General features: G+C 40.5%; 1 protein-coding gene across 1 annotated transcript; it reads right to left on the reverse strand.

The window, feature by feature from the left end:
• Window positions 1–7829: 7829 nt before the first annotated feature.
• On the reverse strand, window positions 7830–80518 carry HTR1E (5-hydroxytryptamine receptor 1E). The gene is made up of 2 exons (XM_067702636.1): window positions 80108–80518; window positions 7830–12300 (listed from the first exon to the last, which is right to left on the reverse strand). The coding sequence occupies exon 2, from the start codon at window positions 12112–12114 to the stop codon at window positions 11017–11019; it is 1098 nt and encodes a 365-aa protein (XP_067558737.1). The 5' UTR covers window positions 12115–12300; window positions 80108–80518; the 3' UTR covers window positions 7830–11016.
• Between the last annotated feature and the right edge of the window lie 63661 nt (window positions 80519–144179).

A 144179-nucleotide genomic window follows, 5' to 3' on the forward strand; every position in this document is an offset into this window, starting at 1 on the left:
CAAAGATGCTTTGCAAACTGCAGGTCTGGTCATGTTCTCCTTTGGTTAAAATCCTCAGGCATTTTTCTGCTGCTGGCAGGATGAGATCCAGTGTGCTCAGAGAGGGATTTGAGGCCCTTCATGGACCTGGCTGCCCGGCCAGCCTCTTCTCCTGTCACTCTCCTTCCTAACCCACACTCTGGCCACCACACACCACATCTCATTCCCCAAACACCATCTGCATCTCTGCATCTCCGCATCTCCATGCTTTTGTTCATGCTGCGTCTCTGAATAAATTGTCAGCCTAGTGAGCTCATATCATGTTCTGGTTCAAATCTGGAGGGAAGGCTCCCCTCCCCTATCTCCCACAGAACTGTTTATTTCTTTTCTCTGCTCACATACCACACTGTACATGTATCTATTATGCAACGCATCACACTCTGTTGTAATCACTTATTTGTTTACTTCACTTCCTCTTCCAATATATCATATTTTCCTTAATGGCTGGACTGTGCCTTGTTCACAACACAATGTGATGCAAAGCTTGACACAGAGATGTTAATAAAAGTTAGTTGATTGAATAAACTTAATCTTCAAATTATTATTATTATTTTTTGCGGTACGCGGGCCTCTCACTGTTGTGGCCTCTCCCGTTGCGGAGCACAGGCTCCGGACGTGCAGGCTCAGCGGCCATGGCTCACGGGCCCCGCCGCTCCGCGGCATGTGGGATCCTCCCGGACCGGGGCACGATACCGCGTCTCTTGCATCGGCAGGCAGACCCTCAACCACTGCGCCACCAGGGAAGCCCAAATTATTTTTTTTTAGTAGACTAAATCCCTACCCACCCTTGCTGGACTTTAGTAATTTCTCCTGGTTATTTTCATTAAGAAAGGGCTCATCTCACTGGAAATATGCCCATTTGCTGGAGTATATTCTGACTTTCAACATTTTTTAAGTTGAAAGAGGTGATTCTATTCCTCTAGGATGGTTGTGACTGTTAAGCCTGGCTGAGTACATAGTGGTTGTTAATATCATAACTCTGCTCCCCAAAGCCCTCAAAACACTTGGAGAAGATACAAGTGGAATCAGTGAAGCCTGGTGCACAAACCCTTTAAAGATGCCTGTTAGTACTTGTCATGGACTGAATATTGCATCTCCCCAAAATTCATATATCAAAACCCTTTCCCGCACAATGCAGTGGTATTGGGAGGTGGGGCTTTTGGGAGGTAATTTGGATTAGATGAAAATCGGAGGGTGGATGGATCACACACGAATGGGATTAGCGCCATTATGAGAGTCATGAGAGAGCTTGCTTCCTGTCTCTCTCTCTGCTCTCTGCCATATGAAGATTCAAGGAAAAGTCTGCAGTCTGTAACTCAGAAGAGGGCTATCACCAGAACTGACCATGCTGGGAGTCAGCTGATCCCAGACTTCCATCCTCCAGAACTGTAAATTTCTGTGGTTTATAAGTCAACCATTTCTGTTGTTTCTACGGCATTTCTGTTGTAGCAGCCCCGATGAACTAAGACATTACCTTGATCACTCTGCCCACTGGCCCTCCCACCCTGCCCTTCCTTACTACGGTCCATTCCCAAGACTAAGACTTAAGGAAATCAACATCACTTGCTCCTTGGGCAAAGAGTAGGTCACTTTATCCTAGGAACCAAACAAAAGACAAGTAGCAACAACAATTGAAAAAAGCCTATAATGGATAGAATTGAAATCCATGGAGTAAAAACTAATTTAGTTTCATGAGGGTAACTGAAGGGTATCAGGGAGTCATGGAAACAGTGTACGTTTTCACCCTAGAAAGGTCACTGGAAAGAAAAGACTTGAACCTGGTCCAACGGCACTTACTGTCCAAATGGAGCCAGCGTGGCTGTTCCAAAAGCTCCCGGCTCAGAGGCCTTGGAGCTCTGTGTGTCAGGGCTCCTGTGGTTGGAAGAGAGAACAGTGCAGGTTATGGCAGGTGGTGGTGATTGTGATGGTAACTGCTGTTAAAAGAGAGACAGGAGTCTCTGGAACATTCTTACAGCTAAACCTCAAGGATCTGGAGCATAGTTTGGGGACCGGAAGGCTGTCAGGAATTGTAAGAGGCAGCTCTTGATGACAGGTGACACTGTTAGTTCCTTGGGAGCAGGAATTAACTGAGCTTCATTCTACCCCTTTGCCATGGATGTGAAGTGGCTACTCTTTTTGTTTCAACTCCCCTTTGCTTATCTTTCTACTCCTACTTCCCTTGACAGCGGAATGTCTCTTCATATATTTTTCGTTCAAATTTTTGAGAGGTAAGAATGTCATCGTTGCAACTTATCACTTTCTGTCTGGGGGGAGCTTTTGTACCAGGCTACCCCATAGCACACAGCCAGCCTGTAGACACAGTTGTTCTTGGGGCTGGTGCCTGCTGCCCTGACCAATCAGCTGATGGATGATAGGGGAGAGGGTGTCACATGGTACCACGTGGTGGATTGTGGTTCAAGAACCACCTAGACATGCTTTACTCTGTTGTGCCTGTGTCCCTAACCCATTTAGAAGGAGTTTGTGGGCAAGTCAGGTGTTCTAAGGCAAGATGTCTTGGCTATAGACATATTTTGGAAACTCTGATCATGATTTCTCCTAGGTATTACCAGTAAGGCTGAGATCCCCATAGGCTCCTGTTCCAGTTTGTACTGTATCCAGCAATCATACATGAAATGACATGTGCATACATGGTACACCTGATGTTGCATTTCTAATTGGAATCATTCAATCAAGGACACTTGCCTGTATCAAACGTACCTTTGCTTTCCTTACTGTGCTTGAGGACATTGTTTTTGTTTCTACGGGTATGTGTGTGTGTGTGTGTGTGTGTGTGTGAGATTAGGAAGGGAAGTCAGGCCTTAGTTCTTCATTAGTGAGAAACTGATAAGAAGTATTCAGGTAAAGTTGTCAGGTAAGAAGACGCATGCTGCCTCAAAAGTTTTATAGTCTATGTCAACACCATTTACCTTATGGATGTTCTTTTTTAAAATAAATTTATTTATTTTATTTTTTGGCTGCATTGGGTCTTTGTTGCTGTGCGCGGGCTTTCTCTAGGTGCGTTGAGCAGGGGTTACTCTCCGTTGCAGTGTGTGGGCTTCTCACTGCAGTGGCTTCTCTTGCTGTGGAGCACAGGCTCTAGGTGCACAGGCTTCAGTAGTTGTGGCATGCAGGCTCAGTAGTTGTGGCTTGTGGGCTCTAGAGTGCAGGCTAGTAGTTGTGGCACACGGGCTTAGTTGCTCTGTGGCATGTGGGATCTTCCTGGACCAGGGCTTGAACCCGTGTCCCCTGCATTGGCAGGTGGATTCTTAACCACTGCACCACCAGGGAAGTCCCTGGATGTTCTTCTTGTTCTCTATAAAACACCTCTTTTCCCCCCACCTGCAAAGTACAGCTAGAAAGGATGGCTGATGGTTCAGCTTGCAGCCTTAGCTTTTTTATATCACTGCTTCATGCCTCTGAATGTGTAGTTTATCAGCATCCTTTTTTTAACTGACCTGCATAAACACTTTTGTTATACTGCCCGACTTGTTCTCCTTTGTTATCCAAATTCCAACTCAGGCTTGATTGCTTAACTGAGTAATTGATTTATTCATTTGACAATTTCTTATTGAGTGCTTAACCATGAACCAGAAACACTTGGGGTCACTGGTCTGTTTATTATTAGACTGCTTACAAGTCTAAATTTTCCTCAGAGAACTGTTTCCATCGCCATTCCTTTGGATGTCTTCATAAATTGGCATTTCCTAAATCATCCCTTGACATATGACTATTTGATACCACATGAACTGGAAAAACATGTCCATATGACCTTGTTTCTTGTATCTATGTTGTTCATACATTTTCTTTGAAGAACCATTCATTCTTTTCCATTCTTCAGAGCTTCTGGTATCACCTTCACTTTCCCTAAGAATCAGATGAGCAAAATGCTCTCCTCTGCCTCATTTTTCCCTCATCCTCTTAGCAAAGGCAATGTTTATAAATCCCTCTAAAATTATATTTTATCCAAACAGAAAATAAATATAATCAGCTTTCTGCAAATCTGCCTTGAAGACCAGGGTCTCGTAGTCTTACACCTAGATTTTCTGTCCTCTTTTCCCTTTTATTTTCCCCTTACAGAGATCCTAGTGCTTAGGTAGATGCCAAACTCATGCCAGATTCTCACTTGGTGTTTGTGGACCCAAAACCATCACCAATATTATCTTCTGACCTCTACTCTTTCCATTGCTGTATTCTTGCTTTCTTCATATCATTGCTGTTATACCTTTTTCTTTTTCAATGAAAAGTTTCCATAATCTACCCACACTCATGGCAGATGGTCAGTCAGTATTCTTTGAGTACCTAAGACTTTGCTGATATTATTTTCCAGCTCCTCTTGTTGCTGTTTCTTTTGTATCATCACTGTCCTGATGCCTTCTTTTCTTTGTAAATATTTGACAATTCCACTTCTGCATAGAGAAGGACCCTCCTTACCCAGGACATACTTCTGCTTCTGAATTTCTTAAAGTCTGTAATCAATGTGTTCATTTCCATTAAATTCAGCGGACATATAAATTATATAAATTGAATGCTACTACGTACCACCCTATGTGCTGGGTGCTGGGAGCTTCCAGGGAGCCAACAGATTACTTTCCTGAAGCAATTCTCCCCTCAGAGTGATTCCCTTCTATTATGAAGGGAATAATTTCAACCCTTTTTTATGGCAAGGCTGAAGCCTGCTGTGAATTCCCCAGGGTTTATGGGGTGAAAGGAGGATAATTTAAGGATCCTGGATGATTTAAGGGTCCCAGGAACATCCAGTGTCTTCCTTTCTACCATTTGAAATAGCTCTTCTTCCTACTGACAGGTATCTAAGATTGTCTTTTAATTCTAAGCCTGAGGTGACTTAGGTGAGACTTCAGTTTTCAAAAACATTTTCAGCAGGTAAGGATATGAGTTAGTCCTTTGAAGCATCAATATCTCCTCTTTGATGATAGACATTTAATTGGGTCCCTTTTCTTAACGACCTCTGCCAGTGTCACAGGAAACTCTCTAACCAATGTGGTGTCTGTATGTGTTGGCCTGACCCTCATTTTGATATTGGCAGATTCAAATTAGTCTCGAGCCTTTGAAACCCTCCATGGTTTACAATAAAAGTTCATAGGCAGCACTTTCACCATGCGTAGTCTTTAAGTTCTCAAATATCCCCCAGCCAACACCGGAATTAACATTAGACCCCTGAGTATCCCCACGCTGATGCTGATACACCTGGGGTTTTCAGCAGGTGGTGATAATGGTGCTAATGGTATTCTGGGTGGGGCAATTCTTTATTGAGTGGGACTGGCTGATATTTTTTAAAAATATTTATTTATTTATTTGGCTGCGCCGGGTCTTAGTTGCAGCACACAGGATCTTTAGTTGTAGCATGCGGGATCTAGTTCCCTGACCAGGGATCGGACCGAGGCCCGCTGCACTGAGGGCGTGGATAACCGCTGGACCACCAGGCCAGTCCTGGCTTTTTTTTTAATTGCAGGATTTAGCCTCCTTGTCTCCTACTACAAAATGCCACTGGTGTTCTCTACTGAAATAACTAAATGTGCTCACAGACATTCCCAAATACCTCTTAGAACCACTGTGTGATGCTCAGACATGTTCCCATCTCATTAATCACTTTTCCTTATTTCCTGCTGATTATAGTTGATCATTTTAGGCACAGTGCCTTTTCACATGTTGCTCTTGGTGGCCCTTGTAAACTGAAAAAGGTTTCATCCCATTCTCATATACAATGGTTGTCACTGTCTCATCACTTTTAATTTAAAAATTACCTTTACTTGTATTTCTGTTGTAGTCATAGACTCCTTTTTGCTGTTTTTTTCTAATGTTCTCACTGTTTTTGTAAATACTGTACATAATGAAGTTATGTGTAGAAGGCCTTAAAAATTAAGCAAACACAGCAAATAAGCAAACCAACGTGATGGTCGAAACTAAAATGACTTGTGCAGGAAACCAGCAGAGTTAGTTGCTGGATGTTGCTCTGCAGCTGACCTTGTACACAATTATCAGTTTGCAAACTGAAGTTCATAAGTGTGGAAGGCCTATACAGTTATTCAAAGCAGATAGTAGTAGCAATGCTACTAGGGGTACTTACTGACACCAGTTACAACCAAAGCTTCTACCAGGTCTCCAAGGGAGTGACATGTCCAAGAATTCTTTTACCAAGTACACAAAACAGGAAGTCCTAATTTATTAGTTAATGGAGGTGATTGAAATGTCACCCCTGGGTTTTACTTTTAATCTGCTAATATTTACCCTAGAAACACTGACCATATCAGAAGGTACTGTTACTTCACTCAAGCTTTAATTTAAAGGGGCAATAGTGGTCAATAGGAGCTAGCCCTATCAGTTAGATGAGTAAACCAAACAACAGAATTTTTTTCAACAGGTTTGATTTATACTAGGAAGCATATACAGATTCTTTGCTAAGGGCAGCGGTGGGTAGGTATGAGAAAATATATTAGGATTTATCTAGTAAATTAGAAATGAGATTTATCTAGTAAATTAGGAATGAAATTTATCTAGTTAGTGAAAGTGAGTAAGTGAAAATTAGTTATGCTTCTGCTTCTTTGTTTTTTATTTCTTTAGACTCTTAAAAATTTTTAACTCTTGGGCTTCCCTGGTGGCGCAGTGGTTGAGAGTCCGCCTGCCGATGCAGGGGACACGGGTTCGTGCCCCAGTCCGGGAAGATCCCACATGCCGTGGAGTGGCTGGGCCCGTGAGCCATGGCCGCTGAGCCTGTGCATCCGGAGCCTGTGCTTCGCAACGGGAGAGGCCACAACAGTGAGAGGCCCGCGTACCACAAACAAAAATAAAAATAAAAAAAAAATAAAAATTTTAAACTCTTATAATTGCCAAGAATTTTCAATGATGACATATGGGGGGGTGATAAGAAAGCAAGCGAGTTGCCCATATAGTTTTTAGATATTATAGATATTACAGTCATGATAAATACTAGATTTTCAGCATAGGCACGATCTCAGTTAAATCACCTGTAATTTAAATCTCAACATCCTGGTACATAGATCACCATTAGCTGGACAGCTGTCTGACTTGCCTTGTAATATTTGAGCTGCTACAGAAACCAGTATCCCCTTGTGGAAAAGACTGCTCATTAGCCCCTTGTATCCATCCTCTCCTGCTTCCTTTTATTATAAAGTTCTCACTTTAAGCAAGGCACGTGGTTGCCCAACTAGAGATTCACCCCCTTATTCTCTTTTACAGCTTGGTGTGGCCATGTGACCAAGTTATTGTCAATGGGCTATAAGGAGAGGTAAATGTGTACAATTTCCACATGACTTCCTTAAAAGGAAGTTGTTTGCTCTCCATTTCTCTCTCCTCTGTTCTATGGACTGGAACGTGGATGTGATTGTGAGTCAGCTTTGGCCATGCAGACGAGGACAAGCCTTGAGGGGACGGCAGAGCCACAAAATGGAAGGACCTGAGTCCCTGGAGGACATCGTGGAGCAGAGTCTCCTGTTCACTCTGGGCTGCCCTCCTACCTCTTGACTGTCATGTGAGAGGAAAGAAACTATCTTGTTTGAACTACTATACTCGGGAGTCTCTACTTTGAGAGCAGCTTAGCTTGAATCCTAACCAGTAAAGGACATTCATGTATTCAGTGGAGAGAGAAATCCATTTTCTTTCCATGTGGAAGCATTCCTAGCAGTTTTTGAACAAAGATGGGAATGTTAGGGTAAGTTTTAAAGAAAAAGGAAGTGTGTTATTACATCATAGGATTTTAAAAGTTTGGTTTTCTCACTGAGAGAACATTGCACATTTACATTTCTTTTCTGGGAACATTTATTGAGTGCCTACTGTGTGTAAAACACTGTAGGAGGCCCTGGGGATACAGAGATGAAACAGACACAGTTCCTGCCCTCAAGGAGCTCACAATCTACTATAGCAGACAGAAGAAATATACAAACAAATGCACTACAAGATAGGATGCATATAACAATAGAGATCCCAGTGAGCTTCTTCGGGAGCATAGAGCTGGGAGAGGACTTTCACATGACAGAGAAGGAAGGAGGACCTTAGGAAGGCTTCGCAGAAGAGACTGCATTTGCACTCCATGGTGAAGGACTGGGAGAAGAAAGATGGGAAGCCAGGGGGTCAGGTTTCTGAAGCAGTGGGGACAAATGTTAGGGGAGCTCAGAAAACACAGGAAATCTCCAGACTTTTCTAGAATATGAGGTGGGTGAGAAGAAGTGCTGAGACTTAATTCTGGAAATGTGGTTTGAGGCCACATAGTGAAGAAGCCTTGAACGTTATATTTAGGAATTTTAATTTATTTTGTACTGGTGGGAAAATACTAAGGGATTTTGAGCACTGAAGTTAGAAATCGACAGGACATTCTAGGAGACTGAATCTCAGGCTTTAGCGTGCACCAGAATCTCCTAGAGGGCTTGTTAAGATAGAGATGGATGCCCCCCCACCTTAGAATTTCTGACGTAGTGGTTCTTCAGTGGGGCCCTAGACTTTGCATTTCTAACAAGTTCCCAGGTGATACTGACGCTGCTGGTCTGGAGATGTTGCTTTGAGAACCACTGTTCTAGGAAAATGTATCTGGCAGGTGTGCAGGGGCAGAGTGGCAGGTGTGCAGGGGCACAGTTGCAGGTGAGGGGTCCAGAGGTAGGTGGATCATATAAGAAGATTGGTCCAGGGGAGAGAACGAAGTTATTGGAGAAGAGGGGTGAATATACAAACATTGCTACAGAGGTAAATGGATAAGACTTTTATACTATCTGGATGTGAGAGACAAGCTACAAAGAGAGAGAATCTCATTGACCTAATGTGAATGATAAAAAGCATGGTAATCCTGTTATCTGAGATTGAGAAGGTGGAAAAGGAGAAGGTATGAGTGTGGGAAATGATCATGAGTTCAGTTTAGAAAGGCTGTGTTTGAGGCACCAATAGAGTGTTAGTAGGGAGATGTTCACCAGACATAATTCATGGGTCTAGGGTTTGAGAAAGAGAGAGATCAGAATTAAAGACACACATTTTAGAGCCTCGGGCATGGAACTATTTGTGGAAATGATGGAGGTTGGGGTGGAGTATGAATATACGGGAGGTGAGAGCTGAGGATAAACCCCTAGGATGAAGAAAAGGAGGCAAAGAATGAGAAGGTAGCTGGAGAACCAGGTTAGTAAAGGGATCCTGGAAGGCATGGGCTTAAACAAGAAAGGGATGTTTAGCTGTTTTAACTGATGAGAGTGGGAAGTAGATAAGGACAGAGGAAAGGACACTGGATTTGCCCATTGGCAAGTCGCCGATACCCTTTGGGAGATCAGTTTTGGGGGAACTGGGTGGGGGGCATACCCAGATGGCAAAGGAGAGAAAAGTTAGTGGAAGGGGAGAAGTGGAGGTAGAACGAGCAGGTTGATGACTGGGGAGACTCAGATGGGAGAGTGTGGAGAGAGATGGAGCAGGGGCCGGAAGGGGAAGTAGGGCCGGAGGACATTGGTTCTAATGTCTAAGAGACTTGAGCAAACTGATGGGTGAGATTAAAGAAAAGTGGGGAGAGGAAGGGATGGTGGGAGGGAGGGAGAGAGAGAGAGAGAGGAAAGTAGCAAGATTACAGAAAATTTGAGAGGGGATAGAACTAAGGGGTAAAACATGGAGGTGGAAGTGGGCAGGGGGCAAAGCAATGTCTTCTTGACAAACAAACGAGATGTGATCTGGGGGGAGTGAAGAGGTGGGAGAGGCTGTGGATGGGAGGTGAGGAGCAGAGGTCTAGAAAAGTCACTTACTGAGAAGTGTTCAAGAACTTCCACCCTTTCAGTCCCTTCTGTCATCACTCTTGACTTAGTGATGAGCTCCACCATATGACTAGAGCCATCAGTCCAAGTTGGCCAGGCACTGTGTGGCCTTGGGTCCCGCCTGCAGCCTCCTGGCCCCAGTCTGCAGTCCAGTATGGAAGCTATAGGGATTCCAGGAGACACAGTTTCATACTCATTTGCTAGTGGGTGGCCTTTGCTGTAAACACAGATTTTCAATTTTTAATTTTTTTTCCAAGTGCACAGCTGGTAACTTAATGAGCAACAGTCTCCAACAAAGTTCTTCAGGTAATGGATTCTCTCATTTGGTCCCTGCACCCCTTAATGGGTTCAGCAGCTTAATACTGCTTTAAAAGTTCTCCACATTTGACTTGTACTCACACCTTAATCCTGCTAGAATGGGAGAGTGTACTCGAGGCTTAGCTGGGACACTTCTTAGAACTGGAGGAGGCCCAACATGTCTGTCAGGTTAAATAGGAACAAAATGACCAATTTCCATGATTGTTTTATAATACTATTTGCTTATGTTTCACATTCATAGTCAAAGACCTAGGAAAGTGCCAGTATATTCATTCCAAGTTCTGTTTAGAGAATGAGGATGTGTATTTAATCATGAACTAAGAAGACATGCCAGCTGTACTATTTGTGTTGGAAAGGAGTGGGCCATGTAATCATAATACGTGGCTTTAGATCAGGTCTGCAAGCAGTAGATGACAGCGCACCACTTTTTTTTCTTTTAATGCTTTATGTGGTCACGCAGTTTCCACTGGAATTGGTAAGCATTTGGATCCATATGCTCAGAACTAACGCCACACACCAGGGCAAGTTATCAGATATTTGATTTATAAGTAATAAGAAATTCTCCAAATGAAGATTTATTTTGGTATTCTTTAATTGCAGGGTTAACTGAAGTGGCTAAAAAAGTGAAAAGTATTTACTATTTTACCTTACTATTACTGCTGTGAAATTTCTGTTTTTGTATGATAGTGTTTATTTGCAATTAGGTACCACAAGTAAGACCAGAGGTAGAAAACAGCACACCCAATAACAAGCCTCAAACAAAACAGAAAACAAACAAACAAAAACCAAGACCACACATACTTACAAACCTCCTGAACCAACTATGTTCAAGAATTAATAAGTTGCACCCCTTACCCCTGTGCACTCACGAGGCTGGTAAAAGTCATGCCTTCCAGCTTTTTACCATCTAAGTATGTTCTCGGCACCGAATAAGCTTTTTAAAAGCCAGCTTAAAGTCTTCATTAAAACTTGTGTAGAGCAGAGGGTTGATCAGAGAATTAACATAACCAAGCCATGTCAAAAAATCGGCCACTTCAGAGGACACGGTGTAGATGCTCAGACCCACAATCAGCTCTTTGATGAAGAATGGCAGCCAGGACATGATGAATGCACCCAAAATCAGTCCGAGGATGCGTGCTGCCTTGCGCTCCCTGGTACTGGAGATGTGCTGGCGTTCTCCTGGGTTATCTAGGTCATGGGCAAAGGGAGGGATCCTGATGGAGGTGTGGATCTTTTCAAACTCTGTGGGAGGGTCTGAGGTGGAGAAGTCAGACACACAGAAACTCTGTGTCAGTTTACAACTGGCGAACGAATTTTGGCTATCTGTGCTTCTGTTGCTTAAGTGCCGGCTTGATCCTCTTTTCTGGTAAAGGCTCTTGGCTGCATGGTAAATCCGGTAATAGAGAATCAGTATCAAAGTCAAGGGGATGTAAAATGCCCCCAGTGTGGAGTAAATGGTGTAGATGATGTGGTCGTGCTGGATGGTGCACTGACCAGGGGGCAGGCTGAGTTGGCGGTGGCTCCTCCAGAACAGAGGGGGCATGGAGATGAAGACAGAGATGGTCCAGACCGTGAGGATCATCAGCCCGGCCCTCTTGGCGGTCCTCTTCCTGGCGTACTCAATAGCGTTGGTGATGGCCCAGTACCTGTCCAGGGCAATCACACAGAGATGAAGGATGGAGCAGGTGCAGCAGGTCATGTCCACACTCAGCCACACCTCGCAGATGAAGTACCCCAGCTTCCAGCTGTCCGTGACGATGTACGTGATGCTCAAGGGCATGACGAGCACGGCCACCAGGAGGTCCGTCACAGCCAGAGAACAGATCAGGTAGTTGGCAGGCTGGTGGAGCTTCTTGGTGGTGCAGATGGCCGTGATCACGGCCGAGTTTAGCAGCATGGTCAGGGCGGTGATGATCACCAGAGTCATGGAAATGAGCATCTTCTCAGTGATGGTCTTGGGTCTCACAGCCACACTGGCTTCTGGGGTACAGTTAGTGATGTTCATTTTCCCCTGTTCTAATCTACACTGTGGAGAAGCTGATGGTTATTTTCCTGCAGTTGGAAACTATGTAGACTTGAAAATCTCTCATTTGTAAGGAGGCGGTAATTTTTTCTTCAGCTGCAGTCTCTTGGGTTCCATTTCGTGTGGGTAAAGGGAAGCACCACAGCATTTCTTCTGAATGGAGGGTTCCTGGAAAATAGTATGCTACTGGTTAATGAATGAAAAAGCCATATTCTTCATGGACATACATACACTAGCAAATGTAAAATAGATAGCTAGTGGGAAGCAGCCATATAGCACAGGGAGATCAGCTCGGTGCTTTGTGACCACCTAGAGGGGTGGGATAGGGAGGGTGGGAGGGAGACGCAAGAAGGAGGAGATATGGGGATATATGTATATGTATAGCTGTTTCACTTTGTTATAAAACAGAAACTAACACACCATTGTAAAGCAATTATACTCCAATAAAGATATATTTTTTAAAAAGCCATATTCTTTTACGTGGAAGACAAAATGACAGTATTTTGGTATTCATAAAATCTTTACATATTTTTGATATAATTTTTTTCTTATTTGAATGTAATCTTCATCTTTTTTAAAAATTGAAGTATAGTTGGTATACAATATTATATAATATAGAGGTATACAATATAGTGATTCACAATTTTTTTTTTTTTTTTTTGTCAGTGTGGCATGTGGGATCATTTTTCCCTGACCAGGGATTGAACCCGTGCCCGTTGTAGTGGAAGCGTGGAGTCTTAACCACTGGACCTCCAGGGAAGTCCTGTGAGTCACAATTTTTAAAGGTTATACTCTATTTATTGTTATTATAAAGTATTGGCTATAGTCCCTGTGCTGTACAATATATCTTTGTAGCTTATTTTTAATTTTTTTTAATTTTTATTTTTTTGTGGTACGCGGGCCTCTCACTGTTGTGGCCTCTCCCGCTGCGGAGCAACAGGCTCCGGACGCGCAGGCCCAGCGGTCATGGCTCACGGGCCCAGCTGCTCCGCGGCATGTGGGATCCTCCCGGACCGGGGCACAAATCCATGTCCCCTGCATTGGCAGGCGGACTCTCAACCACTGTGCCACCAGGGAAGCCCTGTAGCTTATTTTATACATAATAGATTCTATACATAATACAATCTATTATGTATACTTCTTAATCCTCTACCCCTATACAGCCCCTCCTCCCTTCCCTCTCCCCACTGGTAACCACTAGTTCCTTCTCTATATCTGTGAGTCTGTTTCTTTTTTGTTATATTCACTAATAAACTTCATCTTTACATTATTATTCAAATGCTACATTTTTAAAAAATTCCCAAACTCTTTATGAGGAAGACATTATCAAATTTTAATTCTATCTTGCCACCCAAATTACTGTCTCATTTAAATTTATAAGGCTTTTTACACTTGGAAACATATATTCACATAATATCATGCTTTAAAAATTCTGGGACCATTACATTAAAGGAAAAATTATATTGTTTATAATAAGAAGCCTTCAAACCAGATTTTAAAGTTTCACAGCAAATATTTAACTTCAGAGATATTTTAGTGTCACAATGGGATGGTGCAATTTCGTCTAATTATTTCTGACATTTTACGTATCCCACTGTGCCTTTCTCTGGAGAAAAGAGAGAAAAAAGGATATAACGTCACCTTGATGTTTATGGCAAATTGTTCTCAGAGTAATACAGTAAATTGACTATGAAACAGAATGATCACCAAGCTCAAAGATCTCTATATTTTTTAAAATGTGTTTAGTTTTGGTTAACATTTGTGTTTATCCATCTATCTATCTATCATCTTTCTAACTACCTATCTGTCTTGTCACCTGTCTACTGGAACACTGTCATTAAGCTGGGCAGTCAATGAGATAGTGACATTTACTGAATGCATAGCTGTAAGGAATTTTTAAAAAGTAAAGTCAAATATAAATGTATATTCATGAGAATAAGTCAAAATCTGCATAGGAATATTCATGGCTAATGACTATTGGTTAGAACACAGATCAAATCCTCTGATTTGACTCTATGACATTAGGTCCAGGAAAACTTCAAAGAAATACTGGTGTTTCAGCAGTTTTAAGAAGGGACATAGATTGTTGTGGATTAGGCCCAACAGACATAATGACTTCAGCGGAGGATGAGGGCAAGAGCAGCTGAGACATGTGTGAAATGGGAGTGAAGGTGGGTAGAGGTCTTTGGATGAAGTGGAAACAGGAAGGCAGTGGGCAGGAATCAAAATCTCCAGCCTGGGTGAGATTTAGCTCTAAATTTAATTTCTCCTGTTTATAGGGCAAAAACCAAGAAGAGGGTAAATGAGGATCATTTATCTTTTAGACACAGAAAATGAAAGAAAATAATGATGATTTCCCTAAAGATCAGAAGTGAGGGAATTATTTTTAAGATAGTCTGTATCTTTCTTCTGCCTCTCTGTTTCTATGATGTTTTACAGTGTTTCTGTGGGTGTACCTACTTTTCTTCCTCCTTTTTTTGGCTGCATGGCACTGCATGTGGGATCTTAGTTTCCCCAACCAGGGATCGAATCCATGCCCCCTGCAGTGGGAGCACGGAGTCTTAACCACTGGACGGCCAGGGAAGTCCCTGGATGTACTTCAGAGTCCACTTTTGAATGTCTTGTGTTTCTCTAGTTCTTTCAGGGGACTTGTGCCATCAACAATTCCTTCTTTCTTATAAATGGAATATTTTTTTCTCCGCTGGTACCTTTCCCTCCTTTTATAATCAGTTTAAATGTGCATGTATATTTGAGACCATGTTATAAAACTGAAAGAATATGGGCTCTGGAATCAGAGACATGGGTTCAGATCCCAGCTAAGCCATCTACTAGCTGCTTGGGGCAACTTCTCTACATTTTTCCCGGTGTCTTATGTCTTTATCTCTCCATTTTGACCCCTTTCTGTTTAATAAAATGAAATAAAGTTGTTTTTTTCTCCAAATATTAATCCTTAGCTATGTGTTTCTTGGGTTCTTGAGGTTTGTGGGATAGAGTAGTTCTCAGTAAAAAGTCTTTTCCACTCCGATTGTAAGATTAAGAGCATGCAGTAGCATGAATAAGGGACAGAAAAGTTTAGAAATTTCAATTTGATTATAGAGGCAATTAGGAAATGCATTAATTTTGAAAGTGTGCAGTAAAAAAAAAAATCAGAATCATTTCAGCTTCATAGAGCTTTTAAAAGCTGCTCTATTTAGCTGAGCTCCCATAACTCCTACTTGTAATTTCTCTGGTGACACTATTTTGCTCCTTATTTTGTAACTATTTATTTTTCATTCCCCTCAGCAGACTATACATTTCTGGAGGGTAGGATGTATGCCTGATTCATCTTTTTAGCCTTAAATTAAATTTAATTTCTAGTTAAATTAGTAAGAACATTACGGTTTAAGGGGACTGCATTGTCAGCTCTTTAATGTGACTTCCTGGTTTATTTGTGCCTGAGCCTTTCAGAGTAGAAGTTTTCTATCCTTGTATTGTCAGCCACCCTAAACTCCTGCACACATCCAACTTGCCATCTTTCATCTGTTTTCATTTAACAATATATCTTGAAGTTTGTTCCATAGCAACACATGTAACACATTCTTTCAGATGGCTGGGTAAGATCCCCTGGGGGGTGATGATAAATTGAACAAGTGTGGAGAACTGGGCTTTGGAGCTCTTCACTGTTTAAAAAAATCAGGTAGGTAAGGAGGAACCTGCAGATCAGAGGACAAGAAAAGCTCCTGAGGTGGAGGAGAATGAGGAGAGAGAATTCCATGCCACGACCATGTGAAGGAAGTATATTAAGTAAGAGAGCGTGATCCACTGTGTAAACACTGCTGACAGACTGTGGATGGGCTGGGCAATCCGGGTGACATCCATGACCTTGACAAGAGTCATCTGGTGCTGTGGTGGAGTTTACTGAAAAGGGGAGCAGAAAAATAAGGTGGTGGATGTGGAGGGAAATGTGGCGTCAGGGTTGTTTTCTTTTTAAGATGAGAGGTTGTCTTTTTAAACCAGGCTGTTCATAGTTTTCTTTACTGCTACATTCAATATCCTTTGTATTGGGATGGGGAGCATTTGTGGAGTGAGTGAAATGTAAAAGAGGAAGCAGGAAAGCTGTAAGGAGGAGGCTCGAGTCAGTCAGTGGGGCCTCGGGACACCAGGTAAGTAGAATTCCCTGAGCAATTTAAGGGATCATGTTGGGGGCGGTGAAGGGGCCAGAGATACAGCCATATTCAGGAAATGACCCAACCTCAATTGTCTTGGCTTCCTTTTATAAGAAAATAATACAGTTGATAATCACTACCAACTCCTTAGGAGGTAGTATGATTTCTAATTAGAACAGAGCTTGTTACATAGCACCTGAAAATCTCTTAAGCATCTTTAGCTTCTCACGTAGTGCTGGGGGAGGGACTCTAATAACACTTCAGTCAAAACACATTCTGCAGAACCAAGGCAAATACTGATAGCAACACACCAAATTTCATTAGTCCCCTGGAATGGAAAATTAACTGCAGTAATTGTAGCTAAAACCAGACATATCCTATCAGGAGTTGATGCAGGAACATCTTGGGGGGTTTATAACTTTCAGTTTCTGCTCTAATTATGACATGGAAAATACCGGTGCAGTCCAAAGCCATGTTTAAATAGTTTTTCATTAGAATTATGAATAGGAGAGAATCACTCTAAACCAAACAGCTCAGTGTATGCTGCTTCCATTTACCGAGATGCTTCAGAGCCTCTGATTTATACTATCCCAGTGATGGTCAGAGCACCAGTCACCAGAGTTATGAGCACACTCAACTCCTTTCTAATTTTACCTTCTTATCTAGTCTCCTATTGGTTTTAGATAACTTGCTATAAATACTCTTTCATCTCTTCTTTGATTGTTTTCATTTTGCCCTAATTTCTTCAAATCATGAAAAAAACCCTCAGTATGTGCCAATTTCTTTTTGTTATTTCAGGAGTGACAACTTGCCTTCATATTACTAATTTTGTCTCCCTAACTGTTTGTTAAATCCACCTCCTCAGCCTTCATAAAGACTTTTCTTTGACTGTCCAGGGGAAAGGAAGGGTGGATAGTAGTACGTTTGACCTTTTAGTGGGCGCAAAGGAAGAGGGAGAGGAGATTCCAGAGTGTGGTGTCCTTTATTCTCTTTTTCTTATTTATTTATTTTAATTATGACTGGGACATGACGTGGTTATTATGAGGTTACTATACTCATAACAGGAAAACATTATCATTGTAAAAATTCAAGTGAAACAAAGTACGTAGTTTCAGGAGATGTTTGTATATTCTGGACACAATTCTTTTGTCAGAACAATGTTTTGTGAAAATTTTCTTCTGCTCTGTGGTTTGCCTTTGTATTTTTCTACGTAGCCTTTTGATAAAGCAGAAAACTTTAATTTTGATGAAGTCTGTGGTCCATGTTTTCTTTACGATTAGAGCTTCCTGTGTCCAAAGAAGGTTTTTCTAACCTCAGAGTCACAAAGATCTTTTTTTTGTATTTTCTTTAGAAGCTTAATAGTTTTAGGTTTTATGTTCATCTTGGGAGAGGTCATCCAGAGGACATGACTGCCCGTGAGCTGGACCAGAGCAATGGGAGGCTCCTCACTCCATCCCCCATCCTTGGAATGCATGTTCTGCTCACAGTTCCCACAGTGGGAGCTGTTTTCAAGGATGCAGCCTTGAGAGATTAAGGTGTTATTGAGACCATCTGGACGGTATACATGACTGCATCCAGTTAAGGCCTCCATATAAACTTTAAAGATTCTGGTAGACAGGTGTGGAGATCTATTCATCTTGTGAACACTTGAGACCAGCCTCATATGTAAGTTCCCTTGCTTAGTAAACCTCCCGCCTACCCATCTGGAGTGGTCTGCCTCTATCTTTGGCCTCTCTTTGCCCTCTGTGTATGGGGGCCAATTTCAGATTTCACTCCGGAAGTTCCTGAATTTGCAAACCAACAATTGGTAAGCCAGTCAGGAGACTGGAGAAGTGGGTTTTGGGAAAGCAGCATCTGTGGGGGAAATCCCGAATTGGCCATTGACTCTGCGTGGGGAAGGGTGACCTGTGTGTTAGATGCTTGTGGTCCTCCACATGAATCCGGGGACACCCTGGAACCCTGGCTGGCTTAGTGAGCTTGTTTGAGGAACTCTGCATGGTGCACTGCAGCAAAGAAGGGAAATGAAGGGCTGACAGTGGGCTAGTCTCTACTGTGGGCAGTTCACTGGCCACTATGCCCAGCTAGAGATGGAAGCTCAAGTAGAAGTTGGAAGAAGAGCTGAGGTTGGAGAAGGGTGTGCAGTGTCCACTAGTCTGCTAGCTTCCGGGCTGGCAGACAAAGTGGGAGAGCAGAGTAAGAAGTTAGAGACTTTAGTGTGCTGGTTTGCAAAGCTAGGAGGGCACAAGCTGTTTAGGATTAAGGTCTAAGTGTGGGACAAAGCCTGACTGGGATGCTAAGAGGTGGAATCCCTGGGAAAGGAATTTGAATGAAGAAGAGGATGTTATGGTGATTGACATTGAAATGGATGAAATGCCCCTGCTGTCTGATCCCACCGATGGTTACAGAGGGCAAACCGTTATAGTCAGGAAGTTCCCTTCGATGTTGCAGATTGGGCGTTCTCCCCACATCAACAGAATGGGCCCATTACATTGATGATATAATGTTAACACATGAGGACTTGGCTTTGCTGCAGGACACTCTGCAGGCTTTGCTGGAACCTCTGTGGAGGTGATGGACAATGAACCCACAGAAAATTCAAGACCCAGGCCCTGCCATCAAGTTTTTGGGAGCCATTTGTTTAGGTAAGATGTATATTGTCCCAGAAGCTTTGACTGATAATGTACAAACCTATCCAACCCCTAAGAACATGAAAGGAATTCAAGTTTTTATAGGGATTTGGAGGTTTTGGAGGTTTTTACTCCCCACCTGGCACAGTGCCGCCATCCCTACACTGCCTGGTAAAGAAAGGGCGTGTATGGGACATGGATCAGAGCAGCAAGCCCCCTTTGAGAAGGCAAAAATACTAGCGAAGCTGATTAAAGCTCTGGGCATCTCTCAAGCAGGGCTACCACTGGTGTTAGATGTGCCTGTAACCCTTGGGCACTGTGGCAAAGACAACAGAATACCCCTAAGATATTTGTCCCAGCTCTAAAAGGGGGCAGAAACCCGATATAACCCCATAGAGCAAGAGCTCCTAGCAATATACACATTCCTCCAGGTAGAACCTCTCAGTGTATACGGTAAGAACTTCCCTTCCTATCAAGGGGTAGGTTAGGATGTTGCTTTCCTTCTCCCACAATCCCTTGTGCCCTTATTTTCCAACCCCAGACCAGCAGGATGGCTCCTGCAAAGAAGGGTGCCGAGAAGAAGGGTCGGTCCACCATCAACAAGGTGGTGACCAGAGAATACACTATTAACATTCACAAGGCATCCGTGGAGTCGGTTTCAAGAAGTGTGCCCCTTGGGCATTCAGAGAAATCCTGAAATTTGCCATGAAGGAGATGGGGACTCCAGATATACGCATGGACAGGAGCTATGCAACACACTATTTCTTTTTTTTTTATAAATTTATTTTATTTATTTATTTTTGGCTGCATTGGGTCTTTGTTGTTGCACACGCGCTTTCTCTAGTTGCAGTGAGCGGGGGCAACTCTTCATTGCGTTGCGCGGGCTTCTCATGGCGGTGGCTTCTCGTTGTGGAGCACAGGCTCTAGGCGCACAGGCTTCAGTAGTTGTGGCTCGCGGGCTCTAGAGTGCCGGCTTAGTAGTTGTGGCGCACGGACTTAGTTGCTCCACAGCATGTGGGGTCTTCCCGGACCAGGGCTCGAACCCGTGTCCCCTGCATTGGCAGGCGGATTCTTAACCACTGCACCATCAGGGAAGCCCCACAACACACTATTTCTTGCTTCTCAACCTAAAGTAGGTTGAGCAAAACCCCCCCAAAATATGTACCTGCAAACCTCCCTCTTATAAACATGACCTTGGAGGCGGTTGGAGCGGAGCCAAGTGGTCTGAGACAGCAATACTTTGCAAGGTGGAAGCTCAGTAGGAAACCTTAGCTCTGCAGGCAGCTTAAATGATCATTTCCTTGAGTCTGGTACAAAGGCACACTGCACTGCAGAAGACTTAAGAGAAAAATGTGTGCACAGCACAGGAAGGAGCCCAGATCTTCTCTGATTAATTGAGTACTTCAGTTGTGTCATTAAGCTGGATCAAAAAAAAGTCATTTCACTTAAAAAAATTTGCTAATACAACTTCAAGCACCAGCTAGCTTAAATGACAGGCACTTCATAAAGTTCATTTTTATTATTCTCAGCTGAAAAGTAAATAACACTTCTATGGGTGCCCTTCATATTAAAAGGCTTTATTTGCCTGCAGTAGAGACTGTTTATTGACTAAAACCTTATCTATACTTCACAAGACAGATTGTATTTCCCCATCACCTTTCAAAGAGATGTATTCAGTCCATACAGGAGAAAGAAAAGCAGTCTGATAAAAGAGACGCTAACTGAAAGAGCTCCCAATGACAATGACTGCAAAAGCTGGGACAATATGAGCAGTGAAACAAATAACATAGTATTGGATTATAACCCAGAAAATAAAATAAATATCCATGAGTTCATACTGACATAAATAAATAATATAAATAAGCATCAGCAAAAATAAATACTGTATAATATCGCTTATATGTGGAATCTAGAAAAATGATACAGATGAACTTATTTGCAAAGCAGAAATAGAGACACAGACATAGAGAACAAACTTATGGATACCAAGGGAGTAAGGGGGTGGGTGGGATGAATTGGGAGATTGGAATTGACATATATACACTACTATGTATAAAATAGATAACTAATGAGAACCCCCTGCATAGCACAGGGAACTCTACTCAGTGCTCTGTGGTGACCTAATTGGGAAGGAAATCCAAAAAAGAGGGGGTATATGTATATGTATAGTTGATTCATTTTGCTGTACAGCAGAAACTAACATAACATTGTAAGGCAATAATACTCCAATAAAAATTAAGTAAAAAATATATAAGCATCAGCTGCACTTTTATAAAGGTAATTTCCCCAAAACAAAAGGCTACTGTCCTCTCAGGACTGAGTCATAAGTGTATACACATATAAATTGTTGAATAAATAAGTGCTGAAAACACAAATCTTCCTTAAAGAAGAATTCCAAAAAATGTAAGTACATATTCCCCCCTCCAGGAATTGGAGCTTAATTCCCCACACTTGAGGGTAGGCTAGACTTAGTGACTCACCATTGTAAAAAGTAGAGTAGAGAAAGGAAAAAATAGTACCTTTGTAGAGGAGAATCCTGGCAAGCACTACCTTAGCCAAGTGATAAAGGTTTACATCCCCAGTGATGTCATGTGGATATGATATACTCTGATATGATGTAATGAGAAGGGCACTTCTCCATGGTATTCTTTCCAAAAACCCATAGCCCCAGTTTAAACATGAGAAAAGCACCAGACAAACCAAGATCAGGAGTCATTCTGCAGGATACCTGGCCAGCACTCCTCAAGACCATCAAGGTCACGAAAGAGAAGCAAAGAGTGAGAAATTGTCACGGGCCAGAGGAGATGGGAAATGCGACAACTAAATACAATGTATGTCCTGGATTGAAACAGAAAGAGGGCATTGCTGGAAAAACTGGTCAGATCCAGATAAAGTCTGGAGTTTGGCAACAGAGATAAGACTGGGAACGACAACAAAGCCTCATCTCATGTACCAGTTGTATCACTGGCTGCATGGACTGCTGTGTTGGATTTTCTAAGGTTGCATCTGAACTCAGCATGACAGTGCTGTGAATGGCAAGTGTTATTTGCTATGGGTGTGGGCAGGGGCTGGAGAGCATGCACCCTATATATTTGCCTTTTCTTGGTCCTATATTTGTTTGTTTACTTTGCATTTGACTGTCTTGCCTCAAAAAGTAAATGTGTTTTGATTTTCCCATAGTTATATTATCTGACTCCCAAACTCACAATATTTACTTTGTCAATTTTTGCCTCATTTCCTTTTTCCTTCATCACTATTATGCTTATTAAGGGGGCCAAGGGAACTTTGTATGTTTCTTTTTACTCCTGATGAATCCTCTGAGTTGCTAAGCTATTAAGAGCCACAGTCCCTTCTAGAGTACAGTTAATTAGATTTCACTATTTTCCAGCAAAGTGTTGAAATTGTTTATAGGGATTAGTAGCACTGATCAGAACTTAAAAGGGCACTGATATCTCTGCAAATATTATAGGATTATATATTTTGCTTTTTAAACTGTTACAGGTGAGGTACTTCAGATATAATAGGAAAAGGAAATAGTTTCACCTCATATAAACCCCAGCTCATGGGTCCTGGCTGCTGGAGTGCTGGACTGAGGATTCAGAGGTGGTAACCAGACTAAGCAAGAGTGTTATGACTGATTAGTGATCAATCACTAGTAACTAGTCTGGATTGGTATCTGAAAAGCTAAGATATTTTTATTTCCCTAGATTAAAAAAAAAGTCAGTGTCCTTCCAAATGGCAGCAAATGTCTTGAGGACCATCATTTTGATTCAATCTAATTTCAGTCGAGTTCTACCTAGAGAAAAATAAATTCTTCTAATCACCATGTTCATGAATTCCAGCTTTTATGAGAAAAGTGATAGAATTGTGACCCTCCATGCTACTTTTTTATTGTTTATAAGAAATACAGCAAGGTAGTAATATAACTTTTTCCCCTTCTACAACTGCACAGATAGTAAATAACAGCCTTCTAGATGTTGGAAATAATAAACATTACCAGAATTTGTTCTGCAACATGTGAAGGATGCCACCACGAATTTTTTTTTTTTTTTTTGCGGTACGCGGGCCTCTCACTGTTGTGGCCTCTCCCGTTGCGGAGCACAGGCTCCGGACGCGCAGGCTCAGTGGCCATGGCTCACGGGCCCAGCCGCTCCGCGGCATGTGGGATCTTCCCAGACTGGGGCACGAACCCGTGTCCCCTGCATCGGCAGGCGGACTCTCTACCACTGCGCCACCAGGGAAGCCCAATAGGCCTCCTCTTAATTCTATATTGAAACAAAGCTGTCGTGGTTCTGGGCTTATGCCTGTTGTGCTATTTTAAAATATTTCAGAACATTTACGTAAAAATCCAAGATTGTGGAAAGAATTTGGACAGATGTCGACAGCGTGTTTTAGTGTTAATCCAAATCTGGATTGAGCCCCTTTGCTTCAAATACCTGCTAGTTCTCTTTCTAAGACAAAGTATGGTCACTGAATGGCCAGGGCCGTTTCTTGTTCTTAGTATTTTCTTATAGTCCTCACTAAACTTGTCCTAATTTATTAATTCAACGTGTATTTACTGAGCACCTGCTCTATGTCAGTTACCCTTCCACTTGTTGGGGATATGGTGTAAATAAAAAAGATAAAAAACTTTGCCTTCCACAAATTTATATCCTATTCCTAGCCTAATTTATTTAAAATAAAATGTTAATTATGGCTCCTTTAGAAACAGACTTAAAAGTGCATTTAATATAATTCCTAGGACAATAAAAATTATGGAGAATGTTTTAACTATATACACACATACATACATACCTCTTTATTCTTCATATGCAAACACTCCTTAAAACTTGAGAGTGGTTATTAAGTTATTAATGTATTTGATCAGATTAACCTAACAGCATTATTTGCATATTTACTATATTATCTCTTATTAGGACAAAAGTAAGTAGTTGTCTTCAGAAAAGATAATACCACCAATGTGTTTGACTTGATACTTTTAAGTAAGAGCTTTACATTTTCCTCATCATCTTTCAGTCACTAAAAATTCCTGATCCCAGAACTTGAGATATGTATATACATATTGAAAACATATCTTTAAAGTTTGACCAGAAGAACCTAGCAATCATGAAATGTATGTTCCTAATACAGCAGCTCCTAAATCAACACTTTGTAGAAATTACTTATGTCTTAGGAAAGTATTTTCTTTCTGGGCTTTGCTAAATTCAGTTGAAACAACGGAGTTACATTTTAAGTTAGATCTAAAAAATGGTTCTTTGTTACAAACTGTAAATGACTCAAGTTCAGGAAAGATGAAAGGGAAGGATATTCTTACTAATAGTTTAAGATAAACCCTGCTTATTTATAGAAGCCAAAACATGAATTTGCATCATTTCTTTTACATGTTAAAGATGTTTCTGAATTTGCAATGCATTCTGCCATCCTTAACTAAGCTTTTTTACATGTCCCCTACCCTGTCTCTCTCTCTCTCTCTCTCTCTCTCTCTCTCTCTCTCTCTCTGTTTTCTCTAATCAGATAACGTGGACTTCACAGGGGAAGTTTTAGGGTGTGAAAATTGCATGGTAAATAGAATATAATTAAGCTATGTGGCCTGATAATCAGTAATATGCTATATTCCATATAGATTTGACTGGCTTTCATTCAAACTACCTAGTTTCATTCTTTTATTTTTAGAACTTTCATATTTTATAATCTTTGTTCCATTTATTTTCCCAAGAGAGAACACTCAGTATCTTTTAAATTCTGCACAGATTCCAGACTGGTTTTTAGAACCTTAAAAACCCTTTGTTGGGAAGAAGAACAGGTAATTACACTGAAGACACAAATTCGATTCACCAGTCTGATGGGATGTAGCGTACACTGTGGGGCTCATCCCAGACCCCTCTCCAGGGCTGACCCACCCCTGGGTCCTCCATCCATCAGTCCTTCTTTCTTCACTTCCTTGCAGGTGAATCTCCTCAGAGGACTCCCCAGCCAAACTTCTGTACACAATTCTCCATCTCAGTCTGTTCTGAGGAGACCGAATCTAAGACAGAAGGGGAGCGGTCTAGGACAGTGTCTCCATTCTTTCTTTATTCCTCAAAGACCAGTAAAGGTGTAAAATTTTCTAAAGCACATTTAGAAGGTAGGTGTTTTCTAGAGAGAACTGAGGTAGGGAGCAGGTTATTTGGACACTTGGGTAACTGAGGTAGAAGTACAGAGGAGGTAGATACTTATGGGAAAAAAGTGGTCTGTAATTAAGAAGAATGAAAAGAGATAGGGCTTTTAATGCCTAAAGACAAGCCTCCTGGATGTGTCAGTTGCCTCTGATACAGAGCTGGAGGACACTGTAATTCGAGGCCAAGTTTGGGGCCTGGTTCTCATTCCTGAGGGAGTGATGGATATTGCTAGAGGGACATGTAGAGGGGCTCAGGGTGCAGAGGCATCCCTCAAGGGAGGAAGGAAAGCTTCATTTTCTATGAAAAACAAATGAAGTGTTTGAGATATAGTGTATGTGTCTGACCAGTATTGCTGGAGACACTGGGGTAAAAGAATGAAGGCATCAGCTCTAGACTGTTAGGTTCAAATCCTGGCCCTATTGCTTACTAGGTTGTCCTTGGTTAAGTTATTTGACTTCTCTGAGACCAGCAAATTGGACTTAATATCAAAGGACAGTTGTGAGAATTAAATAGTGTATGTAACACACATAATACACTGTGTAGTAGGTATTAAATATGAAGGTAATTACTTATTTACCTATGTAAATAGTACCAGTTTGTAGGGAATACTTTAGCCTCAGCAGGGGCTGAATAGCTCTCTCCTCTGTTCTAGGACATTGAAGAAGATATAAAGGATAGTAAGGAGAGTTTCTTCAATGGAGCTGAATTATGAAGTATGGACCTACTCTAGGGCATAAATTATCCTGTCATTTCTCATAGCTTTGTGGAGTCATTACTCAGGCATGTAAATATTTACCTATGAAATGGTAAACATAATTTATGCAATTCAGGGAAATGCCAAGGTTCATGGGAGGCTAGAACTGTTAGACTCTCAGAAACTCACTGAGGATTTTAATGTTGTCCACTGGTTTCTTTATCTGAATTTTAATTTAGAGTATTTAGCATTCTCTCTATTAGTTTAAAAGCCTTTCAGAGCCCTCCTACACTGTTGGTAGGAATGTAAATTGTGCAGCCATTATGGAAAACAGGATGGAGGTTCCTTGAGAAACTAAAAATAGAGTTACCATATGATCCAGCAATCCCTCTTCTGGGCATATTTCTGGAAAAGATGAAAACTCTAATTTGAAAAGACATGTGCACCCCAGTGTTTATAGCAGCACTATATACAATAGCCAAGACATGGAAGCAACCTAAATACCTGCTGACAGATGAATGGATAAAGAATATGTGGTATACACAGACAGACACACACACACACACACACACACACACACACACACACTCTCTCTCTCTCTCTTTCTCTCTCTCTCTCTCAATGGAATATTACTCAGCCATAAAAAGAATGAAATAATGACATTTGAAGCAACATGGATGGACCCAGAGATTATCATACTAAGTGAAGTATGATATGAGACAGAGAAAGACAAATATCATTTTATATCATTTATATGTGGAATCTAAAAAAGTGATACAGAGCTTCCCTGGTGGCGCAGTGGTTGAGAGTCCGCCTGCCGATGCAGGGGACACGGGTTCGTGCACTGGTCCGGGAAGATCCCACATGCCGCGGAGCAGCTAGGCCCATGAGCCATGGCCACTGAGCCTGCGCGTCCGGAGCCTGTGCTCCGCAACGGGAGAGGCCACAGCAGTGAGAGGTCCACATACCACACACACAAAAAAACCAAAAACATAAAAAAGTGATACAAATGAACTTATTTACAAAACAGAAATAGACTCACAGACATAGAGAATAAACTTACGGCTACCAAAGGGGAAAGCAGGGGGAGAGATAAATTAGGAGTTTGGGATTAACAAATACACACTACTATATATGAAATAGATAAACATCAGGGATCTACTGTATAGCACAGGGAAGTATATTAAATATCTTGTAATAACCTATAATGGAAAAGAATCTAAAAAAGAATATATATATGTATATATAACTGAACCACTCTGCTATACACCTGATACTAACACATTGTAAATCAACTATACTTCAATTAAAAAAAAAAGCTCTTTCAAACTAAAGCTACCAATAAGTAGCAAAACTGATGGTTCCTATTAGGTATGGTACTTAGAGTTAATGTTTGAAGTACAGAATTTTAAAGCTAGGCGTGACATCAGAGCCTCTGCTGCCTTCCATATTTTTTTAAATTTAACCCTTTTATTTTTTTTAATATCTTTATTGGAGTATAATTTTATGGAAATAAAAGAGAAGCTGGAGGGGTAGAGGGACTTGCAGAGTCCTACAGCTTGTTATTGAAAAGACAGATCATAACCAGTGCCTCCAGACCCAAAGTCCAGAACATTTTCCACTGCAGCACACAACCTATACAATCAGTTCCTGAAAAGACAGACATGATGAGCTAGTGGTGGCACTCAGGTCATCTGGACACACGGCCTCTCCGTTGATCAGTAAATTAACCACATACACCTACCCACGCTCCCAGACACAATTTATACTCGTAATGACTCAGAAGAGAAATATGAATCGAATGTGAATGAGTATAACTTGGAGGTGGAATCAAAGCAAATGATCTCAAGTTACATAAACACTTTGCTTTTGACAGTAATAAAGTACTGCCAAGATTATGGAACTAGGAGAGTGATTCTGCCTGACGGAAAAAGGATTGGATTTACTGTCAGAAAGTTAATGATGATGAAATACGTTATTTGTTTACACTCAGAAAGTTGTCACCGTGAAGTGTGAAGACTAAAAACTAACATTAAGAAAATGGGAAGGATTCTAAAATATACACTTTCGCCCAAAATGTGTACCAATGCTGTTGTGGAACCAAGTATCTCCATTTCTTAATGAGTCCCTCCCATGCACTCATTCAGGCAGCATCTGTGTTGGGTGGTGTCTGCCCTGTCAGGTCCTTCTCCACCCTTGAACCTATTCGGGCTTTAGAAACTGAATTCTTCAGACAGGATGAGCCAGCTCCCCTATCCTCAGCTTTTGTGTGGATTTGGTCAGTGAGAGGTCGGAGGATGGGGAGAGAGTGAGGTTGGTGCATGTATGATCCTGGCTTCTTCCTTGTTGGGCTGCAGTATGGCAGTTTCTACACCCCTCTTCCTAAGGTCAAAGTTCCTGCCAGGCATCCTGGTCCCCTAGCCTTGACTCTCAAAGGCTAGCTTCTGAGAAAATTCCCTCCTCGCCCCTTTGGGTTTAGGAATGAGTGGTAATAGTTTTTCACTGCTGTCAATCCTAGGCTCCCCCATCACCCCTGTGGCTTCCTTTAATCCTGTCTACTCTTTTGTAAATATTCCCTTCATTAAAATCTCTTCAAATATCCTTTTAGTTTGTGCCTTACGTTTCCTGCTGGAACTTTCACTGATATAGGCATGCACCTAATTTATACATGCACTGCAGTGTATCGTCATTAAATATCTTAAAGGCTCCAGTGGCTTCTATGCACGTGCTGAGTTTCCCAACTACACCGTAACAAATGTGAATACATATGCAACCACTTTGCCGTGTCCAGGAGGTAGTTTTCTTATATCTGTTCATGTCAAAACTCTTTAAATACATCTTATTTTATTCCTTCTTGTCCTTTCCCCTGTCATGGTAATTTTTCTGACCACCTACAATTATTATTCATTCTCCAGCAATAGTTTTAACTTTCTTGAGTCATGACTCATTTGCGAACCTGATGAAAACATAAGTTTTCTCCCAAGAATAGTACATAAAACATATGCATAACAAATTCGCGTATAATTTATTTTACTCAACTGGAAATTGATTTTGACCAGAATAATTTATTCTTGGACAAAATCATGTAAAATCTAATAGTGCCCTTCTGGAAAAATTGAAATAAATCTAATTTGTGCAAAACAAAACAAAAACAAAAACCACCCCTCCTAAAAAGTAAACATTAACTCTGTCCAAATTAAGACTTCTGATATTAAACTTGAAAAAGAGGTTGACATAGCAATGTGAAAGTTATCTTGGGCACTAAATTGATTTTGATATTTTTATTTTGATGGCAGCTGGTGCTAAAATCTGTGACTCAATGGTGGGTTGTTGTCAAAGAACATCAAAATTTTCCAAGATTCTTTTGGGTTGAATTTATATACTGTTATTTCCTTTGTCCCCAAATCAATGAGTTTAACCTTGGCCAAGCTGGTATTATTGAGTTTCTCTATGCCAGAAAAGAAAGGATTATGAATTCACATTGAAGTTTTAAAGTTGTCTAAACAGAAGGAATCTGCAAAAGAAGCCTCTTTCCAGCAACAGAATGTAATAAGCAGTGCTTTCCATGAAAAATATTAAAAATTTGATTTTCCTTTGCCAACTTTCAATCCACAGAGGAATGAGTGAAAGTGAAGGAGACTCTCACGGTGAGTGAGTGTGTGTGATACTGAATAAGGAAAAGTTGATATATTTTCTCTTTTAAACAATCATTATGTTGATGAATGGCCTGTGGGGTAGAAAAGAAGGAATCACTTTTCCTTGAGTGTGTTTCAAGTATTCTAATAATTTCAGGGTTTGGTCAAGGGTGTCCCTAGAGTAAAAATTCTACCAGTATCTCTTTTCTCTTAACTTAAAGATTTTATTATTTGTAAGCAGAGTGAAGAGGAGGTCCATGTATCAGGTGGCCTGGTGGAGTGAGGAAGGTACACATGTAGGATAGCCCAGAGTGGGGTATCAGAGCATAAGCAGGGTGACAAGGGCATCCACATGGGGGCCAGTGGCCTGGCATGGAAGTGTCAGAACAAAGTGGTTGAAGAGGGTATACATATGGAGTGGGGTTTCAGTGACTGAACATGGTGCGGAGGACATCCATGTGTGGTCATATAAAGCCTTGGTGGATTAAGGAGGACATCTATGCAGGGGAGAAGTAGTAGTTTCAAAGATGGGAAACTGGTTACATATAGGGGAAGTGTTTAAATAAGTAGCTATAATAAGGTTAATGGAAGCCAGATTTCTCACTGTCGGAAAAAGGAATTGCAAATACGGAAAAGGAGAAAGCTTGAATTAGCTTTTAAATTAAAAGATTTAAGTGTGAACTCATGGTTTTCAGTATATACAGACAGACATGTTAATAGCTGTAGATGTAAATGTGTGTGAATTTATACGCATTGCATATACATGTATTCCCAAGATTACTAATCTCTGTCCACTGAGTGGCCCTGGGAGCAGTTACACTCTGAAAGCAATAAACACTCCTAGGATTCAGACTTTGGTTTCTAAGTACCATTCTTAAGGGAACCAGGCATCTTTGTATTGGGTTGGGTCTCCGTAAGATCGCATGGAAAAACCGGAATGAACTTTTTGGCCAACCCAATAGAAATGGATGATTACAGGTCTGGAACAAGGAAGGTACAAATGAGCTTGGAACATACGACAAAGCAAGGAAATACTCAAAGAATAATGAGGACATGTTAAAGGACAGAGAAGCCACTTTGAAGGGGCTCCCACTGGCCAAATCTGTGTCAATTTGAGCTTCAAAATAAATTATGATAGTAATAGATTATAGCCTATAGAATAAAATGAATGGTGAGTCCACACTGATAAGAAATAAATGAATGAATAAATTAAAAGTTTGAAAGTACATCCTTATAAAGTATTATTAATTACATGGGGGATAGATTAACTTCAGAGTTGAGAAGACTGGCAGAAATCATCCTAATCAAGTGACCAAAGTGAACATAACCAATAATAGAACAAATTGCAATCATGTACCATTTAATAGGACTACAGTATAGCTTCTGTGTTATTTTTACTAAGATGTATAACCTGGATCTAGTCATAGGAAATACCAGACAAACCCAAATTGATGGATATTCTACTGGCCTGTGATTTTCTCCAGTGTAAAAGTCATGAAAGTTAAGACAGACAGTGTTCCAGATTGAATGAAATTAAAGAGACATTGATTCTGAACAGGATCCTTTTGCTATGAAAAAGCATGACTGGAGTGAGAAATAGATGGCATTAGTGTTTCAATATTAATTTTCTGATTTTGATGGTTGTAATGTGGTTATGTAGAGAACGTCTTCTTTTTGGTAGGAAATACACACAGAAGTATTCAGGGGTAATGGAGCATTAGCTCCATTCAAATAGTTTAAGAAAAAGCTCTTTGTACTGTACCCACAACTTTTCTGTAAGTGTGATTGTTTCAAAATACAAAATATGAAGGATTTTATGCAGGAGGCATTTGAATGGAAGCATGAAGAATGAGAGGATCTGGCTGAGCAAAGATGAAGGTCATTCTAGGCTGAGGATACACGTGGGCTGGGTGGGCTATAACTGAATCTCCCACTTAGCCCCCTCCCCCAATTGCCACTGCCTTGGTTCATATTTATCATTTCTGACCCAGACGATTGCAACAGCCTCCTAACAGGTCTTCCTGCCTCCAGACAAGGAGCACATAGATCTCATACTTATAAAAGCTGTATATGTTTATCACGGACATTTGTGATGAGACAGCAAGTTGAAAATGAGAAGTAAAAATTATCCATCATCGCACAACCCTAGTAGTAGCTGGCACATTTTCTACCGCACTCCCCTACTCCCCCTATACACTCACAGAGATATCCAGGATAATTTTCTCTGTGTGTGTACTTTGCTTAATAATTGCATTACAATTATCTTGTCTGGCTATGAAATAATCTTTGAAAACATGATTTTTAAAATTACAGATATGTCATTATAGTTAGAAATTTAGACCTTTCACCCTATAATCAATAGGGCTGCAGTGACATGGTTTTTGTGTCTTTAATTATTTTCTTAAGATAACTCCTCAAAGTGTAATTGAATCAAATGCTAAATATTTTGGGACTTTTAAACAAATTGGTAAACTGTACTACAGAAATAATATATCAATGTACACAGCTACCGGCCATAATGGGAAAGATACCAGAGACTTCCTTGTAAAAGTGAGTCATTTCACTGAGTTTAGGTTATGTTTTGTTTTTTTTTTAAAGAATGCCCAAAGCATATCTTCAAATATCCTGCTTGCTCTTTAAACCCTGCATAGCTAAGAATATGAAGGGTGCTTTCTTAATTTCTCTTTCTGATTGTTCATTATTAGTATACAGAAATGCAACAGATTTTCATATATTTATTTCATACATTTATTTTGTACCCTGAAACTTTTCTGTGTTCATTTATTATTTCTAACAGGTTTTTTTTTTTGGTGGAGTATATATTTATAATATTTTTTTTGGTGGAGTCTATATATAAAGTCATCCCATCTGCAAATAGTGACAGTTTACTTCTTCCTTTCCAATTTGAATTCCTTTCATTTCTTTTTTGTGTTGTCCTTTTCTGGTTTTGGTATCAGGGTAATGTTAGTATTGTAAAATGAGTTAGAAATCATTCTCATCTCTTTAATTTTTTTTTTTTTTTCTTTTTTGTGGTACGCGGGCCTCTCACTGTTGTGGCCTCTCCCATTGCGGAGCACAGGCTCTGGACGCGCAGGCTCAGCGGCCATGGCTCACGGGCCCAGCCACTCTACGGCATGTGGGATCTTCCCAGACAGGGGCACGAACCCGTGTCCCCTGCATCGGCAGGCGGACTCTCAAACACTGCGCCACCAGGGAAGCCCATCTCTTTAATTTTTTTGAAGAGTTTGAGAAGGATCAGTATTAAGTTTTCTTTGAATGTTTGGTAAAATTCACCTGTGAAGCCATCTGTTCAGGACCTTTACTTTTTGAGAGATTTTTATTACTGTTTCAAACCTCTTTACTAGTGATTGGTCTATTCAGATTTTCTATTTCTTCATGATTCAGTCTTGGAAAGTTGTATGATTGATCTGAATAATTAATCCATTTCTTCAAGACTGTCCAAATTGTTGCTGTATAGCTATTCAAAGTATTCTCTTACTAATAATCCTTTGTATTTATGTGGTAGCTGTTGTAATTTCTCCTCTTTCATTTTTGATTTTATTTATCTGAGCCTTCACTCTTTTTTTTCCTTAGTGAGTATAGCTAAAATTTGTCAATTTTGTTTATTATTTCAAAGAAGCAGCTCCTAGTTTCATTGATCTTTTCTATTGTCTTTTTAGTTTGTATTTCATTTATTTCTGCTCTAATCCATATTATTTCCTCCTTCTACCACTTTGATCTTTGTTTAGTCTTTGTTTCCTACTTACTTTAGGTGTAAGTTTAGATTGTTTTTGAATTTTTTCTTGAAGTAGGCCTGTATTGCTGTAAAGTTTCCACTTAGTATTATTTTTGCTATATCCCATAGATTTTGGTATGTTGTATTTTTATTTTCATTTGTCTTCAAGTATTTAAAAATTTCTCTTTTGATTTCTTCATTGGCCCAATAGTTCTTTGATAGCACGTTGTTTAGCCTCCACATATTTGTGATTTTCCCAGCTTGCTTCTTATAGTCGATTTCTAGCTTTCTATTTTTGTGGTTGGAAAAGATGCTTGTTATTTTAATCTTTTAAAATTTATTGAGACTTGTTTTGTTTCCCATCATACGGTCTAACTCTGAGAATGTTCCATGAGCACTTGTATTCTGCTGCTTTTGAATGGAATGGTCTGTATATATCTGTTAAGTCTATCTGTTCTAATGTTTCATTTAAGGCCAATGTTTCCTTCTTGGCTTCTGTCTGGATGATCTATCCATTGATGTAAGTGCAGTGTAAAATTTCCCTGCTATTGTTGTGTTGCTGTCAATTTCTCGCTTTAGGTGTGTTAGTAATTGTTTTATATATTTTGGTGCTCCTAAGTTAGGTGCATATATATTAATAAATTTGTTTCTTGATGGATTGTCCCCTTTATTATTATATACTGATAATTTTGATCTGTTACTTTTTTAGCTTGAAGTCTGTTTTGTCTGATATCAGTATGGCTACACCCACTTTCTTTTAGCTGTCATTTGCTTGGAGTATCATGTCCCAACCGTTCACTTTGAGCCTATGTTTGCTTTAGAGCTGAGATGAGTGTCCTGGAGGCAGCATATAGTTGGGTCTTGTTTTTTATTCCAGCCATCCACTCTGTGTCTTTTGATCAGTGAATTCAATCCATTTATATTTAGGGGGTGAATATTGATAAATGAGGACTTAGTACTGCCATTTTATATTTTGTTTTCTGGCTGCTCTATGTCTTCATTATTTCTTTTTCTTTGTGTTTCTGTCTTCTATTTTAGTTTGATGGTTTTCTATGATGCTTTTGTCAGTTTCATCTTTTTTATATTTTGTGTCTCTGCTCTAGATTTTTGTTTTGTGGTTACCATAAGGTTTGTATATATGCCTCATAGATAAAATGTCAGTTTTCTGCTGATAGCGTCTTATCTTCATTTGCCTATATAAGTTCCATTCTTTTCCTCTTCCTTTTTTATGTTTTTATTGCCACAAATTATCCCTTTTTATTTGTGGGTTCATTTCAAATTGAAGTACCTATAGTTATTTTCAATGATTTTCCCCCCTTTAACCTTTATACTATAATTGTGTTTAACAACCTATTCGGATATAGAGTTGCAATTTTCTGATTGTCTATTTATCACCTTACTCAAAGTTTTATTTACTTTTGCCTTGTGTTTCAGGCAGAAGAGTTCCTTTCAACATCTCTTGTAAGGTAAGTCTAGTGGTGATGAACTCCCTCAGATTTTGTTTGTCTGGAAAGTCTTTATTTCTCCTTCATATTTGAATGGTAACTTTGCTGGGTAGAGTGTTCTTGGCAGACAGTTTTTATCTTTCAATATTTTGAGTACACCATTCCACTGTATCCTGGCCTGTGAGTTTCTGCTGAGAAATATACCGATAGCCTAATGGAAGTTCCTTTGTAGGTTACGGTCTTTTTATCCCCTGGCTGCCTTTAAAATTCTTTTCTTTAATCATTGATTTTTTGATAGTTTTAATATAATGTGTCTTGGAGAAGGTCTTTGTTTGCATTGAGATAATTAAGTGTTCTATTAGCCTTGTGGACTTGTATATCCAGTTCCTCCCCCAGGTTTGGGAAGTTCTCAGCTGTTATTTCTTTTAATAAGCTCTCTGCTCCCTCCTTCTGGGATATGCTTATCTTTTTTTAAATTAATTAATTAATTTTAATTTTTGGCTGCGTTGGGTCTTCATTGCTGCACACAGGCTTTCTCTAGCTGCAGCGAGTTGGGGGCCACTCTTCGCTGTGGTGTGCGGGCTTCACATTGCGGTGGCTTCTCTTGTCACACAGCACGGGCTCCAGGCACACTGGCTTTAGTAGTTGTGGCACAGCTGTGGCGCATGGACTTAGTTGCTCCATGGCATGTGGGATCTTCCCGGACCAGGGCTCAAACCGGTGTCCCCTGCACTGGCAGGTGGATTCTTAACCACTGCACCACCAGGGAAGCCCCTGGGATACGCTTATCTTTATGTTGCCTTTTCTAATGGAGTCAGGTAGTTCTCATAGAGTTTCTTCATTAAAAAAACTTAGTTCTCTCTCCTCTTCTACCTGAATCATTTCTAGATTTCTATCTTTGAGTTCACTAGTCTCTCTTCCATATCGTCTGCTCTATTTCCAATGATTTCTAATGCATTCTTCATCTCATTTATTGAGTTCTTAAGCTGCAGAATTTCTGTCTTGTTCTATTTTAGAGTTTCAGTCTCTTTGGTAAAATATTATTTGTGTTTGTTAATGTTATTCCTGAGCCCACTGATCTGCCTCTCTGAGTTTTCTTGTAACTTGTTAAGTTTCTTCACGACAGCTGTTTTGAATTCTCTATCAGATCACAGTCTTTCATGACTTTAAGTTTGGTTTCTGGAGAATTGTCATTTTCTTCTTGTGGTTCTGTGTGACCAAGGTTTTTCATGGTGCTTGATGAGTTATTCCTTTGCCAGTGCATGTGAAGTAGCAAACACCTGTCTTTAAGTTAAGCGTTTTTTGCAAACTTGATTCTATCAAGTCAACAGGTTGGTAATTAGAGGCCTTTCTTTTGTCTTTCAGTAGGTGGCGCTATAGCACAAGTTTTTGGTTTCTCTTAGCTGCGCTTCCTCAGGCTGTATTTGAGAATTGGCACTTCCCATCCTCTACTACCTCTGCCAGAGGTGTTGCGGTGTCCTTGTCATCATTGCTTGTGCTTCTGGGGCCGCTGGAGCCTTGTTGCTTCCAGTGTCCCTGCTGTTGCTGGTGTTGTCATCGGGGGCATGGGGATGGTCGACGCCTCTGCCATGTCTGGGGCTGCCTGAGTCGTGGGCACCACCGCTGTGGTGAGGGGAGGCGGGTGAGCCAGGACTTCAGGTGCCTCTGCCACATCTGGGATTGTCAAGTTTGTGAGTGCCACCTCCACTGCACCTGGTTCCCTGTGGCTGCAGGTGCTACTGTGTTGGGCGGCCAGAGTCGTGTGTGTCACCTCTGCTGCTGTTCCTGCATTCTCTGGGGCTGCGGCTGGGATGGTGGGCACCACCTCCATTGTTCCCCCGGTTCTGTCTCCTCTGTGTGTTCCAATCCACTCACCTTTAGATCTACAGCCGTGTGGATCTCTCTGGCGTCCTGGTGTCTTGGGCAGAGGAGCCTTTGTTGAGTTATGGATGTTTTATTTTAATTGTAGATTGAAAGGGAGAGAGGCAACGGGAGCATCTCATGAAGACATGATGCTGATGTCACTACAGGAATAAGTTTCTTTACAGACATTTAAGAAAGGAATCCTCTAGCAATGCCTTGCACCTGCAAATCTCACTAGGCACACCTAAGACGATAGTTCCCAGTCCAGCTGAGCCTGCTACATTTTCTCTGCAAACCAATTTATGCTCTTATACCTCCTATCCTGGCTCCCCAGTCACACATGCACAGAGGAATCATTTTGTTCTCCAAAGCGCAGCTGCTCATACTGTGATCTGTGGTTCAGCAGCACTCCATAAAGAATTTTTAATCCATTTCACTCACAGAATTAAAACAGCATTATGAATAATGCTTCAACCATTACTTGTGCTACTTTAATAAGATGGTAGGGCTTCCCTGGTGGTGCAGTAGTTGAGAGTCCGCCTGCCGATGCAGGGGACGCGGGTTCGTGCCCCAGTCCGGGAAGATCCCATGTGCCGCGGAGCGGCTGGGCCCGTGAGCCATGGCCGCTGAGCCTGCGTGTCTGGAGAGGCCACAGCAGTGAGAGGCCCACGTACCGCAAAAAAAAAAAAAAAAAAAAGAAGATGGTAATTGAAACATGAGATTATTCAAGTAGTGTAAAATTTTACAGTTAATAAAAGTTCCTCTAACTACAGTAGGTAAATTTTTTTTAATTATTGCAAAATAAAAAAATTATAATGCTATGTTAAAAATCATAATGATGGCGTCGAACAAAAAAATTTCCTATACTTAGTTGACATTATCGCTCTGCTTTGTAGATTATCTGCTTTGAGGATTCCATGAAGTAAAATTTAAAAACATTTAAAAATGGTTTCGGTTTCTGTTCCTGTCCGACACAATGATTAGCTTCTTTATCACCCGGTCAACATACGCTCACGTAATCCAGACTCACTTTGGTGCCACTGTAGGCAAAATGCAATTAGGAAGGAAAATTTACTGCTGAACTCGTCAGACAACAAGGTCCCCGAACATGTATAAATGACTTTTGATTATCCACGACTTTGCATTCTCTCATCAGCAGAGACAACTGGAAGCTGAGTGAAAACAATTTTATTTGCAAAATCAGGGTAACCTCTCATAGATAGCCATGATACCTTCCTTTCTGAGTTTAGAGAGTTCCTATGTGGTTTTGATAATCTGTAAAGATTCTGAAGAGGATTAAGCCTACAGGAGAAAAAGGGTGAAATAATCAGTTTAAGAATAAGTATTTATGTGTGCTGTTATTATCATCGTGTGTGTGCGTGTGTGCGTGCGCGTATTCCGATTAGACTTTACTAACAAAAGTAGGCAGCAGCCCAGATGTGACCCATGGCTTGTAATTTGCTAACTGCTAACCTTAAAGGTACTCAGAGATGACCTGGCTGCCTGAGGGGACTATGGCCCGGTCTGCTCCTCTGTGAGATGGAACCTGTCCCAGGGGCTGGTGCTGTGCTTAGAGCTGTGCACGTGGGTGGCACAGGGCACTGTGTTGGAGAGTTTCTAACCAAGTGGTGGGTGCAGAGCCCACAAGGTGAGGGCTGTGCTGGCGTAGGCTGAGCTTTCCTAATAAGAAGCACCAGATGCTTTATTCCAGATCAGGCTCAACTCTCCTAATCCCCCCTGCCCCCCACACACACATGGTTTCTGGGCCCTGGGTGGGCATTGTCCTTGCTGGGCCCCTAGGAGCCCTGTGCTAGAAATGGCCCAGTTGTATGTCTTCCAGGAGTCGTCTTGCACCTGCATCTCCAGGTTCTCTTGGGTGAGGAAGTTTTCCATCTTCTCCTGCAGCTGTAGCACTTCCAGCTCCTAGAGTCATGTCCAGGCCTGCGCCTCTCCAGCCTGGGGGGCCCTGTCCTCGGCCTGCTGCTACCCCTGCTCCAGGTTCTTGGCCTACTCCCAGGCCATCAGCTCCCGGCACTCACTGATGGCCTTCAGCACCTTGCACCCTGCCAGGACCCAGCCCAGGCTTGGTCCGCCTTCTTCTGCACTTTGGGCACTAATTTCAGCCTGAGGACCCACACAGTCTGGCAGTACTGAGGGTAATGCTGGGTCCACATGGAGAACTCCACAGGCTCCACTGTGGATGGGTCCCCATGCACCTGACCTTGGACTTGGCCTGCGGGGCGTGTGGCGGGTCTTGTGGCCGCTCACCGGAAGCAGCAGTGGGGCGCGCTCCCAGGTCCTATGTTATCATCAGTTTTACGTCAAGCCTCAAATTAGGTATTATTGTTGCCATTTTATAGATGAGAAAACCAAGGACCTTGACCCAGGGAGCCCTGCAAAGAATCCAGGTTCTGCCTTACAACCGGGGCTCAGTGATCTTTTGCAAGTAGAATATCAATACATGGAAGCAATTGTCACTTTAGAATTTGAAAGAACTTTATCAGATTAGTTATTCTGTTTTTTCCCCTGTAGCTGTATTGAAGGCTGCTGTGCGCCGGGCATGGTGCTAGGAATACAATAGCATTAAGACAGTTTCTGCCCTTAAGAAGCTTAACCTTTAGGTTAAGAAGTTGCAGTTGGGAGTGACAAAAAACCCAACTCAGTGTGACCTGAGGACAAATAGGGAATGTATTAACTCACCTGTCATTAAACAGTCCAGGCACAAGACTGGTTTCAGATTGACCTAGGGCTTCAAGTGATGTTCTCTGTCTTCCCATTTCTTAGTCCCACTTTATTTTTGGTTCATTCTTAAGCCTCCTGTTTTGCGATGACTTCTGGTATGAGTCTGTATTCAGGCTCCCCAGTCTAAGTTTCACTGTGTCCTATTAGCTCCCTTTGGGCACACGCCCATCCCTGAACCAAGCACTGGGGCTTGGAGCATGATTGGCGCTAAAATGGCTTTGCTCTAAATCCCGTGTGGGATCTCTGCGTTGGGCGGAGTCAATGCCCTCAGCAACACTGAGCTTATTGTAAGAGAAGGGGCAGTCTCCCAGAGAGAAATCTATCTACCAGGAGAAAGATCTATAAAAGCTGGGGGGTGGGGGAAAAGTCTACAACAGAGGTGAAAGCATTAAGAGACTAGACAGACTCTACAAAGCACAGGATCCTGCAGAGACACATAAGAGGAATACCTGATTCAGTACTGGCCAGGTCAGGGAAGTAGACCTGGGGAAATAGTGCTTAAGCTGAAACCTGAAAGACAAGTAGGGGTAACAACCTATCCTGGGCTAGAGAGGTAGGCAGAGGCCAGATCAGACAGGTCCTGGAGTTCACGTGATGGAATTTAAACTTTATCATGAGGGCAATTGGAATAGATGATTGCCTATTTTATCAGTAGGGCACTTGGAATGCAGATCACCTTCTGCATCATAAGCATTTGTTTTGGAATCTTCCCTACTTTTTCTTCATATTTTTATCTTAACTCTTCTCTGTTCCTATTTGCTATCTTAACGCCAGCTGGCACTCTGTTTCCTACATATCACTTTTTCCTTGCCACACACATCTACTTGGATTCAGGAGGTCATTCTAGCATGAACTCCGGTAAATCGACCCAGGGGAATTTCTAGATTCCTAAACTGAATAATGGTCTTAACAAAACATTACTGTCTATGGAGGAATTTAATATTTGCCAGAAGTGTCATTTAAATTTAAAGGTGATTTATTCATGAAAGAAGTTGGGACCACTTAGTAGCCATCGAGAAAAACAAAATATTAGATCCTTACCTCACACCAAATAAATACTAAATGGATTAATCACTTACATACAAAAATCATAATACCAGATGAAAACTAGGGAGTTTCTTTTAAAAACAATCTTGTATTAATAGTGACTTATAAATATGAAACAAAACCTAAGATTGATTAATTCACTAATTTATTAAAATGAGACAATTCTGTAAGGCAAAAATTATCCTTAACAAAGTCAAAAGAGAAATGCCATACTACAAAAAATATATGCTATTCAGATTATGTATTTCATTAGTATTAAAAGAGTTCCCCAAAGTCAATCAGAAAAAAGAGAACCACCCCAAAAGGAAAATCTTACAGAGAATATAAACAGAGTTCACAGAAAGGAATGCTAATGTTTTTTGAACTGTGAAAAAAAAAAAAAGTCTTATAATTGGAAGGAAGGCAAATGAAACTACCATGAGATTCTATTTTTTACTTATCTGATTATCAAAAATCATCAATTTTGGGCTTCCCTGGTGGCGCAGTGGTTGAGAGTCCGCCTGCCAATGCAGGGGACGCGGGTTCATGCCCCGGTCCGGGAGGATCCCACATGCCGCGGAGCGGCTGGGCCCGTGAGCCATGGCCACTGAGCCTGCGTGTCCGGAGCCTGTGCTCCGCAACGGGAGAGGCCACAACGGTGAGAGGCCCACGTACCGCAAAAAAAAATAAATAAATAAATAAATAAAAATCATCAATTTTGATAACGCACTGTGCCTGTGACAGTGGGGGAAATAGGCACTCCTATACACTGCTGTTGAGAATTTCAGGATGTTCCAGAGAAGAATCTGGCAATAGCTATCAAAATTACCAACTCATGTACACTTTTGACCAGCAAATCCACTTATAGGGAAGTTGTTTCTACAAGGATATGTATTGAATCATTGTAACAGCAGAAGTTTGCAGAAACAAACAAAAAATCCAACCGTCCTAAATATCCTTTATTACCACACTAATTAAATAAATTATGGCACATGTATACCTGAAATATGATGCAGCCATTACAAATAATAATGCAGCATGAAATAATCTCCAAAATATAGGAGAAAGAAGTAGGGTGTAGAATAGTGCATACAGTATGATACCACACGTGTAAACTTTATGCTAGGACATGCATTTGGTAGCTCTGGTAGAATACACAAGAAATTGATTTTGTTGACTGCCTCTAGGGAGAGAAACTGGTGGCTGAAAGAGGTGGGAGGGACAGTTGCTCCGTGCATATGTTACCCATCCTAAAAATCTCTCTCCTTCCCCAAGTACAACTGCCCTGTGATGCTCTGAAGGTCAGCTGACCCCTCTTACTTTTTTCGTCTTCTCCTGAAATGAAACTATCTCTCCTGAATGCTCACATCTTCCAAAGACTATGTGCCCTGTTATCTAATGAGATCTTTATATAAGACCCTTTGTAAAGTATAAAACACTTAATACGGGTAAGGAATAACTATTATCAATACTAGTCTAATATCTTGAATTGTATTAATTTGACAAGCAAAGCAAAGAAAAGTTGGAGTAGAAAAATAAATTTCCCTGATCTTAAGTAGATTTAAGCGTTCCTCTCTTCTGTGTATTTAGCCTTTCCTTGTCAGAGAAAGAACCACAACTTCCCGAGGTTTAATCGGTGCTTAGCTCACTGTGGGTGTTTAACACCCACATGTTAAATAATAATAACAGCTATTTATGGATCATTGCCCTACCTGATAATCCTTTCCCTCCATTGAGTCACACCTTCTAGCAAGCCATTTTTAAAATGTATTCCTAACTAAATTAAGGTGCAATAACTCACAGTGAGAACTGTTATTTATATAAAAAAGAGAACTGGCACAGAACCAATGATTTAAACTGCAACTTCCCAATTCTTTCTTGGTGGCATTAATAATGGTGGCCTTTGGAAATGTCTTTTCTTTTATCAAATACCATATTATAATTGTGGTAGGCTGGCTCAAGGGTAATCTTCTCAGTTGCTGTTTTTTTTTTCCTCCCCTTTGCTTTTGTATTTTGTGATATGCCATGGGGGAAGGGCATCAAAGGGAATAATAATCTAATTTTAACCTTTAATTGTTCTTGCTGTTTAACTATGTCTCTGGTTTCACAGCCTTCCTGCTCATTAAGCTATATCCCTCCTCTGCTATGGCCCATGAGTCCATGGGGGCTGAGATAAATGATCTCTGAAGGTCAGACACTACTGTTCCTTTAGAAAAGATGTATATTTTATGTGTCTTGTATTGTTTTTGTTTGTGAAGAATTGTCTGTTTAATAAACTTGAATAAAATATTAACCCTTTAAAAGGATAAAAATTCTCTAGGTCCTTTAAGAATATGTCCATGGAGCTGAGTTTCTGAAACTCTGGCTTAATAAAAATGCATAGTCGTATCTCTAAGGCATCACAAAACTGGTTATTCTTACCTGGCATGCCTTTTCTCTGCCTGGCAAACTCCTACTCAACCTTCAAAACTCAGCCCAAATGTCATCTCCTTTCTGAATCTTTCCCCAGCAAAGATGGGCAGCCCCCTCTCTGCTCCTAGGCCACCTTTCAACCCTGCAGCTCTTCTCTTGAGCTCTGTACTTATCTGCTTTTGTGCCTGTACCTCCCATCAGACTGTGGACTCCTTGTCAGCAAGAGTGTTTCCTATTCATCTTGGAGTCCCCAGTGACTGGAGCATGGGAAGTGCTCAACAAATGTCTCTTGAAGGAAGGAATGAATAAATTATTGGAAGTAATAAGTCCTGGGTTCTAGTCTCAGGTCTGCTGCCAATAATGTGCGGTCCCGAGCAGCTTGATTAACTTTTCCAGACTTTGATTTTCTCAAGTACAAAATGAAGGGATATTTTAGAAGCTCTCTTAGGCCTATTTGATGATTTTGTTTTCTTAATTATTATTAAGACTATTAACTCCTTTGGGCAGGGATTCTATCTTCTGTGTCACCGTACATAGCACACTGTTTCATAAATATTTGTTAAATTGCTCGGAAAAACATGAATCGAAAAAGTAACTTATGATTAAATTGTTGGGCAAATGACTGGTGTCACCTCAAGCCAAGGGGCTGGTCCTTTTGCATGGTTAGCTTTGAAAGAGCATTCGTTACATAGAATTTTTTGTTCATATTTTTATGCATCTTCAAATGTGAAGAGCACCTAAGACGCAGTGGCAGCAGCCAGGCCTCAAAGAGACAACAGTTAATGAAAATAAATGATAATCACTATCATGAATGGATGTCATTTATTGAGCACTTATTTTGTGCCAGGTAAATTATATACATTAATTTTAATTTTCAACACAACTTTTCAAAACCTTAGAAAACGATCAAACAAAACCTTAGAAAAGTTATGTAACTTGCTGTTCCAATTATCTATTGCTATGTAACAAAACCTCCCAAACAGAATGGTATATAACAACAACTGTTTTATCACGCTCCTGGATTCTGTGGGTCAGGAATTCAGACACAGCATGGTGGGTGTACTTTGTCTCTGCTCCTATTTGTAATCATTCCTTGAATTATTTACTTATACCTAGCCTGGTGTGTGTGTGTGTGTGTATGTACACACGCTAGGAACCCCTAGATGGACTGACCTGGCTGTTGGCATTTCCTGGGAAGGTGAGCCTGGGATGAAGCCTGATGCCTTCTAAGCCAGTGGTCCTCAACTCTGGCTGCATGTACCTTAGAACCATCTGGGAAACTTGTACAAAATGCTAATGACTATAACCCCTCCTAGAACTCCTAAGTCAGAATCTATGGCGGTAGGGCCAGACACTGATATTAAAAAAAAAAATTCCCAGATGAATAAAATATGCAGTCAAGTTTGAGAGCTACTGCACTAAGGAATTCAAATGCTTTCAGTTGCGTATCATTGAGACTCCCTGGAGTGGCACTCATAGAAGAAGGAGGAGTGGGATAGACTCCATGCCAGGAATGAGAGCCTCGTTATCAGGGAACTTTACGTAGAAGGTGAGGAGACTCAGAAATGCCTAGCATCAGAGGTCAGCCAGCTCTGGTCCCACGTTGGGCCAGAGCAGCAGTGAGCATGTCCCAGGATTGAAGGAGGAGCATCTCGGACAGCTCCCCTGACAGGGGTAGGAAGCCCAGGATGCTGAGTCCCTCAAGGCAAGGTTGGTCTGGAGGGCTTCATATGGGGCACGGAGGGGGCCAGTGATGGGGAACTTGACTTACAGACGCAATGGAAATGAGGCAGAAGGTGATATTAATTGAGCAGATTTGGCTCTGAAGCAACAGCTGGGGCAACACAGTCCAGGGGTGGATGGAACACAGTAAATCTGGAGGATATGTTTCTAACGATGTTCCTTTTCATTTCTTTTAATGGTACTATATTGTTTCCTTTGTTAATTTTAAATGATCAGTTATAATTTTAAGAGAAAGTCGTCATTCTTATAAATGAAAGAATTCTTCCTAATCGCAGAGCATTAAAAAATATAAGGATACCAAAATTAATAAATATTTGGTATTTGTAAAGGTTTCTTTTGCTGAAGTTTTCATTTAGTTCTTCAGTACTGTGAATCACTATTTTAAGAGAATTTAAGACACTTTGAAGCCTTTTGTTCCAACTGTAATTTATCATTGTTGTAAAGAGAAGTCGAAGTAATACAGTGTGATCCCACCATGTCCTCATTTACCTTAGTCAAATCTGACTACCCATGCTTGAAAAAAAAATACAAAGGCAGAGGAAGGAAGAAACAGTTTAAATACTGCAAACGAGTCTGCTCTACCACTAAATTAGTGTATCACATTTTCTTGTGTCTCTCACATTGAGAGCATCTTGCTATGCTGATTGTGATCTTTGTGTTTATTGCTTAGACCACATATTTATACATATTTATTACTGAATACAGTTATAACATAAAACTGCAAATATTTATGTACATTGTACTTTAGGGGCAACGTGCAGGAAGTTTGCGAATAATTGTAAATATACTTGATTTTTGTCTTGCGGGCTAATAATACAACCACCCCAAACCACATGATACGATTCCAATGCATATTATTTTATTCCTACAGCTGAGCTTTCTTTATAATCACATGATTTAGTTTTCAGAACTGGAGGACTGGTTATTGTCAGGAAGCCTTCCTTTGCATGCATTGCCCCAGGTAAGGTGCCTTTCTTCTGTACTCCATAGCACCCAGTGCAACTCCTCTTCTAGAGTTTTCTAGAATTATGTCCTGACTTGTACAGCAATTTTCACTTGTCTATTTGTCCTACCCCTAAGACTGTGAAGGCCTTGGAAAGAGAGTTTGTTCATTGTATTTCCAAAGCCAGACCTAGTGTTTGGTGTATACTAGGTACTTGGCAAGTATTTACAGGACAAATGATGATATTAATCTCTCTATATCTATGTCTGACCAGTTTCACAGCTGCTTAAAATTATGTACGTTTAATCCCTGCCATTTCAGACCCAAGTAACTTCAGGCAAATGTTTTTTGATTTTTTTTTTCTTTAACCTGCTCCAGGGTTGAAAACCACACACCACATTTTATAAACTGTTCCAATTGTTCATCACCAAGAAATTCTCCTTCATGTGCAAACAAAATCTTACCTGCTTTGTGTTCACATCTTCTTTGCCCACTCTGTGAACTAGTAAAAGGTACATGAAAACATGCTCTCAGGAAGGCAGTTCTTACTTTGAAGATTAGCGTTGGGAATTAAAGGTGAAACAGAAGCACAAGGCATGGATTGTCGATTTATTGTTTCCGTGTGACTGACGTCAGCCTCAGTAGTCTTTGGTGCTGATAGTACCCTTCCCCATGGATGTATTCATGTTCATGCATCTGTTTCCCTGCACACTTTTCAGTGTTTGCAGATGCTCAGAGTCTGGGGCTGAGACATGTTCCCTTCGGGAAGGAGTTAATAAACCTACCGAAGGCTGCGGTAGACCAGGGACATTTTGACACCTTCCATGGATGGGGCCACACATACCATTTCAGATTTAATTTGTCTCCACTCTTAATTCCAGGCACTCACATCACATTTTTAACTATTTAGCAGGTGCATGTCAACCTGTGACTTTGCTATGACAGTCAAGGTACAGAAGTAGCCACGTGTTAAGGGAATCTGGAGTAATTAAAGGGCTCAGATTTAAAAGGGCTTATTCAGATGAGCTCTGCAAAGAACTTGAATTTAGACTAGGTCTTTTTTTGGCAGCACTGCACGGCATGTGGGATCTTAGTTCCCCGACCAGGGATCGAACCCACACCCCCTGCACTGGAAGCGCAGAGTCTTAACCACTGGACTGCCAGGGTCGTCCCTAGGTTAAAAAATGTGGAATATGCCCTCATCTTCACTTGCCACCCATTTCTGATATCAGGATACATGCAACGATGGCTATCTCTGTATGTGCCCATGTCCACTTGCATGTGCACACGTGGACATTACAAAGCCTACAGGCAAAATGAAGGTGACAGTCACTGCTCAGTGGAATGACCTCATCCCTCCTCTCCTTCTCAGTGCCCTGCTCCTGGCTCTTCTCCCAGAGTCAGACCTTCCTAACAGCCATGGAGACACCTCTGGCCAACAACACCGCTCTGACACGCTTGGCAAAAGAAGGGCATGGAAGTGAATCATTAAATTCGCTGATAAGGAGGAGAAAATTAATTAGAATAACCAGATGCTCAGGAAAAGAGTAATAAAATTTGATCCCAAGCTTGGACAAATTAAAGTCATATAATTGATCTTCATCACACCTTAGTCTCATTTAAGTGGGATGTGAAAGAGTGGGAAAGAGTTAAAGTCGGGTAGAATAATAAACCGAGTCAGAAAAAGCATTCTCTTTTATTTCACATGTGATCTCGCATTGAAATGTTTAGCATTATAATTAGGTCTGACTTTTTTAATTGTAAAGGCATGAAGAGAGGATTTGAAAACATGAAAAAAAAAACCCATTCGACTTCCATAGCAACAAGAGATTTTCTGAATCAAGTGAACAGCAGGAATATTAAAAAAAGAAAACCTGACTCCCCAAATACTGGAAGCTGATTTGAAACCAAACTATGAAAGAATATAGTGGTATTTGGAAATATGGCCAGGCTCTCTTGATAGTTCCTCGCTTTGTTTTTATCACTGGCACAGTATTATTCTCTACTTATAATTAGATAAACATACAGTGTATGTATAAAGCAATTCAGAACCTGTATTCTGACTCACCAGTGTGGGGAAAAGAAGTGTTTTTTAGTATGGTTTTTCCGTGACTGAAGTGGTGGAAATAAAATCAACAGCTGCAGTGGCAGATATCTGAAGGCATAGAGTGTTAGCATTAGGTATTAGGAGAGGGGACTGAGGCCATTATGACCATCAGAGTGTCTGAGATTAGAAGTTCCAGGAAATTGTAGGGCTGGGAGAGAAGCAGAAAGGAAACGGAGGCTTGAAGATTAAGTGACTGGTCCCGCATCACCCGGAGAGGTGTTAAAGCCCATTAGAATCCTGTTCCTCTGACATCCTTTCATTAACCTCCACTTTCCGGGTGGGGTCGTCCCTGTTCCACTGCTCTTGTCACCTGCAGCTCCGCTGGAATAATGGGAACCCCAAATATAAACTTTACAAACTTGCCGGCCGAATCTTATCCTGATTTATCTGGACAACTTCTGCAGTGTGCCACTTAAGTTTGCTTTTTAGACAGTCTGCCTTTCTGTTACCGAGTCTTTTTTTTTTTTTTTTTTTTTTTTTCGGTACGCGGGCCTCTCACTGTTGTGGCCTCTCCCGTTGCGGAGCACAGGCTCCGGACGCGCAGGCTCAGCGGCCATGGCTCACGGGCCCAGCCGCTCCGCGGCATGTGGGATCTTCCCGGACCGGGGCACGAACCCGCGTCCCCTGCATCGGCAGGCGGACTCTCAACCACTGCGCCACCAGGGAAGCCCTGTTACCGAGTCTTAAACTTGTACTGCTCGCCACCCACCAGGCCAATAATCGAAAGATGAGCTTCTGGGGCAAGGAATAACGACTTTATTTGAAAAGCTGGCAAACCGAGAAGATGGTGGGATCGTGCCCCCAAAGAACCATCTTGCCTGAGTTAGAATTGAAGCTCCTTTCATACTAGAAGGGGAGGCAGTAAAGTCAAACACTCTGGTTCCCATCAGCCTCCAGAGGGAGTGTGTTGATTTCTTCCTCTTTGCAATCATTCACAGGTGGGCCTGGTCAGGATGTTTCCTGTGAGCTAAACAAAGGTATTCTAGCTTAACGCTCATTACCTGGGAAGCAGGGTTCCCAGAGATGGGCCATTACATATAATTTAAACTTATAGACGACATCCCTTTAGTGATTAACTTGTAATAGAATACAAGAAGTTCTTCCCTATTACATTTTAACTTATTTGTAATTTGGGTAGAATTGATTGGCTTTCTTACTAGTACCCAAGAATGTAGTGATACTGGGGAAGAAGGTCACTGCTGTCAAAGCTGGACACTCAGAGCTGTCTGGCCTCCAACAGCTTTATCTCCCCGCTTGGCTGAGATGGGACTGGAAAGCCAGGGCTCCCATTGCTGACCTTGCCTCCAGCTTCTGATTCTCTTTCCAATCATTGCATAAAAGAGGGTTAAGAGAGGTTCAACATCTGTCAGGAAGTTATATAAAACTTGCCCCTTCTTCCTCACACATGCCCTTGTTTCTAATCTTTTCACCACTGGACTGTCTACCCACCTGCCTCAGCTGAAGCTCTGTCATCCTGCCTGGGATGGTTAATTTTACGTGTCATCTTGGCCAGGCTGTGCTACCCTGATATTTCGTCAAATGCTAGTTTAAATGTTTCTGTGAAGGCATTTCTTTTTGTATTTAAAAAATTTATTTTATATTCATACACTGGCATACTATATAGCAATGAGAATAAACAAAGCACAACTGCACACAACGTGGGTGAGTCTCTAAAGGTTCTGGCCACCAATTCCTCTGTGTGTGTGTGTGTGTGTGTGTGTGTGTGTGTGTGTTGGGGGCGATTCCCCATACCAAGGAGAAATTCTCCAACACTAAAATTTTTTAAAAATAAATTTATTTATTTAATTTGGCTGTGTTGGGTCTTTGCTGCTGCATGCAGGCTTTCTCTAGTTGTGGCGAGTGGGGGCTACTTTTCGTTGCGCTGTGTGGGCTTCTCATTGTGGTGGCTTCTGTTGTTGCAGAGCATGGGCTCTAGGCGTGTGGGCTTCAGTATTTGTGGCACACAGGCTCAGTATTTGTGGCACGCAGGCTCAGTAGTTGTGGCGCACGGGCTTACTTGCTCCGCGGCATGTGGGATCTTCCCGGACCAGGGCTCGAACCCGTATCCCCTGCACTGGCAGGCGGATTCTTAACCACTGCACCACCAGGGAAGTCCCAACACTACAATTTAACTCAATTCTGACCTATCTTTGCTAAGATAGCATCAGATCCCACAGGTTAAGGGGTCACTGCTACAAGACTGCCCTCCCAACTTCAGATGCCAGTCCCAAGTCCAGATTGTCACCTGTGCTTCTGACTTACCTGCTATAGATTGGAAGTTGCAATGAACCCCTCTCTGGGTTTAATTAATTTGCTAAAGTGGCTCACAGAACTCAGAGAGACATTTTACTTACAAGATCACTGGTTTATTATAAAAGGCTACAACTCAGGAATAACCAGAAGGAAGAGATACGTACACAGGGCAAAGTATGGGGAAACGTGCAGAGTTTCCCTGCCTGTGAAGGCATTTTTTAAGATGAGACTAACATTTAAATCAGTAGACTTTGAGTGAAGCAGATCACCCTTCCTAATGAGGGTGGGCCTCATCCAATCAGTGGAAGGCTTTAAACGAAAAAATACTGATGCCTTCCAAGAAAGAGGAAATTCTGCCAGCAGACTGACCTTGAGCTCAAGCTGAAACATGAACTCTTCCCTGGGTCTCGAGCCTGTTGGCCTGCTCTGTAGATTTTGGACTTGCCAGCCCCTACAATTCTGTGACCCAATTCCTTAAGATCAGTCTCTCTCTGTTGGTAGGATATGGAGTGATGCTTCCGGAGCCAGTGGAACTGCTGCACAGGACAAGACAGAGAATAACAGAAAGGACCAATCTCTAATTCAAAATGTGCCCACAGTACAGAGTGGTACCTGAAAAATCATAGTGACAATTTTGGAAGCAGCTTGGTTCTGTAGAGCAGCTCACATTAACCCCTCCCAATAGTTAGGGCCTGTCTGTCCTGTGCTGCTATTCTTTTATCACATCTAAGCTCCAAAAGATGGATACAAGCTTAAATTCATACTACTTAAAAAAAAAAAAAACACTACTAGTGAAAATCAATTACTTCACTTTGTTTCCTTCATGTTGTGCTATATCAAACATCTATTCTTCTTCTAGAATAATTCATTTCTTTACTACTTCAGGCAAGGTGACAGAGAGACTTTAAGCCCAATTCTGGATTCTTTTGAATAGTACCACTGCTTCACTACAAAGCTGCGATGGGAGTCACAATCTGATATGGGACCATCTCTCTCTACATATGAGGGTGGCTGTGGTTATTCTTTTGTGCTCTCCCCTGATGGAAAAAAAACATTCACTTTTTACATTTTTACAGAATAAACAGATATAATGTGTGTTTAAAAAAATACGTGTATAGAGCGAGCGAGCCAGAGAGATACGCACATTCTGTTTGTTCTGCTTCTCTGGAGAACCCTGAGTAACACACTGCCTCATAGTGTTTGGGAGCCAGGCCAACATCAGGTTGGTAGACACTTCTGTATCACAAATCTGTGACTGCTGGGATCCTTCGTGGGGCAAATTTTCTCTGAATCTCTTGAAACAAGTGTCTCTAAAAAAGAAGAGAGGGGTATTTTGGAAGCAGATACAGAACGTGGGAAAGCTGCTACTTTCCCTTGCAGCTCCTGCCCCTCGGGAGTTGTGCAGCTGAGAACACAGGGTAAATGGGCACCTGTCTCATTCATTCCAGTATTTATTCAAATATTCACTGACCGTCTACTCTATGCCCAGTTCTCTTCCAGATTCTCATTGGAGAATCAAAGTTGAACAAGATTGATGAGACTTCCACCATCACAAAACCGGCATTCTTGTCGGGAGAGAGGCCAATAAACATCGATACAATTTAATTTTGGATTGTGGCAAGTGTTTTGAGGGAGATGAGGGAAGCAGGGACAGAGTGAAGGAAGAGAGGGTCCTTTAGATAGAATGATCAAGGAAGGTGATTTCGAGGAGCTGCCATTTAAACATAGGCTTGTCAATGACAAGTGCCTCTACTGATCAAGTGCTGCATGTGCTTTTTCAATTGAAAACAATTTAAGAAATGAAACAGTGAGTCAATAGAGCCTAAATGTAAAAAATTTAAATAATACAGAAATAGACATAACTAAAGGCAACAGGCCCCCTGACCCCTCCCCACTCCACTCCCTTTCCATGGGTGCCCAGTGTAACCACCACGCACCCTGCAGACTTTTGTCCATGCTTTTCCATGCTTGTGGGATCTGGTTTTGCATATTAGTCTTCATTCCATCACATGCTTTTATTCCATTTAACAATACATCTTCGAAATCTTTCCATGCGAATGCCTGTAAGTCTTTCTTTTTTTTTCCCCCCACTGGGAAAATAATTTATTTTATAAGAAATTGTAAAACAAATGGAAAGAACTAAACCTTCAGATCAACTGATGTGAGACAGACCACACTGTGCTTTTTCTCCAGTGTCACAGGCCTGAGAAGCTGGGGCTGAGGGTATCCATGGAGAGTCCCTGAAGGGTCAAGAGGCAGGAAGAAAAGTGACAGTAAGGGAAAGCTCATCTTGAATTTGGGGATTTAATTCTAACAATATTTCACAAAAACACAGATGGTCTTGGCCAGCATCTATCATAAAAAGAAACTTCCAAATACCCCAATCATTAAAGGTTGTTCTACACAACTATAAAGAGTAAAAGATAGATATTTTTTCTTGCTTTTTCCCAAAGGTTCACGTGAAAAATTCTTAGATCAGGATTATTTGAAATACATAGCTCAAGTAATTGCCTCAGAGGCAGGAAATAATCATCTTTGAACAATGGTGGACTGCTTATTGTTTTTGAAAAAATCCCACAATGCCAGCTCCACTTGAACAAAAATTCCCCCTGGACTGGTGCCTAAAGTTGTTTTAAAATGCCCCCAAACATCTGCTCCCAAGCCTTCTCAATTCCGTTGGATAGATTTTACTAAGCTGTCTCAGAGCCTCAGCCTTGTTGTTGGGTATCTGGAGACTGGCGGTTTCAACAATGATTGTTTTATATGCTTAACAACAAGGCTGGCATGTGATGGAACTCAGCCATGGAACCCCGTGAATACCAATAAAGAGTCAAACAAACAAATAAGCACAAATCTAACATTATAGTCTTCCAGCCTGGCTAAATAAGAGTTGCATATGCAACTCTCATAAAACTCTAAGGTTGGTGGTGGTGGTCTTTTTTTCACAGAAAAAGAAAATAAAGCTCAAAAAAAGTAGATAACATGTAATAAGACCATAGGCTAAGCAAGTAGCACCCGAGCTCTCTCTGACTCTAAAAAAACATGTTTTTATAGATTCTTCCACTCTGTCAGGCATAGCTGGAAAACCATAGACTTTTCCTGAATCGGCAGGTCCATTTTGTGTTGGAAGGTTGTATTTTATATATCATTGGTCTTAAAACCAGGTAGGAAAATATCCTAATAGTAGGGGACTTTTAAAGGAATCATATTTTTAAAAAAACACACATTTTTAAAGGAATCAATATTCAGACTTTGTCATCCACATATACTCTTATAATGTCGATTTGTGTGTAAAATTGTGTCTCCCAGAAGAAAACAGCTATATTACTGTGGTGCTTTGCACCCAGATGTAAAAATATTCAGGGCACCAAAAAAATGGAGCAATTCAAAAATTTGATGTCAGTAAAATTACTTTTCACAAGGGTACGAAGCTCTCACATCTATTTTATTAAGATTTGCTGTTATAATTATTGTTTCATGTTTAGTAACTACCAATACTTATAATGAGTTCAAATTGTTTTGAGAATTACATAATATCCATAATTGTAATGACAATCCAATGAAAAATAAATTTTAAACACTAAAAAAACCCCATATTTTTAAAACCATATTTAATTTTTAAATGTGTTTCATTCTTCACACACACACTTTCTCTTAAGCCTACAAACACTCATACACAGTTAGGATTGTATTACTTAAAATACTATTTTAGATTTAAGAGTGAACACCGTATTATTAGTTGTTCCTTCCCACGTAATAAACTACCACACATTTAGCAGCCTAAAGCCACACCTGTTTATTATCTCAGTTTCTGTGATCAGAAGTCTGAGCATGACTTAGCTGAGTCTTTGGCTTAAGGTCTTACAAGTCTGCAATCAGGGTGTCCACCAGGACTCGGTTCTCATCACAGACCCGACTGCAGAAAGATTCACGTTCAAGCTTCCTTGGATTATTGGCAAAATTAATTTCCTTATGGCTGTAGGATTCATGGCAGCTTGCCTCTTTAAAGCCCACAATGGAGAGAGAGAGAGAGAGAGAGATTCTAGAGCTTCAGGTTTGTTTTTATTTTTTGCTGGTTGTTGGTCAGAGGCTGCCTTTAGTTCCCAGAGGCCACCCACAGTTCTTTGTCATGTGCTCTGCTCCACAGTTCACAACAGAGCCCTCTGCTTCTTCAAGGCCAGCGGAAGAGTAAGAGTACATCTGCTAGCAAGACAGTCTTAGGTAATGTAAGGGAATGACATCCCATCAACTTTGCTGTATTTCATTGGTTAGAAGCAAGTCACAGGTCTCACTCACATTCAAGGGGAGGAGAATCTATAAAAGTGTGAATACCAGAGGGCAGAATCACTGGGATCACGTTAGGGTCTGTCCACCACAAACACTTTTCCAAGTCTTTAGACTGTGAGATACTGGGCCTGATGGTACTCCCTCCCTGCACCCCTTCCAAGAACCAATGGCAGAAGGAGTAGCTGTTGTGTGAACCCAGCTGAAAAGGTATCACATTTATATTAGTGCATGAATAGACAGATAGATCAATGGGACAGAACAGAATCTCCCCAAGTAGATTCAAGTGCAAGTGGAAATTGTGATTATGATAAAAGTGGCCTGCCTCTAACATTACTGGAATAACGATGACTTGTAAATTAAATGGTGTTGGGGCAACTGGATAGCAATTTGAAAAAAGATAAAATTAGATCCATACCAAAGTTCCCAATTAATTACAGTTCTAAATGTAAAAATACTATACAAGAATAGAAGAAAACATAGGTCAATTTCTTTATAGGCCAGGGAAAAGCCTTTATAGTGTTGATTCAAAATCCAGATATAGGTCTAAGGCCAGAGGAGGGAGATCAAGACGATGGAGTAAGAGGATGTGGAGTTCACCTTCCCCCATGAACACATCAGAAATACATCTACATGTGGAACAGTTTTCATGGAAAATTAACTGGAAACTGGGAGATGGACTCCTATATAATCAGGGCTCTAAGAAAGATACACATGTAATCAGGTAGGATGGGAAGGAAACCATCTGGTGGAGACCTGTGCCCCTGGGAGGGAACTAAGAGGAAAAGGGAGATCACACAGGCAGGCATTCGCCCTGGGGAGTGAGGGGGTTGAGCCACACACTGGGCATCCCAGTCCTGGGGTCCTACATGTAGAAGACCAGCCCCCTTGGCTGCTTGGAGAATTGCCGGGACAGGTAGAAAGGCTGAAGCTTAGCCTCCACTCATAAGGAGTGCGCTAGTGCTGGTTGCCTCTAGGCTGGGTGAAGAGAGGTCTGCCCTAGCAGCTGCCACCTCGCTGTGCTCCCTAGTCTGAGCTGAGTGAACAACCCAACCCTGCTACTCCATACTGGTGGATCTAGGGCTGCTGGGACCTGGGAAAAGACTCAACCTACAACCTAGGAATGCAGAAGCAACCTGGGGTCCCTGGGTGTAGTCCAGGTGGGGCAGTGGTGGCCATTGTTGGTGCTTACTCAAAAAGCACCCCAGAAACAGTCCAGACTTTTGATGGCAGCGTGGCTGCTGGAATCCCCACCACTGCCTCACTGTGTGCCCCAGCCCAGTCTGAGCAAAAGCTCCAGCCCCACCCACTCCATGCCACTGCCTAGCACTAGATCTGGGGTGACCACAAGAGTGCAAAAGATGCAACTGTGGGCTGCATCTGAGCGGAGCCACAGACACCTACACAGGCAGCACATCGGACCTCTGTAAGCACATGAGCCCAACTTCCTTTAGCACTCCCCTCCTTTTGGGCAAAGGTCTCAGTGCGGGGAGAAAGAAAAACACACCATTAAAGAGAAGAGAGCCAGCTTGAGCCGGACCCTCAGGGCTTCTGCTCCAGTAACTTGGGAGTAGACCCCACCCAGGACAGGGCAGTGATGGCCACTGAACAGAGAGGAAGTCCTGCCTCACACCTAGAGCCAGCTCTAGCTCCTCCATCACCAGCTACAGCCCCTACCAAGGTGAGAGTGGTTACCACACCCTGAGGAAAAATGTGACTGGTGTCCATATCAAATCCAGCACTCCCACCAAAGGGACTGGGCAAATGCAGTCTACATAGTCCACATAAGAACACCGCTTCAAGACCACAATTCATATGTTTCATCTAAATTCATAGAGACAGAGAAAGTTAAGTAAAATGAAAAGGAAGAGGAACTAGTGTTAATTGAAAGAGCAAGAAAAAACCCCTGAAAAAATAATGAAACAGAAATAAGCAATCTGTCAGACAAAGAATTCAAAATATTGGTAATAAAAATGCTAAGTGAATTAGGGAAGGGAATTGGTCTAAACGCAGATCATTTTAACAAGGAACTAGGAAATACAAAGAAGACCCAATCAAAAATAGATCAAAAATAGATAATTCGGGGCTTCCCTGGTGGCACAGTGGTTGAGAGTCCGCCTGCCGATGCGGGGGACACGGGTTCGTGCCCCGGTTTGGGAGGATCCCACATGCCGCGGAGCGGCTGGGCCCGTGAGCCATGGCCGCTGAGCCTGCGCGTCCGGAGCCTGTGCTCCGCAGCGGGAGAGGCCACAGCAGTGAGAGGCCCGCGAACCAGAAAAAAAAAAAAAAAAAAAGATAATTCAATATGTGAGATAAAAAGCACTCTAGAAGCAATGAGTAGTAGACTAAATGACACAGAAGAATTCGTAAGTGATCTGAAAGATAAAATAATGGAAATCACCCAAACAGAACAGCAGACAGAAAGACAAAAAAAAAAAAAAAAAAAAAAAAAAAAATGAAAGCAGCATACGAGATCTATGGGATAACATTAAACGTGCCAAAATTCACATTATAGAGGTTCCAGAAGGAGAAGAGACAGAGAAGAGGATTGAAAATGTATTTGAAGAAATTATGGCTGAAAACTTCCCCAACCTAAAGAAGGAAACAAATATCCAAGTACAGGAAATACGGAGGGTCCCAAACAAGATGAACCCAAACAGACCCGCACCAAGACATATCATAATTAAAATGTCAAAAGTTAAAGATAAAGAGAGAATTCTAAAGGCAGCAAGAGAAAAACAAAGAGTCATTTACAAAGAAATCCCCATAAGGCTATCAGCTGATTTCTCCACAGAAACTTCACAGGCCAGAAGGGAGTGACATGATATATTTAAAGTCCTGAAAGGGAAAAATGTGCAACCTAGGGTACTCTACCCGGCAAGATTATCATTTAGAACACAAGGAGAGATCAAAAGTTTTCAGACAAGTAAAAACTAAAAGAATTCATCAACAGTAAACCTACTCTAAAAGAAATTTGAAGGGTCTTCTCTAAATGGAAAAGAAATAAAGATCTATAGGAGGGGGAAAATCCCAATAGGAAGGCAATGTAAAGACTGAAGATCACATAAATAAGCACTTTATCACTTCAATAGATTAAAAGACAAAAAAATTGTAAAAGCAACTATAACTACAATTAACCGTAAAGGGATAAGTATGAAGATGTAAAATAAGACATCAAAAACATGAAATGTGGTAAGGGGGAGTAAAATATGTTAGGTCATTTAGAATGTGTTTGAACTTAAATGACTATCAGTTTAAATCAAGTAGATGTAATTATGTGTCAATATACGTGAACTCCATGGTAACCACAAATCAAAACCTACAACAGATACACAAAAACCAAAAGGAACCCAAGCATACTACAAAACAAAATCATCAAACTGCAGAGGGAGAAACAAAAAGAAGGACTACAAAAAACAACTGGAAAACAAGGAATAAAATGGCAATAAGTACATACCCATCAATAATTACTAGAAATGTTAATTGATTAAAGGCTCTGATCAAAAGACAAAGAGTGTCTGATTGGATTAAAAAAAACAAGACCCTTCAGTATGTTGCCTATAAGAAACTCACTTAAGGGCAAAAGACACACACAGAATGAAAGTGAGGAGATGGACTTCTGAACTTTGTAAATATTTTATGTGTTCAAAAGTAATTGAAGAGCAATGGAAAAAGAAAATTGTAGAATTGAATGTAAATATAAACACAGGTACATAATCAAACTGATAATATAGTGACACATACTCTATAATATTAAGGAACTTTTTTGCAGTTTTTTTTTTCCTAAGGAAAGAAAGAACTGCAAAGAAATCTTGACCTTTACTTAGAAGTTTTATTGCTAGCAGTAGTATGGATACAGTAATTCTGAAACTATTTTGTGTGTATGGCAGTATAGAACACATGATTAAATACACTGATGTAGGTGGAAACAAGAGTTCTCATTTGTAGAAGGAAGATACAAATATGAAATAAGAGATGGTGAGAAAGAACTCAGGGATGCTGGATTTGAGTTGGAAACATCAACGATAGGAACTCTTAAAACTGTTTTCTTAGTTTTGTTCACTAAAAAGGCCTAGAAGCAATGACACCTTAGTACCAAGTAAACCTAGAGCCCAGACTGTGGTTTCTAAGTACAATTCTCCATTAAAAGAAACCAGTACTCCTTGGAGAAATGGATGATTCCAAATTGGTTGTAGAGAAAGCCCAAGATGAGCCCAGAACATCTTGTAACTTCAAATAGTTCAGCCTATACATATGTGTGTGTATATATGCACACATACATGAATATGCATACTCGAGCGGAGGGGGAGAGAAATTTTGAGACAGAGTCAGAAGGCAAATACATGTGGGACAATGTTAACAGTTGAAGAATCCAGAAGGATATACCCATGCTCATTGTACTAGTCTTTTAATTTTTCTGTAGATGTGACATTTATCAAAATATTGAAGTAATGGAAAAATTCCAAGTATAATAATTGAAAATTAGGGCAAAAGTTACTACATCCAGAACATAATTGGAAGATTGGCTGTTTTGGCATTTTGTAAGAGTCCTCTTGACATTTGGGAGTAATTTCAAGCATGGGAATGCATGATCTGTTAAAAAAAAATTCAAAGGAAATCAGAGAAGACAGTAATGATAAACTTAGGAGAAAATTATGGAAGGGATATCAGAAAGTGGGTGAGCCAAAGGACTTCTAAACCAGACCAGTGTGACAAATCATCTTTGAACCCACTGGCAAGCTTTCTGGAGGCTTTTTCTGGAAGAACCAAACTTGGTTAAGTTCTCATACCTTCCACCTCCTTCTGATGGACTTATTCAAGTGTTTGTATGTAAAGAGGAAGGCTGAGAGGAAAAGCCTCCGGGATACTGCAAGGGGCAGCAGCAGGCTGGGGTCGCAGAGGAACAGTTCTCCACAGGCTCATCTACATTTACAGGGTGGGGTTTTACTTCTGTACTACGACACTGGGCATAAAATAACCTGTGCCAATTGATCTCACTACCAAGCATCTGTGAGAGAAGTTCCTTTTCTTTTCATGTACAGAACATTCTACTGTTTTCAAGGTGCTACCACATGTAGACCTGACCTGGACTCATTTGATCTTGATAACCAACATATCAAGTACCAGCAAGAGCAGATATTTTACATCTAGATTTTGTAGGTGACAAGCTGACAGAGAGGAGGCTTTGCTTAAGGTTCCATGATGGGTAAGTGCAGGTGGGAAAATAATCTGCATGGGGTGTATAGTCCCTCTCAATCGCTCTGTAGAAAATAAGCAGTGGTGCCAGCAAGAGATATTGTTTGCCCCAACAAGACTGCCAGGGAGGGGCTTCCCTGGTGGCGCAGTGGTTGAGAGTCCGCCTGCCGATGCAGGGGACGCGGGTTCGTGCCCCGGTCCGGGAAGATCCCACATGCCGCGGAGCGGCTGGGCCCGTGAGCCATGGCCGCTGAGCCTGTGTGTCCGGAGCCTGTGCTCCGCATCGGGAGAGGCCACAACAGTGAGAGGCCCGTGTACCGCAAAAAAAAAAAAAAAAAAAAAAAAAGACTGCCAGGGAAAACTGACTCTTTGCTGGACCTCCAGAAAGTGTAGGAAAATGTGGTGAAGTCATAAGACACGGGCTCAGAGAAACTCCTGAAATCATACTTGCTATCAGAAAGCAGATAGTCTATTTGCTCTGGTTTATGTTGTGCCCATTTCCCAGATGGATGGAAAGGATGCTGTGCTGGCGCAATGGAATAGGGGATGTTCATTAGGGGATGCTCCCAAGATAATGGGGAAAAATTGAATGAACAAAATATGCTGCAGACCAAATTTGACTTCCATTAAATATCATTTATAAACCTTCTAAAAGAACAGAAAGTATTTACAGGAGCTTCAGATTCAGAAGAAATAAAAGAAAATGACAAGCTTGTTTTCAATTTTTGTTGCACTTGCCTGCTACTGACTTGGCCATAGGGTACATATTTCATTTGGAGAGTTGTCTTTTTTATAGCACACAGGCTTTGTCACTACTTATGGTGACAGAAAGTGCCTCCTGGGTCTCTCTCATCCTCTGAGAAGGATCCCCAAACTTCCCCTTCCACAGGGTGGGCTCCCAGCTACCATGTGTCTATTCTGTGGCTCTCCCCCCAGACACGGTGGATGGGCTGGGTGAACAGCTGTCTATTGGTCACTTGAACTGAAGACATGTGCACTGGTGAACTGTGGGGCCATCCTCTTGGTCTTGTACACACACACAAGAGAAGAAAGTCACAGAATAAAGTCAGTTGTCTTACTGAGGGGAGCAGAGCTAGCTATGATGAGAGGCAGACAATAGCCTGAATGAAAATGGAAATCTCCCAGGCTCTGCAAGCTTTACAATTCCCAGTTCTAGCCACTGTGGTGTCTGGCTATTCACATTATCTTGGACCTCCTTGAAATATCACTTGCTGGAGATTGCAGAAATGCCCATACTATTTTGCAGCTCCTCCCATCGGGAGGTGGATCTTTTCCCCATTTCTTGAATCCGGCTGAACTTATGAATTACTTTGACCAGTAGAACATGGCAGAAATGGAATTGTATGAGTTTTGATTCTGGGTCTCAAGAGCTGCTCTTTTAGGAACGCTGTGGCCACCAAGTGAGGACACCTTGTCTAGTATCCTGAATGGCCCACTTAGGTGCACTAGACGGCAGCCTGCCAATCCCCATAAGTGTGTGAACACACTAGATCAGGCTTATAACTGACATGCCAGCTGTGTGCAGACGCACAAGCTATCTCAGCAGAGACCAGCTGAGCTGGACCACAGCAGAAAAATTACCCCGTCTCCAAAGCTGAGTTAAATAAAGGGTGCTGTTTTATGTCATTAAGTTTTGAGGTTGTTATCCGGTAGTAGCTAACTGGTACACCCCTGTACCCTTCCAATAAACTCCTAACCTATTTTTCCCCCTAAGCTGTGTGTTTTTACATCTGTGTATGTTTTTACTTGCAAACCAAAGAATCTTGACCAAGAGAGAAATTGTATCAATAGAGAAGGCTACAGAACTACAGAGAGACAGTGGAACTGATTGGCTAAGTCACTCAGGGCAGCATGCAGAAAGAATTCCCTCATTTGCATTATGTTTTACTGAAGCAGTTAATTAAGCAAGGAACCCACCACAACACCAATGGAGGCCCATAAAATATTTTTATCCTTCCCTTTAATCCTGTAATCCTTGTCCTCCTGTGAGATGCAATATATTCTGGGGTCTGGTAACCAATGCATGGTGTTGCCTTGAAGACTTTTGCTTCTTGTATCTTTTTCTAAGTGGGGGTGGTTTGTGGTTCTGACAGCTTTTTAATTTTTCCATCTAACCATTGAATTGCAGGATGGAAAAGAGCATTGTCTGACAAAATGGAGTCTGGTCTAGAGGGAAAATGGGCTAATCTGGAAATCATCCATTTTGAGGATAGGGGCCCATTGATGACATTTTTGGTTTCAGTTGCTAGATATGACTGATTGGATTATCTCCCTTTAGGAGGAGAGTGGGTGAGAGTGTGTGGTTCAATGTAAGCTGTTTTAATCACATATGGCCAGGAGACCTCATATAAGGAGACAGGTAGAGGGGGGGGTGTGTGTGTGTTTATGCATGCCAGCCAAAAGGAAGGACAGACAACTTTCGGGGGGAGTATCTCTACAACTCATATCCTCTTTTTTCCTGCATACTGTTCCCGTCCCGGTAGGACTAGATTCCCAGCAACAATGTTTGCAATTCCAGAACCTCACCGCCTTGCCATTGTTCATTGGGCCAAGGGTACATACCTAACTACAGCTGGGCCAATCACTTTCTTCTAAAAATTTGGACCTGTGAGTGAGAGATGTTTACTGGTTTTCTCTCTGAGTTGTCTGAACCTGGACATCTAAGCTAGGGAGCTGCAGAACACCTGCATTTCCCTACGTGCATGCAGAACACTGAGAGCCAATCTGGAGAGAGGAGAGGAGAGGAGGGAAGGAGAGAAAAGAGAGACATATACATACTGGGTTCTGGGTTCTGGATAACTTCCTAGCAGCTAGCTGTGGCTCTGGGGTTCCACCATATATCCTAGCAACTTTTAATAAATTCCCTTCATGATTAAGCTAATTTGAATTGGAAATCTGTTATTTGTAATCAAGAAAGGCTCAAATAAGGAAAATTCACACCATGAAGAGGCAGTTATTTTAATTTCTTAACAATAATATGGAAGGATATTTGCCATTTCCTGGCTGTATCTAGTTTCTATTTTATTTTCTGGTAGTTATGCCAGTAGTCAATCTGGGGTCCAAAAATACAGCGTGCCACTTACTCAGGTGACGTTTTTATTTGCATTATTCCATTTATATTATTAGAAGAAAAACATTTTTCAATCTCACAGCGTATATTTATATCTATTGTTTTTTCTTCCAGTGAATTGAGTTTTGAATACATCCTTCATCAATCTGTAATTCATTTTTGGAAAATGAGTATAAATATCAGTTAACACATAAACACATGTAAATGTAAACACAGTTTAAAATGTTATATCTGCTTCACAACGAATGATCCTCTAGCCTGTCTTTTTCCCTAGCGGTAATTCTTTCTGGAGTTCATAAATCAATATAGCTATAGTTATTCACACAGGAAATATACCACTAGTTTTACAAGTTGCATCATTTAAAGAAAAAAATACTTATCAATTTAGATTTAATGTTGATGTGTGGAGGCTTTCAGAAGTCTACTTTGAAAGTAATGCTTTTTAAATTAATTTCTTACTTTGGAGCCTAGGCAAAAAAAAAAAAAAATTAAAAGCTCTTCATGAGAAGAAAAACATAAATACTTCAAAGGCTGTGTTGGTGAAGTACGAAGTTAAGGGCCGATAAAGAGATTTTCAGGTTGGCTTAATCAGTGAAGACGATTAGTGCCCTCAGCACCCACCCCAGCAAAACAATTGGGAAGGAATAACCTATATTAGTGATCCTCAGTAACCAAGTTAATCCTTGAATTGGTTACTTTTGTCTGTGCTATCAACATCATGCAGCCCTTTAATTATGACAAAGATTCATTATGGAATCGGAAAGAAAGTTGATAACACTATTAAAGTTGTCATGATGAGGAAAGTTCTGCAATGAGCCATTAACTCTTCTCCCCAAACAAGTGCTGACAAATCTGAGCACTGGATGGAGAAAAAGTCATGAATGGAGGAACCTTGCTGAGAAATGGGTACAGCTTGATTTCACCGTGGAAGAACAGGTTTGAAAAAATTCCCCCAACATCAACACTGTTATAGATTTGGGGTTTACCTTACACCTAAGGGCACTGTCATAGCATTCTAAACCTGAAAGGCATTTTATATTGAATCTGATCCAATTTACTGGTAAAGATGACAAAACTGAGGCCCAGAAAGGTTTGCTAATTGTCCCGTGGTTACAAAGATAATTCTGCAAACTTTGGAATCAATAACAAAGCAGCTGTCATTGTTTTTGAGGGCTTGCTATGCGGCAGGTACTGTGCTAAGAGCATTGTATACATGTTCTCATTTTGATTCTGACAATTTTGTTATCCCAATTTTGATTCTGATAATAGTTGTATTATCATTAGGGCATGATATTATTACTATCATTTTACAGATGAGGAAACTAAGGCAGAGGGTAGTAAGTACCTTGCTCAATGGCAGGCAGCCAAGAAGTGTCAGGGCTGCGTTGGAACTGCGATCGGACCCTTCCAAAGCCCCAGGCCCAGCACCTCCAATCACACCATCATTCTTCCATGCTCTCCATCTCTATCAGAACTTTATGAGGCCTTTACGAAGCAGTTCTACACTCACAGAAGAGCTTCTATTTTAATAACAGGCAATGTAGCTGTCTGAAAAAAATTTTAGTAATAAAATTTAAAAGGCAGCCTGGACTTGAATAGTATGACAATAAATACTAAGTAATGTGGACTTTTTCAAACAGGAGAGTGGGATTTTGTTATAATTCAAGGGAATGACCTGGCTCTTAATATTTGACAGTGACAAGGAATGTGAACATAATATTCTTATTTAGAAAGTGTTTTATTCACTGTACATTTAGGTATTAGACTAATCTCGGTGGAAAAATTCACGAGGCAGCTGTGTATTCATTGGCCATATGCCACGTTCTCTCCGAGCCACACTTGATGAAATCTGATTCACGTTTGGGAGAGACCAGCTGCCTGCCCAGTGCTCAGTAGTAATGGGAGCCCACCACCTGAGGGCATTCTGCAGGGGCAACTGGTTTAGTGGGAAGGTATATTTTATTTAAGAAAAAGAAAGCTGGGAAAGGGACCAAGTATTTCCTTTCCAATCACTTGTAATAATAGAAATTACAATAAAATGTATTTTAATTTTAATTAAATAAATACATTTAACAATACAGTTAATTAAATTTCTTATAATAAAAGATATTCGGTTACAAGTTATAACCTACAGTCCTATTGGTAGGGGCTGGTCACTGCTAGCAACATAAAGCTATTTTGTGGGCCTCAGATTTCCCTCCAATGCTTTTGACAGAAATATTCAAATATGCGGACAGAAACCCTCTCAAAGCCTAATGCTTAAATCTCTTTCATAAAGATGATGATATCATTAACTGAGCACAGAAAAGAGAAGATCTAAGTTTGAATTTTTGGTTGGCAAACAAAGCCCTGAGTGAAAAAGGTCACTTACCTCTCCTGTGTTTCACTTTCTACCTTCAGACTAACAACAGCGGCAGCAGGGGCACAATTAGATAGCACTGAGGAGGTGCCAGGCACTGTTCTAAGCACTTTTCACATATTAATGTATTTAACCCTTCATTTTCCTCATTGTAGAAGTAGGGAAGCTGAGGTGGAGGGAAGGTCATGTTAACTTTCCCGCAGTTACACAGTGAGTGATGGATACACGATTCAGCTCCAGAATCTTCTTAACCACAACTCATAAAGTTATAAAGTATGAATTTATACTATCTTAATCACAACTCCTCTTCATCAGTTGAGGGTGTAAGATCTCTGGATTAGTGAGAATCCTTTCAAACACAAATGACAGAAATCCTCTTAAATTGGTTTATGCAGAAAAGGGGACTGCTCGTGAGACTTTAATGTCCAGGGTAGATCCAGGAACAGCTGGATCCAGGAAGTCAAAGAGTTAAATCAAGACGCTTTCTCCATCTCTTCTTTTCACCATGTAAGGTGTTATCTTTAGGGGGCTTTCCCCTCAGGTCGGGTCCCAGCATTTCCAGGCATAGATCCTCAAATCTACCCAGCCGATACAGATAAAAGGCTTTGGCGGCACCTGTAAACCTCTGAACTGAGTTTCACTGGTTCTGATTGGTCTGTTCTGGACCACGGGACATCCCTGAACCGATCACAGTGGCTAGAAGAGCAAGATGTTGCAATTGGTCTGGGTCACGTGTAACTCTTGGGAGTCAAGGGTGCATTCAGTTTGACCTGAGTGGGTCATGCAGACTGAGGAAAAAGAGGTGTGGTTCTTCAAGAAAAATCAGGGCGCAATTATCAGAGAAAGGGGATGGATGCTGGGTAGGGAAAAAAGGACCGGTGCCACTCCAATTAGATTGTTGCTTTGACAATGTCCCGCACTAAAAGCCTATAAATTGCTGCCAAAAGAGGGAAGGAAGGGAAAGAAAAGGCTGTGGTGTGTATGTGAGTCCTTTCACAATTAAATTACCAAAACTCATTTCCCTTCTAGTGACGCCAAGAACTCCTTTGCTACAAACCGCTTACCAAAATAGCTAGAATAACGAACGACAAGATTTAAGTAAAAAATTTCAAGCTATGTTATAGTATTAAATGTATATAATTTCACACTCTAATTTTATAGTATTAAAAAAGTGACAATCTAAAAACCCAGTGGTAATGATTGGTTAAATGTTATGATATATCCATATAATATATACTTATGAGAAGTGATGTTTTTGTTTTGTTTTGTTTTTCGCGGTACGCGGGCCTCTCACCGCTGTGGCCTCTCCCGTTGCGGAGCACAGGCTCCGGTCGCGCAGCTCAGCGGCCATGGCTCACGGGCCCAGCCGCTCTGCGGCACGTGGGATCTTCCCGGACCGGGGCACGAACCCATGTCCCCTGCATCGGCAGGCGGACTCTCAACCACTGCGCCACCAGGGAAACCCAGAAGTGATGTTTTAAAAGCATATTTAGTTATATGTGAAACTATTAAAGATATAACGTCAATTGGAAAAAAGTTAATGGATACAAAAAGCACATAGTATGCTTCTAATATTATTAAAAAAGAAACATCTGTTTTCTGTTTATATAGAGTAAAAGCACTGGGAGCAAAAATACATCAAAGTATCAACAGTGGCTATCTCTTGGTGGTGGGGTTTTGAATAATTTTAATTCTCTTCTGTACACTTTTCTGTATTTCCATATTTTCTACAATGAACATGTAATACATTTATAAGCAGGGGGAAAAAACCACATAACGTGGTTGAACAGACTTTGAACTTGTGCCTGCTAAATGTGAGTCAGTGTACAGTGAGAGATGAAGTGTACATAGCACAAGAATTAAACATAAAGCACTCTTGGAGATAACTAAAAGTTCGTTATATTTGCCTACTTCAAAAGGCTGTTTTGCAAGTTCTTTCTCTAATAACTTTAAGGCTTGATCATATACTAGAAGAATATTTATCCAGGTGTGCCCAATTCTAAAGCACTTGATATAATGTCAGAAACCTCAGGCTAATTAGATAAAGATAATTCTTTCTATTACAAAAATACTAATTATGTCACACATGCATTGTGAACTTCCACTAGATATATGGAAATCCTTTCTGTGCATTTGAATTGTGGGTCAGCTTCCAAAAGTTCTATCTGCATCCACTTTTCAGGGCAGCATATCTAATATGCAAAGCCAGATAAGATTAAGCCATATAAAAGTGTAAAAATTGGGCGTAGCTGGATTTTATGCATAGATTTCAAATATAACTGATAAAAAAAATCACATCTGTTTACTTGAACTGTCAACAAAGGGCCAAGAAGCAGTAGCTGAAATATATAATCATTTTTATCATTGTCATCATCATCATCATCAGCAGCATCTCATTTCTTTAGGTTTCAGCATAATTTTATGTACGCTATTACATTTTATCCTCGCAAGGCTGTTATTAGTATTGCTCTTATAAGAGAACTAAGGCATGAAACAAATAAATGGTTATTCCAAGGGCATTTGCAGAGCAAGGTATAGAATTCAGGTCACTTACTCCTTGATTTGCTGTTTTTATATCACCACCTATAATTTGGAAGTAGATTTTGAATGTTATAAAACTAATAAAACCTTTATTTTGCAAGGATCTTTACATTTTACAAATTCCTTTTACATATATCCTGATAGATTACATAGCTTCTAATTTCAGTCTAAGAACAGTACTGTGAGATAGTAATAGCAGCTGGTACTGACTTGAGTCTTTATCAAACAACTTTTCATATATCATCATATTGTGGTAGGCAGCCTTAAAGGGGACTTCAGTGATCTGTTCCTCCTGGTACTCATGCCTCTGTGTAACTCCCTCCCCTGAGTATGGGCTGGAACTAGTGTCTTGTCTCTAACGAACAGAGTACAGCCCAAGTGATGGGATGTCATTTCTGAGATTAGGTTATAAAAAGACTGTGGCTTCCATCTTGGAATCTCTCCCTCTCAGCCCTAGCTCTGGGGAAAGCAAGCTGCAACACCTGGGAGAAGCAAGCTGTGTTGATAATAGCTCTATAGAGAGGTCCATGTGACAGTGAACCTAAGTCTCTGGCCAGCCAGTATCTGAGGCTTTTCAATAGCTACATGAGTGAGTCTGAAAGCGTATCTTCCCTCAGTTGCCCCTTGAGATGTCTGCACTCCTGGTTGACCCTTTGATTGCAGCCTTGTGAGAAATCTGAGCCAGAGGACCCAGCTAAACCATGCCCAGATTCCCGACCCACATAAACACTGAAATAATGAAAATCTGTTGTTTTAAGCCATTAGGCTTTGGGGTAATTTGTTATGCAGCAATGGATAACTAATACATATTTTAAATTCCCATAGTAGCCCTATGAGGTAGTACTATTATGCCAGCCCTGTCTAACAAATGAAGACATTAAGGTTTAGAGAGGTAAGTAATTTTCCCCAAAGCAAGCAGATAACAAGTGGCTGAGCTGGGATTTGAACCTGGCTCGCTGAACTCCAAAGTTTGAGTTCCATGCTGAATTGTTCCCTTGGAGGAAAACAAGATGCAGTTTGACTTAACACAGGTGATCATGTAAAGGATGAATTCCTACAGCACACACTGATTTGAGAAACTTCTCTAGAGGTGGCAGGGCAGGTATTATTGTCCAGCAGTAATGATGACAAACCATGCAGCTCACAAGCCAGGAGGCTGGGATGTTAATCCAGGTTCTCTGACCTTAAGTCTTTGCTCCATGCATCCTCACCCTTAGATTCATGCTCATTTTTATTAAACTGGCAAACCATATGCTACTAATACCACGTTTTAATATAATAACAGTAATGTGTAGCAATTTATTAACAATAGTATGAACCATAAATTATTAATTAAATGCATGTCAGTGTTAAATATGTCTAAGAAAGAGGCACTCAGTACACTAAGGCAATATGAGAGATTATCCAAAAATCAGTGAGACCTGGCTGGCCACCTTTCACCTTTTTGGTAAAGGTATAAATCACCATGGATGTGCTGGAGAAAACCGCTCTATCTGTATCACAAGAGCACTGCCTCTGCTACCAAGCTGAAAACCAAGCAAGACTCGTGAGCTTGGAGATTTTTCTTTCCTCTAAAGTCATTTTCATGCCTTCTTGATAAGATGCTTCATTTATATGTAAGTTGCCAAATCCTGGGGTCAGCACATTTTGGCCCTCCAATGCCTTGGACATCAGGTGAGGTCTCAGGTGGCCTTAGAAACAGGCTTATCATGTCACAGAAAGGGTGAGGAGATTACACGGCTTTACTAGTTTAGAATCTATGAAATATGCTTGCCAATATGAATGTATCCTGTAAATTTATTTGCTAATTGCCAACTACTAATAAAATGTCATATTTAATACTTGATTTTTTTTTAGACCATCTTTGTAAGGAACTAAATTAGGTTCAGAGGGACAGAATGATCAGAAAGTTAAAACAGTTCAAATGAAAACATAATGAAAGAGGAAACTCTGCTTCTTTCCTTGAATGTTTACTTAAATTATGCTGGACTATATGGTAGGGGAGTATTTATGGATTACTAAATGTCCACTTCTTCTGCCAGGTGACAAAAATTTCTTTGAGAAGGGCAGAGTTCAACATTAAAATCTGCACCATGAAGTAAAGTTTTAAGAGGTAAGCTGCTTATCATCAAAAAGAGCACAAATAACAAATGTTGGCAAGGATATGAAGAAAAGGAACCCTCATACATAATAAGTAGGAATGTAAATTGGTGCAGCCACTGTGGAAAACAGTATGAAGGTTTCTCAAAATACTGAAAATAGAACTACCTTATGACCCAGCAATTCCACTCCTGGGTATATATTTGAAAAATCAAAAACACTAATTTGAAAAGATACAGGTACCCCAATGTTCATAGCAGTATTATTTACAATTGCTAAGATATGGAAGCAACCTAAGTGTTCATCAGTAGATGAATGGATAAAGAAGACATGGTATAGGGACTTCCCTGGTGGTCCAGTGGTTAAGACTCTGCCTTCTAATGCAGAAGGCGTGGGTTTGATCCCTGGTCAGGGAACTAAGATCCCACATGTCATGGGGTGTGGCCAAAACTAAAAAAAAAAAAAAAGAAGAAGATGTGGTGTGTGTGTGTGTGTGGATGGAATACTACTCAGCCATAAAAAAGAACAAAATGTTGCCATTTGCAGCAACATAGATGGACTTGGAGGGCGTTATGCTAAGTGAAATAAGTCAGACAGAGAAAGACAAATACTGTATGATATCACTTACATGTGGAATCTAAAAAATACAACAGACTAGTAAATATAACAAAAAAGAAGCAGACTCACAGATATAGAGAACAAACTAGCGGTTACCAGTGGGAGGGGGAGGGGCAGTATAGGAGTGGGGGAGTAGGAGGTACAAACTTTTGGGTATAATATAGGCTACAAGGATGTATTGTACAGCCTGGAGAATATACCCAATATTTTGTAATAACTAAATGGAGTGTAACCTTTAAAAATTGTATAAAAATTTTAAAAGGGGGAAAACCAAAAAAGATGTAAGCTACTTAAGTAAGGATACTGTTCTTGTTCATTTATGGTAATACAGGAGAGAATTAGTTAGAGTGCCACATGGTGTGGTCAGAAACCATGGAGTGATAAATATTACAGAATTCGTGGAGATGAGTTTTGGAATGTGAAGTCCCTTCCGGTAGGGTCCTTTCCTTCAGCTTCTTCAGATGAGGTGGGCTTTCATTTCCCATTCTTCTAGGACTCTGACAGAACCTTTTGACATTTCTCAGGACTGTTTTCTCCCCAGTGATTTGCAAGCTTTGTAGATATCCCTACAATAATATTGTTGCCAATCAGGCAAGCTATTGGCTTTCGTATATTTTTGTACACTCATCTTCGTGAGTTCCTCCATTCTTTTTAATGGCACTTTTCATTTATTAACTTGAGTTTTCCTAGTAGATAATCACATCATCTATAAATAATAATATAGCTACAGCCTGACCAGTATTTATAACACCTCTTTTCTAGTCTTTTTTTTTTCTTTTTCTCTTTTCTTTTTTCTTTGCTCCCCTTCCTTCCTTCCACATTGATTAGAACATTTAGATGAAAGTTAAATAATGGTAGTATTAGCAGGCATCCTTGTCTTATTGTTATAGTGTTTTACCAGTAAGCATGATGTTGGCTATTGTTTGAGAAAGATGTTCTTACTGTGAAAAACTGTTCCTTACTGTTTCTAGTTTATTAATAAATTTATTTCTTCTACTTTCGGTTTACTAGTTTTTAAAAAAATTAGGAATATACATTGAATTTTGTAAACTTTTGGTAGCCTTTGAGATGAACATTGGCTCACTGATGTGATATTTTTGCTCATTTTAAAAGGAAGTTTGCTTTCCCCACAAAGAAGACTGTGGAAATAAAGTATTTGTAACATGACAGCAAAATGTTTTCTTGCTTAAAGATGACACACCTCTAATCTGGGTTGTAGTTCTTTGAGTTCCCTTATACGTTTTCTGTTTCTTTCGCTGTGACAAAAACATTTTCTTTTGTATGGCATGCTGACCCCGTGGCCACCCCCCTCACCCCCACCACCCACCCAGACCCATGCTACCCAAAGTGTGGTGTGCAGACAAGCAGCATCAGCATCACCGGGAGATTGTGAGAAATGAAAATTCTTGCCCTCCCCACCCTACTGATAGTAGCTTTGCAGGTGGGGCCCAGGCACCTGAGGTTTAACATGCTTCCCAGGTGGTTCTTCTGCACACTGAGGTTTAAGAGGCATCACTACAGAGCATGCAGAAACCATGTGACTTTCTAGGTGCAGAGCAACGACAAATGCAATTCCACAATTCCACCCTGGGACCAGTCTCTCTTCCTGCATGTACAGAGGGGGGATTTGTGAGTGGATCCAGAGTGTGGAGATGAAGTGGCTGGAGAAAGCAGCCCACAAGAGCATGCTCTGGGGCTGATCTGAGGCAAAGTTTAGTAATTAAAAGAGGAAAAATTCTTGCCGACGGGGTTCAGGGCAGTGGAACTCAGCCTGGATCCATCGCTGTTTATTTTGTACAAGACCAGCGCCACATCCTTCAACTAAACTTAGGTCAGGATTATTTCTACAACACCCCACACAGGAATAATAATGAAGATAGTGATTGTAATAATACCTCAGCTTCTTCACAGCCTATGTTACACTACCCTTTCTTTACTCCTCACAGTAGGTCTAGAAGGCAGGAATTGTCATTCTCATGTTAGAGATGGGACAACCCAGAGCGATCAAAGAACTTACTTTAGGTAATAAGGGAGGGGGAGGCGTCAGATTGCAATCAAGAAAAGCAAACTGGAGAACTGCAGTAAGAACGTTGGAGAAAATTAACACAGCGAAGGCCAAAAACTAATGACGTTTTCTTAACAGACCGTGTTTCTTTCGTAATGATGCTTTTGCAGACACTAAAACCGTTTTTGAAAGGAGACCAAACAGTGGGAGGAAAAGCAAATAGGACCCAGGAATGGAGCTCGGATGGATGCAGAGTATAATTCTGCCCTTTCTGGGTCACAAAAGTGTTGGGGAGAGGCCCTTGGTAGGAATTCACTAAATACAGTCGTGGGAAAGCTGGGAGCAGCAGCCCAGCATTAAAGGCAAAATGGAATGAATCATCAGGTCAGAGGCAGAGTTTCCAGCTAAGGGGCTGCTGCGTGTGGTGTGTGAGCAGGGGTTTCCCCAGCAGAATCTGCTCCAAGAGGTTCTTCAAACCGATAAGTATCATCCAGTCCCTCGTCAAAGATGTACAGCAAAAACCCCTTTACAGGATAGCATGTTACTGAGTTGAATAGGCAGAGATAGTAAGGAGAGGTTTTCATGAGCAGTTTTTCTATTATATTTCAGTCTTCATGCAGGTCCAGTTATAAAGGAGCAGTTACAGCAGTCTTTCTCAAGCATTAAATACAGGCATCACCATTACAGGCGTGCGCATGCACACACACACATACACACACACACACACACAGTCCCTTTAGGATCATCTAAAAGGTTACTACTGAAGACAGTTGGCAGTATACCCTCCCCACCTTCTTAAGAGAAGTTCTGCATCAAGGGGTCACGTGTGTTTATAGGGGGTCTTGCCGCCCTTCTTCTTTGAGTGGTTTAAGTGATGTATTTACTTGCTGAAATGGTAGGGAGGAGAGATGAAAGGCAAATTGGCAAATTAGTTACAACACTTTGGAAGCTCTTCAGTGGCTTAGAAACCTGGGTATAATGAAAAAAGTCAATGCAGATCTCACAGTTAGAAGGAGCAGCCTGGAAAGTTATCTAGTTTAACCCTCTCTAGTTGGAGTCCATATAAAAAAATGTCCTGAGATGGACACAGAGACACGCTGCCCAGATCTCTCCTTCAAGAAAGGGCTTGTACATTTGCAGCAACATGGATGGACGTAGAGATCATCATACTGAGTGAAGTAAGTCAGACAGAGAAAGACAAATATCATATGATATCGCTTATATGTGGAATCTAAAAAAAGGGTACAAATGAACTTATCTACAGAACAGAAATAGAGTTACAGATGTAGGAAACAAACTTATGGTTACCAGGGGGGAAAAGGGGGTAGGGATAAATTGGGAGATTGGCATTGACATATACACACTACGATATATGAAATGGGTGACTAATAAGGACCTGCTGTATAGCACAGGGAACCCTTTTCAGTACGCTGTAATGGCCTATATGGGAAAAGAATCTAAAATAGAGGGGATATATGTACATGTACAACTGATTCACTTCGCTGTATGCCTGAAACTAACACAGCATTGTAAATCAACTATACTCCAATAAAAATTTTTTTTTAATTAAAAAAAAAAAAAAAAGAAAGGGCTTGTAGCTAGGCCGCTGGGTTTGGGTCAGGACAGCCCTTTCAGGAATGTCCTCAGCTGCAGAGAGCTGGGTTGTGCCCTTCTCAGGGCAGCCACTTTCAGTTCCTGCCGGAGGAAAGGTTGGGAAGCCTGACCCTGTGGCCCAGCTTGGGACAACTCTGGTGGATCATTCTAGAATGCTCAGGCGCCCCCCGGAGGCCCACATTGCAGCTCAACTTCTCCCTCTGCCCAATCCTGCTTCCTCCCCTTCCTCTGGTGTGGTTCCCCTGGGCATTCCCTAATACACATCCGGTACCATAAATCCCATCTCAGAGTGTGTTTCTTAGAGAGCCTGACCCGTGACAGGTCCCCAGCAAAGCCAAGTACACAGCCCATTGGCGGTCTAACTGCATTTTCAGATAGTGCTTGTCTTTCATGCAGTGCTGGCATCTGCCGCTCTGCACATTTTAACTGCGTCAGTCCCCCTGAACCAACCAGAACAAGACTAGGCTCTCTACATTCTACTTCCTTTATTTCCATTCTCTTGCCCTGAATTCTGTCTTGTAGTCTAAAAGGTAAAAAAAAAGTTTTAGTTGATTCCTCCTCGTCTCCTTCTTTGTTTGGAATTGTGCCGCTGAAAGGAGGTAAAACTGAAGGGAAAGCAAATGATTCACAGGTCACCAGCTCAGGAAATACGAAGTAGTTCATGTTCCCTTTGAGGTTCCCATTGTAATTCGGGGTGTGAGGGCTGCTGGGGCAGGAGGAAGGGTCATGGGGGGAGCCAGGGGACAGACTGCTTGTGGCAGAAGCACAGATTGGGGCAATTATTTTTTTTTTTTTGGCCGTACCCAGCGTCATGTGGGAGTTCCCCCGACCAGGGATCGCACCCACGGCCCTTGCATTGGAAGCATGGAGTCTTAACCACTGGACCGCCGGGAAGTCCCCAATTTGGCAATTCTTTTAACCTTCTGAGAGCCAACAAATGCGTTTTTACTCATTCTCCTGTGTTCTCAGTCTTGGTGAAAGGAAACATTAGTCACCAGGTTTAGAAAGCTGGAAACAACCCAAGTGCCCATCAACAGTAGAGTAATTCATTAAACTGTGGCGCATTCATACAGTGCAACGCGATTTCAACCACAGCAACAAATCACCAAGCTACTGGTATCACCATCCACAAGAATAAATCTCATGAATGTAAGATTGAGCCAAATTACAAAAGAGACCATTCTATGTGATTTATGTGTATATAAAGCTTAAAATAATCAGGGCTTCCCCGGTGGCACAGTGGCTGAGAGTCCGCCTGCCGATGCAGGGGACACAGGTTCGTGCCCCGGTCCGGGAAGATCCCACATGCCGCAGAGCGGCTGGGCCTGTGAGCCATGGCCGCTGAGCCTGCGCGTCCGGAGCCTGTGCTCCGCAACAGGAGAGGCCACAACAGTGAGAGGCCCGCGTACCGCAAAAAAAAAAAAAAAAAATCTATGATGTTGGAAGGCAGGGAGTGGTTACATTTAGGGAGGAAGGTGAAGGAGTGATGGGGTGGGGACAGAAGAGATTTGTGTAGTGAAGAGGTTCTATTTCTTATCTTGGTGGTGGTTAGTTACCTGGTATGTTCACTTTGAGAAAGGTCACTGAGCTTAACACTTATGATTTGTACACTTTTTGTATGTATATTATTCTTAATAAATACATTTAAATACATTTACAAATTCTGTAATGATTCCCCCAGGCCTACAGAGTAAAGTCCCAAGTCATAGCATCCCCTCCATGACCAACATTCTTTTCAAACCTTCTCTCTAGCTATTCCCCTTGTGTGTGTTCACATCACTCACTCTGGATTTTTTGCAGCTTCCTGAAAACGACAGCAGGTCCAGCAGTTGGATGACAAATGTAGTTTTTAAATGAATGAATGAATTTTAGGGGTTGATAATACTTACCCTGCAGTGCTTCTATGAGCATTAAATAAAAGAATATATGTGCAGTTCTTAGCACAATTCCTGAAGCATTGCAGACACTCATATTACATTAGTTCCCTCCTCTTTTCCCCATTCCACCATATATGAAAGGGCTTATGAAAACTCTGCACATTATTATAATACTGTAGCTGAAGTCATTTTCTGGGAGGTATTGCCTATCAATCTCACTATTAGGCAGAGTTTACTCCCCAAAGACACTTTGGCTTGTCTTTGATTCCCAAGAATACAGATCTTGACACAAATTTGACTTTCATGGGCAAGCTGTCCCAACCAAACCCATACTTTCAAGTTTAAGTCAGATCCTTCCCAGATCCCTTGGAAACATCACCATATACCCATTATTTGATAAAGGGATAAAGAACGGCTGCAGATAAGGAAAGACATTTCTCAGGGTCTGGTTTTACTTTACTTGGGCATTTTCGGTAGATGAGGTTGTTAGAAGGAGCTGAGAGCTTTAGAACTGCAAGGTGCTGCTGCTACTGGCTGCTGTCTTTCAAAATACTACCTTCTTACTCTAAAAATGCTTTCCTTCTCAAGCCAGATTTCACAAAGACCTTCCATCTGGTCTGTACTGATAACTAGAATCTTGAGATGCTCATTCCTTACAACTTAAAATGATCCACATGTAGAAGGATTGGGTTTTACAGCTTCTTCCAAAGGATTTTGTCTTCCAAATCCTACAACGCACGTGTTGAGAACTGGTGACCAGGAGAGAGCTCTAACAACAAACCTATTACAAGTGTTCTGGTTATGTGCATTTTTCAGAACTAAAAGCACTGAAATCTATTAGGACAAAGACCACAGTGACCAGGTAATCCACAGGGGATGAAACAAACAAACAATAAGGTAAAAATGAAAAATAAAATCAGAATCAAACTGTATCAGAAACAGAATTCTCAAAGATTTTGCCAATTTGTTGTGATTCAGGAACATGCCAACTGACTGAATGATCTCTGTAAGTTCTGGTTCTCAGTTTCTCAATCCACAAAATGTGGAAACAAATACCAAATTATAAAAAGGTGATGGGATATTGATGAAAGTCCTTTCATTCCTAGGAAGATAGACTTTGGAAGGATGACTGGCCCCAAGCTTTAGAGGCCCCAGTACTAGTTTTAGAAAATGACTCAGGGAGGAGAAAACAGGAGAAGTCAGATGCTGTAAAGAGCCACTGCCCCATTTCCCCCCCTTTTCTCTTCCCTCTCCAGCCATCTACCCCTCTCCTCACCCATATAGCATACTTATCTTCAGTGTTTCCCTGCAACTAATGTTCATATCATTTCCCATGCGTAAAAATGTGGGAGGTGGAGCATAAAGGAGCATAAAGCTAAGATGCCCAGACTCACCTCTGCCATGAGATGGCCTTGATAGAATGTGGTATGAACAGGAAATCCTTATTTGGTTGAAATTCACCACTTGAGCAGCCTCGAGCTTATTTTCTCATGTAAACAAGCCTATGGAAATAGAGGGAAGCCCTCTCTATATTAAAATATTAGACTTAAATCTTGTACTTTTAAAGGACAGTATAGAAATAAAGTTCCAAGAAAGACTACAGAAACATGAAAAAAATGACACGTGTATACAGGTGAGGCGTGGAAATCAGATGCTTGATTAGTGTGAAGATAACCTAGCAGGTCAGGGCCTGAGGTTTTCTGCAAAGGGATCTACTTTTGATTTGAAGCCTTGAGATCCTGGTGGTGGTGGTGATTGGGGGGGGGTGGGTTTTTTTTTTTTTTTTTTTGCGGTACGCGGGCCTCTCACTGTTGTGGCCTCTCCCGTTGTGGAGCACAGGCTCCGGACGCGCAGGCTCAGCGGCCATGGCTCACGGGCCTAGCCGCTCCGCGGCATGTGGGATCTTCCCGGACCGAGGCACGAACCTGTGTCCCCTGCATCGGCAGGCGGACTCTCAACCACTGCGCCACCAGGGAAGCCCCTGGGGGGTGGTTTAATACGTCCATGGGGAGGTACTTGAGCCAGCTGGGGACAAGGTGCCACTAGAGACATATTTCACTTCACTCTCCAGTAAGAATCTCATCAAACAGCAGGGAATGGAAACATATTGCAGTGTCATCTGGGCTAAAGATGTGTCCTGGATTTTTGTCTCTTCCTAGGTCCCATCTCTGAGAACCTTGGCTATTTTCCTCCAAAGAATAGAAATTTATTTACATGATTGATGCTGACCAGGCATCAATAAGAAGAAATGGGGAGCAGATGTTTCTGAATAGATACCAGAAAGGCTAAGAAAAGTGATATCGGGGAGGGCTTCCCTGGTGGCGCAGTGGTTAAGAATCTGCCTGCCAATGCAGGGGACATGGGTTCGAGCTCTGGTCTGGGAAAATCCCACATGCCACGGAGTACCTAAGCCCATGTGCCACAACTACTGAGCCTGTGCTCTAGAGCCTGTGAGCCACAACTACTGAAGCCCATGCGCCACAACTACTGAAGCCCACGCCTCTAGAGCCCATGCTCCACAAAAAGAGAAGCCACCACAATGAGAAGCCCGCACACCACAATGAAGAGTAGCCCCTGCTCACCACAACTAGAGAAAGCCTGTGTGCAGCAGCGAAGACCCAATGCAGCCAAAAATTAAATAAATGAATAAAACAAAATAAATTTAAAAAGTGATAGCAGGGAGAGTTGCAAAGGAGGTGATGGCTCATGTCTCAACATGTGCCTAAGGGCACGGTGTGCCAGGAGCACTGCTCTGGGAATATGCCCTGTGTAAAGTCACCATGGGCAGGAGAAGAGAAGAGAAGGAAAACTTGAGTTTACTATGTTGATTTCCATGGAATTTTAAATTTGTCAGCTGGTGGACATAAACGGCCAATTTGAATACTTTTTACTTTGAAAATAATCTGTGAAGTCTTCATCCCTGGAAGTCTTCCCAAAAGGAACAATGACCACCTAAAGGAATGTTTGGGCGTGCATAAACCATGATTCTGAGAATCTGAGTCTCAGCTACATTATTTTTTTGAACTCTTTTCCAGCTCTTTCCAGCTCATCATGAGATCTGCAGCAACCCTTGGGCTTTGACAGCCCGTATCGGGTGATGATGACATGATAGTTAAGTTGTATCAACAACGATGAATCAGGATGTGAATGAGCTTCTCTGTATAGCTCTCTAGTGATGAAATACCTAGCAGAAGTACTTCTCCCACTTCTATGCAGCAAAATGGTTAGTAGTGGAGGTACTATGCAATTTTAGAAATAAGCAACATACTTCGCTTTAAACATGATTACAGAAATTGAGCTGAGCCCCATTTAGGAGGCCTGCTTCATTTTCACAGTTCTGTGGTCTGGGGGCTAAATTTCTGAAGGGAGGAAAAAGGCAGGCAGGCAGGCATATTTTCTGCATTTGCTAAGCCGCCCTCAGACACTTCTACTCATTTATTTGTTGAAGACAGGATCATCTCATTGAATTCAGCAGGTAAACAAGTACACCAGCAAGAGAAGAAAGGCTGGCTCATAATCTCCTCTGTATTTCAAATATGTATTTCTAATATGTTCCCCATGGAAGAGACTGCACAGGGAACCAGACCCAGGCCCCTGCTTCCTGCCCCTTGAACAGGGTTAATTCAGGGAAGTCCCGGATTCACAAGTCCACCCTGGGTGTTTAAGGTCATGCACATTGCACCTGAGTGTATAATTATGGCAAACATACACTGTGGAGCAATGTCAAGTTCAGATCTGAGCATATACTGCTTGGAGCTGGGAGTGAGAGAAAAATGGTAAGAGAACCCTGAATTATTTGGGGAAAAAAACCCTCCCCCAATCCATTTGACCATCTATTAGTCCCTCCCAGACTCAGAGATTTGGTGCAGGAAGCACGGAAGGACAATAAGGAAGGTTAGGAAGAAGCACCCTGGGAGGCTGACACCCTCTGCTTCATCCTTCTAACTCAAGGACAAGCAGGGTTAGGTTGAATACAAGGTCTTACCCCAAACTGGACGCAGATGGAAACACATAAAACTATATGATATTTTAATAACGCACAACCTTGATAGCCTGAGATAGAAGCAGGAACCACTTCCATTTAGCTTCAATTCCCTTTCATTTTCACTACGTAGGGGGCCAGTCTCTCACCTTGCAGTACTGGGTGGAAATAGCTTAAGACTAAACTTCCCGTCTTCACTCGCATTTCCAAGCTTTATTTGGTAATTTAAGAAAACGAGTCAGCCCCATCACCTCCCCACCTGGGTATTTTCTTTCTCAGGAGCACATCACTGTTTTCTGACCGCTGGAGCAACCGTGCATTCCTTTCTAATAAAAGGTTTTTCCATCAGCGTTGGCTCTGCATTCCCCCTCGTCCTCCCGCGGTCCCCGCAGCATACCCGTCTCCTCCGGACTGCCACCTAAATTCCTTTCTGGACCAAGCACCCCTTTTCTACCTTTACTTAATTTTTACGCCGCCTCAAATCCTTCTGCAAGGAAGCCGTATAAAATTCTCAAAGCACAGTTCTACACAATGTCGACACTCAGGTTCACACATCTGGGGTGCTGTTTGATCGAGAACCGTGTCCCGTGCTAAGAAGTCCAGAGGCAGGCACGGTGCCTGGGCGAACCCCGTAGTCGCCCTCCCCGGGCCCTAATCCCCGCCGCCTTTGAGCCTCAGACCGGGCAGAAATCCGCCAGCCCGAGCCCGAGCCCGAACCTCTGCCTCGGGACGGGGTCAAGGGGAGGCCGAGGCCGTACCGGAAGGCGTGCGCTCCTCACCTGGTGGACGGTGCGCGCAGCCGCCGCGCACTGGGCAAACCCGGGCGTCCGGTGGTTCCAGAAGTCTCACTCCGAACCGCTCCTTTTCCTCTCGAGCTTTACCAAAGCGCCGCTTCTCACGGCACCCGGCTTCGGGGCGCTTCGAGCCCGGGCGCTGGCCCCTCGGGCGCCCTTTGCCCGCGCGGTGACCCCGGGCTGCGGCGAGAAGAGGCCGGGAGCGCGGCGCGCAGGGCGGCAGGCGCTGCGTTCCGCCACGTCTGGGCGCCCCGACAGGAAGAGGAGGCGAGAGCGAGAGCGGGGAGGAGGAGACGGACCAGGAGAAGAGCGGGAGCGCGGGGCCGTCTGTTAAATCGACCGGTAGGTTGCAGCCGTCCAGGACACCCTTGAAAGGAGAAGGGGGTGGGTGGGATGAAGAGGTGGGGCGGGGTGCAGTGCGGGGGTGGTGGTGGACGAGAACAGGGGGCCGGAGCTCCGAGGTGCTTCAGGTCTTGCTTAGGCTGTAAAAGAGAAATTCTGGAGCTGACGGCGCCCCAGGGCTCCCAGTTGCCAACGCTAGAGGGCAGCGCTGCCCGCAATATAAACTTGGCCTAAGGGGAGGGGGGAGGAGTGGACGAGGGCCCTTCGCTGGCGGCGGGCCAGTGGCTGCTGGGAGAAGCATACCCCGTTCCTCTCTCCTGTGGCCAACCTGGCTACGGGGGAGAGTGGGGCAGATTTGGACTTTGTCTCCTGCGGTTCCTCCAGGCAAACCCTCTGGAGGTGAATTATTCCTCAGCTTTCCTCAAGGGGAAAATTCCAGTCAACATCCACAGGATGTTTTACGGACAGGGATGGGAAGAAGCGGGTGGGGGGGCAAATTGGGGTGGAGAAAAGTTGGCAGGATCTTTCGTGCTCTTCCGAGTGTTCTGAGTAGCCACCTGCCGCGAGGCCAGAGAATTTAACTTGGGAGGGACTTTATAGAATCCTGGCCCGGCTGAAGGAGGCTTCCCGAGGGCTAGTGGATTACTAACTGCCTGGAACCTGGGTAGCTCTGAAATCTTGAGGCTTTATGTAGATTTATTCCATGATATTTCAGGAAAAAAATCAGATTATTTGAACCACAGCCCTGGCAGATGGGAGAGGAGACATGGGAGCCATAAAATGAAAGAGAAAATTTTACATAGACAATGTGATTTGCAGACAGCTTGATATAATCTTTGAGTTGAAAGGTCATTGGAACTTCTGCAGACAAACCATGTGGTTCCCCAAATACCTGACTCACGCTTGCCTTTGCTGTGTGTAGCCTCATGGCTAAATTGACGTGATTTTTTTCAAGTAGCTTGGCAATTCTAAAGGAAACAAAATCCTTCTTCAATTCAGAAAGCAAGCATGTGTACCCTTCTTCCTGCTTTCTGGAGTGCCTCTCAGGATCAGCAGGGACTGGGTGATGGGTATGAAGGAGAATTTCACTGAACCAGAGAAAGTTGGAAAACCAAAATCCTGAATTGTGCTTTGCTTCTGCTAATCCTATGAAACTAGGAGAAAAGGCTTAAGCTGACTGAAGCCTAACAGGAGGATGGGATGGAAGGATTTTTTTTTTCCACCAAAGAAAGGTGGTGTTTCCAAGTCATTGGAATTTTTAAAAAATTTTAAATTTTTTCCTCTATTTAAAATTTTTTATTGAATGAAATACTCTTTTTTAAAAATCTGATTTCATTTTATTTATTTGTATTAAAATTTTTTATTTTTATACAATTTTAAAGGTTTACTTTCCATTTACAGTTATTATAAAATTATTGGCTATATTCCCTGTGTTGTACAATACGTCCTTGAGCCTATCTTACACCTAATAGTTTGTACTTCCTATTTCCCTACTCCAATATTGCCCCTGCCATCACTGGTAACCAGTGGTTTGTTCTCTATATTTGTGAGTCTGCTTTTTCTTTTGTTATATTCACTAGTTTTTTGTATTTTCAAGATTCCACGTGTAAGTGATATCATATAGTATTTAGAAGGATTCTTTAAATTCTATAGTGCTTTACAATTTTCAGAAGTTTCACACATGTGATTTCATATAATCCCGTAATAACCCCCCTTTTCCATCTACCCTTATATTGCCCCTCCCCCTTCCCTCTCCCCACTGGTAACCACTAGTTTGTTCTCTTTATCTGTGATTCTGCTTCTTTTTTGTATTATTCATTAGTTTGTTGTATTTTTTAGATTCCACATATAAGTGATATCATACAGTATTTTCCTTTCTCTGTCTGACTTATTTCACTTAACATAATGTCCTCCAAATCCATCTGTGCAAATGACAAAATTTCATTCTTTTTTATGGCTGAGTGGTATTCCATTGTATGTATATGCACCACATCTTCTTTATCCATTCATCTGTTGACACTTAGGTTGCTTCCATATCTTGGCAATTTTAAATAATGCTACTATGAGCATTGGGGTGCATGTATCTTTTTGAATTAGTGTTTTTGTTTTTTTCAGATATACCCAGGAATGGCATTGCTGGGTCACATGGTAGTCCTGTTTTAAGTTTTTTTTGAGAAGACTCCATGCTGTTTTCCACAGTGGCTGTACCAATCCAAATCATCATTTTGAAATATGTTTGATGATAGAGGTGTTATGTAAAAATAAACAGAACAAGAATCATTCCTCATCATTAAAAAGAAACTCACAGAATCAAAGTTTTGTAGATATCCCAGGAGCAAGGACATGGTCATACTCTGGCAACTCTGGAGTCCTTCCAAGAGATGAAGGAGATTCTATTCTTTCCATTCTATTCTATTCTTTTTTAGGAAATTAGCTTATCTATTCTTTAGTTATTACAGTGTAGGCAACTATGGAAACATGTATCATACACTTGGAAACTCTGCTGAACATACCTCAGAACACCCCTGCTTTAGCAGATTTCAGCTTCTTGAAGTTCATGGTTATTCTCAAGCTATGAATGAACTTCTGGGATATATTTTACCAGTTTTAATGAAAGCCAACATCTGCTTAATTAGGAGCTGATAATTTAGCTGGTGGATTGCCCATTTGAATTTCCACAAGGTTCTATGAGTGCTTTAAGATTGTAGGTATATGTAAATCACATACTGATTTCATGTGGAGAGCTCCTTGTCAGTTTAAAACATATCTATAAGGATTGAGTTGGAGCCCTGAGCACATGGCATAGCAAACTCATCAACTTTTGGTGTGAACTCAAAAGTCATTATGAAGGAATTAACTGATCAAATTTATTCATTCAAAAAATGTTGATAAATGAGTACCATGTTCCAGACATGAGGCAGCTTCTGGGAATACAATAAAGAAAATATAGTTTCTTCTCTCACAGAACTTAGCATCTGGTGGAAAGTCTGATTCACAAACTGTAAGTCCAATCCAAAGTAATAGTTGGGCAAAAGGGGAAGTACAGGGAGGGGTGGGAACGCAAAGTGGGGGGAATCCTGGGAATACTCAGGGAATCCCAGCCTGAGTACCAGGGAGTATTAGCTGGACATGGGGGTGGTGGTTGGTAGTGGTGGGAAGTGGAAAAAATGATGAACAATGCGTTGCTTCCGAGGCATATCCCAGTCGCATTTGTTAACTTTCCACGTGGATGTTGGACACTTACTTCAACATCTGAGGGAGCAAGCATGCACATTTTCCTACCAGAAGATGGCCTAGAAGCTTCTTAAGGTAGGGGACTGTGTATGACTTGTTCATCCCAGCAGTAGTACGGGGAAAAGTCAAGACCCTAGTAGACATTTATCTGTAATTTCCTACCTCCACCGTGGAAGTAGGAATAAAGTGAGAAGGGAAGGAGTTATAATGGGGAGGAGCTCACAGTAATTGAGCTCACAGAATCCTAGACGCTTTCCACATGATAGCCTACCAAACAATCCCAATAACCGTATGACATAGTTCTCATCTCTTTTACTGTTGATTTCAAAGAATGAGCTTCCGATTGCTTTCTAGATTTATGTTGTGACAAAAGCCAGAGGAGTATGAGATGTCTACAGTTAGCTTCCTGTATTAGTCAACTCTCAGTAAGTTCCGCTATGGTCACAAAGCATAACCTGCAAATCTCAGTGGTTTATTACAGCAAATGTTTGTATCTTGCCCACAATACATATTAGCTGTGGATTAGCAGGTTCACTCCACATGTTGGTCCAGGGACACAGGCTGATGGAGCCAGACCATTCTTAGGCGGAGGGAAGAGTCATGGCAGAACATCACAGTGCTTCTTAAAGTTTTTGCTTAATTATAAGATTGATCATTTCTGCTCCCATTCCATTTGTTAAAGCAAGTCACTTGGCTGAGTCTGATGTCAACTGAATGAAAAGTATACTTCCTCCACTGGGAGGGATTCCAGGGAAGGGCTGTGTAGAGATGAGCCTAGGAGTGACAAATATTGTCCACCAGGTATTCAAATGACAAGTGTCCAGCAATGCTTTTGAATGAAAGCATTTTCTCTTTAAAAATATTTATGTATTGACTTTATTGGCCAATGGTGTTCACCAAACTCAGGATATGGGGAGCAAAATAATAAATCTAGGCTGATTAACTTAATTGATTAGACTACGTCATCAGAGTCCCAACTTTACAGGAACAGTTGTCCTTGCACTAGGAAAAAGCTCCTTGCTCTGGCAACGGGCTGGCTCTTTCTCCACATTAGCACACGTTAACACCTGTTCCCATGAAGAAGTAAGTAAGGCAGACTAGGTTGGTTAGAACAAACATAGCAAGGAACAAACCCTCAGGCTCTAGAGGTATTGACAGGGGCTCATGGTCAACCCTTCTTCATGGAAAGTGATCATAGGAAGCAGCTCACTCAGTGGTGAGTAGAAATAGGTTATTTTCAATAAATATTTCTTGCACACCTCCAACCTGGAAGTTTGAAATAATATATGTAGGACCTGGTCCCTGCCCTCAAGGAGCTCAAAGTCAAGGTCGGGGAAGGTACTTCCATGGATGACTTCATGGAAAAGCTAAAGGAGCAGAGAAGCCTAGGTGGAGGAATTGGGGCTCAGCTGGATTTGGAAAGATGTGCAGAGGACAACTGGGCTTTCTCAGTGTAGGGCTGATCTTTCTGCCTCAGTGCCTCTCTTCCTGCCCTTGGGAAAAGGAGGCGCTCAAGGGTAAGTACATTGCTGGTGGTCATATAGGTGGTATGTGCTGAGCTAAGGTTTGAACCCATGACTGCTCTAAGGCTTATTCTTTTTCATTCCATTGGAGTGTGTTCCAGAGATGGGCTGATGGAGCTCCAAAGAAAGCTTGGTTATGGGAATGAGTGGGCTGTGGAACTCAGGCTCATGAAGCAAGGGATTCCTGTGGGAGTATTTGACTGTGAGGATGGGGGTTTGCGGGGATAAGAGAGTACCTTAAAATGTGTTTATTATTATTTATTTTTATCAGTAATAGTACTACTTTGTGTAGAGATTGACAACTTTCAAAGCACTTTGTCTTCAAAACTGAGCAATGTCAAATCATTTCTTTAAAGAGGAACAGGGTTTACAATATAACATATTAGGTGACAATAACACCTTCACTTTGTATTTATTTATTTAGTTTAATAGCTTGATTGAGGTATGGTTTATACAACGTAGCGTTCACCCATTGTGAGTATACAATTCAGTGGTTTTATTAGCTTTATGAAGTTGTGCAGCCGTTACCACAGTCCAGTTGTAGAACACCTCCAGTGCCCTAAAACGTTCCTTCATGGCCGTTTACAGTCAATTTCCCTCCTCCCACCCCTGTCCTAGGCAGCCACTGAGCTGCTTTCTGTTTCTGTAAGTTTGAAGATCAGCACATATGAATACGCAATATTCTGTGTCTGGCTTCTTTTACTTGGCACAGTGTCTTTGGGTTCATCAGTATGTAGTATGTACCAGTAGTTCCTTTCAGTTGCTGAATTGTTTTCCATTGTACAAATATGGCACATATTTTATTTTGTTTTAAATTTAATTTTTTATTTTATATTGGAGTATAGTTGATTTACAACGTTGTGTTAGTTTCAGGTATATAGCAAAGTGATTCATTTATACATATACATGTATCCATTCTTTTTCAGATTCTTTTCCCATATAGGTTATTAGAGAATATTGAGTCGAGTTCCTTGTGCTATACAGTAGGAACTGTATATGATGATCTATATCATATATAGTAGTGTGTATATGTTAATCCCAAACTCCTAATTTACCCCTCCCCCCCCAACCACATTTCCCCTTTGGTAACCATAAATTTGTTTTTGAAGTCTGTGAGTCTGTTTCTATTTTGTAAATAAGTTCATTTGTATCATTTTCTTTTAAGATTCCACATATAAGTGGTATCATATGATATTTGTCTTTCTCTGTCTGACTTACTTCACTTAGTATGATAATCTCTAGGTCCATCCAGGTTGCTGCAAATGGCATTATTTCATTCTTTTTTATGGCTGAGTAATATTCCATTATATATATGTATCACATCTTCTTTATCCATTCCTCTGTCGATGGACATTTAGGTTGCTTCCATGTCTTTGGCTATTGTAATTGATGGACATTTAGGTTGCTTCCATGTCTTGGCTATTGTAAATAGTGCTGCAATGAACATTGGGGTGCATGTATCTTTTTGAATTATGATTTTATCCAGATATATGCCCAGGAGTGGGATTGCGGGATCATATGGTAGTTATGTTTTTAGTTTTTTAAGGAACCTCCATACTGTTCTCCATAGTAGTTGTATATAGCACATATTTTAAAGTCCAGTCACCAGTTGCTGAACATTTGTATAATTCCTTAACTTTAAATAGCACTTTTAAATTTACAAATCACTTTGATATACATTATCTCAGTTGACCCTCATGAATCATAGGAAGAAGTCAAAGCAGGTTGTTATTCTCATTTTATAATGACAAGGATGATAATAATAGCTGACATTTATTGAGCTCTTACTATTTGCAGCACTGCTCTAAACATGCTATGTATATTAACTCATTTAATCTTTGCAACAGCCTTATGGGGAAAGGGCCATTATTATCCTCATCTTTTTTAAAAAAGTATTTATTTATTTATTTTTGGCCGCATCAGGTCTTAGTTGCGGCACGCAGGATCTTTTGTTGCGGGCTTCTCTCTAGTTGTGGCATGCAGGCTCCAGAGCACATGGGCTCAGTAGTTGTGGTGCGTGGGCTCTGTAGTGGTGGTGCATGGGCTCAGTAGTTGCAGCGTGGGCTTAGTTGCCCTGCGGCATGTGGGATCCTAGTTCCCCGACCAGGGATCGAACCTGCGTCTCCTGCATTGGAAGGCAGATTCTCAACCACTGGACCACCAGGGAAGTCCCTATTATCCTCATCTTTTAGATTGGTAGACTGGTTCAAAGAGGTTAAGTAATATTCCCAAATCTTTGTAGCCAGTAAGTGGCAAGACGGGGGTTTAAAACCAGGCAATCTGACACCAGTAGTGAGGCCTAGAGAAGTTAGGAGATGACTTGACTTACTTAAGGCCATTGCTAGTAAATGGAGGTGTTTCTCTCTCTCTCAACATGGGCATATTTGATATAAGTTTATTTATCAGATCCCAGAGAATTTTAGACAAAATTGGACAGCTTGGACGTTAATATGTAGCACACTTCTTTTTGTATGGATGATAATATGGCTGAGAAAAGAAAGAAAGATGTATGTGTCCTGTTCCAAAATCGCATATCTGGTCAGAGGCAGGGCCTGGATTAGATTCCAGTTCTCCTGACTCCAGAGTTGGTACTTTTGTCATTAGCCTCTTCCTTAAAGATCAATACAAAGCCTGATGTGATGGAAACATTTAGGATCCTTGGAGACAGAAAGAGGATGAGCTTGTATTAAATAGGGGGATTCTGAAATGGGAAGTAAAAGCTGAAGGAGGCATAATTCTTTGAGTTTGGAGCACAAAGAATGCATGTCTGACAGGGCTTGAAACCTACTTTAGCAAAGTCTTGAATTCACAGGTGACTGGGCCAGCATGAGAATTTCATGTGTGTCATGTATCTATCTATACAGAGAGAAGAGGCCACAGTCCTATCAGAAAGGGTTGGTGTTAAAATTTTTTTCCTTTAAATTTAGCTACAGCAGACTCTGGAAACTATTATCAACAAGTACTTCCCAAAGTGAGTCCTTGGAAAGAAAATAAATCGAGTTTCCCCTGAGAGCCCCTCTCAAAATTTCAGCTCTAGGAACTTCAAATATGTTAAATGTAGTGCCTTTCTCTCATCGAATGTTCGACCCATTCCTTTGTCCTCACGTTGTGTGTGAGGGTCCCTGGTGTTACACCTTTATCCTTCATTAGATCCCCTTTAGGAGTATATTCTTCTTGAGCTTTCCAGATGGTATTCCCATTTTCTTTCGTTGTACTGTTTTGTTTTGTTTCATCTTCTCTACGTTACTCTCTTTGTTTTTGCTGTTGTTCTCTTTACTTAGCCTCCCTTGGGAGATGGTGCAAGCCTTCCCCTCAGGGCTGTGGTGCACGGTGGGGGAAAGTGTGCATGGTGGGGCACTGCCGGGGAGACAAAGTCTGCAGAGCTGCCTCTCAGACACCAGATTCTCCCTTCATCATGGCTTATTAGGCTTTTTGCTTTCCAGGCTCTAGAGGCACAAATTCAAGGCGGGATTTTTACTTCCCCATACTCTTTTATCTTATCAAGGACAGGCCTATCCAGAGATTTGAGTTATTCACAACAACTATGTTTGTTTTGGTTGGTTGTTTGTTTATTTTCTCTTAACCTTACAGGGGAAGTTCAGGAGCATTACACAGAGGAGGCAGAATGGAGGATGGCCTGGAAGAAGTGATGAGTCAGAATGTACAGGTTTTGGGGAAGTCATATTCCAAGCAGAAGATTAGTTTACAATAGCAAATGTGTGAATTCATTTGAGTCATAAGCTAAAGTGTTTAGAGAATAAAATAGCTCAGCGTGACTGGTCCTGGGTCTGTGTTTCCTCTTTGATTTCTTCAGTGATCACTTCGTTATTAAGTAGGGTATTGTTTAGCCTCCATGTGTTTGTATTCTTTACAGATCTTTTCCTGTAATTGATATCTAGTCTCATAGCACTGTGGTCGGAAAAGATACTTGATACAATTTCAATTTTCTTAAATTTACCAAGGCTTGATTTGTGACCCAAGATATGATCTATCCTGGAGAATGTTCCATGAGCATGTTCCACTTGAGAATGTTCCATGAGCATGTTCCACTTGAGAAAAATGTTTATTCTGTTGTTTTTGGATGGACTGTCCTATAAATATCAATTAAGTCCATATGGTTTAATGTATCATTTAAAGCTTGTGTTTCCTTATTTATTTTCATTTTGGATGATCTGTCCATTGGTGAAAATGGGGTGTTAAAAGTCCCCTACTATGAATGTGTTACTGTCAATTTCCCCTTTTATGGCTGTTAGTATTTGCCTTATGTATTGAGGTGCTCCTATGTTGGGTGCATAAATATTTACTATTGTTACATCTTCTTCTTGGATCGATCCCTTGATCATTATGTGGTGTCCTTCTTTGTCTCTTGTAATAGTCTTTATTTTAAAGTCTATTTTGTCTGATATGAGAATTGCTCCTCCAGCTTTCTTTTGATTTCCAATTGCAAGGAATATCTGTTTCCATCCCCTCACTTTCAGTCTGTATGTGTCCCTAGGTCTGAAGTGGGTGTCTTGTAGACAGCATATATATGGGTCTTGTTATTGTATCCATTCAGCCAATCTGTGTCTTTTGGTGGGAGCATTTAGTCCATTTACATTTAAGGTAATTATCGATATATATGTTCCTATTCCCATTTTCTTAATTGTTTTGGGTTTGTTATTGTAAGTCTTTCCCTTCTCTTGTGTTTCTTGCCAAGAAAAGTTCCTTTAGCATTTGTTGTAAAGCTGGTTTAGTGGTGCTGAACTCTCTCAACTTTTGCTTGTCTGTAAAAGTTTTAATTTCTCCATCAAATCTGAATGAGATCCTTGCTGGGTAGAGTAATCTTGGTTGCAGGTTTTTCTCCTTCATCACTTTAATCATGTCCTGCCACTCCCTTCTGGCTTGCAGAGTTTCTGCTGAAAGATCAGCTGTTAACCTTATGGGGATTCCCTTGTGTGTTATTTGTTGTTTTTCCCTTGCTGCTTTTCATATGTTTCCTTTGCATTTAATTTTTGACCATTTGATTAATATGTGTCTTGGCGTATTTTTCCTTGGATTTATCCTGTATGGGACTCTGTCTGCTTCCTGGACTTGATTAACTATTTCCTTTCCCATATTAGGGAAGTTTTCAACTATAATCTCTTCAAATATTTTCTCAGTCCCTTTCTCTCTTCTTCTTCTGGAACCCCTATAATTCGAATGTTGGTGCATTTAATGTTGTCCCAGAGGTCTCTGAGACTGTCCTCAGTTCTTTTCACTCTTTTTTCTTTATTCTGCTCTGCAGTAGTTATTTCCACTACTTTATCTTCCAGGTCACTTATCCATTCTTCTGTCTCAGTTATTCTGCTATTGATCCCATCTAGAGTATTTTTCATTTCATTTGTTGTGTTGTTCATCGTTGTTTGTTTCATCTTTAGTTCTTCTAGGTCCTTGTTAAATGTTTCTTGCATTTTGTCTATTCTATTTCCAAGATTTTGGATCTTTACTATCATTATTCTGAATTCTTTTTCAGGTAGACTGCCTATTTCCTCTTCATTTGTTAGGTCTAGTGGGTTTTTATCTTGCTCCTTCATCTGCAGTGTGTTTTTCTGTCTTCTCATTTTGCTTATCTTACTGTATTTGGGGTCTCCTTTTTGCAGGCTGCAGGCTCATAGTTCCCGTTGCATTTGGTGTCTGTCCCCAGTGGCTAAGGTTGGTTCAGTGGGTTGTGTAGCCTTCCTGGTGGAGGGGACTAGTGCCTGTGTTCTGGTGGATGAGGCTGGATCTTTTCTCTCTGGTGGGCAGGTCCACATCTGTTGGTATGTTTTGGGGTGTCTGTGGACTTATTATGATCTTAGACAGCCTCTCTGCTAATGGGTGGGGTTGTGTTCCTATTTTGCTAGTTGTTTGTCATAGGGTGTCCAGCACTGTAGCTTGCTGGTCGTTGAGTGAATTTGGGTGCTGGCGTTGAGATGGAGATCTCTAGGAGATTTTTGCTGTTTGATATTATGTGGAGCTGGGACGTTTCTTGTTCACCAGTGTCCTGAAGTTGTCTTTCCCACCTCAGAGGCACAGCACTGACTCCTGGCTGTTGCACCAAGAGCCTTTCATACACATGGCTCAGAATAAAAGGGAGAAAAAGTTGAGAGAAATAATTAGTAGAAGTAGGAAGAAAGAGAGGAAGGAAGGAAGGAAGAAAGAAAGAAGAAAAGAAGGAAAGAAAGAAAGGAAGGAGGGAGGGAGGGAGGAAGGAAGGAAGGAAGGAGGGAAGGAAGGAAAAAAGAAAGAAGATAAAGTAAAATAAAATAGAGTAAAATATAATAAAGTTATTAAATTAAAAAATAATTATTAAGAAAAAAATTAAAAATAAAAACGGATGGATAGGACCTTAGGACACATGGTCGTAGCAAAGCTATACAGACAAAATCTCATACAGAAGCATACACATACACACTCACAAAAAGAGGAAAAGGGGAAAAAATCATAAATCTTGCTCTCAAAGTCCACCTACTCAAGTTGGGATGATTCGTTGTCTAAAGGAGGGAAGGAAGGAAAGAAAGAAGATAAAGTAAAATAAAATAGGGTTATTAAAATTAATTATTAAGAAAGAAAACAAATTAAAAAAAAACGGACGGATAGAACCCTAGGACAAATGGTGGAAGCAAAGCTATACAGACAAAATCTCACACAGGAGCATACACATACACACTCACAAAAAGAGGAAAAGGGGAAAAAATCATAAATCTTCCTCTCAAAGTCCACCTCCTCAATTTGGGATGATTGGTTGTCTATTCAGGTATTCCACATATGCAGGTACATCAAGTTGACTGTGGAGCTTTAATCCGCTGCTTCTGAGGATGCTGGGAGAGATTTCCCTTTCTCTTCTTTGTTCTCACAGCTCCCAGGGGTTCAGCTTTGGATTTGGCCCCTCCTCTGCGTTTAGGTCGCCGGAGGACATCTGTTTTTCGCTCAGACAGAACGGGGTTAAAGAAGCCGCTGACTCGGGGACTCTGGCTGACTCAGGCCGGGGGTGGGAGGGGCACTGCGTGTGGGGCGGGCCTGCGGCGGCAGCGGCCAGCGTGACGTTACACCAGCGTGAGGCGCGCCGTGCGTTCTCCCGGTGAAGTTGTCCCTGGATCTTGGGAGCCCGGCAGTGGCGGGGTGCACAGGCTCCCCGGAAAGGAAGTGTGGTTAGTGACCTGTGTTCGCACACAGGCTTTTTGGCGGCGGCAGCAGCAGTCTTACCGTCTCCTGCCCGTCTCTGGGGTCCGCGCTTTTAGCCGCGGCTCGCGCCCGTCTCTGGAGCTCCTTTAAGCAGCGCTCTTAATCCCCTCTCCTCGTGCACCAGGAAATAAAGAGGTAAGAAAAAGTCTCTTGCCTCTTCGGCAGCTCCAGACTTTTTCCCGGACTCCCTCCCGGCTAGCCGTGGTACACTAACCCCTTCAGGCTTTGTTCACGCCGCCAACCCCAGTCTTCTCCCTGCGCTCCGACCGAAGCCCGAGCCTCTATGTGATTTGATTTTATTGTGATTGTGCCTCTCCTACCGTCTCATTGCAGCTTCTCCTTGGTCTTTGGATGTGGGGTATCTTTTTTGGTGAGTGCCAGTGTCTTCCTGTCGATTGTTCAGCAGTTTGTTGTGATACCTGTGCTCTTGCAAGAGGGAGTGAGTGCACGTCCTTCTACTCCACCACCTTGAACGAATCTCCTCGATAGTTTATTTTTTAAACATTAGTTTTTGCTAGATTATAAACATTTTGATTGGAATTTGGTTAAAAGAATGCAAATTTTGTATATGACTGAAAGTAAAGACAGTTTAAAACTGTCTTGGGATATGGTGGCTCACTGTTCGCAGTTGAGTGAGAAAGCAACTGAATGACTGGTGGTGACAATACGTACCTGTTATTCACCAATCATCATTCATATGCATTTGAAGGAGCTCAGAGTCGTTCAGACTGTGCTGTTTTCAAGTACAAAAATTTAAGTAAATATTTTGCTTATTGATTTTGGAAAAATAATGGAAACAGATAACATGGCTGTCCTTGAGGACATGAAGCCTCAGAACAACTGCATGCAAGGAAAAATGATGAGCCACTGAAATTTGTCAGTGTGATACTTGCAGGAAAACAGAGGCTTGGCATGCTGGGAGGCTGGAGACGCATCATCAGTCATGAGAAATAAATTCTCTGTTACTTAGTGCTCAGGGCAGGTAAAAGAATATCAATCAACGCAATTAATGCTTGCGTCTAATTGTGTTCACCTCTTTACATGGATTTTGTTTTCATTTACCCTTCTCAAGGACACCCAGAACAAATTCTTATTATTTTTTATTATCTTCATTTTATAGATAAGGAAACTAAGGCCAAAGAGGTTAATACATTGCCTAAGGCTACATTGCTGGTAAAGAGGAGTCAATTCCAAAGCCAAGCACCATGACTCAAGGATATGGGCTTTGTACTTCCACACTATCTGTTACTCAGTGTGTAAATGGAATGTCAGATTGTTTTGAATTCATCATGTGTCCTGCAAAGGGCTTGGATCAAGATCCAGTTGTGTCACTTGGTGCAGGCTGGCACTCATGAGTGGCAGGTCAGCAGCTTGCACACATCTCTCGTGTCCTCAGCATTCTGTGCTTGGCCTGGGCATAGTGGCACTCATTTTGAGACTGTGCTCCCACAGGACAACTCCTCCTCCGTTTGCTCGACCTTTTAATGGGGGGAGAGTAAGAGCACCTGGTAAAACAGGAGGCAAACAGCTGTTTAAGGCATGTAATGTAGGGAAATGTCAGCTGCCAGTACCTGGAGGCTGTGATGTCTCTGTCCCATGAGATGTCAAGTTCAGGTGCAGTCCCTCCAGCTGGGAAAAGGGGATGTAATTGGTCCCAACTAGCTCATTGTCTGTTGTATTTCCCAGAGTATTGTAACATGTTGTATTTCCCAGAGTATTGTAACAAAGTACCACACACTAGATGGCTTAAAACAACAGAAATCTATTCCCTCACAGTTCTTGAGACTACAAGTTCAAAATCAAGGTGTTGGCATGGTGATGCTTCATATGAAACTCTGGGTAGAAGCCTTCCTTGCCTCTTCCTAGCTCCTGTTGGTGGCCAGCAACCCCTGGCATTCCTTGGCTTGTAGCTGCATCACTCCAATCTCTGCCTCTGTCATCACATGGCCTTCCCGCTGTGTCTGACTCTTCACATGGCATTTTTCTCTTCTTATAAGGACACTAGTCATGTTGGATTAGGGCCCACTCTAACGACCTTATCTTAACTGAATTACATCTGCAAAGATCCTATTTCTGAACAAAACCACATTACAGGAACAAGGGACTGGGACTTCAACATATCTTTTTGGGGGACACAAATCAATCCACAATATCTGGTAACCCAGTAAGAGCTCCTAGGTTTCTGTAATAGACGATCATCTTTATCTCCACATTACACAGTGTGTTAGCCCAAAGAGGAAAATACCATAATTTAGAGAACATTATTAATTTTAAAATCTTTTAAACTAAAAAGAAAATATCTAGTTAACTTCTGATTGATGGCTATGCATTCCTTTTAGGAGTAGAAAGTATGATTTTGTGGAGGTAAAAAGATAATCGGAGCTTTCACCTTTATTACAAGTTTACATCAAACTAGTCAAACGCCTGAGTACAGAAGGATTTTTATGTGTTTATGGGAACACAAACTCTGGAATTATGGAGTTAAAATTTTTATTCTCATTATAACCATGGACATTGATCTTGATGGTACCACTGAAAGTAGAAGTAGAATTCTTCCTTATTTTTAGAGCTTTTATCAAGTCTGCAGTGTGCAAGGTTTCCAACAGTACAAATAAGATGCTGTCTACCTTCAAGTGACACTCACCCTTGTTTCCCTCCAGAGGTAGGAAAGTACCAGCAAAAACTATCTTTGCCCTTGGCAACATGTAATTTAAAAGAATGTACTGTACCAAACAGGAGAAAGGTAAAAGATAAACAGAGTGAATGAGAGAGAGAAAGGCAAACTCTAGCAAAGAGCAATACTCCTGTTGCACTCATGTTAGGATAATTTATTGTGTTGCTTAGAGAGGCATTGATAATATATATTTTGGTTTCATTATTTTTTAATACTCTTTTTGCACTTGAATCCATCTTTGCTTCTAATCTCCTTTCAAAGCAAGACCTGACTTCTCTCTATGAGCTAGTTTTGTGAACAGGTAGATCAAATTTATAATCTGGAGCTGAAAGTTCAGAGGCTGAGATGACTACACTGATGTGGGGATAATGGTTGTTCACCAAGTCACCTTAGATTACACCACATTTCAGGATCACATTGTTTAAAATGCAGAGAAATCCTTGGACATTGCCAGAGGGAAGTAACACAATCTGATGGATATAAATGAGACCAGAGAAAGACAACATTTTTTATCCTAACTCAATTAAGGCTTTTAGAGAATGTACTATACAAATTGATGCAAAAAAAAAAAAATCAAGGTTGCTTAGTACACCTAGGAGAGCTTCTGTTTTTGTATTTATTTAGGCAATTCCAACATATTTATAAATGGTCACGCATTTGCAGATTTTAATCTAGATTGGCGAGTCACAAATCTCACTCTTGATGCTCCTAGATGTTTAACAGTGCTGACCTACTATCAAATAATGCTGACCTACTATCAAATAATGCTGACTTACTATGATGGAGAGAAAAAAAGCAAGATTTTTAAAGTTCTCAGTTGGCAAGGATAATGCATCATAGGCTACCTAAGTCCCCAAATTGGTTAGTCTTATTCTATAGACATAAAGATGGAAGAGTTTTTCCAAATAGGCAGAGTTGACCTCATTTTCACAATGCCATTGCTGCCCGTGCTGGGGAGCACTAAAAGGACTTGCTGGTATGACACGGATTCACTCCATTTTGCTTATTCACTGTCCTCAGTTGAACTTGTGCAGTTTTCTATGGGTCCTAGCTGACTCCATGAATTAGCTGTGGGCATTGCTATATAGCTGGTAGAAAAACAGTATTTGCAAACATCACTCATTGTTTTCTATGAACCCTTGTTACCTACAGGACAATGTCCAAGTGTCTTTAACTTTTCACTTAAGGCCATGTCCAAGTGCATCTTTTCACCTGTGCCCGAAGCTTCAGCCAAACCAGTCCTTTCTTCTTTGGACAGGCCCTGAGCCTTCTTTCCTCCAGTCCTTTGTATATGCTGCTTATTCTACTTGAAGTAAGTCATAGTTAATTTAATTCTACCCATCCTTCAGGTTTCACTTCTTCATGAAGTCTGTAAGAGATAACCCTTCAATTTAGTCTTGTGATGATCTCACCAAAGGGATTTACTCGAAAAAGGCAAAACAGACTCTAATCTTGGCAGAGGGATCTTCTTTTGCAGATTTTTTTCCCCTTACCTTGAAAAGAGTCAAAGACCAGCATTTAAGACTTTTGGCTCAAAAGGAATCAGGGATTTTGAGGTAACATTGTGTGGTCAGCAGGGCCCAGGTGGAAGAATGTCCTGATTGAATGAACTTGTCATAAGTCCATCCAATGGCAGCTAGACCTCCTGATCTAAGGAGGAAGAAAGCCAATAACAGATTTCCTCCCTTGCAGCACTTCTGATATAACTGCTTTAGAGTAAACACTTGAGCATCAAGCAGCTGGTTTTCCTCTGGAAGATAGAAGTCAAAGAGGCAGGGACAGTTTTCATGGTCACAGTCCTGGGCTGATGCAGTGGCATCCATTTTCAAAGGAGGTAATATTCTGGCTCTCCTGTAGGGACATAATTCTAAATCCTGAGAGTTTCATCTTTTGGTTGTGGCTTTAGTGTTCTCTCCAACACTGTCTTTCAACTTCAAGGCTGATGTCTGGAGGACATTTGAAATAATGGCTCCAGTGGGAGGCTGAACCCTCAATCTTGTCATTGACAGAGGATGCACCTTCCATGTTAAATCTTGTTAAGGCTGCAGTTTTACAGACACCTCTTATTGCTGTTTTTGTTGAAAGTACAGAAGCATTGGCTGCTTTTGTACCTCGGAGGCTTGGAGCCGTGGGTCTCTAATTAAACTTAGATTGAAGAACTCAGGCAGGGAACACTTCTTTCATTAAAGCAGTGTTTCCTTTTAATCTCAGTTTGCAGACTTGATAGCTCTGGTCTGAGTTTATTTCTCTCTGTTAGCTTTTTACTAAAAGTGACAAGAAAAAGCCAACACATGTGTCATTATGAATATCCCAACCATATCACCTAACACTGGAGTCCATCAGCATTTGACTGTTTGGCTGCCCCATTATAAGGGTCATCAGCTTTCCAGCTGGCCTGCCTCCACTAAGCCTTGACATATTTTGGTTTAAGTTCCTAGAGGCACTCCACTCTCAGGTACTGGTTTCTGTATCACTAAGATTTTATTTGGCTGATTAAAAGAAAAATCTGAATAAATAGCTCAAGCAGTATAGAAGTTTATTTATCTTTCATGTAAAGAACTCTAGAGGCAGGCAGTCTGGGGCCAAAACACAGTCTCCTATTTTTCTGCTCTGCCATCCTTTGCACTTAGATTCCAGCTTTTGAGGTTGCCTCATAGTCCAAAATGGCTGCTGGGGTTCCAGACATTTTGTTCAAATTTTACACAGAAATTGTACAGAGGAGAAAAGGGCAGAAGACCCCCCTCCTTGTTGAGTCTTCCTCCCTAGTAGTGGGTAGAGAATATAGTATTCTAGTTGACATACTGAGGTCTATAATTAAATCAGGATTCTGTTAGTAGAGAGAAGAAGATGGAATTTGGATAGACAACGATCTCACTGTCCTAACGATTTCTCTAGCATTTAACCATCTCATATGGCAAATACTAGAAATATTTTTAAGCCTTTGAAGGTACATCTTACAAATACAAAACAAAATGCCCAAAACTACTCCTGGCAAAATGATTTGTATTAGCAAAATGTTGAAAACGACCTAAATATCCACTCTTAGAGTAGTTGAATAGCCACAAAATGTAATAATTTGCCACCATGAAAATGACAAAAAATGATCTTTATGAAACTATATGGAATGATTTCCAGGATATATTGTTAAAGAAAGCAAGGTGCAAAAGAGGATATGTAGTGTACTACCTTTTGTGTAACAAAAAAGGAGAAATTAGAACACATACAAACACACACAGCTTGGTTTTTCAAAAAAGAAACACAGGAAAGACAAGCTAGAAACGAATGAAAGTGGTTACATAAGCAGGTAGGTGAGAATTGAGGAAGGGACAGGGCTGGGAACTAGACTTCCCTGAATAAACTTTTAAATAGTTTTGAATTTTGTGATGTAATATTCACGTAAATATTTTATATATTCAAAAATAAACAAGCAAAAAGGATGAAATAAGAAGCAAACAAACACTAAAACTGAATACAAACACAAACAATCCTTACAGTGTATAAAGTTGATATCCTAACTACTACACAGAAAAAGGAATTAATTCAAGTAGGTGTACAATATAATGACTTGATATATATATATATTATGAAATGATCACCACAATAAGTCTAGTTAACATCCATCACCTCACCTAGTTACAAAATTTTTTTCCTGTAATAAGAACTTTTAGGAAGTAATCATTTTTATTGTCTTTATTTGCTTTATTTTCAGTTGTTGTTTTTATTTACAATGATATGCTTATACTACTATATTCTTATTAATCAAGTTGAGAGATTACCTAATGACTTCCTGTTTTGATTGGTGAGGGTTTATCTCTTTTGGGACTCCCACCTCCTCTTCTCCAGTCTTCCCAATATGGATATAGTACTACTCTAAGTGATCAAAAATCAATACTTATATGAATGTATTCATTTATTGTAGAGTGAAAATTTTTCAAAGTGCTCTTTTTTTCTTTTGCCCAATTTCCATTCACTTACATTTAATTTCTCTAAATGTTCTACCATATTTTGTATCTCATTTGTTTTCCTCCCCTTTTTTCCTTGAAGGCTTTGGAGTCAACTTCTTTGCTCTTGATCATTGGCCTGATTGTTCTCTAGACCTGCCATTTGGGGACTCTCCTTCACCACGTTTTTAGGTTGAATCCACCATTTGGGGTTTCCTTCCCTTTCTTTTTCTTGGTTAGTTCTGTTATTTTGTTGGAGCATCTTGCCAAGCAGAATCCTTAGAAAAGATGCACCTAAGAATTTATTTGAATTTATGAATTGACACAAATATCTTTCTTTTACCTCACACTTGACTGATAATTTCACAGAGCATTCATTTCTGAAAACCATTTTTCCTCATATTTGTGACAGTTTTGGTCTCATGTTCTCCAGATACAGGGTTATGAATGAGAAACTCCATGCCATTCTTATTTTTGGTAGATGACCTATATTTTCTCATTTGTATTATTCAAATTTAGTGGACAAAATTTCTAATGATGTGCCCTAGGTCTGTTTTTAAAAATTCAGTGTATTGGATACTCAGTGGGAATTTTCAGTCTGACAACTTGTACTTGTTATCTCCGGGAATTTCTCTAGTATTATTTCTCTGCTAATTTACATCTTCCAATTCTTCTTTTTCACCTCTGAAACTCCTGTTAGCTGATTGAACCAACTTCTAATTCTTGCTTTATGGATGCCATTTCTTTTGACTATCTTTGCGAATTTAATCTACTGTCTCAGAGATCATCTTTTCTCGTGAACTTCTCAGTTTTCCTAGAGAAGGTGCCCTCTGGAGAATGGACATCTAGTTCCCGGGTTTTATATTTAGGGTGTGGAAGGCAAAGAAATAAATGAATGTTTCACATACGAAGTTTTAACCAAAGCCCCTGTTTCAGGCTACTCCCTCAATTCTATCCCTCTATTCTGTATCTTGCATCTCTAAGGATTGAGCATCCTCAGAACTTTATGAGGAAAATTGTCCCTCATCTAGACTCTATCCCTTCTGTAAGCAATTTGCTTTATGGTTTTCTCCATCTTGATTAACTGGTTACAGGAAGCTTCCGACTGCTTTACGTTATTTTATTTTATTTTTTAACATATTTACTGGAGTATAATTGCTTTACGTTGTTGTGTTACTGTCTGCTGTATAACAAAGTGAATCACCTATACGTATACATATATCTCCATATCCCCTCCCTCTTGCGTCTCCCTCCCACCCTCCCTATCCCACCCCTCCAGGCGGTCACAAAGCACCGAGCTGATCTCCCTGTGCTATGCGGCTGCTTCCCACTAGCTATTTTACATTTGGTAGTGTATATATGTCAATGCCACTCTCTCACTTCGTTCCAGCCTACCCTTCCCCCTCCCCGTGTCCTCAAGTCCATTCTCTATGTGTGCGCCTTTATTCCTGTGCTGCCTCTAGGTTGTTCAGAACCATTTTATTTTTTTAAGATTCCATATGGTATTTGTTTTTCGCTTTCTTACTTACTTCACTCTGTATGACAGACTTTAGGTCCTTCCACCTCACTACAAATAACTCAATTTCATTTCTTTTTATGGCTGAGTAATATCCATTGTACATATGTGCCACATCTTCTTTATCCATTCATCTGTCGATGGACACTTAGGTTGCTTCCATGTCCTGGCTACTGTAAATAGTGCTGCAATGATCATTGTGGTACATGACTCTTTTTGAATTATGGTTTTCTCAGGATATATGCCCAGTAGTGGGATTGCTGGGTCATATGGTAGTTCTATTTTTTTTTTTTTTACATCTTTATTGGAGTATAATTGCTTTACAATGGTGTGTTACTTTCTGTTTTATAACAAAGTGAATCAGTTATAAATATACATATGTTCCCATATCTCTTCCCTCTTGCATCTCCCTCCCTCCCACCCTTCCTATCCCACCCCTCTAGGTGGTCACAAAGCACCGAGCTGATCTCCTTGTGCTATGCGGCTGCTTCCCACTAGCTATCTGTTTTACGTTTGGTAGTGTATATATGTCCATGCCACTCTCTCGCTTTGTCACAGCTTACCCTTCCCCCTCCCCACACCCTCAAGTCCATTTTCTAGTAGGTCTGTGTCTTTATTCCTGTCTTACTCCTAGGTTCTTCATGACATTTTTTCTTTTCTTAAATTCCATATATATGTGTTAGCATACAGTATTTGTCTTTCTCTTTCTGACTTACTTCACTCTGTATGACAGACTCTAGGTCCATCCACCTCATTACAAATAGCTCAATTTCGTTTCTTTTTATGGCTGAGTAGTATTCCATTGTATATATGTGCCACATCTTCTTTATCCATTCATGCGATGATGGACACTTAGGTCGTTTCCATCTCCGGGCTATTGTAAATAGAGCTGTAATGAACACTTTGGTACATGACTCTTTTTGAATTATGGTTTTCTCAGGGTATATGCCCAGTAGTGGGATTGCTGGGTCATATGGTAGTTCTATTTGTAGTTTTTTAAGGAACCTCCATACTGTACTCCATAGTGGCTGTACCAATTCACATTCCCACCAGCAGTGCAAGAGTGTTTCCTTTTCTCCACACCCTCTCCAACATTTATTGTTTGTAGATATTTTGATAATGGCCACTCTGACTGGTGTGAGATGATGTCTCATTGTAGTTTTGATTTGCATTTCTCTACTGATTAATGATGTTGAGCATTCTTTCATGTGTTGTCGGCAGTCTGTATATCTTCTTTGGAGAAATGTCTATTTAGGTCTTCTGCCCAATTTTGCATTGGGTTGTTTTTTTGATATTGAGCTGCACGAGCTGCTTATAAATTTTGGAGATTAATCCTTTGTCAGTTGCTTCATTTGCAAATATTTTCTCCTATTCTGAGGGTTGTCTTTTGGTCTTGTTTATGGTTTCCTTTGCTGTGGAAAAGCTTTGAAGTTTCATTAGGTCCCATTTGTTTATTTTTGTTTTTATTTCCATTTCTCTAGGAGGTGGGTCAAAAAGGGTCTTGCTGTGATTTATGTCATAGAGTGTTCTGCCTGTGTTTTCCTCTAAGGATTTGATAGTTTCTGGCCTTACATTTAGGTCTTTAATCCATTTTGAGCTTATTTTTATGTATGATTATGGAGTGATCTAATCTCATACTTTTACATGTACCTGTCCAGTTTTCCCAGCACCACTTATTGAAGAGGCTGTCCTTTCTCCACTGTACATTCCTGCCTCCTTTATCAAAGATAAGGTGACCATATGTGCGTGGGTTTATCTCTGGGCTTCTATCCTGTTCCATTGATCTATGTTTCTGTTTTTGTGCCAGTACCATACTGTCTTGATTACTGTAGCTCTGTAGTATAGTCTGAAGTCAGGGAGCCTGATTCCTCCAGTTCCGTTTTTCGTTCTCAAGGTTGCTTTGGCTATTCGGGGTCTTTTGTGTTTCCATACAAATTGTGAAATTTTTTGTTCTAGTTCTGTGAAAAATGCCAGTGGTAGTTTGATAGGGATTGCATTGAATCTGTAGATTGCTTTGGGTAGTAGAGTCTTTTTCACAATGTTGATTCTTTGAATCCAAGAACATGGTGTATCTCTCCATCTATTTGTATCAGCTTTAATTTCTTTCATCAGTGTCTTATAATTTTCTGCATACAGGTATTTGGTCTCCTTAGGTAGGTTTATTCCTAGATATTTTATTCTTTTTGTTGCAATGGTAAATGGGAGTGTTTTCTTGAGTTCACTTTCAGATTTTTCATCATTAGTGTATAGGAATGCAAGAGAGTTCTGTGCATTAATTTTGTATCCTGCTACTTTACCAAATTCATTGATTAGCTCTAGTAGTTTTCTGGTAGCATCTTTAGGATTCTCTATGTATAGTATCATGTCATCTGCAAACAGTGACAGCTTTACTTCTTCTTTTCCAGTTTGGATTCCTTTTCTTCTCTGATTGCTGTGGCTAAAACTTCCAAAACTATGTTGAATAAGAATGGTGAGAGTGGGCAACTTTGTCTTGTTCCTGATCTTAGTGGAAATGCTTTCAGTTTTTCACCGTTGAGGACGATGTTGGCTGTGGGTTTGTCATATATGGCCTTTATTATGTTGAGGAAAGTTCCCTCTATGCCTACTTTCTGCAGGGTTTTTATCATAAATGGGTGTTGAATTTTGTCAAAAGCTTTCTCTGCATCTATTGAGATGATCATATGGCTTTTCTCCTTCAATTTGTTAATATGGTGTATCATGTTGATTGATTTGCATATATTGAAAAATCCTTGCATTCCTGGAATGAACCCCACTTGATCATGGTGTTTGATCCTTTTAATGTGCTGTTGGATTCTGTTTGCTAGTATTTTGTTGAGGAGTTTTGCATCTATGTTCATCAGTGATATTGGCCTGTAGTTTTCTTTCTTTGTGACATCCTTGTCTGGTTTTGGTATCAGTGTGATGGTGGCCTTGTAGAATGAGTTTGGGAGTGTTCTTCCCTCTGCTATATTTTGGAAGAGTTTGAGGATAGGTGTTATCTCTTCTCTAGATGTTTGATAGAATTCGCCTGTGAAGCCATCTGGTCCTGGGCTTTTGTTTGTTGGAAGATTTTTAATCACAGTTTCAATTTCAGTGCTTGTGATTGGTCTGTTCATATTTTCTATTTCATCCTGATTCAGTCTTGGCAGGTTGTGCCTTTCTAAGAATTTGTCCATTTCTTCCAGGTTGTCCATTTTATTGGCATAGAGTTGCTTGTAGTAATCTCTCATGATCTTTTGTATTTCTGCATTGTCAGTTGTTACTTCTCCTGTTTCATTTCTAATTCTATTGGTTTGAGTCTTCTCCCTTATTTTCTTGATGAGTCTGGCTAATGGTTTATCAATTTTGTTTATCTTCTCAAAGAACCAGCTTTTAGTTTTATTGATCTTTGCTATCGTTTCCTTCATTTCTTTTTCATATATTTCTGGTCTGATTTTTATGATTTCTTTCCTTCTGCTAACTTTGGGGTTTTTTTGTTCTCCTTTCTCTAATTGCTTTAGGTGCCAGGTTAGGTTGTTTATTCGAGATGTTTCCTGTTTCTTAATGTAGGATTGTATTGCTATAAACTTCCCTCTTAGAACTGCTTTTGCTGCATCCCACAGGTTTTGGGTCGTCATGTCTCCATTGTCATTTGTTTCTAGGTATTTTTTTATTTCCTCTTTGATTTTTTCAGTGATCACTTCATTATTAAGTAGTGTATTGTTTAGCCTCCATGTGTTTGTATTTTTTACAGATCTTTTCCTGTAATTGATATCTAGTCTCATAGCATTGTGGTTGGAAAAGATACTTGATACACTTTCAGTTTTCTTAAATTTACCAACGCTTGATTTGTGACTCAAGATATGATCTATCCTGGAGAATGTTCCATGAGCACTTGAGAAAAATGTGTATTCTGTTGTTTTTGGATGGAATGTCCTATAAATATCAATTAAGTCCATCTTGTTTAATGTATCATTTAAAGCTTGTGTTTCCTTATTTATTTTCATTTTGGATGATCTGTCCATTGTTGAAAGTGGGGTGTTAAAGTCCCCTACTATGAATGTGTTACTGTCGATTTCCCCTTTTATGGCTGTTAGTATGTGCCTTATGTATTCAGGCACTGCTATGTTGGGTGCATAAATATTTACAATTGTTATATATTCTTCTTGGATCGATCCCTTGATCATTATGTAGTGTCCTTCTTTGTCTCTTCTAATAGGCTTTATTTTAAAGTCTACTTTGTCTAATATAAGAATTGCTACTCCAGCTTTCTTTTGGTTTCCATTTGCATAGAATATCTTTTTCCATCTCCTTACTTTCAGTCTGTATGTGTCTCTAGGTCTGTAGTGCGTCTCTTGTAGACAGCATATATATGGGTCTTGTTATTGTATCCATTCAGCCAATCTGTGTCTTTTGGTGGAAGCATTTAGTCCATTTACATATAAGGTAATTATTGATATGTATGTTCCTATTCCCATTTTCTTAATTGTTTTGGGTTCGGTATTGTAGGTCTTTTCCTTCTCTTGTGTTTCTTGCCTAGAGAAGTTCCTTTAGCAGTGGTTGTAAAGCTGGTTTAGTGGTGCTGAACTCTCTCAGCTTTTGCTTGTCTGTAAAGGTTTAATTTCTCCATCAAATCTGAATGAGATCCTTGCTGAGTAGAGTAATCTTGGTTGCAGGTTTTTCTCCTTCATCACTTTAATCATGTCCTGCCAGTCCCTTCTGGCTTGCAGAGTTTCTGCTGAAAGATCAGCTGTTAACCTTATGGGGATTCCCTTGTGTGTTATTTGTTGTTTTTCCCTTGCTGCTTTTCATATGTTTTCTTTGCATTTAATTTTTGACCATTTGATTAATATGTGTCTTGGCGTATTTTTCCTTGGATTTATCCTGTATGGGACTCTGTCTGCTTCCTGGACTTGATTAACTATTTCCTTTCCCATATTAGGGAAGTTTTCAACTATAATCTCTTCAAATATTTTCTCAGTCCCTTTCTTTTTCTCTTCTTCTTCTGGGACCCCTATAATTCGAATGTTGGTGCGTTTAATGTTGTCCCAGAGGTCTCTGAGACTGTCCTCAGTTCTTTTCATTCTTTTTTCTTTATTCTGCTCTGCAGTAGTTATTTCCACTATTTTATCTTCCAGGTCACATATCCGTTCTTCTGTCTCAGTTATTCTGCTATTGATCCCATCTAGAGTATTTTTCATTTCATTTATTGAGTTGTTCATCATTGTTTGTTTCATCTTTAGTTCTTCTAGGCCCTTGTTAAATGTTTCTTGCATTTTGTCTATTCTATTTCCAAGATTTTGGATCATCTTTACTATCTTTATTCTGAATTCTTTTTCAGACTGCCTATTTCCTCTTTATTTGTTAGGTCTGGTGGGTTTTTATCTTGCTCCTTCATCTGCTGTGTGTTTTTCTGTCTTCTCATTTTGCTTATCTTACTGTATTTGGGGTCTCCTTTTTGCAGGCTGCAGGTTCATAGTTCCCGTTGCATTTGGTGTGTGTCCTCAGTGGCTAAAGTTGGTTCAGTGGGTTGTGTAGGCTTCCTGGTGGAGGGGACTAGTGCCTGTGTTCTGGTGGATGAGGCTGGATCTTGTCTTTCTGGTGGGCAAGTCTACATCTGGTCGTGTATTTTGGGGTGTCTGTGGACTTATTATGATTTTAGGCAGCGTCTCTGCTAATGGGTGGTGTTGTGTTCCTGTTTTGCTAGTTGTTTGGCATAGGGTGTCCAGCACTGTAGCTTGCTGGTTGTTGAGTGAAACTGGGTGCTGGTGTTGAGATGGAGATCTCTGGGAGATTTTCGCCATTTGATATTATGTGGAGCTGGAAGGTCTCTTGTGGACCGGTGTCCTGAAGTTGTCTCTCCCACCTCAGAGGCACAGCACTGACTCCTGGCTGCAGCACCAAGAGCCTTTCATCCACATGGCTCAGAATGAAAGAGAGAAAGAAAGAAAGGAGGGAGGGAGGAAGGAGGGAAGGAAGGAAAGAAAGAAGATAAAATAAAGTAAGATAAAAAACTAAATTTATTAAAATAAAAAATAATTATTAAGAAAAAAATTAAAAAAAAACAAAACACGGACGGATAGAACCCTAGGACACATGGTGAAAGTAAAGCTATACAGACAAAATCTCACACAGAAGCATACACATACACACTCACAAAAAGAGGAAATGGGGAAAAAATCATAAATCTTGCTCTCAAAGTCCACCTCCTCAATTTGGGATGGTTTGTTGTCTAAAGGAGGGAAGGAAGGAAAGAAAGAAAGAAAGAAAGAAGATAAAGTAAAATAACGTTATTAAAATAAAAAACAATTATTAAGAAAAAAATTTTTTAAAAAAAGGACGGATAGAACCCTCGGACAAATGGTGGAAGCAAAGCTATACAGACAAAATCTCACACAGAAGCATACACATACACACTCACAAAAAGAGGAAAAGGGGAAAAAATCATAAATCTTCCTCTCAAAGTCCACCTCCTTAATTTGGGATGATTGGTTGTCTATTCAGGTATTCCACAGATGCAGGTTATATCAAGTTGATTGTGGAGCTTTAATCCGCTGCTCCTGAGGCTGTTGGGAGAGATTTCCCTTTCTCTTCTTTGTTCTCACAGCTTCCAGGGGCTCAGCTTTGGATTTGGCCCCACCTCTGCGTGTAGGTCGCCAGAGGGCGTCTGTTCTTCGCTCAGACAGGACGGGGTTAAAGGAGCCGCTGCTTCCGGGACTCTGGCTCACTCAGGCCGAGTGGAGGGAGGGGCACGGAGTGTGGGGCGGGCCTGCGGCAGCAGAGGCCGACGTAACGTTGCACCAGCCTGAGGCGCGCCGTGTGTTCTCTGGGAGGAGTTGACCCTGGATCCCGGCACCCTGGCAGTGGCGGGCTGCACAGGCTCCCCGGAAGGGGGGTGTGGACAGTGACCTGTGCTCGCACACAGGCTTTTTGTTGGCGGCAGCAGCAGCCTTACCGTCTCCTGCCCGTCTCTGCGGTCCGCGCTTTTAGCCGCGGCTCGCGCCCGTCTCTGGAGCTCCTTTAAGCAGCGCTCTTAATCCCCTCTCCTCGCGCACCAGGAAACAAAGAGGTAAGAAAAAGTCTCTTGCCTCTTCGGCAGGTCCAGACTTTTTCCCGGACTCCCTCCGGGCTAGCCGTGGCGCACTAACTCCCTGCAGGCTGTGTTGACGCCGCCAACCCCAGTCCTCTCCCTGCGCTCCGCCCGAAACCCGAGCCTCAGCTCCCAGCCCCTCCCGCCCCGGCGAGTGAGCAGACAAGCCTCTCGGGCTGGTGAGTGCTGGTCGGCACCAATGCTTTGTGCGGGAATCTCTCCGCTTTGCCCTCCGCACCCTGTTGCTGTGCTCTCCTCCGCGGCTTCGAAGCTTTCCCCGTCCGCCACCTGCAGTCTCCGCCCGCGAAGGGCCTTCCTAGTGTGTGGAAACATTCCCTCCTTCACAGCTCCCTCCCACTGGTGCAGGTGCCGTCCCTATCGTTTTGTCTCTGTTTATTCTTTTTTCTTTTTCCCTACCCAGGTACGTGGGGAGTTTCTTGCCTTTTGGGAGGTCTGAGGTTTTCTGCCAGCATTCAGTAGGTGTTCTGTAGGAGTTGTTCCATGTGTAGATGTATTTCTGGTGTATCGGTGGGGAGGAAGGTGATCTCCGTGTGTTACTCTTCCGCCATCTTCCCCTCGTCCCTGGTAGTTCTATTTTTAGTTTTTTAAGGACCCTCCATACTGTTCTCCATGGTGGCTGTATCAGTTTACATTCCCACCAACAGTGCAAGAGGGTTTTCTTTTCTCCACACCCTCTCTAGCATTTATTGTTTCTAGATTTTTTTTTTTTTTTTTTTTGCGGTACACGGGCCTCTCACAGCTGTGGCCTCTCCCGTTGCGGAGCACAGGCTCCGGACGCGCAGGCTCAGCGGCCATGGCTCTCGGGCCCAGCCTCTCCGCGGCATGTGGGATCCTCCCGGAGTGGTGCACGAACCCGTGTTCCCTGCATTGGCAGGCGGACTCTCAACCACTGCGCCACCAGGGAAGCCCTGTGTGTAGATTTTTTGATGATGGCCATTCTGACTGGTGTGAGGTGATACCTCATTGTAGTTTTGATTTGCATTTCTCTAATGATTAGTGATGTTGAGCATCCTTTCATGTGTTTGTTGGCAATCTGTATGTCTTCTTTGGAGAAATGTGTGTTTAGGTCTTCTGCCCATTTTTGGATTGGCAACTGCTTTACCTTTTTACTTCAGTCCACTTTTGTGTTTAGCCATTTATTTTATTCCTTTACTAAAATTTTAATGGAATCTCTTATTTATATTATATTCTAAGTTACAATCTCATACTGTTTTATTTATTTTGTTGCTCAGGTTGTTCCAGCTCTGGCCATTGGAAGCTCTTCCATGTTGGCTCCTGGGTCCAAGATCAGGAACTGGCTGTGCTAACGGCTCCTGGGATGTCATTACTTCTAGGCCATCTCTGCCGACAAATTTAGGTAATATATGTATGTGTACTAACCCACGTATACACACGTCTATAGTTGTTATTCTTTCTGTCCATTTGTATTTATATTAAGCTAAACATGAATTGATACTTACATCTCTGATTCTAATCCAGGACCACAGTATTAATTCTAATTAGGGCAGTGTTTGAGTCATTAAACCCTTTGACTCAAAGCCCCTCTTCATTCTAAGAGAACACCAAAATTATTATTAATTAGCAGTTTGAAATGAATCATAAATCTGTTTTATTACATGGTAGACTTATTAAGTATGTTTCCTTTTGTTGTGAGTACTTGGTGAGCACAAAAATGTCTGCCCATATTCTAGGATTCAGGGCATGTTGACTTATTTGCAATTATCATGGAAGTTCAGAGTTTACAGTTGTTTGCATTGTTAATTAAATTACAGATTCTTAATCCCTTTGTTTAAGCAAGGAATATTGCAGTCATGGGTTTTAAAATCTTCTTGCTTTGGGGAGAAGAGCTGTATGCCCATCATTCTCTTCTGACTTTACAAAGAAAATTTACATGCATTTATACTTTACAGAACACAGGGATGTCAATTAGTGTGACCAACTGTCTGGGTTTACCTGAGACTGAGCGTTTTCCTGGGAAGTGGCACTTTTCAGTGCTAAAACCAGGAAAGGCCTGGGCAAATAAGGAAGAGTTTGTTTAAATATTAACACCTGGAAAACAGGTTTTTTAAACAATCACAGTTATAGATTTTTTAGATGTTAGAGGTTACTTTTATAGGGCATAGCAATCATCTTCGAAGTTCAGATGTTTTACAAGATTTATATGTTAGAAATTACATTTGTAAGTTCAGTTTTAGGTCACAAAACTAAATCTGCTTCTCTGTAACTGCAGAGGAAGAGTCAATAATGTTTTCTCATTATCATTTGAAATTTCTTTTTGTTAGAAATTGAAATGGCCTACAGTTTCAAGGCAAAATGCTGGAATTCCATTAGGAAACAATAGGGGAGAAAAAGCTGGCCTGAGAGGCTCAATCATGTGATGTAGAAAGAAAATGGGGCAGGTACCACCTGGCATCAATAACATCCCTTAATTCCATACAGTTGGTTATGTATGTGATTGACTTCATTCTAATTCTGTGATGGACCCCGAACACCTAATTATGATCTTTCTTCTGAGATTACAACTTACATTTTGTGCCTGTTTAATAACATCTTTTTAGGGTCAAATCTCAGTAATAGTGACAAATATTGACATATTGTATGTTAAAACATCTCTTCAAATGGTATTTTAATTTAAAAATCATTCCTGTATCCATCTTGGACACAATAGTGAGGAAACTGTTGTGAATCATGGTGAAACAATTGTATCTCTTAAAAGTGTGGAGGAGGGACTAACCACTTCCCAGTGGTTAAGACTCTGGGCTTCCACTTCAGGGGGCACAGGGTTTGATCCCTGGTCAGGGAACTAAAGATCCCGCATACTGCATGATGGAGCCAAAAAACAAAAGCAAAACTGTGTGTGTGTGTGTGTGTGTGTGTGTGTGCGCGCGCGCGCGCGCGCGCGCGTGTGTGAGAGAGAGAAACGGGTGTGGCAAGACGCTGAAGGAGTTAAATGAGGGAACGGTTGGCCCCGTCTTCTCTCTAGACGTACAGGAGGATGGTACCGAGCCTCAGAGTCCTGATGAGCTGTTATGTATTCAGTTTCATGTGATATTCTGTTTTTAATGCCTTCTTATCCCAGAGTCTTTACTAAAGCCTTGCTAAATGCTTCAGGTTCGGTTTTTTTTTTTCCTTCTGTGCTGTTGTTTATTAAGGGTGGTCAATGCTTGATGCCAGCAAGGTGGTAGCAAGAATGCTCAAAGGAGAATCTTGAGGTAAGAGCTGGGGCTCCCGTCCCAGGAGGAGATTGCCCCTCAATTGCGAAGGTTGCAGGAGATGGCTGTTTATGCTTTAAAGGAAAGTAGGAAAACATCAGTCCAGATTGATGTGGGTGAACGGCGTTGTTTTACTCACGTATATGAGCTCAGAAGAGATGTTCATATCTATTTCTAATACTGAATTTAAAAACAGAACCATTGAAAATAAAATTTGGTCTTCTGTTCCTACATAACTACAGTGTTCTTTAAAAAATATTCTTTTAAAAAATTCTTTTATACCAGCAACAATGAATGACATGTTTTGTGAAATTAGATTCATGCCAAACAGCCAGAGGTACCTTGTGATTAGAGAACAGCTTGGCTGTAATGACTCGGACCTAACCGTTCCATCTTCCCTGCCATACAGTATTTCATAAATGCTTCCTACCCAAGTCAAAGTATGGTAGATAACATTATGTGACTTCATTGCTAATTTCCTTAGACAAAATTTTCAAGGTTCTTGACAATAAGAATTAAATAAGACAAAGTTAAATACAATGGTAACAAATAGCTTGTACAAGTATGGTAAACACTTACACAAGGGGTAGGACGGGGACAAGTAAACACAATGAGGAAACGGTGGTAGAAGGCTTAAAATATGCTTAGTCTACATTACATCTCCCATTACATGGGAGATGAAAGAGCCCATGTACTTATCTTTCTTGACCATTGATTGTGATTATTTTGCCAGCATAAACTATGTCCCCTAACTCTCCTGACACCACCTAGCACGCCATCTAACACAGGGTAGGCATCTAACACAGGGTGGGTGCTCAGCAGAAGCCTGGGAAAGATATTCCTCTGTTCCTGATCATGGGGAATCTAGGTATCTGCTCTTCTAATTCTATCATGTTTTCACATCTTTCTTAATTGTAATTTGAAATGCGAATGCCAATGGATCCATACTTCTTACATATATATCTTCTTGTGAGCCTTGTCAGAAAAGATTACTAAGTCTGTGAATGAGAAGAAATAGAAAAAGAATTATATTTCAAGCAAGACACTGATTTATATTTATTCTTGCATTAATTTTTATTAACTGTTGTCTTCTTAAGTGACTGGTTTGTTTAGAACCACTTACAATCATTACTTGGAATGAATTTAGGGTACTTTAAATTTATTTAAGCAGTTTCTCTCCTATTAGTAAAGATTACTTCAATTAGATTTTAACTATGTGTCAAATAAAGATGGTAACATAGCAACCAGGTTTGGATATTTCCCAGACGTTGATAAACAGTGTCATGAGACCCAATCTCCAACTTCCTTGAAATAATAACAAATTAAGAACAAAAACCCTTTTAATTAATACTCAGTCATTTTATTAATTCATATGAGAGAGGCCATATATGCTTGTGATCTGATTTTCTGCAAGTGCTAATTACCTTATTCATTTGACATCTGTTTAATGCTAGATAAGGACTAGATAAGGCAGAGACTGGGAAGCGTCCCCTGTCTCTTGTCTCCCCTTCTTTTTTCTTTAGTAAAAGAACCCCGAGTTTGACACATGTCTGCCCAGCTAGAGACTATGTTTCACAGACTCTCTTGCAGACAGATGTGGCTGGGCAGCTAAATTCTGGACTGTAAAATGAGAGGAGCAATGATGTAGGCAGCTTCTGGGTCCTGTCCCTTAAAAGGAAATTGCTTGCTTTCCATTTCTTTATTTTTTTTTTCTACTTTTTAAAGTTAGAATGTAGACATGATGCATGGTGACTGGGCTTCCAAAAGGAACACCCTAAGGAATGATGGGCCAACAAGATGGAAGGAATCTGGATGACTTTGTGGCACTATTATGGGAGAGAGAAAACAACTTTCATCTCCTTGAGGCACTTTTTAACCAGGGATTTTCCTATATCATAATTTATAAACCTAGGTACCAAATTGTATATGCCTTTGAAAAAAATTTTAAATCGAAGTATAATTGATTTACAATATTGTGTTAGTTTCCAGTGTACAGCACAGTGATTCGGTTATACACACACACACACACACACACACACACACACGCACACATTCCTTTTCAGATTCTTTTCCCTTATGAGTTATTATAAAATACTGAGTATATTTCCCTGTGCTATACAGTAAATCCTTGTTGTTTATCTGTTTTATATATAGGAGTGTGTGTATTTTAACCCCAATTTCCCAATTTATCCCTTTCTCCCTCTCTTTCCCCTTTGGTAACCATAAGTTTGTTTTCTATGTCTGTGAGTCTATTTATGTCTTGTAAATAAGCTAATTTGTATTTTTTTAAATTCCACATATGAGTGATATCATATATTTGTCTTTCTCTGTCTGACTTCACTTAGGATGATAATCTCTAGGTCCATCCATATTGCTGCAAATGGCAATATTTCATTCTTTCTCTCTGCCTTATCTAGTCCTTATCTAGAGTAATATTCCATTGTATATATGTACCACATCTTCTTTAATCATTCATCTGTTAATGGGCATTTAGGTTGCTTCCATGTCTTGGCTATTGCAAATAGTGCTGCAGTGAACATTAGGGTGCATGTATCTTCTTTTTTTTTTTTTTTTTTTTTGCGGTACGCGGGCCTCTCACTGTTGTGGCCTCTCCTGTTGCGGAGAACAGGCTCTGGACGCGCAGGCTCAGCGGCCATAGCTCACGGGCCCAGCCGCTCCGCGGCATGTGGGATCTTCCCGGACCGGGGCACGAACCCGTGTCCTCTCATCAGCAGGCGGACTCTCAACCACTGCGCCACCAGGAAAGCCCAGGGTGCATGTATCTTAATGTCATTTTTTAATCTTGCCATTCCTATTTACATTTATATTACTTGATTACTATCTATCTCCACCAGGAGGCTTTAATCTCTATGAGGATAGGGACCATGTCAGTGGTATTTACTTCTGGATGCACTTTGCTTATAGAAGGAATTCAATGTACTTTTTTGAATGAATGCCTATGATGGGAGAAATGAATTGGTCGCACATGTGAATGGAGTTGAGGCAGAAAATTTTGAATACCATTTGCTAACAGTTTTTGAGGTTTTTGTTTTAGAAGCACTATGACCCACAGACTAAAACTTGTAATAATATTTCCTGTATGAAAAAAATTCTAAGTTAATTGTTATTTGAGGCAATTTCTGATCTTATTACAATTATATTACGATGCTTCCTACTTACAGTTTTTATGTTAATCACCTTTGGTAGAAGCTTTAGTATTTATTTGCTCAATGAGAGAACTATTATATTAAACTGTATATTAAAAACACCATAGATTTTGAGACCCTGGTGACCTAAAAGGGAGTGTAACTTATAATTTTGGAGTAGTTCAGAGATGGGAAGAATGAGGCTTATTGTCTGATAATACTAGCGATTCTATTTTTAAACTCTGACTTTCGAGAAGGAAAAGGGAGTATCTGAGGGAAGAGAATGTTGCTCTTTTGATCAAGTAAATTTATCTTGTTGAGGACTTTGAAAAATCATTAGCTTTGCAAAAATCTACTTAGCTTATAAACTTCCTGTAACATTTTATAAGAACCTTGGGGATTTGTTTGCTTGCTTGTTTGTCTTTTGCAGAAGAAGAGAAAAACTAAGTTTCACTCTGTGTGGCAAGCACTTTGTTTTGTTTTGTTTTGTTTTGTTTGTGTACGCGGGCCTCTCACTGTTGTGGCCTCTCCCGTTGTGGAGCACAGGCTCCGGACGCGCAGGCTCAGCAGCCATGGCTCACGGGCCCAGCCGCTCCGCGGCATGTGGGATCTTCCCGGACCGGGGCATGAACCCGTGTCCCCTGCATCGGCAGGCGGGCCCTCAACTACTGCGCCACCAGGGAAGCCTGGCAAGCACTTTTATATGCTGTTGATCATGTGGTCCTTAAGATGCTGGCATAATTCATTTCCAATGCAGAACAATATTTCAAATGCCTGGACTATCAGAATCAAGAACTCACATTTAACTTTCATTAAGAGTGAAGCAGGCACAGAGTAATAGATACTGAGTTCCACAGGAATTGATATCTTTCTTTTTTTAAAAAAAAATATTATTTATTTATACATTTATTTACTTAATTTTGGCTGCGTTGGGTCTTTGTTGTTGCGTGCGGGCTTTCTCTAGTTGTGGTGAGCAGGGGCTACTCTTCGTTGCGATGCACGGGCTTCTCATAGCGGTGGCTTGTCTTTGTTGTGGAGCACAGACTCTAGGTACTCAGGCTTCAATAGTTGTGGCACACAGGGCTCAGTAGTTGTGGCTCGCAGGCTTAGTTCCTCTGCGGCATGTGGGATCTTCCCGGACCAGGGCTCGAACCCATGTCCCCTGCATTGGCAGGCGGATTCTTTACCATTGTGCCACCAGGGAAGTCTTAGGAATCGATGTCTTTCTTAAAGAACTTACGTTTGCTTCCTTCCGTACGTGAGATGGTTAAATGATGAGGCTGAATTTAAGGACATTTGAGAATTCATGGCTATTAGCATTAAATGCCTTTAGTAGCAAGCCTGTTGTGTGTGTGTTTGTGTGTGTGTGTGTGTGTTTTGTGAATTATCTTTGTCCCTCCAGCCTCCTGTACACTGGAGCTGTCCTTCTCTGTCCCCAGAAAGGCTAGGTCCATAATGTCAGATGCAGCATGTTTTTCCTGGAAGGGGACGTCCCTTGTCTCACCCCTCCTTCGAGAAGTGTGGACACTGAGTTCTACTTTCATGGCAGAGGATGGACTGGCTTCAACTCTACACAGGTTCCTCCTTGGAATCACACTCCACTTCTCTCTCCCTAACCCCTGTCACATCTTAGCTCAATCTTCTAACCGGACACCAAGATTTGTCCATTTTATACCCTACTTATGCATAAATTCCACTTTTTCCTTTGTCATTGCTATTTGGTCAAATTCTTTCATTTCTTGCCTGGATTAAGCAAAGAGCTCCTGACCGGCCTCCTTTATGAAAACCTTTTAGAAGCTCCTATTACCTACAGAATTAAATTCAAGTTTCTTACCATGGCCTGTGAGGCCGTGTATGGTCTGGCCTCCGTTCACTTCCTCCAGTTAATGTCCTTCACACTTTTGGAAATAGGAGTACTAGGAGACTCATGTTTTTCTTTTTTTTGTTATTACTAGTGACAATGTTCGCTTCGCATGCCTAGTATTTTTTTTAATTGAAGTATAGCTGATTTACAATGTCTTGTTAATTTCAGGTGTACAGCACAGTGAATCTTTTTCAGATTCTTTTCCCTTATAGGTTTCAGGTGTACAGCTTCAAATTCTTTTCCATTATAGGTTACTACAAAACACTGAGTATAGTTCCCTGTGCTATGTCCTTGTTGTTTGTCTATTTTATATATATTCGTGTGTGTATGTTAACCCCAGCCTCCTAATTTGTCACCCCCTTCCCTTTGGTAACCGTAGTTTGTTTTCTGTGTCTGTGAGACTCATGTTTTTCTGAAGCCGTCATGATGTTTCTGGCCTCTGAGCCTTATGCATCCTGTAAAACACTGGGCAAAGCATGAGAAGGGTTACTTCTCTGGGAAAGCGTGAGAATTGCAGGCTCAGCAGCTTTCCTCCTCCTTTGTAAAGTCCTGCACCTGCCACATGTCTGTTATAGCAGTCATGATATCACATTGGGATGATTTGCTTCCTTTAGGTCTGTGTGTTACCTAGTATACAATGTTGCTTTCCTCGTGGTGTAATGACTCTTGAGTGGTCCCTAGGAAAATGGAATGGCAGATAAGTAGAGCTTTTTATAGTTCTTTTCTTAAAACTATATGCCTCAGATGGTGGATATATATCTTTTATGTCCTTATAGGCAGATTAGGTAACATGAAAATCATGATATGGTCCATAAGTGAGGAATTATTCCATCTAAGGGCAGAGCTGATAACAAATATCTGACCACAATAAAATATCGTGATGGCCCAAGAATGTAGTATCTTTGATTTTGTAAGAGAACTGATGATCAGAGATTAAAATTAGGGTAATTTCAAATTAGACATTTATTTATGGAAATAAGGTAAAGAATAAAGAAACAAAGAGAATAAAGAAAATTGGCCATTAAAATCTCTTTAGAAAATATAATACTTCTTTTAACTTTGGAATTACAATTACAATATGGATGTTATTTAATGTGAATGATAGAGAGATTTTTGTTGAATAAATTTGCCAGAAATATATTTAATTATAAGTCATGGTAGTTTGAGCAAACTAGCAATCAATTAAGTTGGATAGAGATAAAATAAGAGACTTTAAATGCAAACAATAAAAGAATCACCAGAATCATCATTAGACAGTTTTATAGACTTATAAGTATGAATGTGACAAATTCTCTTTTCAGAATTTGGACTAAATTATGCTAGACTTGGGAGAAGTTTCTAATATATAAAATAGCCCATTAGCTGTTAAAAACATGTTAAATTTTCCAATAAAATAGTATAATGGAATATCTTTGAAATTTGAAGCTAATATATTTCAGTTGCTTAAGAGTATCTAAATACATCAGAATTCTTTAATGTATCATTTATACTTATAGGTAATAACACATGCAAAATAAATGACATATACTTGAAAAAATTTAAATATTTTAGAGGGACAAAGTTGAATGGGCTAACTGAATTAGAATCATGATAAAAATACAATGTAACATTGTAAAGTTTAAAAGAAATGTCTTCCTCAAAAAGTTCAGCCTTAAATTATCGTTTGACCTGGCAATTTCACTCCCGGGTATATACTCAGAAGAACTAAAAACAGGTACTGAAACAGAGAGATGTAGCTGCATGTTCATAGCATCACTATTCATAAAAGTCAAATGGTAGTAGTAGCCTGAATGTCCATGAATGGATGAATGGATAAACAAATTGTGGGATATGCATACAATGGCATACTATTCAGCTTTAAAAAGGAAAGCAGTACTGATACATGCTAAACTGTGTGTGAGTCTTGAAAACATTAGGCTACGTGAAAGAAGGCAGATGTAAAAGGCAACATGTTGCGTGATTCCATTCATACGAAATGTCCAAAATAAGTAAAGCCATAGAGACGGAATGCAGATTGGCTGTTGCCAGGGCCTGGGGAGCGGGGATGGGAGGGGAAACACCTGCTTAATGGATATGGAGTTTTCTTTCGGGGTAGTGAAAATGTTTTGGAACTAGAAAGATAGAGGTTGCATAACATTGTGAATGCACTAAATGCCGCTGAATTGTTCACTTTAAAATTGTTAATTTAATTTTATGTGAATTTCACCTACAAGGAAGGCATTTCCTAAGCAGTTCAAAACTTTTTAAGTAGGAGCATAGTTAAAGGACATAAGGAACATACTTTGGGAAGAAATCTAAGTGACATTTTAAAGTTGCTGTGCTATTTTAGTAGCTCAACCACTGTTTTTCTACTTGTCCTAAGGCTGTATTAGTCGGCTTTTGACTAATGAAAGAACACAGTTTTCTTCGGGACACTAGTATAGTAATAACCTCACTAGTGCTTTATGATGAGTAATGAAGGGTGGGAAGTTAAATGCTTGTTCTTTTGATTGCTGCAGCCAGAGCTTGATGTCCTTTAACAACCTAGTTTGTAAATCACAGTCCTGCACAGCGGGCCATCTCACACCTGCTCTGTCGATGCAGGTTCCTTTCACCACTAGGCAGCATATACACTTTGGGCATGTAGGAAAAAGCTCATAAAGAGAGACATGGGCAAGGATAAAGAGAGATGGGAGCCAAGCTTTTCTTTAATTGTACCAGTTACTTCCTCTCAGAGTGAAGCATAAATGTTGGGGAGAGAGTCCAGGAAACACGAGTGAGAAAAGAGTGGTTTTGCCATGAAGAGCTGTTTTCAAGAATTTTTTTTGTCTTTGATATTTCCAAGATTTCACTACAACTTGTCTAGGTATGGATTTGTTTTTCCTCTTACTTGGGATTCATAATATTTCTTCAATCTAATGGTTCATACATTTCATAATTTCTAGAAAATTTTCAGCCATTGTTTCTTGGGATGGTGACTTGTCTCCATCCTTATACTTCATTCTTTAAGAGCTCCTGTATGTCCTCCATGTCTCTTAACCCCTATTTTATAGTTTTCATCTCTCTCTCTCTCAGCCATCTTCTTGATATTCTTTGGCATACCAATCAGGTTCCTGTTTCAGGGCCTTTTCACTGGTGTTTCCTCCATCTAGAATGATCTTCCTCCAGGTATTCTTATGGATCATTCTCATGGATGCTCACTTGCTTTAGGTATTTGCTCAAAAGCCATCTCCTCAGAAATGATTTCTCTGAATCCTATCTAAAATGGCATCTACTTTCAGTCTCTAGCTAACTTCTCTCTTTCATTTTTGGTCAAAGACATACTATTACCTGACATGACCTTATACATTTCTTTTTGTTTATTTGATTTGTATACCTTCTCCTCTATAGTGTAAGCTCAAAAAGGTCAGAAAAGGGACTTTTCTCTTTAGCTCTGTGAGATATAACCATTGCAAAGGACAGTGCCTGGAACATTTTAGCACTCAAATGGTCGTTGAATGAATAAATCAATTTACTACATTCTTCAGTATTTTCTTAGCTCCATTTTCCAGTTCACTCATTTTCTCTTCATTTGTGGCTAGTATTCTATTTTAACTGCTTTTTAAAATTTTTTTTTATTTTTTTATGTTTTATAAAAATTTATTTATTTATTTTTGGCTGCGTTGGGTCTTTGTTGCTGCACGCGGGCTTTCTCTAGTTGTGGTGAGCAGGGGCTACTCTTCGTTGTGGCATGCGGGCTTCTCATTGTGGTGGCTTCTCTTGTTGCAGAGCACAGGCTCTAGGCGCATGGGCTTCAGTAGTTGTGGCATACAGGCTCAGTAGTTGTGGCTTGTGGGCTTAGTTGCTCCACTAAGTATGTGGGATCTTTCCGGACCAGGGCTCGAACCCGTGTACCCTTCATTGGCAGGCAGATTCTTAACCACTGTACAACCAGGGAAGTCCCTGATTTTTTTTTTTAACATCTTTATTGGAGTATAATTGCTTTACAGTGGTGTGTTAGTTTCTGCTTTATGACAAAGTGAATCAGTTATACATATACATATGTCCCCATATCTCTCCCCTCTGCGTCTCCCTCCCTCCCACCCTCCTTATGCCACCCCTCTAGGTGGTCACAAAGCACCGAGCTGATCTCCCTGTCCTATACGGCTGCTTCCCACTAGGTATCTATTTTACATTTGGTAGTGTATATATGTCCATGCCACTCTCTTACTTTGTCCCAGCTTACCCTTCCCCCTCCCTGTATCCTCAAGTCCATTCTCTAGTAGGTCTGTGTCTTTATTCCCGTCTTGCCCCTAGGTTCTTCATGACCAATTTTTTCTTTTTTTAGATTCCATATATATGTGTTAGCTACGGTATTTGTTTTACTCTTCCTGACTTACTTCACTCTGTATGACAGACTCTAGGTACATCCACATCACTACAAATAACACAATTTCGTTTCTTTTTATGGCTCAGTAATATTCCATTGTATTTACATGCCATTTCTTCTTTATCCATTCATCTGCGATGGACACTTAGGTTGCTTCCAAGTCCTGGCTATTGTAAATAGAGCTGCAGTGAACATTGTGGTACATGACTCTTTTTGAACTATGGTTTTCTCAGGGTATATGCCCAGTAGTGGGATTGCTGGGTCGTATGGTAGTTCTATTTGTAGTTTTTAAAGGAAGCTCCATACTGTTCCCCATAGTGGCTGTACCAATTTACATTCCCACCAGCAGTGCAAGAGGATTCCCTTTTCTCCACACCCTCTCCAGCATTTATTGTTTCTAGATTTTTTGATGATGGCCATTCTGACCAGTGTGAGATATCTCATTGTAGTTTTGATTTGCATTTCTCTAATGATTAATGATGTTGAGCATTCTTTCATGTGTTTGTTGGCAATCTGTATTACTTCTCTGGAGAAATGTCTGTTTAGGTCTTCTGCCCATTTTTGGACTGGGTTGTTTGTTTTTTTGATATTGAGTTGCATGAGTGGATTGTTGATTTTGGAGATTAATCCTTTGTCAGTAGCTTCATTTGCAAATATTTTCTTCCATTCTGAGGGTTGTCTTTTCATCTTGTTTATGCTTTCCTTTGCTGTGCAAAAGCCTTTAAGTTTCATTAGGTCCCATTTGTTTATTTTTGTTTTTATTTCCATTTCTGTAGGAGGTGGGTCAAAAAGGATCTTTCTGTGATTTATGTCATAGAGTGTCCTGCCTGTGTTTTCCTCTAAGAGTTTGATAGTGTCTGGTCTTACATTTAAGTCTTTAATCCATTTTGAGTTTATTTTTGTGTATGGTGTTATGGAGTGTTCTACTTTCATTCTTTTACATGTAGCTGTCCAGTTTTCCCAGCACCACTTATTGAAGAGGCTGTCTTTCCTCCATTGTATATCTTTGCCTCCTTTATCAAAGATAAGGTGACTATATGTGCGTGGGTTTATCTCTGGGCTTTCTATCCTGTTCCATTGATCTCTGTTTCTGTTTCTGTGTCAGTACCATATTGTCTTGATTACTGTAGCTTTGTAGTATAGTCTGAGGTCCAGGAGCCTGATTCCTCCAGCTCCATTTTTCTTTCTCAAGATTGCTTTGGTTATTTGGGGTCTTTTGTGTTTCCATACAAATTGTGAATTTTTTTGTTCTAATTCTGTGAAAAATGCCAGTGGTAGTTTGATAGGGATTGCATTGAATTGGTAGATTGTTTTGGGTAGTAGAGTCATTTTCACAATGTTGATTCTTCCAATCCAAGAACATGGTATATCTCTCCATTTATTTGTATCATCTTTAATTTCTTTCATCAGTGTCTTATAATTTTCTGCATACAGGTCTCTTGTCTCCTTAGGTAGGTTTATTCCTAGGTTATTTTATTCTTTTTGTTGCAATGGTAAATGGGAGTGTTTTCTTAATTTCACTTTCAAACTTTTCATCATTAGTGTATAGGAATGCCAGAGATTTCTGTGCATTAATTTTGTATCCTGCTACTTTACCAAATTCATTGATTAGCTCTAGTAGTTTTCTGGTAGCATCTTTAGGATTCTCTATGTATAGTATCATATCATCTGCAAACAGTGACAGCTTTACTTCTTTTCCAATTTGGATTCCTTTTATTTCCTTTTCTTCTGATTGCTGTGGCGAAAACTTCCAAAACTATGTTGAATAATAGTGGTGAGAGTGGGCAACCTTGTCTTGTTCCTGATCTTAGTGGAAATGCTTCAGTTTTTCACTATTGAGGATGATGTTGGCTGTGGGTTTGTCATATATGGCCTTTATTATGTTGAGAAAAGTTCCCTCTGTGCCTACTTTCTGGAGGCTTTTTATCATAAATGGGTGTTGAATTTTGTCAAAAACTTTCTCTGCATCTATTGAGATGATCATTTGGTTTCTCTCCTTCAATTTGTTAATATGGTGTATCACATTGATTGATTTCCGTGTATTGAAGAATCCTTGCATTCCTAGAATGAACCCCACTTGATCATGGTGTATGATCCTTTTACTGTGCTGTTGGATTCTGTTTGCTAGTATTTTGTTGAGGATTTTTGCATCTATGTTCATCAGTGATATTGGCCTTTAGTTTTCTTTCTTTGTGACATCTTTGGTTTTGGTATCAGGGTGATGGTGGCCTCGTAGAATGAGTTTGGGAGTGTTCTTCCCTCTGCTATATTTTGGAAGAGTTTGAGAAGGATAGGTGTTCTCTCTTCTCTAAATGTTTGATAGAATTCGCCTCGGAAGCCATCGGGTCCTGGGCTTTTGTTTGTTGCAAGATTTTTAATTACAGTTTCAATTTCAGTGCTTGTGATCAGTCTGGTCATATTTTCTATTTCTTCCTGGTTCAGTCTCGGAAGGTTGTGCATTTCTTAGAATTTGTCCATTTGTTCCAGGTTGTCCATTTTATCGTCATAGAGTTGCTTGTGGTAATCTCTCATGATCCTTTGTATTTCCGCAGTGTCAGTTGTTACTTCTCCTTTTTCATTTCTAATTCTATTGATTTGAGTCTTCTCCCTTTTTTCTTGATGAGTCTGGCTAGTGGTTTATTAATTTTGATTATCTTCTGAAAGAACCAGCTTTTAGTTTTATTGTTCTTTGCTATCGTTTCCTTCATTTCTTTTTCATGTATTTCTGATCTGATATTTATGATTTGTTTCCTTCTGCTAACTTTGGGGTTTTTTTTGTTGTTCTTTCTCTAATTGCTTTAGGTGTAAGTTTAGGTTGTTTATTCGAGATGTTTCTTGTTTCTTAAGGTAGGATTGTATTGCTATAAACTTTCCTCTTAGAACTGATTTTGCTGCATCCCATAGGTTTTGGGTCGTAGTGTTTTCATTGTCATTTGCTTTTAGGTATATTTTGATTTCCTCTTTGATTTCTTCAGCGATCTCTTGGTTATTAAGTAATGTATTGTTTGGCCTCCATGTGTTTGTATTTTTTACAGATTTTTTCCTGTAATGATATCTAGTCTCATAATGTTGTGGTCAGAAAACATACTTGATATGATTTCAATTTTCTTAAACTTACCAAGCCTTGATTTGTGACCGAAGATATGAGCTATCCTGGAGAATTTTCCATGAGCACTTGAGAAGAATATGTATTCAGTTGTTTTTGGATATAATGTCCTATAAATATCAATTAAGTCCATCTTGTTTAATGTATCATTTAAAGCTTGTGTTTCCTTATTTATTTTCATTTTGGATGATCTGTCCATTGGTGAAATTTGGGTGCTAAAGTCCCCTACTATGATTGTGTTACTGTCAATTTCCCCTTTATGGCTGTTGTATTTGCCTTATGTATTGAGGTGCTCCTATGTTGGGTGCATAAATATTTACAGTTGTTATATCTTCTCCTTGGATTGATCCCTTGATCATCATACAGTGTCCTTCTTTGTCTCTTGTAATAGTCTTTGTTTTACAGTCTATTTTGTCTGGTATGAGAATTGCTACTCCAACTTTCTTTTGATTTCCATTTGCATGGAATATCTTTTTCCATCCACTCACTTTCAGTCTGTATGTGTGCCTAGGTCTGAAGTGGGTTTCTTGTAGACAGCATATATATGGGTCTTTTTTTTGTATCCATTCAGCCAGTCTATGTCTTTTGGTTGGTGTATTTAATCCATTTACATTTAAGGTAGTTATCAATATGTATGTTCCTATTCCCATTTTCTTAATTTTTTGAGTTTTTTATTGTAGATCTTTTCCTTCTCTTGTGTTTCTTGTCTATAGCAGTTCCTTTAGCATTTGTTGTAAAGCTGGTTTAGTGGTGCTGAATTCTCTTAGCTTTTGCTTGTCTGTAAAGGTTTTAATTTATCCGTCAAATCTGAACGAGATCCTTGCTGGGTAGAGTAATCTTGGTTGTAGGTTTTTCTCCTTCATCACTTTAAATATGTCCTGCCACTCCCTTCGGGCTTGCAGAGTCTGCTGAAAGATGAGCTGTTAACCTCATGTGGATTCCCTTGTGTGTTATTTTTCCATTGCTGCTTTTAATATTTTTTTCTTTGTAGTTAATTTTTGATAGTTTGATTAATATGTTTCTTAGCGTGTTTCGCCTTGGATTTACCCTGTATGGGACTCTCTCTGCTTCCTGGACTTGATTAACTATTTCCTTTCCCATATTAGGGAAGTTTTCAACTATAATCTCTTCAAATGTTTTCTCAGTCCCTCTCTCTATCTCTTCTTCTTCTGGGACCCCTATAATTCGAATGTTGGTGCGCTTAATGTTGTCCCAGGTGTCTCTGAGACTGTCCTCAATTTTTTTCATTCTTTTTTCTTTATTCTGCTCTGCAGTAGTTATTTCCACTATTTTATCTTCCTGGTCACTTATCCGTTATTCTGCCTCAGTTATTCTGCTATTGATCCCTTGTAGAGAATTTTAAATTTCATTTATTTTGTTGTTCATCACTGTTTGTTTGCTCTTTAGTTCTTCTAGGTCCTTGTTAAACATTTGTTTTATTTTCTCCATTCTATTTCCAGGATTTTGGGTCATCTTTACTGTCCTTATTCTGAATTGTTTTTCAGGTAGACTGCCTATTTCCTCTTCATTTTTTATGTCTGGTGGGTTTCTGCCTTGCTCCTTCATCTTATGTGTGTTTTTCTGTCTTTCTCATTTTCCTTAACTTACTGTGTTTGAGGTCTCCTGTTTGCAGGCTGCAGGTTCGTAGTTCCTGTTGTTTTGGGTGTCTGTCCCCTGTGGTTCGTTCAGTGGGTTGTGTAGGCTTCTTGGTGGAGGGGACTAGTGCCTGTGTTCTGGTGGATGAGGCTGGATCTTGTCTTTCTGGTGGGCAGGTCCATGTCTGGTGGTGTGTTTTGAGGTGTTTGTGGCCTTCTTATGATTTTAGGCAGCCTCTCTTGCTAATGGATGGGGTTGTGTTCCTGTCTTGCTAGTTGTTTGGCATAGGGTGTCCAGTACTGTAGATTGCTGGTCATTGAGTGGAGCTGGGTCTTCACGTTGAGATGGAGATCTGTGGGAGATTTTCGCTGTTTGACACTGTGTGTAGCTGGGAGGTCTCTTGTGGACCAGTGTCCTTAACTTGGCTCTCCCACGTCAGAGGCACAGCCCTGACTCCTGGATGGAGCATTAAGAGCCTTTCATCCACGCGGCTCATAATAAAAGGGAGAAAAAAAAGAAAGAAGAAGATAAAATAAAATAAAGTTATTAAAATAAAAAATAATAAGAAGAAAAAATTTTTAAAAAGAAACGGCCAGACAGAACCCTAGGACAAATGGTAAAAGCAAAGCTCTACAGACAAAATCACACACAGAAGCATACACATACACACTCAGAAAAAGAGAAAAGGGGAAAAATATATATATATTGTTTCTCCCAAAGTCCACCTCCTCAATTTGGGATGATTCGTTGTCTATTCAGGTATTCCACAGATGCAGGTACATCAAGTTGATTGTGGAGCTTTAATCTGCTGCTTCTGAGGTTGCTGGGAGAGATTTCCCTTTCTTTTCTTTGTTCCCACAGTTTCTGGGGTTCAGCATTGGATTTGGACCTGCCTCTGAGTGTAGGTCACCTGAGGGCATCTGTTCCTTGCTCAGACAGGACAGGGTTAAAGGAGCCGCTGATTCAGGGGCTCTGTCTCACTCAGGCTGGGGGGAGGGAGGGGTACGGATGCGGGGCGAGCCTGCGGCGGCAGAGGCCGGCATGACGTTGCACCAGCCTGAGGCGCGCCGTGCATTCTCCCGGGGAAGTTGTCCCTGGATCCTGGGACCCTGGCAGTGGCGGGCTGCACAGGCTCCCCGGAAGCGGGGTGTGGATAGTGACCTGAGCTCGCACACAGGCTTCTTCGTGGCGGCAGCAGCAGCCTTAGCGTATCATGCCCGTCTCTGGGGTCCGTGCTGATATCTGCAGCTCACGCCAGTCTCTGGCGCTCCTTTAATTGGCGCTCTTAATCCCCTCTCCTCGTGCACCAGGAAACAAAGAGGCAAGAAAAAGTCTCTTGCCTCTTCGGCAGCTCCAGACTTTTTCCCAGACTCCCTCCCAGCTAGCCGTGGCGCACTAACCCCCTTCAGGCTGTGTTCATGCCGCCAACCCCAGTCCTCTCCCTGCGCTCCGACCGAAGCCCGCCTTAGTTCCCAGTCCCCGCCCGCTCCGGCACGTGAACAGACAAGCCTCTCAGGCTGGTGAGTGCAGGTCGGCACCGATCCTCTGTGCGGGAATCTCTCCGCTTTGCCCTCCGCACCCTTGTTGCTGTGCTGTCCTCCGTGGCTCCGAAGCTCCCCCCCTCCACCACCCACGGTCTCCACCCACGGTCTCCGCCCACGAATGGCCTTCCTAGTGTGTGGAAACCTTTCCTCCTTCACAGCTCCTTCCCACTGGTGCAGGTCCCGTCCCTATTCTTTTGTCTCTGTTTATTCTTTTTTCTTTTTTTCGTGGGGGAGTTTCTTGCCTTTTGGGAGGTCTGAGATCTTCTGCCAGCGTTCAGTAGGTGTTCTGTAGGAGTTGTTCCACATGTAGATGTATTTCTGATGTATCTGTGGGGAGGAATGTGATCTCCGTGCCTTACTCTTCTGCCATCTTGAAGCTCCTCAACTGCTTGTTAAAAGAGATTTTTCAGCACTTGAAAAATGTTGCTTTATTGTTTTTCAGCTTGTACAGCTGCAGATGAGAATTCTGTTATCATTCTTATTTTTGTCCCTTTCTGCATCCTCTTGAACAACATGGGTTTGAACTGCATGGGTCTAATTGTAGATGAATTTTTTTTTTAATAAATAAATACCACAGTACTACACAGTCCGCAGTAGGTTGAATCTGTGGATGTGGAACTGCTGATATGGAGGGTCGACTGTAAAGTTATACATGGGTTTTTTGACTATGTGGGGTGGTTGGTGCCCCTAATCCCTGCATTATTCAAGGGTCAACTGTACTTTGATTTTCCTCTAGTTGCTTTGAAATATTTCTCTTTAGTTGTGGGTTTTAGCAATTGGATTACGATGTTCCTTGGTGTGATTTTATCTATGTAATTTTTTTGGCTGTGCCACTTGGCATGCAGGATCTTAGTTCCCTGACCAGGGATTGAACCTGTGCCCCCTGCAGTGGGAGTGCGGAGTCCTAATCACTGGACAGCCAGGGAATTCCCTGGTGTGATTTTATTTAGGTTGACTCTGCTTGCGGTTCGTTGATCCTTATGCTTAGAACTGCGGGTCTATAGTTTTCATCAAACTTGAAAAATGTTCAACCATTATTTCTTTAAGACTTATTTTCTCATTTCTGGGACTACAATTAAGATGTATGTTAGATCATTTGATACTCTCCCATAGTTCACTGATGCTCGATTTTTTTTCAGTCCCTGTTCTCTTTGTGTTTCATTTTGGATAGTTGTCTGTTTCCAGGTCTTCAAATTTACTTATTTTTCCTTTTTCATTGTCTAACCTGCTGTTAATCCCACTCAGAATATTTTTCATTTAAGATACTATACATTTCATTTCTAGAAGTTCCACTTGTGTCTGTTTTTTTATTTCTTTCATTTCTTTCCTCTTTATGCTCATGCTTGCTAGTTCATTATCTTTGTCATTTATGCATCTGTTTTTATTGATTGAGTTATCTTTTTTTTTTGGTTATGGGTCATATATTTCTACTTCTTTGAATGCTTAGCAATTTTTGATTGGATACTAGACATTGTAATTTTACTTTTTAGGTGTTGAGTTGTATTGTATTCTCTTAAGGAATATTGGGCTTTGTTCTGACACACAGTTTAGTTACTTGGGATTAATCGGATTCTTGCAAGGGTTGATTTTAAAATTTGTTAGGGCAGGTTCAGAATAGCCTTTTAGGGGCCAGTTTGCTAAGGCAATACCCTTCTATAGACTCTACCCAATGACCTATGTATTAAAAAGCCTCTGCACCGTGGTAATATGAACTATTCCCAGCCTTGTGTGAACTTTGGTAATTGTTCCGTCTTCTGTTTTCTGGAGGTTCTTTATCAGCCTCATAGAGTTTCATTACATTCATGGATAGATGAGAATTCAGTCAAAGATTTGAATGGACGCTTTGCAGATTTTTGGAGCATTCTCTCTATATGCTCTTCCCTTTATGACATTATGCTCCACAGATTATAACCTCGGTGGGAGTGGGGTAGGGAATGCACATGGTTGCACCCAGATGTGATAATCTTCAGGCTTCTGGCCCAGTTGTCTTTGGACAAGTGTTAAGAGGGAACTGTACTAGAGAGAGGAATAAGTTAAGGTGTGTGTCGTAAGAGCTTCCATTTAAAATAAACAGGAAGGAATTCCCTGGCAGTCCAGTGGTTAGGACTCGTCGCTGTCACTGCCAGGGCCCTGGGTTTGATCCCTGTTCAGGGAACTAAGATTCCACAAGCCCCACGGTGTGACCAAGAAAACAAAAAACAAAAAAATAACAGGACACACAACAATGCTGCTTTGAGATCTGACGTGGACAAGAAAAGCACATGTCCAAGCAGTCCTGAGCAGTTGTTTTGGCACCAAGCTGGCATCCTCAGTGAGCTGGGATTTAATGGGCATTGGAAGCATCTTGTTTCTCAGATACATTGAGAAAGATTGCATACCCAGGAGCAGGAGGGACATGGAAGTGAGGAGGAAGACTTCTTCCGGGGGGTTTTCTCCTTGGGAGAGAGGACTTAGGGTCTGAGTTACCTGAATTCTGTAGGAGGCAACTGAATCAGAGAAATATTGCTCTGTTACTTTTTGGTAATTTTATAGGCTGGTGGTCTATGAAGTACTGTTTGATGCATGAGATTCCCACTGGTCAAAGCATGGGCCAAAACTGAGAGACTAACAATAACTTAGATCCTGTCACATTAAGAGCTTAATTCTGATAACCATGTATCAGAAAGCAGAAGAGTTACCACAAGGAAATACTGAATTAGCATAACCGTAGAGTGTTGAGAAAGGAGTTATAGGTTACCCTATTTCAAAATTGATGGCAGTCTCAACGTACTTTTGGCACGAATTCTTGCTCATAATTATCTACAAGGGAAAAAAAAGTCAAAATATATGTAAAATAAATGGTTATTTTAAAAAATTAAAAATTAAAAATTTAATTTATTTAATTTATAAATTATAAATAAAAACAAAATATTATATGAGATTATGTATATTCTATATAACAATTATAAATAAAAATATATTTATAATTAATTAATAATTAAAAAAATATATCTGCCTTGGGTTTCTAACAAATGTTATTGGACTGAGTGATCTCAAGCCGTATATTTTCACCAGGAAAGACCTTTCTTTGCTTTAGGATTATGTAATCTTCTTCTAATGTTTGAGTCTGAATGGTGGGTTTTTTTGTTTGTTTGTTTGTTTTTTTTTTTTTTTGCGGTACGCGGGCCTCTCACTGTTGTGGCCTCTCCCGTTGCGGAGCACAGGCTCCGGACACACAGGCTTAGCGGCCATGGCTCACGGGCCTAGCTGCTCTGTGGCATGTGGGAAATTCCTGGACTGGGGCACGAACCCGCATCCCCTGCATCGGCAGGTGGACTCTCAACCACTGCACCACCAGGCAAGCCCCTGAATGGTGTTTTTGAGTGCAAAAAGTGGATTGAATTTGGAGGATTGAATTGAATCTGAAATATCCGCCTATCATATATGTGTTTGCATAATGGCCATATAAATTATAAATATTGAGAACTAATATAAAGAGGTAACTTAAGAAACAACAAATTATGCTATACAAATTACGAGTTTTTTTTTGTTTTCTGGGAAGCTAAAGGTTTTGTTAACTCTTTTTCCCCTTTATGTCTCCTTTTTTTAGCAGAAATAAGTGATCTTTATCATCTAACAGCTCTGTGAGGGTTATAGTTTTAAAAGTATGATTTGTGCAAATATAATAATATTGTTCAGGGTTCTGGAGAAAGTAAATATCAAATAAATAATTAAAATACTCAACTGATTATAAAATTATGTTTGAAAAATATTGTTCTCTGATCAAAAGAATTATCTTTGTATAAATATGATTACTTAAGAGTTTAATTTTTGGTATGAATTTAAAGTGTACTTTGAATGGATACTTCTGGTTTTTAAGCCCTATTTTCTCTTTCTTAAGATTTTACTTTGAAAAATATTCGAGCTTATAGAAGAATTGCAGAAATATTATAAGGAACTCCTTATGTTTTTTACACATACAATACATATCTCTATTTTTATTTTTGCTGAATCATTTAAGAGTCAGTTTATGTATTTTTCTGATCAAGGTTTAAATCTAGGATCGTGTGTTGTATGATATTTAGTTTTCTCCTTTATCTCATTTAGCATGGAACAGCCTTTTTGGACTTTCATGACATTGATATTTTTGAAGAGGTACAGGTCAGTTGTTTTGTAAAATGTTAATTTGGGTGTCTATGATGTTTCTTCATGATTAGATTCAAGTTACACATGATGTCATTTTGTGCCATTTACTGGTGATATTAACTTCATAAACTTGGTTAAGGTTGTTTCTACCAGCTTTCTCCTTTTTAAGTTACCATTTCTGCAATTATTAAATGATCTGTGAAGAGAATCCCTTGAAACTGTAAATATTTTGTCCTAATTACCCTTTTGCCCAATGCATTTTACCATCTACTAATGGTTCTTGCCTGAATCAATTATTATTATGATGATTATATAATGGTGATTTTCTAATTCTATAATTTTTTTATATTTACTATAAGAAAGAGCTTTTCCTCCTGTATTAGTTTGCTAAAGCTGCTGTAACAAAGTACCATAAACTGAGTGACGCAAACAACAGAAATTTATTGTCTCACAGTTGTGACGGCTAGAAGTCTGAGATCACGGTGTCAGTAGGGTTAGTTCCTTCTGAGGGCTATGAGGGAAGGATGTATTCCAGGCTTCTCTTTGGCTTGTAGATGACTGTTTTCTCTCTATGTCTCTACATTTTTTTCTCTCTATGCATGTCTTTACATCCAAATATCCCCTTTGCATAAGAACACTAGTCATTGTGAATTAATGCCCACTCTAATGACTTCACTTTCACTTGATTACCTCTGCAAAAACCCTGTCTCCAAATAGGAGCGTATTCTGAGATACTGGGGGTTAGGACATATGATTTTTTTGGGGTGGTGGGACACAGTTCAACTCATAACACCTCCCCTCTTCCCCTTTATTTATTTAGCATTAGTATGGACTCATGATTTTTTCTAAATTCAGTGAGTAATAATCCATTTCTGTCATTATTAATTTTAATGCTCAAATTATCCCAGATTCAGCCTAGGGATGCTTCTTTGGTCTAGTTCCTGACTTCTTCTGGCATACGGCCCTCTCATTTTTTCAGCACTTCCCTACTATCTGATCCAAGATTTTCTAGGTTCATCTTGTACTTTCCCTGCTCTAGTCCTGAAATCAGCTGTTTCTCCAGGGACCCCTGATTCTTTTTAGGGGAAAGCCCCATTTTCTTTAATTCAAACTTGGTTAGAAAACATAATGGGAGTTTGAGATTACAAGCACTAAGTAGCACATCGCTGAGAAGTTTGTTTTGTGGATGTTGACTTATAACCTGGAGACTAAAAACACTTGTTAAGGAGAACTGCCTCTGTTAAAGTGCTTGTTATAGAAAATTTGTGTACTTGTTCACATACATTTCTAAACTGTGTTCTTCATAATGTGTTGATTTCACCCATTATAAAATTACTATGATCTCTCAATCTATCTCTAATTAACCGGTATATAAATTACTGTATAGATTCTCTTAAAATTAAACACATAGTTTAAGTGTTTATTTTTTGTAAACGTTTATTTTACCCAAAATAATAAGAAACTGTAAGAGATCAACTTTACATCTCCATTTGCTGTGACTCTGCACCCGTATTGACCCTTATATCTGTCCTCACTGTCTCAGAGGAACACATGTCCTTCCCTAGGGTAAGTCCATTTACTTGAGGATTCCAGCAAAATGTGACTCAAGCGATGGTCCTGGGACTTCAAACTGGATAGGAGGGGCTAAAAATAATGAGAAAGTAGTGATGGCAGGCTGTGCTTATAGTGCTTATAGGCTGGCCTTGACCTCTCTTCAGAGCCATAGACCCTTATGTCTAACTGGCTCAATCTCTGTATGTCCAAATCTGAGCTCTTTGTCTTCTACTCCAAGCCTTGTTCTTTTCTTTTATTCCCCAGTTTGTGACTCTGCCAGGCATTCCTCTGCCTACATCTAACAAATTATCAAGTCCGGGAGATTTCAACTCCTACAATCTTGAGTCTTTCCACTTCTCTTTATTCCCACGACAAATACTACTATTTCAGCTCAATGTTATCTTTCACCTAGAATACCTCAAGCCTCCCAAGTGCTTTTTACTACCCTTTAATCTGTGTATGCCCAGAACTGCCACTAGAGGGCGCTTTATACAATGTAAATCTGATCACGTAGGAAGTTGAAAAGTGATGGCTTCCATTGCCTTATGAATCGCCCTATGGCTTACAAGGTCCTTCATGACAGTCTCTGCTAATTGGTCCAGGTTTCTCTTTACTCCTTACTTCCTTGCACTTTATCTTCCAGCCCTACTAAAATTAATTCAGTTCATTTAATAAAGCACGTGCACTCTCTTCTAAGCCTATCTATTTAGTAATAAATGAATGAATACGTACCATTTGTCTTTACTGATTGATAAATACATTGTACTTTATTCTCATGTGGGAAAATTTGTTTAAATTTACTTATTTTTTTAATACAAAAATGTTAATAGAAATTTAATCCTTAATAGCCTCAAACCAGAAACAATCCAAATATACAACAGGTGAGTGCATAAACAGATTATATTGTATTTCTACAATAGAATAATATTCAGCAATGCAAAGACATGAACTACTGATACATTAAACAACCTGGATAAATCTCAAAAAGATGCTGCTTGAAGGAAGCCAGACCAAAAGCATACATACCATATGATTCTTTTTATATGAAAATCTGGAAGGGACAATTCACATATACAGTGATAGAAAGAGGGTCAGTGGTTGCTGGGAGTTGGGGTAGGGTTGGAAATGGACTGGGAAAGGGCAAAAAAGACACCTTTGGAGGGGTAATGAAAATATCCTATATCTTGATTGTAATGAGACTTACACAGGTGTATACATTTATCAAAGCCTATTGAATAGTATAGTTAAAATATGTGCATTTAATTATATGTATTTTGTACACCAGTGAAATCATTTTTTAAAATAGATCTTTATTGGAGTATAATTGCTTCACAATACTGTGTTAGTTTCTGTTGTACACCAAAGTGAATCAGCCATATGCACACATATGTGCCCATATCCCCTCCCTCCCATCCTCCCTTTCCCACCACTCTAGGTCATTGCAAAGCACCAACCTGATCTCCCTGTGCCATGCTGCTGCTTCCCACTAGGTAACTGTTTTACATTCCGTAGTGTATATATGTCGATGCTACTCTCGCTTCACCCCAGCTTCCCCTCCCACCCCGTGTCCTCAAGTCCATTCTTGATGTCTACATCTTTATTCCTGCCCTTCAAATAGGTTCATCAGTACCACTTTTTTTTTTTTTTGGTTCCATATATATGTGTTAGCATACGGTATATGTTTTTCTCTTTCTGACTTACTTCACTCTGTATGACAGACTCTAGGTCCATCCACCACACTACAAATAACTCAATTTCGTTTCTTTTAATGGCTGACTAATATTCCATTGTATGTATGTGCCACATCTTCTTTATCCATTCATCTGTCAATGGACACTTAGGTTGCTTCCATATCCTGGCTATTGAAAATAGTGCTTCAATGAACACTGTGGTGCATGTCTCTTTTTGAATTATGGTTTTCTCAGGGTATATGCCCAGTAGTGGGAATGCTGGGTCATATGGTAGTTCTATTTTTAGTTTTTTTAGGAAACTCCATACTGTTTTCCATAGTGGTTGTATCAGTTCAATTTACATTCCCACCAACAGTGCAGGAGGGTTCCGGTTTTCACCACACCCTTTCCAACATTTATTGTTTCTAGATTTTTTGATAATGGCCATTCTGACCAGCTGAGGTGATATCTCATTGTAGTTTTGATTTGCATTTCTCTAATAATTAGTGATGTTGAGCATCTTTTCATGTGCCTCTTGGCCATCTGTATGTCTTCCTTGTTGAAATGTCTATTTAGGTCTTCCACCCATTTTTTAACTGGATTGTTTGTTTTTTTGATATTGAGTTCCATGAGCTGTTTGTGTATTTTGGAGATTAATCCTTTGTCTGTTGTTTCATTTGCAAATATTTTCTCCCATTCTGAGGGTTGTCTTTTTGTCTTGTTTATGGTTTCCTTTGCTGTGCAAAAAGAGTTTAATTAAGTCCCATTTGTTTATTTTTGTTTTTATTTCCATTACTCTAGGAGGTGGGTCAAAAAAGATCTTGCTGTGGTTTATGTCAAAGAGTGTTTTTCCTATGCTTTCCTCTAAGAGTTTTATAGTGTCTGGTCTTATATTTAGGTCTTTAATCCATTTGGATTTTTTTGTGTGTATGGTGTTGGGTAGTGTTCTAATTTCATTCTTTTACATGTAGCTGTCCAGTTTTCCCAGCACCACTTATTAAAGAGGCTGTCTTTTCTCCATTGTATATTCTTGCCTACTTTGTTGTAAATTAGGTGTCCATACGTGCGTGGGTTTATCTCTGGGCATTCTATTCTGTACCACTGATCTATATTTCTGTTTTTGTGCCAGTACCATACTGTCTTGATTACTGTAGATTTGTGGTATAGTTTGTAGTCGGGGAGCCTGATTCCTCCAGCTCCATTTTTCTTTCTCAAGATTGCTTTGGCTATTTGGGGTCTTTTGTGTTTCCATATGAATTGTAAAATTTTTTGTTCTAATTCTGTGAAGAATGCCATTGGTAGTTTGATAGGGATTGCATTGAATCTGTAGATTGCTTTGGGTAGTATAGTCATTTTCACAATATTGATTCTTCCAATTCAAGAACATGGTATATTTCTCCATCTGTTTATGTCAACTTTGATTTCTTTCATCAGTGTTTTATAGTTTTCTGAGTACAAGTCTTTTGCCTCCTTAGGTAGTTTTATTCCTAGGTATTTTATTCTTTATGTTGCAATGGTAAATGGGAGTGTTTCCTTAATTTCTCTTTCTGATTTTTCATTGTTGGTGTATAGGAATGCCAGAGATTTCTGTGCATTAATTTTGTATTCTGCAACCTTACCAAATTCATTGATTAGTTCTAGTAGTTTTCTGGTGGCATCTTTAGGATTTTCTATGTATAGTATCATGTCATCTGCAAATCTGTGGCACTTTTACTTTTTCTTTTCCAATTTGATTCCTTTTATTTCTTTTTCTTCTCTGATTGCTGTGGCTAGGACTTCCAAAACTGTGTTGAATAAGAGTGCCGAGAGTGGACATCCTTGTCTTGTTCCTTACCTTAGTGGAAATGCTTTCTGTTTTTCACCACTGAGTATGATGCTTGCTGTGGGTTTGTCGTGTATGGCCTTTATTATGTTGAGGTAGGTTCCCTCTATGCCCATTTTTCTGGAGAGTTTTTATCATAAATCGGTGTTGAATTTTGTCAAAAGCTTTTTCTGCATCTACTGAGATGATCGTATGGTTTTTATTCCTTAATTTGTTAATGTGGTGTATCACATTGACTGATTTGTGTATACCGAAGAATCCTTGCATCCCTGGGATAAATCCCAGTTAATCATGGTGTATGATCCTTGTAATGGTTGTTGGATTCTGTTTGCTAGTATTTTGTTCAGGACTTTTGCATCTGTGTTCATCAGTGATATTGGTCTATAATTTTCTTTTTTTTGTGATATCTTTTTCTGGTTTTGGTATCAGGGTGATGGTGGCTTTGTAGAATGAATTTAGGAGTGTCCCTCCCTCTGCAATTTTTTGGAAGAGTTTGAGAAGGATTGGTGTTAGCTCTTCTCTAAATGTTTGATAGAATTCGCCTGTGAAGCTATCTGATTCTGGACTTTTGTTTGTTGGAAGATTTTTAATTAGTGTTTCAAGTTCATTACTTGTGATAGGTCTGTTTATATTTTCTAATTCTTCCTGGTTCAGTCTTGGAGAATTGTACCTTTCCAAGATTTTGTTCATTTCTTCGTGGTTGTTCATTTTATTGGCATATAGTTGTTTGTAGTAGTCGCTTATAATCCTTTGTATTTTCTGTGGTGCCAGTTGTGAGTTCTCCTTTTTCATTTCTAATTTTATTGATTTGCATCATCTCCCTTTTTTTTCTTGATGAGTCTGGCTAAGGATTTATCAATTTTGTTTATCTTCTCAAAGAACCAGCTTTTTGTTTTATTGATCTTTGCTACTGTTTCTTTGTTTCTATTTATTTCTGCTCTGATCTTTATGATTTATTTCCTTCTACTGATTTTGGGTTATCTTTGTTCTTCTTTCTCTAGTTGTTTTAAGTGTAGGGTTAGGTTGTTTATTTGAGATTTTTCTTGTTTCTTGAGATGAGATTGAATTGGTATAAACTTTCCTCTTAGAACTGCTTTTGCTGCATCCCATAGGTTTTGGATCGTTGTGTTTTCATTTTCATTTGTTTCTATGTATTTTTTTATTTCTTTGATTTCTTCAGTGATCTCTTGGTTATTTAGTAGTGCACTGTTTAACCTCCATGTATTTGGGTTTTTTACAATTTTTTTCCTGTAATTGATTTCCAGTCTCATAGCATTGTGAGATGCTTGTTACGATTTCAATTCTCTTGAATTTTCCGAGGCTTGATTTGTGACCCAAGATGTGATCTATCCTGGAGAGTGTTCTGTGTGCACTTGAGAAGAAAGTGTATTCTGCCACTTTTGGATGGAATGTTCTATAAATATCAATTAAATCTATCTGGTCTATTGTGTGATTTAAAGCTTGTGTTTCCTTATTTATTTTCATTTTGGAGGATCTGTCTATTGGTGTAAGTGGGGTGTTAAAGTCCCCTACTCTTATTGTGTTACTGTTGATTTCTCCTTTCATGGATGTTAGCATTTGCCTTATGTATTGAGGTGCTCCTATGTTGGGTGCATAAACATTTATAATTGTTATATCTTCTTCTTTGATTGATCATTTGATCATTACGTAGTGTTCCTCCTTATCTCTTGTAACAGTCTTTATTTTAATGTCTATTTTACTTGATACGAATATTGCTACGCCAGCTTTCTTTTGATTTCCATTTGCATGGAATATCTTTTTCCATCCCTTCACTTTCAGTCTGTTTGTGTCCCTACTTCTGAAGTGGGTCTCTGGTTGACAGCATATATATGGGTCTTGTTTTGTATCAATTTAGCAAGCCTGTGTCTTTTCGTTGGGACATTTAATCTGTTTACGTTCAAGGTTATTATCGATATGTATGTTCCTATTACCATTTTCTTAATTGTTTTGTGTTTGTTCTTGTGGGTCTTTTTCTTCTCTTGTGTTTCCTGCCTAGAGAAGTTCCTTTAACATTTGTTGTAAAGCTGGTTTGGTGGTGCTGAATTCTCTTAGCTTTTGCTCGTCTGAAAAGCTTTTGATTTAGCTGTCAAATCTGAATGAGTTCCTTGTTGGGTAGAGTAATCTTGGTTGTAGGTTTTTCTCTTTCATCACTTTAAGTATATCCAGCCACTTCCTTCTGGCCTGCAGAGTTTCTGCTGAAAAATCAGTTGATAACTTTAGGGGAATTCCTTTGTATGTTATTTTTTGATTTTCCCTGGCTGCTTTTAATATATTTTCTTTGAACTTAATTTTTGTTAGTTTGATTTATATGTGTTTTGTGTGTTTTTCCTAGGGTTTATCCTGTATGGGACTCTCTGTACTTCCTGGACTTGGGTGACTATTTCCTTTCCCATGTTAGGGAAGTTTTCAACTATAATCTCTTCAAATATTTTCTCAGTCCCTTTCTTTTTCTCTTCTTCTTCTGGGACCCCTGTAATTTGAATGTTGGTGCATTTAGTGTTGTTCCAGAGGTCTCTCAGATTGTCTTCAATTCTTTTCATTGTTTTTTCTTTATTCTGCTCCTTGGCAGTTATTTCCACCATATTATCTTCCGCCTCACTTATTCGTTCTTCTGCCTCAGTTATTCTGTTATTGATTCCTTCTAGTGTATTTTTCATTTCAGTTATTGTGTTGTTCATCTCTGTTTGTTTGTTCTTTAGTTCTTCTAGATCTTTGTTAAACCTTTCATGTATTTTCTCAATCCGTGCCTCCATTCTATTTCCAAGATTCTGGATCATTCTTACTATCATTACTCTGAATTCTTTTTCAGGTAGATTGCCTATTTCCTCTTCATTTTTTTGGTCTTGTAGGTTTTTACCTTGCTCCTTCATCTGTGACATATTTTTTTGTTGTCTCTTTTTTTTTTGAGTGGGATTGTGTTCCTGTCTTACTGGCTGTTTGGCCTGAGGATTCCAACACTGGAGTTTGTAGGCTGTTTGGTAGAGCTGGGTGTTGGTGCTGAGATGAGGACCTTTGTGAGACCTCCCTCCAATGAATATTCCTTGGGGTCTGAGGTTCTCTGTTAATCCAGTGGTTTGCACTTGGAGCTCCCACTGCAGGAGCTTTGGCCTGACCCCCCAGCTTGTGAACCAAGATCCTGCAAGCCGTGTGGGGTGGCCAAAAAAAAAAAAAGAGAGAGAACAGTAACAAAGTAAAAAATAAAATTAGACTAGGATACTAACAGATATGTTAGAGAGAATATAAAAATAAAAATATAGATGAATCCACAACCAGAAGGTACAATAGTACCACAATAGTAAAAAAGAGAAGGGAGAAGAAAAAAATAGAAAAGTGGGGAAAGGCCTTGGCTGTGGAGGGCAGGTCCTAAGCAAGGGCGAGGTTTGGGTGGTGGGTGGGACCAATGCTCAAGACCCACAAGGTTGGAAAAGGCCCTGAGGGCTGTGGGGGGTTGGGGCTTAGGCTGAACCGAACAGAAGGGGCCCAGGCGTGCCCCCCACCCCTGATCTCAGAGGGTGGGGGACCTCACCTGGGAGCCCAACAGGCTTCCTGTGCTTGAGTGGGTGGGGCAAATGCCCTCCTCTCAGAGGGCCCCTCCTGCCTGCCTCTCCTCATCTCCCTGGACTCAGGGGCACTGATCCTGTCTGACCTCCACTTCTCCTCTCCCCTCAGTACCCCCGTGTCCTACTGGTTCACTTGTGGTTCCTCCCATCTCATTGGGCATCAGTGTCCCCCACCAGTGGCCAGCAGTTGCCCTAGTTGTGGGGAGGTGCTAACTCGGGCGTCTTCCCGCACCGCCATCTTGACTCCACCCCCTGCATTTACTTATAATATGTGTATGATAATGTAAGACTCATGCATATTTCCTTTAAAAATGTGTACTCCTTGGAATGTACCTACATTCAGAGTTCTAGGAACTAAAGGTCAGATAGCCAAATAACCTCCAAATAAAGTAGTTTGATTAGGTCATTCTGACTTCTAAAAAAATTTTTGTTGAAATATAGTTGATTTACCATGTTGTGTTAATTTTTGCTCTACAGCAAATTGACTCAGTTGTTATACATATATATATTCTTTCTTATATTCTTTTCTATTCTGGTTTATCGCAGGATATTGAATATAGTTCCCTGTGCTATACAGTAGGACCTTGTTGTTTATCCATCCTATATATACTAGTTTGTATTTGCTAATCCCAAGTCCAAATCCTTCCCTCCCCCCACCCCCTGCCCTGCTTCTTGGCAACCACAAGTCTGTTCTCTTCATCTGTGAGTCTGTTTCTGCTTTGTAGAAATGTTTATTTGTGTCATATTTTAGATTCCATATATAAGTGATATCATATGGTATTTGTGTTTTTCTTTCTGACTTACTTTGCTTAGTATGATAATCTCTAGATCCATCTGTGTTGCTGCAGATGGCATTATTTCATTTTTTTTATGGCTGAGTAATATTCCATTTTATGTATATATATATATATATATATATATATATATAATATTCACACACACACACCACATCTTCTTTATCCATTCATCTGTCGATGGACATTTAGGTTGTTTCCATGTCTCAGCTATTGTAAATAGTGCTATGAACATGGGGGTGCATGTATCTTTTCAAATTATAGTTTTGTCTGGGTATTTGCCCAGGAGTGGGATAGCTAGGTCATATGGCGACTCTATTTTTATTTTTTTGAGGAACCTCCATACTGTTTTCCATAGTGACTGTACCAACTTACATTCCCACAGGCAGTGTAGGAGGGTTCCCTTTTCCCTCTCCAACATTTATTATTTGTAGACTTTTTGATGATGGCCATTCTGACCAGTGTGAGTTGGTACCTCCTTGTAGTTTTGATTTGCATTTCTCTAGTAATTAGCAATGATGAGCATCTTTTCATGTGCCTGTTGGCCATCTGTATATCTTCTTTGCAGAAATGTTTATTTAGGTCTTCTGCTCATTTTTTGATGGGGTTGTTTGTTTTTTTCTTATCAAGTTGTATGAGCTGTTTGTATATTTTGGAAAGTAAGCCCTTGTCGGTTGCATCATCTGCAAATATTTTCTCCCTGTCCATAGGTTGTTTTTTCATTTTGTTTATGGTTTCCTTTGCTGCACAGGAGCTTGTCAGTTTGATTAGGTCCCATTTGTTTATTTTTGCTTTGATTTCTATTGCCTTGGGAGACTGACCTAAGAAGACATTGGTATGGTCATTCTGACTTTAAGGTGGGAGGATTGATACGACATTTATGCTCTCACTTCTCCAACCTGCCAGATATGGCTAATCAACCATGGCACTCTTTTTTAAAGAGCTCAGACTCAAGCTAACAAGCCTCATTAGCTCTCCAGGAAGCCACTGCCAGTAGGAGGGGCTCCTAAGATGAAACCTCTTAGCCATTTACGTGTGTAGGTATGGTAAGAAATTTTGCACTGAGGATTTGAGGATAAATGAGCCCAGGGAAGTGAATTTTTACTTGAATTTGATTTCTGTCTCATTTCTTCCAATGAGAACATGATAATTTGCTGCATATATATGTATACGTGTATATATATATATATTCAACCTTAGAGGAATCCCAGTCCAGATCTCTTTAAACAGGGTATGCATACTCCTGAGGGGGCTTGAAGACTTTCTAGGGGTACACGGCTTCGGCAACTTTAAGGAGATCATTTTGTAGATATTCAGTTTCCATGTGTCACTTGCTCAAGCTGATGTGTCTGAGACCCACTCCTGCAGTCAGGTTTTGTCTTTCCTTCCTTCCTTTTCACACTTGACTGCCTCCTACTGTGCAAAAGAAATGTGCACCCATCTGAATCTTACGAGGCATTTCCCAGGCTGCAAAAAAAACTTAGGGGCGCTGAACAGAGGGATGTTTGAAATGTAGAGCTCCTGAATGACAGCCCCTGGGTTTGGTTAAAAAAAGAAAAAGAGAGAGAGAGAAAATTCAAAAAAAAAAGGCAAAGAGCAATGCTTGATTTCATCGAGGACATAAGCTCATGAAAAGGCTCTGTGCCCACCTGTCTTAGTCTACACATGTTAGAATTAGGATTCAGAAATAAAAGGGTTTCTGTGGAACACATAGTGACATTTTTACTTAAATCGAAAAATGAAGCTGGACTTTTTATGGCAAAAATTAGTGATTTGACTAATTGGTTTGACAATTAGGACTGGCTTTGGCAAAGACGTTTTATCAATTGCAGATACGTTTTGTTAATTGAATGGGCTAAATCTGCAACTCAAAGTATATTTTAAAATATATGTAAATTTCACACATAATATGCAATATACAAGAAATTGTATCTTTGTAACTATTACATTTGAGATAAGAATGTAGGTTCAACTTAAAAATATATGAGGAGAGATATAATTTTTCAAAATTGTGTTGCCAAGTAAGTTGACAATATTTTAGGTAGATTGGAAAGCAAAGCTTCAAGTTTAATATCCTATAATAATTTTAAAACGACACAATTATCCTTTGAATAATAGGGTTTGAGCATTTTCAGAGACCATATAGACCCCTTCAACTTAACAAAGAGAAAACTAGGGTGCAGAAAAGTCCATGAATAGCCCACACCCATTCTCTAAGTTCAGGGGAGGCCTCATCTGTTTCTCCTAATTTGTCAGAGTACTGCCTATTACATTCCTTATAAAAGGCCTATAAAATGGCATTGGCATTTCACAAATGATGATACAAGGGAGCAGGAATATACTATAAAGTGCAGGGAGCACACACGCATACAGCTCTACTGTGTCGTAAATTTAGTCTGATAATGATAAAATATGTTTGATAAACATTAATTGAGCATTTAATTAACACTTTTTTTCTTACCTTCTTAACATTTAGAAGGGCTTGTAGAAATTATTTTTATAGTGCAGTTCTTTTAAAATGTCATCTAGGGAGCCTTGGATCAAGTTTTCTTTTTCTTTCAATAATTTTCCCTTTGGCAAATAAAGGCATTCCAAGCTGTTAGAAATGTCATTAGTTTACCAATTAGCCATCAAATACCTTGTAGAAAAAAGAGCCCTAGTCTCAGGAAATAGGTGTCCTGGACCCTAGTCTCACATCTATTGCTAATTTGTTGTGTGACCTTAAGCCTCAGTGTGTGTGTGTGTGTGATTAGTTGTCAGGGTGTTGAATAGGTTTCACTCTGAGGACCAACTCTAATTGCTGACAATTCCTTAGAGTTTTGCATAGGAAATGATCCTAGGGCTGCTTCTGGCATTTGTGGGAAAGAGTGCTAGGATGGGTTTAGAATATCTATTATGGGCGTCAATGAGGGATGTTACATATTTATTAACCAAAGTGATAAAAAGAGTTATGTTGTCAAGATTTAGTTTTCTGGCATACGGGGAGTGTATATGTGTTTCTTCCTTCTAAATAGAAGTTAATTAAACAAAATAAAAAGTCAAGAGCAGTCATATTCCTTTAATTACTGTTGGAGAGGTGTCCATTAAGAGTTTTCGAAAATAACTGGCAAGATCACCTCACCATTGCCCTAGATTTACAGCTCACAAGAGATCTACTGAGGAGAATTAGAAATGCATTTATAGGCATTTGAAGGAAGGCCAATGAAGCTGTCATTTGGGGGACAATTCAGTTGTAAGTAGAGCCTCCTAGGAAAAGCATCTTGATTGAGTCACTATTTCTATTGTTTGTCCCATTCCCTTGCAGGTCTAAGAATAAGATTTGTGTGGTTAAACCAGAGGTGACTGTCTCTTGATGACAGACTGCTGTTACATTCACATGCCTCTCACGTATAACAACATTATGTTCAGTTTATTCAGACCTTTTGTGAATCTCTTATCCAAGATATGTACTTCCGATACCAAAGTATCTGGGAAGTGAGCTTAGTACTCATCAGAAGATGAGCATGAAATTATCTTCATGCTCATGAAGTGGAAGTAGAGTGTGTTGAAGAAGCATTAAAAAGGTTCAAATGGTATACTGGACACTTGGCTTAAAGGGCAATGTACTATAATCAGTAGGGGACTTTTCCTTTTTTCCTTAGAATGTTGTATAGCACATCTACGTGACTGCATATGGTTTAAATCATATTCCTGTGAGTCGTCATTTTTGTGTTTGTGGAACTTGAGGAGGATAACATCAGGGCTGAGAAAGTTGGTGATGCCCTGATTCATCTGGAGACTGTACTGTAGCTAGTGGGTGGGCGCTGTGTGACACAGAATTTCAAGAATTTCCACATGAAGAGAAGATAATAAAGGCAGTCTTCAAGTATAAACATTCCAAAATGGAAGCAATAGATGTGTATGCTAGTCTGTTTCCTTCTTTTCTCCTTTTTATGGGATGTGAAATATTATGGTAAATGGGAGGCTGAACTGGGACTGTGTAATGTGTAGGGGTTGTTATCTACGTAAATTCATCAAAGGTGGGTCTTTGGGTCTGTAGCTGAGATGCTACCTTGCATACTGTGCTTGGCAGACTCCTAGGAACCCACGTTGAAACAGGGAACCAAAACAATGGAGTAACAGCGGGCTAGGATTCTGAAATCCCTTGTGGCATTGACTGCTGATTGCTCTTTATTAGCCATTCTCCCCTTTAT

The sequence above is a fragment of the Pseudorca crassidens genome, chromosome 13 (assembly GCF_039906515.1).
Source record: "Pseudorca crassidens isolate mPseCra1 chromosome 13, mPseCra1.hap1, whole genome shotgun sequence".
NCBI classification, from domain to species: domain Eukaryota; kingdom Metazoa; phylum Chordata; class Mammalia; order Artiodactyla; family Delphinidae; genus Pseudorca; species Pseudorca crassidens.

Bases quoted from the DNA above. Each gene is read 5' to 3' on its own strand.
- HTR1E (XM_067702636.1), bottom strand. From the start codon at position 12,114: ATGAACATCACTAACTGTACCCCAGAAGCCAGTGTGGCTGTGAGACCC.